This window comes from Natrix helvetica, assembly GCF_964273705.1.
Source record: "Natrix helvetica genome assembly, chromosome: 5".
NCBI classification, from domain to species: domain Eukaryota; kingdom Metazoa; phylum Chordata; class Lepidosauria; order Squamata; family Natricidae; genus Natrix; species Natrix helvetica.
In genome coordinates this window covers 61,049,825-61,174,193 of record NC_138551.1, presented here as the reverse complement: position 1 = coordinate 61,174,193, position 124,369 = coordinate 61,049,825, and the positions used below count along the sequence as shown (strand labels likewise).

The window sequence follows — 124,369 nt, the reverse complement described above, 5'->3', positions numbered from 1 at the left end:
AAACCCTAACGCCATTCACCTGCTTTTATCATAGCCTGGGTCCTGTAGTACATTAGTTTTTGCTACTGTAAGAATACAGCAATAGCACAGGGGTCCCCAAACTTGGCAACTTTAAGACTTGTGGGCTTCAACTGCCAGAATTCTAGAAATTAAAGTCCACAAGTCTTAAAGTTGCCAAGTTTGAAGACCTCTGCAACAGCACTTAGACTTATATATCGTTTCACAGTGCTTTACAGCCCTCTCTAAGCGGTTTACAGAGTCAGACTATTGCCCCCAACAATCTGGGTCCTCATTTTACCAACCTTGGAAGGATGGAAGGCTGAGTCAACCTTGAACCTGGTGAGATTCAAACTGCCAGATTGCAATTAGCCAGCAGTCAGCAGAAGGAGCCTGCAATACTGCATTCGAACCACTGTGCCACCATGGCTCTTTATAGTTGTACTGGTTAAAGCCACTATTAGGAATATATTTCAAATGTATTGTGCTGAGAGATATAGAGATTGCAAACCTAGTGAATGACTGTTTAGTATTTAGTATTTAGTGTATATATATATATATGTGTGTGTGTGTGTGTGTGTGGATGGATGGATGGATGGATGGATGGATGGATGGATGGATGGATTTTTGCACTTGAGAACAGTTGAGCTCACTTGATAATAATCTGGTCAGACAGAAGTCTGGTTGGTCTGCCAGTTTGTGGTTCATTATAATAAGCTTCTATCTACAATTTACTTCTAGTCATAGTGGAAAAGGGAATTTATCCCCCAATGTGTGTTGCATTACATAGGATTACATGCCATACGAGTGTCATGACATTCTACAGTTTTGCAGAGGCTGATAAAATGCAATACATTTTCTCGAAGTAGTTTCTGCAGTATGCGGTGACATGTTGTGATGAAATACATTGCGTGCGTTTGTGTGTTTTAATAGTTCTGAATCAGCAAAATGCAGAGCAGCCATTCCTCATTTGTTCGTTCCATGTTGCAGAAGAGAAAATCATGGGAGTCTTATCATCTGCACTGTGGAAATGTTAAAAAAATTATTTGGCTTTCTGAGAATCTGAGCTATCAGGCTGGCTGGATTATGCAACAGATGGTTGATACACAACATTGCTTTGTAGCTTCACCAGTATGATAGAAAGGCATGCAATACTCAAAAGAATGATATTCCAGGGGTCCCGGACATATGACCAACAATTGTGTCCAAAATTGTATTCATAGTCACATGTCCACTGTGTGAGCATGTGCATATTGTATGAAATTATCAGTCCTTCCATTCTTTCATTTATTTTATGAGTTATTATACAATTTGGGACTCTGCTTTTGGAACTAATGCTTGACATGAAGGGCTTTCTGGAGTAGAATGGAAAGTAGAAAACAATGGAAACAGAAAAAAAAAGAATTCCTAGTATGCTACTTATGATAATAATAATTAATTGTCCAAGTTTCTAAAGTTAAAATATCATATTAGAAAACATTACCTATCCTCGTACATGCATTTTAAAGTGTGTAACTATGTGGATTAATAAAGATAATATTAAAACATTTGTAATATTGAAAATCTTACATGTCTTTGTGCAGGATTGAAATTTACCATTCAAGCGGATTAGCTTCTAAAAGTCAGATAATCCTCACTGTTGGATAAATATATATCTTATACAATTCTTGCAATATATACTATGTAGACCTTTCTGAAAATTAAATTAGTCACCTTCATGGGATTCATTTTGATAATTTTTAAAAAAAGGTGTTAGTGATCTTATTTACAAAATCCTTTTGACAGTTATAGCCTTTATTTCTGGAACATGTTAGGAACAATAGTCAAAAATTAGACACAGAAACTTGATGAAGTTTAGACACCTAGCATTCATCACAGGATAGTAATACGATTTTGAATTAGCGTCATAGTTGCTAAAACTAAAAGATTAATTTGCCTCATCATAAGAATGCACCGTAAGTGTTGGAAAACTAAACAAATGATGGTGTGAAGAGTAACTTTGAAATGTTCTCTATTAGAGGTTCTCATACATTTTCATTAAGTCCATGCTAATACCATCATATGCAATCTACATTTGAAGTCAAGTATTAAACTCCCACCACTTTTAGTGGAACAGGATTGTACCATTTGTGATTTGAGTAGCAATATTTTTGGACATTAGCCCTTGATTATCCTTATACAAATATTAGACAATCGGCAATTTATCTATTCAGTAGTGGACAATGAGTATTTCTATGCTCCTGGAGGTAACATGAATCGTCTTGAATATGGGAACAGAGAAGGCAAAGAGACACTGTTTGTCTATTGCACCACTGATATTATGGAACAGCTTCTCTATGAAGATCAGGCTGGCTCTTTCTTTGCTGGTTTTACACAAGCTTCTAAAAACAGAATTTTTCAGAGATTCTTCCCTGAGCTGAGTTGTTGCCATCCTTTTCCCCACCCATTGTTTTAATGTTGTGTTTTGTATTTTTGTAAAGGATTCATTTTATATTGTGGATTTTTTTTTAACACATGGGTTGCTGACAGTGGATTGCAATGGCATACAATTATTGTAGATGGACAAATAATAAATTAATGTTTTTCCTTCATTTGCTTAGAATTACCATTAAACTCAGAGGGAATGGGAAATTCTGAATGGTGGAGCTGTTGAAATGATTGTCCCTTACCTGAGGCTCTGATGCCAGGTTCCCTGACTGCACTGATGACTTCACACTAATCCATATAAGGATCAGAGTAATCCTTCAGCTATTAAATTAACTATCTACTCAAGGCAATGATCTTGTAGGAAGATATCTTAGAGCTTGAGGAACAACAGGAGTAGAACTGGAATAGAACAAGGCTTTGGAAATGCCTGAGTTCTTGGAACTAGGACAAATGGGTTGATCTTGTTCTGTAGAGCAATCAGTTCTGTGATGTTCTTCCATCTTTTCCATACTGTCATTCTAGATGGATTTGAACTACTTGGCATCCTGCCTTCTATGCCCTGGGGCATTAACACATTGCTAGATTCAGTTGTAACATTCCTGGTTTCTTGGCAGAATCATCGTTGTCTATACCAAGCCAAAAAATATATATATAGCTATTTAAATCATTTTAAGCTTTTATAAATACCTCTACTGCACTATTTGTAGATAGACAATTTATTCATGGGTGATCTTTAAGTAGTATCACAATACAATGAGAACATTTCTTGGTCAAGAAGCAGCAGGAAAAAATGATTTAAAAAGAATGAAAGATCCATTTCTGGCTTTAATTTAGATCCTCTGCCACCATTTGGAGAATGTACTTTTCTTAAGTATATGAAGATAACTAGGTCACTGGTATGAAAGCTGTCAGCTTTAATCATGTGGAAATTGACTTCAAGCTATACTTGGAAGAATATAAAACCATGTGTTTGATTTTTATTTTAAAGAATAGCAGCAAGGGTTCCCATTATCACCATGCCAAGCAAATAACCCAAGGCAGAGAATTACCTCCCTTTCTCCTTTCCCATCAACTTTCTTGTTTCTAATTTTCTGTGTACTACTTCTAGATGGGCTAAATCAGCTATTTTTTTTCCTGATTTCTAATATCATCCTTTATCTATCCACAAAGTATGCTTTTTCATCCTTTCTAAGAATGACCCATTATTGCATTACAATAGTGTGGTACTGCTTTTGTCATTTTGATGAAAGCCCTGGATACTGCAGATGTCTCCAGTGAGTACTAGTGGTTAGCTCTTTATTTCCTCTGAAATCACAGCAGCATATCATACTCATTCCAGCTGTAAGGGACCTATAGTAGATGACAGGTATTGATATTATGCTCATGCTTATAAACTTCCTGAACCCATTACGTTGTGCGAATATCCACGTTGAATATATAAGAACATTGGGTTGTTTCTATTTTTTGTTTTTACTGAAATAAGTATTTATAAGTTATTTGGCTTGGGGTTAAAGCAGGCAAGAAGAGACAGAAGTGAGATGTATAAAATCATGCATAATATGGAAAAAGTGGAAAGAACTTTTTTGTGTTCTTTCTGTCACAATATATGAATAGAGATCTTTAGTGGAAACCAAGGGTGGGGAGATTTAGTACTACCAAATGGATTTTTAGAATATACAGTGTATAGGGAATTTCTCACTGTTAAATATGGTGATGACAATGTACATGTTTTTTTTAAAATAGCCTGGAAAAATTCATGCTATCAGTGGCTACTAGAATCGTTTAGAGTGTGATCAAATATCAGTCCTTCAATGCAGGTCAGACTGTGTTATGTTGCTAGAAGAGGTTGATAGGTTAGATGAGTCATTTACCTGACCAAGAAAGTTTCTTCTTATGTTCTTTGACCTGGGTGATCAAGTTGTGTTGGGTAAAAGTCCAAAATATTTGAAAAATATCAGGTTATTGCATTATACTGTGCCTATTCTTGAAGTGAGTGGAGAAAGAGAAGCCAGGGGTCCTTACTGACATAAAATAGCTTCCACGCAGTGTTTGAAATAACAAGAGAAACAAAAGAGCTTCGCTATGCCCATAGAAACTTAAATTTATTCATCCAGTTGGTGTATCCTCCTTGGTATGATCAAATTGTCTGTCAGGTTCCGTGGTGGAAAACAGTGATTATTAATATTAAAGACAGCACTAGCATAGAAACACACAAAAATAATGTTTCCAGCACAACACACATTAAGTAATGAAAACAAAGAAAAGGTATACATAGCAAATCCTTCTTTCTCTTATGTAGCTGCACCATTCTTCAAACGCTAATCACATGCTGCAACTTGCCTGCATGAATCTAATAAATTTCTCACACAATCCTATATGGATGATGATCCCTTTTACTCATAAAGAAAACATATCAAAGTAGTGAATCCCATTTGTATTCCTTAATGGTGTTATTTCCACAAGATTGAAATAGCAGACCTGTAATTTCTTAGCGCTTGATGTAGAAGATATATTTGATTTCATGATAGGGATTTTGTAGAGTCTCTGAAACTCTGACTGTTTGCCGTGTGTGCTGGAGGGTGAAAGTGATGAGGTATAGTCCAGCTCTAAACACTATCGAATAGGTTATGCTGTATAAAGGAAGACAGTTCTCTTCTTGCTGATAGCCTTCCCATTTATACTAATTATTAACTGGTAATTATACCAAATGGATGGAGGGATGGAGGGATGGATGGATGAGTAGGTAGGTAGGTAGGTAGGTAGGTAGGTAGGTAGATAGATATAGATAGATAGATGATAGATAGATAGATAGATAGATAGATAGATAGATAGATAGATAGATAGATAGATGATAGATAGATAGAGATGGAGAGCTATAGATATAGATATAGATAGATAGATGGATAGATAGATAGATAGATGATAGATAGATAGATGAGAGAGAGAGAGAGAGAGAGAGAGAGAGAGAGAGAGAGAGAGAGAGAGAGAGAGGGAGAGAGAGAGAGATGATATAGATATAGATATAGACATATCCATCTACGCATCTGCCATTTTGGTTAATCTAAAACCAAATATACAAATCTGTGCATTACAAATTACATCTGATTTAATCTAATAAAACTCCACTAAATGTAATAACTTATAATTCATTTCTTTTATTAAAAATTCTAAAAACGTATACCTCAAGAATCACTCAGATTATTTGTCTGAAATCTGGTAAAGCTTCATCATCTCACAAAGGAATATTACTTCTATAAATTTTATCTAGTTCTGACTAATGGGAAAAAATCAATCATACCATCAATTGATGGAAAAATCAACTATATCTATGTGTAGCTTAATTATTTGGAATTGAATTCTGTGTGCTGTTGATCATCCTTAAATCTACCTGTGAGAAATAATACTATTTCTAGCATTATAATAATACTAAGTCAAAGAACTGAAGTATCCCTATTTTTACAAGCTTTGGAGCCTAGTGAATAGAATAGGTTTTCATCTGGCTTTGAAATTCACAATGAATATTTTGGGGTAGCCTTATCCTAGTCAAAATGTCATCACCAAGAAGGTCTTCTTCCTATTACTTCTTCACATGCAGCAAAGTATCATGGAGCAGAAGATTTTAAGGTTTCAAATCTGGAACATGGACATCACAAATGTTTTGTTTGTGTATATGTATATATATAAAGTGAAGGAATCTAGAATAAATTAAGAATTAGAATATATGTAACAATTGAATATAAGAAATTATATTATTGTTATTTGTATTTAAATATTTTTTGCATAGAATTTGATTTTAGCAGTCTGTTTTTCTCCTCCACCCAATCAAATGTAGTAGCAAATGAGGTTTTCCAGTGCTTTGCTCTTAATGGATTCCTACTGTCTTCAAAGGATTAAATATGCATTTTGGGAATGATCCTAGATCTCAATTTCTGATTTCTCAGTTTGAAGCAACACTTAGGAGTTCTAGTAATTAGCTATAGGGATAAAATGATTTTATAACTTGATGCCAGTACCCACAACCTCTAGTCTTGATGTTATAGTACTTTCTACATAAGGCTTTAAAAAAAAACCTTCATAATCAGTACAGAACCCTCCAGTCAAGAGGAACTCAAATCGAATTATACCGGTTCTAAAGCCATTCCAAGAGCCAGTTTGGTGTAGTGGTTAAGATATCAGGCTGTAAACCAAAGACCACGAATTCTAGTTTTGCTTAAGCTGGGTGACCTTGCATCAGTCACTTGCACTCAGTCCTAGGAAGAAAGCAATGGCAAATCACTCTGAAAAGTCTTATAAAAAAGGTCCTTGTCCAGCTCATATCCAAGAACAAACAAGATTAAATGGGAGGGAGGAAAAGCCATTGTACTGGCTGCCAATTTGTGTTCAGGTGAAATATGAAATATGTTTTATTAACTCTGAAGTCTTGCATGACTTGGATCCACACTACTTGAGAGAATGGCTGTTTTTATACTACTTCCCATCATAGAAATCCTCAGGGATTTGCACTCAGCTGTTATAAATAAACGTGGAAATCCATCTTTTCTTTTGAGCAAACCATTTTGCAAGCTTCTCAGAGTCAGTACAGAGTTGGGTTGTGCCTTAAGTCAATCAATCCAATAAATAAATCATCCTAAAATAGTCCTTTTTAAGCAGGATTCTTGATCTTAATTTTAATACTTTGTTTTAGAAGTTTTTAATATTATTGATTTTAATGTTATTTTACAATAAAATGCTAGAGACCTTGCTAAGTGCAGTTAATAAGTTTAATAAATATTTTAAAGCAGTTTAATTTAAAGACGCTCATATGCATAATAGTTCTAGCTGTTTCCTAAACACTGCCTTTTTCTTTAAGAAATTGAAGGGATTGAAGTTGCATTTGTGTATGAGATTTATTAACACACAATGTTTCATAATTTTTCTCAGAAATATATGAAAGAAATCTGCAGTCGTGAAATCTTGTGTGATCCATTCATCAAAAACATGTCTCAAAATCAATTTTAAAGCAAAGCATACTATAATTAGTTACAGTTGAGTTTTCATTCCAAAAGATAAATCAATACAATTTGTATTTGTGGCTGGTTCTCTTGATATTGGCCCGTTCCTCAAGAGAGATTTTACTAAATCAATCAATCAATAAAATCCTGAAAAAACAGAGATTGTAGAGTGTTCAGCATTTGTAGGTTTTCTCTATTTTGGAAATAAATAATAATAATAATAATAATAATAAATTTAGATTTATTAGCCGCTCCCTTTCCAAGTAGGACTCGGGGCGGCGTACAATGGAGCATATAACATGAAACATATATAACAACACCAAACGTACATACATACACAACACACATACATACACGGAGGAGGAAGCAAAGTACATCAATAGACAGTTAAAAATCTGCTTTAAAATACCCCAATTGTAAAAACCCAATAAAATTAATATTTAAGAACAATTTAAAAAACAGTTTGGAGGAATGGGAAAATTACGATTGCGATTGAGCCAGGCCGGATAATTGAAAGAGGTGGGTCTTCAGCTGTACACGGAAGGAGCGGAGATCGGAAATCATCCTGAAATAAACATAAGCTATCCACTTTATTTGCTAATATACTGAAAAATCTTAAATTCAAGGAATCAATCGGATCTTGGATTAAATATACAGTCTCCTTTGTGGTGTTATATTATAAAGCCGTTCACAAACATGCTGTTGCAGATAGTTACGGAGGATAAAAGAGACTGTGTCTCTCAGCAGTCCACCCCTCCTGCGTTTCACTTTTTCCATAAAGCACTACAACTCCACCATGTTTATTGGAATTTTCCTCATTGCTGCTGCAGCAAGAAGTTGTAATGTGCTATTTAGCACACCAGAGGTGGGTTGCTCCCAGTTTGGCCCAGTTTGGAATTCAGGCCTGGTTCGCAGAAGTGGCAGCGACCCAGGCCTGCCATGCCCCAGAACTGGTTCCCTTGCTGCCGCTGTATTGCCGCCATTTTAGTTTTTAGTGATTGCACATGCGCAGTTCACTGTAAATTGTTCTCAACATGCATGAAGAACAATATACATTGAACAGCACGCGCGAATGGGTAGTAAAACTGGCAGCAACCCACCCCTATAGCACATCATATTGTATTATGGCTCTAAATGCACAATGTCCTCTCAGATTTTCCCTATTTTATCCATTCTAAATCTGAGGAACTCTGGGAGTTGCTAAGGCGGAAAAACATTGATGTAAATGTAGGCCTGTCAGACTTGCAGGCCATGGGCCGGATACATCACATGCAGGACAGGCCCACCCAGACTCCGAAAAGGCAAAAAACGTCATGATATGTCACGATCCAGCCCGTGATGTGATCGAGTTTGATACTGTGGTGTAAAGGATGGCACAGTCAGCATCGGGATTGGTTCATATTGGCAAGTTTGAACTCAAACAATTAAGTAAATGAATTTGGGAAGGAAGAATCGGTGAGGCTTCTGCAAATGTATGTCCTGATCTCCTCAAGTATGTCTTTGAGAGTGTAAACTAGCATGCAGCTAAAAAAATGATTCCCCAGACATAAAAAAGGGTGTGTGTATGCTGGTCTTGTTGTATTCGGGTCTTTTCCCATGTAAGATTGAGATTGTCTTGGCAACGTTTCGGCGAGGTCTCACTCACCATCTTCAAGCTGGTGTTTTCGGCATATGTATGTATGTATGTATGTATATATGTATGTATGTATGCATGTGTGTGTGTGTATATATATATATATATATGTATGTATGTATGTATGTATGTATGTATATATATATCTATATATCTATATATCTATATATCTATATCTATATCTATATCTATCTATCTATCTATCTATCTATCTATCTATCTATCTATCTATCTATATATATATATATATATATATGGCTGTGTGTGTGTGTGTGTGTGTGCGTGTGCGTGTGTGTGTGTCTGTTCCAGAATAACTCTGGAACGCTTTGAGCAATTTCAACCAAACTTGGTACACAGATGACTTACTCAATGGAAAAAAATATTGTGGGGGTAAGACATCCCTAACACCCCCCAGGATGCATACTTTGTTAAAATACAGCCTGTGGTGCCTTAAAATGGCTTCTACTGTACTGCTGCAAAATGGCTTCTACTGTACAACGCAATACTGCATTCTAACCACTGCACCACCAATAGTTCTGAATATATGAAGGAAGTGAGAATAAACAACAAAATAAATTAGACATTTTAAAAGGAAATTTTCCTGCTGAAGCTTCTAATTCCACCTAATCTCACTGCCTGAGATGCAGAATTGGCATTAGTGACCTGAGAGGACTTTTCTGTGAAGCACTGACAAAATGGAATGTCCTGCAAAATGAAACTTGGTCCACAACTTCTGATTTGGGCTAAACAACAAAGCTAGACTTTTTCCAACAGCTTTCTCTTGTGTTGCTTTTGCCTTGTTTGCCTTGAGTCCATGGTGCTCTGACTAAGGTCTCTGAACAATGTCTCAAGTGCATTTCAAGAAGTGATACATTTTCTGTCTCTGGTAGGTTCTGGAATCAGAGAAAAAAGGACATTCTTTCAAGTTCTATTTTTGCCATAAAATTTTCCAATTCTAAATTTCCCTTCCCGACTGCCTTAACCTCCTCCCCCAATCCAGCTGCCCCCTCCTCCAACACCCCAATTCTTTGTTTATTTTCTGTTATATGATGTTGTACACCTCTGAGTTCATCTTTGAGATCTGTCATCTCTTTTTTCAGCTCATTTTGATCCCTCATAATTTCCTGAAACATTTGGGTAACAGATAGTTCTTTTGAGCTCTCTTCAGTCCCTTGAAGTAATTACAATGAAGTAATTCTCGTCTGCTGCATGCTTGGACTGGAGGTGGCAGAAGCAGCAGCTGAGAGTGACTTGCCCGTTGGTGGTTTTTTGGGCCCCATTTATCTGAGTTCAGGGATGATACCGTGTTTCCCCGAAAATACGACAGGGGCTTATTTTCTTTTGCCCCACGAAATATGCCCTTGGGCTTATTATCAGAAAGGGCTTATTGTTTTGGGGCTGCTGGGCGGCTGCTCCCTTGTGAACTGGCTCCCGAAGAGCCGGGCACAGCCTCAGGGGCGAAGCAGCCATGAGGTAACCATGCCCACGAGCAGCCGCCCGGCAAATCCCCTCTCCAGCTGGGAAGAGTGCCATTCACTGACCTAGAGGGTAATCCCTAAGGTGCCAAGGCATGTGGCACTCTGCCCGCCCCCCAGCTCCTGCGGCTTGGCACATTCGTGATACCCCCTAGGTCAGTGCATGGAGCTCTGCCCGGCTGGAGAAGGGGGTTGCGCGAGCACCTGTTCCGCCCGCAGCCTCACCAAGCCCTTGCACAGCTCTCCCAGGCCACCGCCGCTGGCTGCTGCTGCCCGCCGCCGCCCGCCGCCACCCCGCTCCGCTCCGCGTATAACTTCCAAACTCCAAAACTCAGGGCCGAGTCTTTCAGCATCGGCCGCTCTAGGAATGCTCTCTATGGTGGGCTGGCTGCTGGAAGACTCTGCCGGAAGACTCTCTGTCCGGCAGCCGGCCCACCATAGAGAGCACTCTATGGTGAGAGCATAGAGGGGGGGTAAAGAGAAAGAAACACCCCCCTCTAATCTTCCAGTTTCAAATAGATTGAACAGAAACTTACAATAGTCTGCTGCTTATCCGTTAACGATGATTAAGGAGATTAGGACGGATCTCCCCCCACCGGCATTCCAGCCACTCTTCCTTCGATTAACTCCTTCCTCCCAGAGCCCATTCAGCGAAAGGGCAGACAGCCAGAAGCTGTTTCATGCCCCCCCTCCGCTCCCCGGCTCCTGGAGTGAGGCTGGAAACTTCCCCGCTGGCTGCCGAGGAATCTGGGGGGTACCAGCAAGCCGCCCTGCAGCAGGAGACCCCTCCAAGGCGCCCTGTGCTCCTGAAAGGAGCCCACCGGGGAGTCAAGCAGCAGACAACACGTCCATCATCTACAGAAACTGGAAGAAAATGAAGATCTTAAGGATACTATGAGTACAATTTTAGCGGAATATATTAAGAGAAACAAAGAACAGTTGTGGTGGGATATGGATCTGGTATACAGGATTAATTCAGCATATGCCAGAACACACAATGTTCCAAGGGAGGTACATGTTAAATTTCTTAGGAGGTCCACGAGGGATGAGGTGCTAGAGGCCCAAAGGGAGGGACCATTAAAATATAAAGATAAAGAAATTACCATTCTTAAGCAAATTCTGAAAAAAATAAGGGAAAAAAGGAGGAAGTATTCCTCCTTATCAAAGAAATTATATAACAAAGGAGTTTGGTTTAGATGGTTATTGCCAGAGGGAATGTTGATTTTTTGGGAGGGAAATAGAATTAGAATTAATACAGTGGAGGAGGCAGAAGCCTTCATTAAAAAACACATTTCTCTCCTAGAGGACGAAAATAGGGGAGGTGGTGAAAAAGGTAGTAATGTACAAGATATGAAGGAGGGGGGGGCTGTGGCTCCATCTGGGGACAGGGAGGAGGGAACAATATCGAAAAGGCTGAGGTCACAAAAATAAATGTATTAGAAATATTATGGTAATTGTTGATATAGTAGAAAGTGAAAAAGAAAGAGATGATTGAACACATGGCTGATATAATGTAGAACAAGACTCTGTTTATGCTTATCGTTTATACGTTGTTTTTAACATTGTAAAAATTGTGAGATTTGGAGGGAGTTCTACCACTAGCATGGGAGCTGCCAAAATTTTCTATGTACCTTTTTACCCCTCCCCATAAATGCTTAAAAACCAATAAAATTCTTTTTTTAAAAAGTGATACATCTCTCACCAGAACTCAAACTACAATAACTTTTTATAGTTTAGAATATAGGAAATATATAAATTGTTTAAACCAGAGGCATCTTTGGGTGAGGGGAAGAAGGAAAAAATAATGAAACCAGCATTATATTGTAAAAGTGCTTAACTTTTTATACGTGCATCATGACGTGTGCATGTTTTTAAAAGGCCACATTTTGACAAAATTGCCTGATTCTGCAGATGCTTCTACTTACAGTTCTTAACCTTCATTTCTTAACCTTCATAAAGTCTCCATCTAAATTACTATTATTTGGGGATTTGTCTTGCCACAGAAGGCATTGATTCCTCTTCTGTGTCTATAGGAGGGCAAAGAAAAAAATGTGTGTGATGATGCTATCAAAGAAATGCTTTGATTTATGCACTGTCGTTGAATGCTTTGCTGAAAGTACTTAAGGGTAGTATTGGCAGGGTGATGCCACCATGCCTCCATCAACATTTTAGCACCCTCATTGCGGGTGCTGATATGTCTCCTTCTATTTTATATTAATTAGGATAATTTTTTATACTAATAATGGAAAAAAACAAAGATATACAGTAGGTGGAATATAATGTTCATGGTCATTAATAGGCCATTTGTTCCACTTTCCTAGGCCACCTTTTTTTACTCTTCTATTCTCTATGTTTTCTTGGGCTTCTGTTTTATTGGTTTGTCTTCTCTGGTTGCAGAATGCCTGGATCAAAATAATGATTTTTTAAAAAAAGACATACATGTCATCTTTCAAAACTAGTCACCTTAAATAGATTTTGCAGAAAGTTAAAAGGTAAAGGTTCCCCTCGCACATATGTGCTAGTTGTTTCCAACTCTAGAGGGAGGTGCTCATCTCTGTTTCAAAGCCGAAGAACCAGGGCTGTCCGAAGATGTCTCCGTGGTCATGTGGCCGGCATGACTAAACACCAAAGGTGCATAGAGCGCTGTTACCTTCCCATCAAAGTGGTTCCTATTTTTCTACTTGCATTTTTTACATGCTTTCGAACTGCTAGGTTGGCAGAAGCTGGGACAAGTAAAGGGAGCTCACTCCATTACGCAGCGCTAGGGATTAGAACAGCCGAACTGCCAACCTTTCTGATCGACAAGCTCAGCGTCTTAGCCATTGAGCCACCGTGTGTAGAAAGTTATAGCCTAGTATATTAGCTTTAGTTTAGTCTTGCTTATTCATGCTTCACATTGGTATTTTGTCTATTAAACATATTTTTATTCTATAAAAAATTATCCTGGGTGTGGTTCTTTTTAAAAAAATAAAACATATGGAGGAATAATGACCGTGTCACAACTGCCAAAATGGTTTTTGTAAAGCAAACTCTCTCTTAGAGGAGAATCATGTTCCTGATAATTTTGAGGTTTTAAACCTAGGGGGAAAAAGCCAAGAATCAAGCTTAGATAACTAGTTTTCTCTGGCTAAATTCTTTCCATATGACTGATCAAAAGAAGTATCTCTACACCCGGATTTATTTCTTTGGTACATATAAAATTCCATCAGCTATCTCTCTGTATAAATGATTGATTCTTTTAATCAACACTTATAAAAATTAAATATTTCTCATTAATTGATCAAGCAAAATGTTCTTGCTAACTCAAGCTTTTCCCAACCGGTCACTCTCCAGAAGTAAGGGGATGTATAGATATATCTCCTAGAAACATGCATTTTTATGCCTAGCTCAGTCCTTGAGAGATCAAGGAAGGGACTGCCACAATTGGGATATGACCAAATCTGACTGTTTCTAAGAGATTATTTTTCCCTCCCTGTTGAATTCTCAAATACTATAAAAATAGCTCTGTGAGCTATTTGTAAAAGGAGGTGGGCTATGAAGATGGCAGAAGTCCAAACATCTGGACTGCAGGGACAGATGTGCTAAAACAGCTCACCTGATATTTCAAATTAGCACTGTCCAGATGGACCGTCCTAGGGGAACTTATTTTATTAGACATCAATTCAATAGTTGGTGTTTACTTTGTATAATTTCCTTTGAGGAAAAATAGTATGCAACATGATTATGTTAAATGAATGCAGAGACATATTTACACACACACACAAACACACACACACACACACACACACACACCATAAATACTTGCCTTAGGAGCTATATATATGAACTTGTACCATATGGAAACTACTTGAAATTACTTTTTGTGACAGCTGCTACCATGCAGTGGAATGTAAAACTTCATTCTAAAAATCTACTTATTTTCTCCTTGCTAGTTTCTTGTAGCATTACTGTTAATGGTGGCCAAAGCAAAGTAGTAACTCGGCATAATACGTGCAACTAACTGTCTAGCTGAAAGCAGTTATGATGAAGACAAACTATTTACACACTGTCATTCTGGCTGGGAAGTTTATAGTTTAATAACTATGTATTTATTGGACAACCTATTTTTCACTAGTTGCTCATTCTGCAATAATGCTTTGGCATCATTTATTTAAATAGCTGAGCCATCAGAGAGTGGGACACTGATAAAAAATCTACTACAGCCTTCATCCAACTTGGCATCTTTCACATGTGCATGGATAATCGTTTCCATCATTCCAGTTGGCACAATGGGAGTTATAGTACAGCTTATCAAGAGGATGCCAGCTTGAGAGAAGGCTGATCTAGTCCTTCCTATTAGAAACTAAACACATATATAATTGTGGATCATTTCAATTCTAATGGTGTTTATTTATATTTTTGCTGCTGCTAAACAAAGCAATTGCCAAAGACATCTTTCAGTCAAAGAAAATTTGGAGATTCAAAACCATTACATAGAAAAAAAATGTACTGTTTTTCATTCAGCTGCGCAATCTGAATTTCACAAATAATCTTAAAGTACTAAACCGTTTCTAGCTTTCAATAATTAGACAACAGTGGCCACCAATGATAGTATCACCACCTGTATTGTAGTTTATGAAGCATATTGCCACCTTCAGTATAACTGAAGGCAGGTCATTTTGTTGCTGCTAACTGGGACAGGTGTCTCTTCCTAAAATTATATAGGGAAATATTGTAAGGGCTTCAAAAACCACCAATAGAAAAAACCCTCAGCTTTACTTTTGTATCCTTGAAAATGAGGAGGTTTTCTGTGAATGTGGCTTTCTTTCAATAGACTTACCTAATATTGTGTATAATTAGGTATATAATATAATTTGTCTAAAAGTAAATACTGTAATTTTATATTGATTTGGTTAAACTTGTAGTCCTTTTAAGGAATTCACCAAGACTGTGTCTTGATGAAATTGAATATTAGAATACAATTTCAGAAAAATATCAGATAAATATTTAGCATATCAGTCAATTAGCAGCCTTACTGATTTTATAAACAACCAGAATATTTAAGTAATACTATTTGACTTCTTTGATAATTTGGCAAGGGCTTGCTTCTAATTTTAGTGAATATATTTTTCTGTTGGAAAGCCAAGGAAAACACACTTGGAAGACTTTGGGATTAAGGTTTGATTTATAATCTCATAAACAGCTGAACCTCTTTGATTATCGTGATTTGAAAACAGCAGATAAAGTTTTTTAAAATAAAAATAAAATAAATAGCCTGAGCGTAGAAAGGAATATTAAGCAGAAAAAGGAACACTAAAATAAACTGATAATTTACAACGTAAACTAGCTCTTTGAGCAATTGATTCCACCGATGAAGTGTAAAGAGATTTTTTTTTCAATGCCATTTGGAATCTGCCTTACTGTAACTTAAATTCCTTATTCATGTTGAACAATTTGGGATATAAGAAAAATAATAATAATGAAGTCTTCATGTAATCTGTGGCATTGACTTGCTTGGGCACGTAGACTAAAAGTAGGCTTGAAAAAAAAAGGAGAGAGTCCTGGTTGTGAATTTAGTAAGGGATAAATCAGATTCTCTTCCCTGATACTTTAGATACTTTTTCACAAAATCCCATCTCCAAGAAAAATTATTTATTCTGAATGCTTATTTTGCACCCCATTTGATAATCTTAAACCAGATTTGGGCATTTTTGTGGTCTTGGGGCCAGATCTGCCGGAATTGATAGTGGGATTGGTGAGGCATCAGGATTAGCATGAGGCATCAATGCAGAGGCAAAAGTGGGGTGGAATCAGTGGCAATGACAGAGGTGACAGTGAGTGGAGCAGCCACAGATGTGAGATGGCAGTGACTCTCTATAATTGTCCCAGTTTCTCATGCTGGAAAGTTAATTGAAAGTTAATTTCTTTTTTACGGGAGTTCTGATGCAGGTCACTGGGATTTCTTCCCCACCTAAGAACTACTGCTTCCTACTAGTCCTACTCTGCTACTTTGTCAGAACAAAGAACAAACCAAAGAAGTCCAGTTGCTTCTTGAAAAAGCACTTTTGGGACAACTTTGTTCTTTGTAGCAAGACTTTCTTATGTAGGTTCCAATCTGAGTCAATCATCGGGACCAAAGGTTTATTCTTCCAAGCTCTTGGACTCATCCTCATCCTCAAGAAACCCCCCTCTCTCCAAATGTGTGAATTTTCTTATCCCCAAAACTTATTACTTTCCATCAGACTTCTGACAGGGATTTCAGATTCTTCCCAGTTAGAAATGGTGCCTTCTATTCTTTGCTGCTTCCCCCCCACCCTTTCAAGTCTTTGCTGACACAATTTGGATGGTCTCTCATTCAACTCTCCTTTGCTAATACTTGTCCCTCCAACACCATTCTCAGCTGATTAATGGCACAGTTTGGGGACTCAGATTTAAGTGAAATACTGTAGTTTTTGAAGTAAAGGAATGTCTATCCATGTTAAATGGAATGCTTTCAATCAGAACACTGTGAAAACATTTAAATGGGCTGTAAAATATATGCACTTTTTTATAAAATAAAAGCCAAACAATACTGAAATTGCTACAGCCTTTGATGTGTACAACAATTTATGTAGCCAACACCAAAGTGCTGACCCAGCCCTTTTATATGTGTCCTATCCTTTAGGAGAAGGAAAGAAGAAGGGAAAGATTTGTGATGAGTGCAGGTGCTTTACCAGCATAGATTTCCTGACATACATCATGTCTCCAGTAGAACACACCTGTAATATGTGTACTAAACCATAAGTTTTAATCAACATCAGGAAGGGCAGGATATGCCCATGGTTATATACAACATCTGTATCTAGATTGAAAATGGATTGAAGTGGCTTCATATCTGTTCTTGATATTCAAGTGCTTCTGGTGAGACTTCATTAACTCAGTTTTTCTAGATAAGTGTTAACTTATCTTTTTAAAATCCAGCTGCATGACTACAAATATCAAGTGTCATGAACAAGCAAAGAATGTTCCACCTAGTTTGTAGTCAGATGGTTTCACTTAAAAACCAAAAGGTCAGAGGTCAAAGCATGACCTCACCAAATTAGGCTCGACTGAGAGAAATGTTTAGCACAACAAAAGGAAGTAATTTGAAGTACATTAAATGCAAATGAAAGTGCCATATGCAAACTTCAAGAAAAAAACTTGAGAAAAGCAAACACTCGAGGTAGTTGTTGGAAAAATAAAGTTTGAGATTTTAACCATATTTCTATCCTTGTAATCCATTTATATACAGCAGGATAAATATTAATCTGACTGGTATACAAAAGCTTATACTATACTTACGTTCCAAGTTTTCCATTATTCCCTGAAGGTATTAAGCTGGATCAGAGCTGAACTTTGTGGCTATTCCCTCTTCTTTATTGGTTTAGATACCAGACAGCTCTGGTCACCACAGTAATTTGCTTTGGTATATAAAATAATCATTTACTTTTAATCTAAGGTCACAGTGTTAATACAGCTGTAGGTCTAAAGTTTGGTGGTTGTTCCTAATATTTGTCTGTGTTATTTTTTTTTTAAAAAAAATCTGACTTTCATTTTTAATATAAATATGGGCTACAATATATACCAAGAAGTTCTTCTGGATGAAACTTTGAAGACAAATATTGAAATAAGCACCAACATGCCCGTATGCAGATCTCACACAAATCAAATCAAATTGCTTAATAACTGGCGACCAAGAGGCATTGATATGTACTGGAGGACTATCAGAATTCACCTAACAGAATCATATGGTGTAGCATGTATCTGTGATGAAGAGAGACCCAACACTCCTGTGGTTGAAGATAATTTGTCAGCCACCCATGGTAGATAATACTGAAGAAAGGTCCCAGCTATTTGTGGAAATAGAGTGGTAACTCTCAGATACTTAATGTAATACTCAAACACATTAGGTGCATTTTTACCATATAAACTTACAATACATTTATATTATGTACTGAGTTCATCTTTAAAGGCCGCAAGACCCTTTGTTTGTGGTGAACTGAGAAATAACACAATTCTGATTTACTTGTTATGCATATTATATTAAGGAGGATTTGCTCAAATCAAACTACAGGTAGTCTTCAACTTACGACCATAACTGAACCCAAAATTTCTGTGGTTAAGTGAGCTTTGTCCCATTTTACAACCTTTCTTGCCCCAGTGGTTAAGGGAATCACTGCAGTTGATAAGTTAATAACCTGTTTGCTAAGTGAACTTGGCTTCTCCATTGATGTCACTTGCGAAAAGGTTGCGAAAAGTGATCACATGACCTTGGGACAAGCAATGGTCATAAATGTTCATAAATAAACCACTAAAAGCTAATTATGATACTATAAAATTAAAGCACTGGGTCCTTTCAGTTAAAATGTCTTAATTTTAATTCCAAAATTGTGGATTGAAGGATGAAAAAGAGCATGCCAACACCAACACCAACCCAACATCTCTTTATACCTTTCTAACCTTTCAAATTCTCCTTGCTCCTACCACATCTTTACACAGATTCATATATTGTTGCTTGCTTATTGCACTTCACATTCTCTTTCTAAGGATCGCATCTCCTTCACCCATATAGAACTTTTCTTAGTGTATCCCTCCTTTCCAAACCCTTTCCGCTTCCTTTCCATTTCTGAAACAGTATTTCAATAAACTACTGGAAGCCTTGCACTAACTGGAACTAGCCTCCTTCACTAGACTGTTTCCAATTATATTGATTTTGCTTCGGAGAAGGTCAGAAGTAGGTTGCTTAACTTGTCACTCTGTTCTTTTCTTCCTTAATACTAAAGGGAACTTTTCACGTGGATTATGGGACTTCTTCTTCCCTATGGGCCTGGGTGTGAACTTGCCCCCTCAATTACTATTTAAGCTCATTCTTGCTAGCTATTTAGGAAACCTGTCTGGTTTTGAAAGAAGCTTTGCCTCTTCCTGAAGGAAGGATGAAAATTATTTTCTTGATGTGGTTTCTTTAATGATCTAATCATATGGGTTCTCTAACCAATCACCCTGAGTCTCAGGAAGATTAAAGCAAAGGCCAGGCTCTGTGCTAAATATAGTCCTCCAAAAAAGGCAGGAGTATTTCCTTCTCTTCTCAGATGGGAATTGACAAGAGAGATTTACATCAGCTAATTATTTATATAATAGGACCTTCTGGATCCCATAAAAAGCTTTTCTCTTGGCATGGTGTAATGACTTTAATGCTTTTGGGGAATGGAGAATATATGTATGAATTAATATGTCTTCTTCAAGCCTCTTAAATGGAGTTGATGATCCATGTGTTATTTCACTGCCCATTCTATATGAAATATCACTTCTATCTTACATCTTTGAAATAAGTCCCGGAAGGTTAAAGGAAGATTAAACTATTTATTTATTTTTTTATCTGACAAGGTCACAGAGAGACCACCCAGAAAGCAGACAGATTCAGCTTAATTGTCATCTAATTATATAATCAGTTGTTAAGAATACGTTAAAGATCTTGTTAATAATAACTGGAATGCTTTCTACTGTTTAAAGTAAAAACAAAATAATTGGGAGAATCTTGCATTTCTGCTGAAGTTGTGTGATGGATGGTTTTTATTGTAAAATGGTCTTTTTAACTAATACAATTTGTTGTACCATCTGCCGCCATGAAATAGCATCCTCTTGAAATCTGCGTAGCTCCAACCATGATAATGGGTAAGAAATCTTAAAAACCTGGTTGAGGCTTTGGATAAGTATGGATGTCCACCTCTTGTAGGATTTTGTCAGATCATTCAGTCAATTGGGCTTAATGGCCTTAGAAAGAATCTTAGGATTGACCTTTCTTAATTGATTAGATCAGAGGTGTCAAATTCAAGGCCTGGGGCCCGGATCCAGCCCACAGGTTGCTTAGATCTGGCCCACGGGCTGCCCTGGAAACAGTGAGAGACTGACCCATGGTGCAGTGGTGAAATTCAATTTTTTTACTAGCGGTTCTGTGGACGTGGCTTGGTGGATGTGGTGTGACTTGGTGGGCGTGGCTTGGTGGGCATGGCAGGGGAAGGATACTGCAAAATCTCCATTCCCACTCTACTCTGGGGCCAGCCAGTGGTGGCATTTGCCGGTTCTTCGAACTACTCAAAATTTCTGCTACCAGTTCTCCAGAACCTGCTGGATTTCACCCCTGCCGTGGTGGCTTTGCCAGCTAAAACAGGCTCCCAAGCTCCATTTTCAGTTGTGACGGCCTCCTGCAACCAGCGAAAATGGACTACGGGAACTTCACTGGCAAAGCACTCAGGCCATCACAGGCACCCCCGACACAAGTGATGCTGAGTTGACCATTCTCCCCCCCCTGCAGTCACGGGCCCCCCAGGTCAAACACAGCCCTGATACAGCCCTCAATGAAATCGAATTTGACACCCTTGAATTAGATGGTTAAAAGTGAGAAGTTTGAACTTTCAAACATGCAAGATTCTATTAATGTAGCCTTACATTAATGTAGAATTAGCTTCTCTAGTCGTGTTTCCTATCGGATTTATTTGTGAGGGCTGAAATCAATTTTATGAATCTCAGGATCCTAACTTCCTGCCGCCACTTTTCACTATCAGATGAATTAGGGTGGCGTCATCCTAAATTTATTTCTCTAACATTAATCCTTCCTCCTTCAGATGTCTGACTGGTTTCTAGGCAGTATCACTTCCCTTCATTCCGCAAAGCATCTACACATCCCATTACAGTGCCTAAAAGGGTACTTCTTTTCCTTTTCCGTATGCAGTACTATATTAAACGCTATATGAATTTATAGTTTCAGAACTATAGTAGAAGAATTAAGTAAATGATTATTTTAGTCACTAATCATATTTGGGGTATACTTTATTTTGCCTTATTCTTGGTAAGACACCTCTCTAGAGTAGGAACTTTTTCTCATCTTCAAACCAATTAACCTTGACAAACAAATATTCCTTAATTTTGAGACGGTCTCATTGCCATCTGGTATAAACAAGAACTCCTTAACCTTGATGGTTTCATTCTTGGCAGGACTTCTCAACCTTGAAGGTCTGATTCCTGGCAGCAAGGCCAAGCATTCTAAGATAAGATAGATTTATTATCCTTGCCCTTGGTAAATTCCAGTAAGATGAGACCACTGAAAATCAGATATGCTTAATTATGGTTCAGCGCCCATACAAGATACTCAGAAACTTCCATCAAATGAAACTTCAATGCAGACATAACCAGAATGGGCATGCTGCATGTTTCATGGCTTTGAAGAGGCCCAATTACTATCTATTACCCTTTTGGGGTTTACTGAAGAGTATTTCTTTGTCTTCATATATTTTTGAATATTTTTAATTAACGTTTCATATAATATTCTTTGACTTCTGTCTTAGGTTGTGTTATATTCTTCAGTATTCCTATATATTGTTCTATTGCAGATTCATACTGCACAATCTTTGTTCTTTTCTTATGCTACCTCAAAATAAAGCTTTAAATACTTATTTTGGTGCAGTCTTTGCTTCTAGAATTTGTAGAATTTAAAGAATCTATAAAGCCAGTCTGCTGAGCTGTGGAAAGAGCAATGTAATCCCCATATAGAATCAAAAATGGAATATCCTTTGAACTGATGCTCTACTAAACCAGAAGACACTATTGTCAGACCGAGAAACCAACTTTTGCATTGGACCTTCAGGCCTGCCACTATTTCTACTGTGGGAAAATTGGAGGGGGGATTATATGGCATATGGGTGAGATATAATCAATATTCTTTCTCAGAGAGTCAAGGACACCTTGCCCTGCAGCTGTGATGGGGTGACTGGGAAGCATCTCCAGTTTTGGATGGTGCCTGATTGGATCATGTGATTGACATGTGGGTGCTGGACTTGAACTTTCACTTGGGTGGGGAAAACCTGGAAACATTCAGATTCGGGTTTTTCTAGATGTGCCAATATGGCATCTCTAATAAAATGGAATTTTAAGGAAACTCAAGCCTCAGAGTTTTCTTTGGGGGCTGTTGAGGGTCTTACTTGGAACCCTGACAACTATCATGAGACAATTAAGCTTGAGACTATACCTCCCATCCAGACCCTAGCAATTTCCAGGCACCAAGACAACATTTCAACTTTGCTTATTCAAGTTTGAAATGCACTGTGTTGATGCTAATATCAATATACTGGTAATGACTTCCTCCAATATACTATCTGTATGCATTTATTAAATAAAAGTGGACAGAATATCAAGCCCCATGGAACCCTAAACTATAACTAGTTTCCACTGAGTGGAATGTCCCTTCAAGATGGAAAAGAACCACTGTAAAGTCATGGCACTTGGTTCAAACCCTTGTTGACAGGCCAGAACTATTACAATTAATAGTACCGAGGACTGTTGAGAGACCAAGCAAGTTTACACTAATAGGATTACACTCATTTTATCCTGCTCTCACCAAGGGTTACCCACAAGTGCAATGAATGTGACCTTAGTGCCATACCCATTCCCAACTCCAAAGCCAGAATGAAAAGGATCCAGATAATCCAGTTCCTACAGCGCATACTGTAGATTTTTCATCATCTTCTCAATGACCTTCCTTTCTGGTCAATCGGTGACGGGCTATTACATGCCCAAAGTTGCCAGGTTGAACTTCTTAAGAGGAAAGTGCACCCCTGCCTTTTTCAACACAGGCTTGTTTCTTGACTTTGTCTACCTCGAAGACTGATAACAGGTGGCAGAACGTACGTTATAGAGAGCCCTGCCCATTTCCTCATGACTAACAAATTCAAACATACCCCAGATAACTGTAGAAGATGTGGTATAGTCACTTTAATAGAACATGTCAAAAATATTGGCTTGAATATGGACTTTTGCTGGTTTTAATTAGACTTGTTCTTTTTTTTCTGTCTCACTCCAGATACTTCCTCTAGTGACAAACAAGAAAACATAACCCAGGCCCAATCCTAATTGTTCTAGTAGGCCACTAAAGTTTTGGTAGAACCATGTCCCAGAGACTCACAAAACTCCCCAAATTCCCTAAGGGTGTGAAATTGATCCATTAGATCAAATAAGATTATTTTTCCAGTATAGACTGCGAACACTGATCAATACCAGCTGTTCTCAATCAGTCTATGGCTTCACCATTGCAGACTGAGAAACCTTGATCAGTAGCTGCCAGTTAGTATTAACAATTCTGAGTCAGATGAATGAAATATTTGATTTGATATAAGAAATATCTTCAGAGTGATATTTATGGACTAAAACGAAGCTGGCATTTTATTTATATGAAGTTAACATATGTTTATTTTACTTTTCTAATTAAAAGTGCTCATAGCAACAGACAGCAGGGGATTGGACAATGGGATTTTGACATGTTTATTGATTGTAGCCTAAGTTTGGGTAGTAGCAGTTCATGCCAACCATTTAATAGATTTGGCTCTATGATTCCGTTAGCATTACACAATGTTAGAGGGTGAGTGGTTGGCAAAAACAAAAAAGCTCGTGGAATGTGTATTTATTGGTCCCAGTTGCTGCAATTCTCTTAAGAAGTGAAGGGTGCTGCAAGATATTTTGCTTTGCCCTGCATATGGTGTCTGTCTGTCTGTCTGCCTCTTTCTCTCTCTCTCCCCTCCCTCCCTCCCTCCCTTCATGTGCATTCCATCAGTAATGATATAACAGTTGATTTCTTACAACACAATGAAGCGATGATGCAAGTCTGTCTGACCTCATATACGTCGATCTGTTTCCCATATGCTTAAATAACGCAAATGGAATGTAGGGATGGCAGCAGCTCTAAACAAAAGCTCAAGGGAAGCGGGGGAAGATTAAAAAATGTTGCTGCATAAAATCATTAAAGTATGGCTTTATGTAAGTCTTAGAATATAGAAAAATCAGCATGTCAATCTTTCCCAGATCCGTTTTTTCCCCTTAATGCATCTTAGTAGTCCATGGACATTGACAAAGTTCAGTCTTCTCTGGGTTTGTCACTTTAGAGAAAAAGAAAAATGATTCAGAGATTCCCACCTCATTTATTTTGCATGTCTGAAAAGTTCCCCTTAATTTGCTGAAATCCAGTGTGAATAATGCAAATTTCTATTTGAATCCTTGATTCAGTTCAAGAAACATAAATTATTTGAATCAATTTTCCAAATAATTTCAGTTCAGAGGCTCAGCTCAGGAGATTAGGCTGATTCAATGTGGATTTCTAAGCAGATTATTTTTGTCCATGTACTAAACTGTATGAATCAATTTGTAGGCAATTTGCTTCAACTAAAGATACCACAATTTGATGGAAAAGTTGGAACTGAATCTCCACATTCTACATTTGACTGTGCATATAATTCTTTATTGGTCAAGTGTGATTGGACATATTTTAGGTTTTACCTTATATATTGCAACTCATGTTTGTATAATTCAATGACTTTAAACTAGGATAGAGAACTTAACCAAGTATATACCTTTGCACATCTTACATATCTAAGTAATCTGATGAGAAAGATCTCTGTGTGAGACTTTAGAGAACTGATGACTGTCATATAAAGCAGATAAATCCATGTTGGTCTATGAGGAAAGAAGAAATCACAATAGAATAGTTTCATTATTAAGACCAGTCAAAAAGCTACCGAAAGTGCAAAACCATTAGGTTCTTCAGAATTTTCACAACATGAAATGATATGGAAAGCTACTGTAAGATAGAAAAGGCCATGCTCAGACTAAAAGCTTCCAAATTAGACTAGAAATGGTTTGAGTGAAATCTTTAATCTAAAGTCAACTCTCAGGATGAAAGTGAATGCATCAGGATGAATGCTGAATGCATTAATAAACTCTTCATAGGTTTTAGTTCTAGTTTGTAATTTAACATATACTGTATGTATACCTTATACATCCTGGACTTTGTTTCAACTTCTACCCTCAAAACGACACTATAGGGCACTGCACACCAGAACAACTAGACACAAGGACAGTTTTTCCCAAATGCCATTACTCTGCTAAACAACTAATCCCCACAACACTGTCAAATTATCTATTAAGGCTGTATTACTATTATTCTTCTCTTCCTTCCTAGTACCTATCTCTTTCCACTTATGACTATAACCATGTTGCTTGTATCTTTAAAATTTATATTATTTGTTTCCTAGTATAATTTGATTGCTTATTAGTAACCTATGACTATCACTGTTGTTGTATCTTATGATTCTTGATGAATGTATTCTATTCTATTTTTCTTTATATACACTGAGAGTATATGAACCAAAGACAAACTTGGCCAATAAAGAGTTCTGTTCTATTCTATTCTATTCTATTCTATCCTGTCCTATCCTATCCTATTCTAATACTGACAAAGTCAACTCATAGGAGATAATAAAAAACCTCAACAGCAATAAATACAAATAAATATATCAAATATTGTACAATATTAAAATAATGTTTTATGATAATTTTAATGAGTAAACTAATATAAATAATCCAGAAACATGTTATCAGATTCTGACTTTCTGGAGTCAAGAAGCATTGGCTGCCAAAAATGGTAATATTTGATTAAGATAGGCAAATAAAATTAGCAATTTAATGGCTTGAACTTTAAAAATGTGTTCCAATCTTGCATAACAATTGTTATCCTTCTGAAATAACAATCGTGTTAATTAGGAATACCTTTTTTATTTTCCATCAATATTTGAATGATAGAATAACTGCCACAAAATAATTAATATTCATTATGCTTTTAGATGAGACAACGTATCTTCAGATATGTGTCACTAGGTTATGTGAGATCATTTGCTTATATATGTATGAAACAACCCTGAAATCTTCTTGAATAAAGACCAGAAATTCAGAATTTAAGAAGCCTCCGTCAATCTTGCAAAAGTAGGTTTTATGTAGTTTTATGAAGCTTTAGGCTCAGGGAAGAGTTTCATGAAAAATTCCTTTATAAAATCAATGTAGGTATATAACAAGTTATTGAGAAAAAGAGAACCTTGGGGAAAACAAGGAAAAACAGTAAACAGTGGAATTCTAAATGCAATAAATATCCATACAGCTAGTGTAACTAAAATAGATATGTATTAGGATAATAGCTTGAATAAACTCTTGGGTTTCAGCACAGATTCATCACAGAATTGTTGTCTGGAGAAGATTTATCAGGGCCACCTGTTTCGATGTTCCTAGGATGGCCTGTTTTGTTTGGACTGTTAGCATGTTCTTTTTTATTCCTGTGTTTTTCAGCACTTATGTTCAATTTTACAGAACATGGAGTCTATGAGAAAGCCAGCTTCTTTGGCAAGTCACATCACACAATTAAGGCAGGACATAAAGCGAGATTTGGACATAAGAATGAACATGAAACAGGGTCAGACTAGAGCAGTGATGGCGAACCTATGGCACGTGTGCCACAGGTGGCCTGCGGAGCCATTTGTCAGGGAAGGGCGAAAACAGCCTCCCCCACCCCCCCGGACACCCTCTGGAGGCGTCAGCGAAGCCTCCGGACAGTCCCTAAAGCCTTCGGAGCGCTCAAAACGATCCTCCTAGCAAACCGGAAGTGACTTCCGGTTTGCTCAGAGGGTCATTTTGAGCGCTCCAAAGGTGTCAGGGAAGCCTCCGGACGGTCCCTGAAGCCTTTGGAGCGCTCAAAACGACCCTCCGAGCAAACTGGAAGTCACTTCCGGTTTGCTCGGAGGGTCATTTTGAGCACTCTGAAGGCTTCAGGGACTGTCTGGAGGCTTTGCTGACGCTTCTGGAGGGCATCCGGGGGGGTGGGGGAAGCTGTTTTCGCCCTTCCCAGGCTCCTATAAAGCCTCTGGAGCCTGGGGAGGGTGGAAAAAAGCATGTAAAAATGGGAGGGGGAGCACCTGTAGTGCGTGCATGTGCACTGGGGGTCGCACATTGCATTATGGGTGCGGCACGCCCACACAGGATCCCCCTGCGCTCCCCCCACTTATGGCACGCGAGCCAAAAAAGGTTTGCCATCGCTGGACTAGAGGATTTCTATCCCTTCTAGCTCGTTATACATTTTCTAGTCTTGAAGAAGAACAGGAAACCTGAACTTAGGAAATTCAAACGTCAAACTACGACACCTGTTGTAAGTAGGCCAAGTCAGTTGGAGGTCTCGCTTGCGAGTCAGACATAGGGCTTAACCACAAAAGCCAGAATGAAACTAGTGTTTCCTGCATGCTTTTCTGCCTAGCAATAAGGAACTTAACGAATTGAAATGCTGTAATATTTCCGTGTTTTTGATGCTTTGAACACACTATAAGAATGTGTGTTTGGATTAGAACGCTGTTCAGATGTTAGAAATTGCTATCTCTAGCTGAACTATTTGGCCAAATAAAATTTTTCTTGATATTGCAATCTGAATCTCCTGATTTTCGGCAACACAATTGTCCAATGGCACATCAGTATCACATTAAATCTAGTCTGGTGCTAGTTAACACTAGAAACCAATAAATTTTGAGTTCTAATCCTGCCTTGGGCATGAAAGTCAGCTGTGTAACTTTGGGGCAGTCACATTCTCTTAGCCCAATTACCTCACAGGATTGTTGTTTTGGGACAAATAGGAGGAGGAAGGTGTATTAGGCAGGTTTGCTGCCTTGAGTTATTTATAAAATTAATAAAGGCAGGATAAAACAAAATCTAAAAAAAAAACTTTTACAATTACATTAGGATTTCTTTATCTTTTACTTGGATTTGGAAGCTAAATGAGGCAGTTTGTGTGACACTTTGGAGGCTGCTTGGCTATCCAATCTGTGTATTTTAAAAGGTGCAGAAAGAATACTTCAAAATGTATTGTGATGGGGAAAGAAATGGTGAACTGACTGTGGCAGAATGAAGAGCTAGTGAGTAGACTGGCTCTTTGTAATTCCTTCAAGGGCAAGACTTGAAATTTCTTACAAGTCTAAACAGTTGTTCCTCATAAGCAGGTCTGGTGATTTGAAAGCCATATTGCTTAAGCCACCATCAATGCCTTGAAGGACACTGGGTTTGCATTCTTCCTTTTCTAAACATTTTGGAACGTTTTTAGCTATTAGGAACCTTTAGATCAAGAAGTCTCAAAAATCTGGGTATGTTTCCTTCGATCCTAAGAGAAAGAAGTTTAACCTTCTTTAAATACAAGTTTAAAGAAATATTTTTTCCTGTTTTGAAATAAAGTGCGAAAGGGTAATTAGAAGATTGATTTTGGAAAGTTACAAATAGACTAAGAGTATCAATGGATTTGAAATAGATTTTGGAATTAATTATAACAATTTTCTGATTGAAAATAAATTGGGTTGTTTTGAATTGTTAAAAACGTGATAGGATGAGATTTTGAAAATTGGACACTAGAGGGAACCAGAAGGAACTAAAGATTGCAATTACAGAGAAGAATATTGAAATTTGATTGACTAATACAGAACGAGGCAAAATATCGTATTAACATTGGACATATTGAAAGATATTTTTGGACAATTGATCCAGAAGTTAATTTTAAGAATGTCACAAATAAAATATGTGAAGGAAAAGTGAAAAAGTCAAGAAGTAGTGGAAGATTGAGAAAGTTATGACTGAATGTAGTTGCTAAGGTCCTCAAAAAGAAAACTGGGAATTTTAAAGTCGAAAAAGGCAATGTATCAAGTGGTGGAAACAAAGACATTTTACAAGAATAGATGGAAATATAGGTTTAACTATATACTTTTCTCTTATAGTTTCACTTACTATTTCTTTTGCTTTAATATTTCTAATTCCTTGAATTGCATGTCCAGGAGAGTATTTTGTTGCCAGTTCACACAATTTTCTTTCAAAAGAAATCCACAATTGATTTATCTTTTACTCAGAGTTATATATGGAAGTCACCACAACAGATTGGAGGGAACAATGATTGAAGCACAGACATTTGGAAAAGACTGTAAAAATGATAGCCACTCTACATAATAAGGCTGTGCAGTTATCCTGATTTAAAAGGGAACAGGTGGCCCAGAGTGCATATTGAATGCATAGCTGCACAGTCCCAGAAAAAGACATATTCAATAAGAAGGTGCTGACAGATGCAATGTGCTTACCCATGTGTGTGCTGAATCTCCTTTTCCCCTTCGAAATTTGGTTCACTCCTACAAACAAGATCCTTAATTTGATTCCAAATTACGAACCTCACCGAAAGAAATTCATTCCTTTTAAGTATGACTAATATTCCCACAAAAGAAAAGAAAAAACAGGCTTGATGAAATTGTTCAACCATATAATGATTCGGTGATGTACTTCTTAAAACTACAACAGCAGCCAGACTTTTGCATGGTTTAACCTTTTCATTGATTCAAAAGGATTCATACCACTCTATGTTTAATTTATATTGTCTAAGTATGGTTTAGTTCAGAATAACACAAGCTGCCAATACAACCGTATCATTACAATTCTTCAAGCACTTGAAATCTGGATGCTTTATGTGTGAGTGAGCCCTCATCTCCTGTAGACAATTGGAGTGAAGCTCAGTTAAGTCTCAAATATTTTGAATATGCAGCTGGGAAGGATAAAAGAGAAAACTACAGATACATATTACTCTTCCTGATCGTGCAAGATTTCATGTATTTATAGAGATGGGAATACTAGAAAAATGTCTCTACTGGAGTCTGCCTTTATCAGAGCTGTCCTTCAGTAAAATTACAATAAAATGTGACGTTTTAGAGAAAGATATGCCATGTATATATTTTAAACATTAAATATAAACATTACCTTGACTGCCCATATTGTTTGGCATCTGTTTTATATGAAACCCGGGGTGCTTTACATGGAATCTATACTACAGAATTATTAAACTGAATATTTCATCTATTGGAAAAGCCCTTATCATCTTAATGCCTCGCAATAGCAATATCACTTAGACCTATATACTGCTTTACAGTGATTTACAGCCCTCTCTAAGCTGTTGACTGAACCAGCATATTGCCCCAACAATTTGGGCCCTTATTTTACCCACCTTGGAAGGATGGAAGGCTGTCAACCTGGTGAGATTTGAACTGCCAAATTGCAGTCAGCGGGCAGTCAGCAGAAATAGCCTGCAGTACTGCACTCTAACCACTGCGCCACCCACTCTGGGGGTGATGGGTAGGTGGAATATTCAAAGTATCAGCTTTGCCTTTCTTTGCACCTAAGAAAGTAAATTGGGAGGTTGAGCAACTAAGCTTAATTTAAAGCAGGGCTGGCGAATTCTGAGACTTGAAGTCCACAAAGCTTAAAGTTGATATGGCTGGACAGCCCTGATTTAAAGTCTCTATAGAGACTGTAGTTTGCAGCAGCTGCCAATGCAGATATTCACAATTGTTATTTTTTCAAGGGAGAAATGCTCTCTTGTAAGGTATAGACGAAATGTTCTGGCTCCCTTCTTTAGCTGGAGATAGGAAAGGGCAAAAGCCCAAGATTGAAGTTGAGTGACGTTTGCCATCTCATGCTATTGATGAAAATTTGGGATTCCAAGAAGCTGGGAAATTCAGGAGAATAGAAGCAGAAGAGGAGATGCTTCAGGAATAGAAACTGGGAAAACATTGGCTAGGAATTTGTGTTATGCTTTCCACTTGTCCTTCGTGTGGCGTTAAATCAGTTATCAAACTCCAAATGTTTCTTATTTCTGCCTACAAACCACTGAATTGTATATAAGTCAGCCTTTAGTCAGTATTTTTAGGTGGCCTTCCTAATTTTTGCTTTAAAATCTTTTGATGGTGAATTTTCTGCTGATCTGTTCTACAGGTAGTCCTCGACTTACAAACATTTGTTTAGTGGCCATTTGAAGTTACAATAGCACTGAAAAAAGTAATTTTTTTCACACTTAAGCTTGTAGCATCCCCATGGCCATGTGATCAAAATTCAAATGCTTGGCAACTGGTTCATATTTATGATGGTTGCAGTGTTCCGGGATCATGTGATCACCTTTTGCACTCTTCTGAGAATCAGAGTCAGTGGGGAAGCCAGAGTCGTTAACGACCATGTAACTAACTTAACAAGAAGGGTTGTAAAAGGGAGCAAAATTCACTTAACAACTGTCTTGCTTAAGAAAAATTTAGGCCCAACTGTGGTTGTATATAAAGGACTACCTGCATTTTAAGAAGAACTCTATTTGTAGCAGACCAGTGCTATCTAATGGTCTGCCTGGAGCATTGCATTATCTTGTAAATAATAGTTAAAGAAAACCATGACTTAGTGTGGTTTCTGAATCACATATTCTTTCATTTTAGCATCCATCAGGCCACTAATATGGAACTATTGGAACAAATGAAACCAAATATTTCTGATGAAATTATGACTTTCCACTTCAGATTAAATTTGAGCCAGTCGCTATGCTAGCACTGTTTCAGTAGAATGAGTTATTGTATAGAGTGAGTTACAGTCTTTGTAACCATTCATTATGCCAACTATATAATCAGGCAAGGTACAAACAAAGGGAAAGCCTGTGACATTTAAAACATGTTATCTTACAGAGATATACTGTCTAACAGAAGAAGGAGAAGAAGGAGAAGGAGAAGGAGCAGGAGAAGAAGAAGGAGGAGGAGGAGGAGGAGGAGGACTGCAGTGTTTTTCAAACCCCACTTCTCTTTATTGTCTTTTCTCAGTGATGGTTTCAGAAATTCTGGACCAGAAGAGGAGGCTGATGCATCACTTGGGCTTTTCAAATACAAACACAAAAGACAATATTAAAAAAAGCACAACTTTTCATAGGAAGCCATTGAAAAAGTCACCAAGTGTGAATCATCACATCTGCATCAAGTTATGAAAAAAGTGGTGCTTGTTAGCCTGCTGCTTGAAAACCAGAACATTTTTATCAGTTCGTATAATTGCTAACCCCTTATTCACTGTTCCATACTGAAGGGTTCTTTGCCTCCTTAAGATCCCACTAATTGCTGACAGATTTGATTTCTCTGTGACAGCAGGAGTCCTGTTGCTGGCCTTTACATCAAGTAATTGCTTTATTTTTCTCCCTTTGCTCTCAAAAACGGAATTCCCTTCTCCTCCTGCTTGAACCGGGCGTAATGACTTCTTTCTATGTTATTAAATCCTTGCCATTTAAATCACATTTAGAGATGTTTTGAATAACTGATTCCAATTACTAAGGCTTCTTACTAAGAAGCAGCTGAAAACGCAAGTCATTACTTGCCCGTAGTCAAGCAGCTACACCTTGCAGGGAAATCTCTGGTGGACCGTATTGTATTTCTGCCTTGTAAGGTGTAATTTCTATTCACAGGGGGCCGATATTCAACAAATATACAGCTGCTGGGCTTCTCTTAACCTGTCATTTGTGCAAGACAGAGATATTAGAGGATATATTTATTTTATAAATACTGCTGTCCCTTAAAGAAATTAACTAGATTTTCCCCATGACATCTCAGTAACGATGTTTAGAACAACAGCAGAGATGGGCCGTTGACTGCTGAGTGACCTAAGTATGCCATTTATTTGATTAGGCCATGTGAATGTATTTTGCAGATACCTTAAAACAGACAATCATTAGAAACCAAAAGGAAAAGCCCTGTAAAATAGCAAAGACAGGAAAAACCCCTCTCCTCAGAATTATCAGAGCAAACTAATCAACCTAGATCAGGCGTGTCAAACTCGATTTCATTGAGGGCAATATCAGGGTCGTGTTTGACCTGGGGGCCAGGTAGGCGTGGCCAGCTAGACGTCACTCATGTCAGGGGCACCTGTGGTGGTCCAAAACAGAGTTTGGGAGACTGCGACGGCTTCCTGCAATCCTCTGCCAGCAAAAATGGAGCTTCGGAGGGTCGCGCCTTGAGTTTGACACTCCTGTCCTAGATATCTATACCTAGATCAAGAAATGTATAACAAATACATGTTTCAGACAGTCTTATGGGGGCAATTGAGGAGAATACATAACTATGTGAAAAAGAAGGGGACAGCCAGAGAAAAGATCAGAAGTTGCCTTATGCTTATTTAGAGTAGGCCTTGTTTGTCAGCACAGACTGGCACTGATTTGCCAGGGTTTGGGGCAGGTTTTACTTCCTGCTTACTTGGAAACTGAATCTGAGACCTCTGGGTGCAAAACATCTGGGCTACTGTTTTGCCATGGGACATCTGAGCAAAGAGAAGGAAAAGCTTAATCCTCTGACTCCCTTCCTTTGGCTTTCACAAGCAGAAAAAATGATCTGGAAAGTTGAGCCAGAATAACCTTGGAAAGTTAGATGGCAGGTTGCTATTCGTATATTCGTCAGAGATTATGATTCCAGCAATTGGCAGCTTGTTTCTACCCAAGCTCAAAGAATGGAACACGGTGCAGAGAAAGCAAAAGACATTTGTGATTTTTCCTCAAATTATACAACCCAGTGCCTAATAATCAGAAAAAAGTAAGAAAAAAATAGATGCAAATATTTCAATAAACCTTAATCATCTTTGGCATGTTTAGTATGTTTTTAATAGGCACAAACATTCTCATAAGGGCACCCAACAATGGGATTTTCCTTCCAATTGTTTATTCATATGTAGCCAGCTTCTGCTAAGCTTCAGTGTATTGTTAGCCAGAATGGACTTGGAATTCTGCGATTTACAATCCCAACATACCTGGAGGGGGCCAGTGCCAGGTTGGGACAGCATTAACCAATGTAAGCCCACTGTTAGTCCCATGTGCTAGCAGCATGAGGATTACTGTTGTCTCCATATGGCTGACAACTGTTAGGCCTGCTGCTTCAGTATGCCTGTCGCTTCTATACTCTCTGCCTGGAAAGGCTCTAATCACCCTCTCATTTAAAACCTCTTGCATTCCTTATATCTGTTGCTTGCCTCTAATTGCTTCTTCCTTCCAGGATTGCTGTATGTCAGCTGGAAATCTCTTGCTCTTCATTTCAGTAGATTCTACCTACACCGCTTAAAATGTTCCTAGCCACCAGAATGGCTCATAACTCCAAAAAAAGATATCTCTCTAATAAATCAATATAATCGACAGCTTTGGCGCTTCCAACACATATATTGCCTGTATTCTTTCTCAATAATTCAAAAGGGTGTCCGTTGTATTGGGGCCATTTATATCATAACCCTCTATTTCTGTATGCTGAAATGGCCATTTGGATTGTCACTCTCTTGTCCAAATCCAGTCCTGGTAACCCCATCGTGATATTTTTTTATATTTTCTTTCCTGTAACAGTGACGGTTGAAATGAACTTGAGAAAGGGAAATAAGGAGGTCTGAGATTCCCAGACACTGAATGATTGAACATTCCCAGTAATCTCAATGTGTATTGCACCTGCTTGTTCTGGGCTGCCATTTATTCAATAAGCATAACCAGCTTCTGATACAGGACTCCAGATATTTATAAAATATTTACTGCAATTTAAAACCTTTCAACAAAGTAGCACAATGCATATGACGAAGTTGAATCGTCCTGTGTAGGAAAGAGGCAGGATAGTTTACCCCAGCACAAGAGTCCAGCAACATATCCGAGACTAGCTCTTTTTTGCAGTCCAAGGGTCTAGGTCAGTGGTTCTCAACCTGTGGGTCGAGACCCCTTTGGGGGTCGAACGACCCTTTCACAGGGCTCGCCTAAGTCCATCGGAAAACATATTTTTGATGGTCTTAGGAACCGAGACACCAATTTTATGGTTGGGGGTCACCACAACATGAGGAACTGTATTAAAGGGTCGCGGCATTAGGAAGTTTGAGAACCACTGGTCCAGGTAATCAAGTTAACAGACTATGGACAGAGCCCCAGCAAGAGATACAAGTGTCATTTTCTGCAAAGAGTCATTTCTTTGTTTAGCCCTGACACTCAGTTTGATTAATTGGCTGAGCCATGCTTCTTTCCCTCAAGCACACAGTTTGACTTGTTTGTCCTTGTTTTCTTAATTTGCAATATGACCATGACTTTGCCTTGCTCCGACTTTAGATCAGCTGACTCAGCTCATATCGGTGTCTTCTCAGATGTGCTCTTTTCAGCAAAGTCTGACTTAAGGTGATGCTGATACTTGGACTAGTTAAGCGTTTGAATATGAAGATTCAGATTGATCCCTAACACTGCTGTTATAGCCACTCTTCCTGACTTGCAACGTCCCCCATACTTAATATTTGTATGATTAGGGAACCAGCTAAATTCAGATCATTTTTGTCTAAGAGGGAAGTTGTTTGGAGAGCTGCTTGTCAAAAGGACAGCATGGTACAGTGGTTAAGAGGTTGGACTAGGAACAGAATTATACAACTTAGTATTATCATCATACTAAGAAACTTCAGTCAATGCCACTGGATGCTCCTACCTTTCAGTTTCATGAAGTTTTGGAAAAGGAGTGATGGCAGCATGAACAATCTGAATCAACAGTAGGACCTTCTACGTTTCTCCACAGGGAACTGCCTGCAATTATAACCACATCAAAGGTACCTGGCAGCTGGTCCCACCTCTGTAAATACAGGTGATGTCTCCAGATGACAAAACACCCCAATTTGGAGGGAGATTTACCTGACTTCAATATTATTTATTTTAAGGTTAAGGGCAGGAAATTGGTGGTCATCCAGATGAAATCCAAGCACCTTCAGGCAACAAAGCCAATGGTGAAGGAAGCTGGGAACTAAAGTTCAACAAACTGACAGACCATTAATATTTTATTTTTCTTTTAAACATTAGGAATATTTGCTCACACTTTTTCTTGCTTTTAGGTATGCTGAAATATTCTTTTATCTAAAGGTTAATTTGGCTATCTATTATTTGATTCACTATTTTTTTGAACTATAAAATCAGTTGTGATGAAAGGCAGAATAAGTATTTACAATACAAATAAGTGTGCAATGATAAATAATATGTTATTTATTTACTTAGTCAATTTGTATACCTGCCTTGCCTTCTCAAGAAGGATTCAGGAGGGCTAGATACCTAGCTTTATATTAAAACTATAAAATCAGTGCAGAATTTAGTACTATACTAAACGTGTCACTATGTTACAATTTTCATTAGCTAAATATTTACCTGTCACACAGGGGATGAACCAGTGATGTTCAAAGTCCCTTGCTATTTTTGGTTTTGAAAATGCAGAATCTGTTGCAGCAAATACAATTTCCATGGATGAAAATCTATATTATTACAAACACTAATGCTACTTTATAGGAACATGGTGGCTCAGTGGCTAAGATGCTGAGCTTGTCGATCAAAAAGGTCAGCAGTTCGGCAGTTCGAATCCCTAGCGTCACGTAACGGAGTGACTTCCCATTACTTGTACCAGCTTCTGCCAACCTAGCAGTTCGAAAGCATATAAAAATGCAAGTAGAAAAATAGGAACCACCTTTGGTAGGAAGGTAACAGCGTTCTGTGCACCTTCAGCGTTTAGTCATGCCAGCCACATGACCACAGAGACGTCTTCGGACAGCTCTGGCTCTTCGGCTTTGAAACAGAGATGAGCACTGTCCCCTAGAGTTGGGAATGACTAGCAAATATGTGCAAGGGGAACCTTTATCTTTACCTTTAATGCTATCTTTTCCACTAAAAAGAAGATATCAGGTTAGCCTGGCCTTCACTGGATATTATAGCATTGCACCCAAGAAGAATTAATTTCAGATCTGCTTAAGAAAAACTCCAGCAGCAATCAAAATCTGATTTAGATCCTCGCCCTCAGAAAGTCCTTTGATTTTCCTTACAGCAGCAGCAATTAAAAAGGAAAGGACGAGAATCATTAGTTTATTGAGCCATCCATTTTTATTATGTCTCCTTATTTCTAAACAGAGAGCCTCAATCAAGCCCCTTTGCTATGTATGCCCTATGGAGTAGAAAATTTTTTTGATGGACATAATCATGTTGCAGTAATTCATTACCCTTGGGCCTTGTTAATGTCAACTGACATGATAACATTTCTTTGGCTTCTGGTTTAAAAAAAAATAAAAACAAGGCAGCATTCATTACTTTTCATGACCTAAGCAGAATTTTCAATTCAGTGCTTGTTTAACACTTAATTTTCTCTTGTAGTAATACTTTAGAACAGATTATATCAATGGGGGAAAAAACCCACATTCAAATGGAAAATCTGCATAAAGCGTTGATAGCATTCACAAATTAACAAAAATGCTCTTTTGTTTGTTCAGTTTATAAAGATGTTTACTTGGGTACATCCTAATTATCTAATGAAAAATGTATTATAAGAAATATTAAAGCACGAGCCAGAGTTATAGCAGTCTCAACCTTCGGTGTTATGATAAAACAGGCAAAAGTGATTTTATTTTTTACATATTCATAGTGTACATTTAATTCAATAAGAATCTTTCTTATTATGTTTAAGCTCTGCATGTCCAGGTTACTTGAGGAACCTTCTCACCTCACTGGCACTTATCCATTCCATCTGGACCAGCAGAGGAGGCATGTTGCAGGTCCCATCAGTCAATAAACACAGGAGTCTAGGAGAAGGGCCTTCTCTGCTCTGGCTAATGCTCTTTGAAGCCTCTAACTCTCTGAGGTAAAATTGACTTCAACCCTTCTAACCTTCCACAAGAACCTGAAGACCCCGCTCAACAGGGAGCATCACACTGGAGGAGGTTGATGAATTAAGAGGCAACCGCATCACACCCCATGCATCCTGTTTCCTCCCTCCCCATCTTTTAACTATAATTTTATTTTGATTGTGATTTCCATTTTTATGGTTTTGTTAGATTTTAATGTTTTAATGCTGTAAACTGCCCAGAGTCCTTTCGATATGAGATATATGACAAGTAAAATTCCCTGTAACATGCTAAATCTCAATACAGAGTATAATTTATATCTATGAGTACCCTCAATGATGTTGATTATCTTGCAAGCAGCAAGTGTGTGTGTGATATCACATTATCAAACAATTACTTAAAGGATAATATTGGAAAATAGTTAAAAACTTTAGGATATACCTTGGAGTAGACTGAATGTAGTACAAAACCAGGCTAATTATATAATATTGAAAAGCAGTGATATATAACTGGATAGGTAGGTAGGTAGGTAGGTAGGTAGGTAGGTAGGTAGGTAGATAGATAGATAGATAGATAGATAGATAGATAGATAGATAGATAGATAGATAGATAGATAGATGATAGATAGATAGATAGATATGCACGCATTGTGTGTGTGTATACATACACACATTGTATGTATGTGTGAGTGTGTGTGTGTATATATGTGTGTGTGTGTGTGTGTGTGTGTGTGTGTTGTATTTATGCTGATAAATAAATAAAGGGAGACTAGTATAGATCTATTTCAAGCTATTTAGCTCTCATCAGCTAGCCGTACCCTTACTGGGATTTGAACCTGAGCCATAAGGGTATGGCTAGCTGATGAGAGCTAAATAACTTGAAATAGATCTATACTAGTCTCCCTTTATTTATTTATCAGCATAAATACAACACAAATATAAAAAGGCAACATTAAAAATAAAAATATGGTTTTCTGCCTGGATGGTTTTCTGTAATGAGCCGAAGGACAGAAAGGAGGAGTAGTGAGCTCCCTCCCATATTTGTTGTATTCAGGTCTTTTCCTGTGTAAGATTGAGATTGTCTTTGCAACGTTTCAGCGAGATCTCACTCGCCATCTTCAGGCTGTGGTCTTTGGCTTAAAGTGTGACCAGAGCTGCCGTCTTTCTGTATATCTTGGTGGGAGGAGATGGAGTTCTGGCTTTGTTTCAGTAGGTGGAATGATTGGTTGTGTGGTTGTATCATGATTGGTAGATTGGTGCTGATTGGTGGTGGCTGTGTGTTCATTGTTCTTTTGTATTGTAATGGCCTGGATGGTGGGTGGGGTTCGTTTGTTGACTAGGGCTGGTTTCCAGATGGGGTTTTTTTTGGTCAGTCATTCAACAAGAAACAAAGGATCTGCAAACAGGAATATTTTAACTAAAGTTACAGTTAAACAAGAAACAGTTAACTAAATTTAGGCATTCCAATCAAAATTGGGTAGATTTGCTAAGTAAATTATATGTTATTGAATGGGTTTATGGATGAATGAATGCTCAAGCAATGTCTTGGAAAATACGGCAAATGGCAGATTACAATGACTTGATGCCTCTGAATTCCAAGGAAAAAGGAAGGAAAGAAGGATGGATGGATGGAAGGAAGGAAGGAAGCTGAAAGCAGCTTTCATTAATAAATTAGCAGACAAAATACTCATACTAAAAATTATGTCTGTCACCAAAGTCATGTGAACTACCTTTTATTGCTATGCATTAGATTAATACTATATATTAGACTATTACCTTAAACATTCATCACAGAATGTTCATGATAGATGTAGAATCTAATAAGGATTTCAATGTTTTTATTATACTCCAGCTCTTCTATTGGATTAGTAGAAAAGTAAGCACCATGATTATGGTAATGGGAACCAGACTACTCATTTGTGTTCATGTACAGTATATAACTAAAATATTAATATTTGGCTGTCTCAAATCCAGCTGAGTACATCAGTCACAGCCATGTTCTCTCAATAACTTTGTGGATCAAATGTAATATTTTAAGGATTTGTTGTCTAAAAAATTATAAACTATTCTAAAAAGTTTAGATAAGACACTTTCCAACAAGGCATCCATAAACGTGGAGAAAACCCATCTATGGCATTAGTGACCCCCCAAAAAAGCAGCAAGATCAGTATTTGGAGAGAAAGCATGGGTAATCTAAAACTGTTGTATGGGTATGTCATATTATGCTGATTTTCTTTAAGCTTTGATCCTTCAGATCAAAACAGGGTGAGATTTTGAATTCTTCACCAGCAGCTGAATGACAGAATATGGAAACATATTCCTCATTGAGCTCTGGTTTTCATAAAAATTTATTATGCATCTATCATGACTAAAATATTATTTCTTTACTGAATGTAAAGAAAACCAGCATGCTTAGATTACAATGCTGCCAAATTTATAAACGTTGACAGTCCCGCATACTGAGATGAATAGCACATTTATTTCATCTGAAATAATATACATTTTCTCATTGCATTTGCTGAAATATGGAAATACATATATCTGTCCCAGATTTCTTAGAAGGAATTGAATGATTATCAGTTAAAATATCATCATAGTATCTCTACCATTGAATTCATACTTCTGTTATGTTTATAGTTAGAATTTACTAAGACCCAAAATGGAAAGAAATAATATATGTGAAAACTATCATTTTTGATACTGATATCTCTATTTTTATATGTCATTAATTCACTCAAATGCAAAATGAATGACTCTCAAAAATTTTGTATCAATTTTTGTACTGAAATACATTCTATGCAAAAAATGAATTTTTTGAAGTCAACAGGACTTACATCTTAGTTATGTACTTCAAAATATTGAGCTCTATAGCCCTATATTCAATCCTATAGGAAAACAGGAAAATTAAAGAAATTAATTTTTAATTAGTTTTTTTAAAAATAATTACAATTTTAATTAAATTAATTTTTATTTCATTATTTCATTAAAATTAAATGACCCAGCAACCAAAAAGTGACTAACCAGATTAAAGACTTCCACCAAAGACACAGAATTTACAATCTTAACACTAGACTGATTTTATACTCTACTGACTTTAATCCAGAAATCCAGATTATTTTAATCAGTGTGTCTATATCTAGGGCAATTCTACTTATGTAGTGAACTGAATCTAATATATTTCTATTGATTGTGTAGTTATTAACAGTTTTTAAGCTCTACATACTATATCTGCTTCTTGTTTGCTTCTTTTACAAAACAAAGTCTGTAAAAGATCAGGCTAATCTATCTATAATCTTTAAGACCAATTATGAAAATATGACAGCAATTAAATTTGTTGGGAATATCCAGCACAGCTTTAGTATCTTGGCATTTCTTCTTTGCCAACATTTGAGACTTTCCTGGCTAGCTTGAGTTATCCATTAAAAGTCCTGAAAACTGTAAGTTTAGTCTCGCTGGAACGCAATCCCTTTCATGTTGCTCTTAAAGATCTTGATCCTGTTTCAAATGAAATATTTTATTATGGTTTCTAATAATAGAAAATTACAATCAGTCCAAAATGGGAAAATGCAGCTACTATTGTCGCTGAAGTTACTGCACACAAACACCTAATGATTATGAGAACTGTTAAAGGACAAGCTTTTCTTACATTGAAGCTAAAAGGGAAATGAAACGAATCTTTTTGTAGATTTTGGAAAGGAGAATTTAAGACAAGGAAATATGCTCCCCAAAGAAAATTGTGGGGGATGATATCCTTGACACCAGTTACTTCTTACCCATAGAAAGTGGAAACTTTGCTTCCCTCCTAAAACCTAGACATTATTCATTATTTCACTGTTCCTACTATTCTTATCTGAAGATGTGAATTTGTGTATGTCTCACTTTCTGTAACCTGCCTACACTTGCTCTAAACTGCCCCTGTATCCCATTCTTGGCCATTTTCATTGTATTTAAGTACAATGACAATAAAGATTATACTTACTTATTTTAAGAATTCTGGGAGTTGAGGTTCACAATGAAATGGCTAAAGTTGAGAAACACTGCCAGACATGACTTATAATAATGGTAGTCTTACTGTTAAAATATGTTATTTGTTAAAAAAAGCACCCATATAACAACAACAACAATTATATGTGAGCATGAAATGTTTCAAGTACAACTCACAGTTGAGATAGAATAAAGAGCATAGAAACAATCTCTGAATGACAGTAAAGAAGAGGCACTGAAACTGTAAACCATGAAGGCTTATTGAGTATTGGACAGATCAAACTGTCCTACAAGGAAGAGCAAATTAAAAAAAACATAAAAGAGACATGGCAAGGCTAAGTATTAGATGGCCAGGAGATGCCCGTGCACACATACACACACACACACAGAGAAAGACAGACAAAATCACACTATTAAATGCAGGCAAAGCAGGTAACAATAGCAAGACCTTGCAATGCCTAAGAGCAGGAAAGTTGAAGAAAGGGACAAAGGATATAATTCTGGCTGCACAAGTTCAAATCTTAAAAATAAATGCATACAAAGCCAGAATTGAATAGACAGCAACAGACAACAAGTGCCATCTCTGCAAAGAAGAAACATTGGACCACTTGGTTAGTTGCTACCAGAACATCACGCAGACTCACTACAAGCAATTGCATGGCAAAGTAGCAACAATGGTGCATTGGAAATACCAATGCACCATTCCCCAAAATGTCCAAAAAATATCACTTGTCTGCACCAATGTTCCCTCTAATTTTTTTTCAGTGTGAGCAGAAAAGTATAGTGTTTGAGCAGCACATTTTCATGCCTGAGCAGCACCTGAATTTTTTTCACAGGTGTCACCTAAGACAACAACGAAATCAGTATTATTTGAAACTCAAAGTTATGTTTCTTCAAGGTACCCGCTTAATTAAAAGTGTTATATAGTATCACTTAACAACGCTCTTGCTTAGCAACCAAAATGTTGGGTCAGAAACTCTGGCATTTGAAGCACGCAAGTCTTAAAGCTGTCAAGTTACAAGATCCTTGCATCCCTAACCCTTTAGGGGAAAAACCCCCAAACCTGACAGCTTGAAGACTTGTGGACTTCAACTCCCAGAATTCCTCCTCCAGTCATGTTGGCTCAGGAACTCTGGCATTGAAGCATGCAAGTCTTAAAGCTGTCAAGTTGCAAGATCCTGGCACCACTAAACCTTTAGAAAAAAAAACCGCACTGGTCTTCAAACCTGACAGCTTGAAGACTTGTGGACTTCAACTCCCAGAATTCCATCTCCAGTCATGTTGCGGTGACGTCATCTGCGTGGATCTGCTCCATCTTCGGTTTTTTTCACAGGGGGCAGGGCTGCTGCTGAAGATGCCGACGAGCCCCTGCCGCCACCAGAATAACAGCTGCCTCCTCCTTCTCCTCCTCCTCCTCCTCCTCCTCCTCCTCCTCCTCCTCCTCCTCCTCCAACAGCACCACCACATTTGCTGCCCGGCGCTGCGGCTGAGGTGAAGCCGGCAAAGCTCCCGCTGGCGCCCCCGCCCGTGGCAGTGGCGGCGGCGCATCCCCCCTCCACTCGGAGCACCTGAGCTGGGCACCGCGTTACCCCTGCTGCCCCCTCCTCCTCCACCGTGCTTTTGAGAAGCCATGAGGCCTTTTCCCCCCTGCTCCCGCCCCCCTCCGCCGCCTTCCTACTGGTTCCCGCGGCCTCATGGCTCCTCAAAAGAACAGCAGAGGAGGAGGGGGCAGGGGTAACGCGGGGCCCAGCTCAGGTGCTCTGAATGGAGGGGGAGGCGCCGCTGCCACGGGCGGGGGCGCTGGCGGGAGCTTTGGCGGCTTTCACCTCGGCAGCAGCGTCGGGCAGCAAATGTGGTGGTGCTGTTAGAGGAGGAGGAGGCGGCAGCAGATATTCCGGTAGCGGCAGGGGCTTTGGGGGTTTACTTCAGCCGCAGCGCCGGGCGCAAGCAGCTAGGATTGGCCGCCAACAAAGGACCTCCCCGGGCTTGCTTTGCTGAACTCAGTCGCCCGCCCCGCTCATCAAAACAAGTCCGGGGAGGTCCTTTGCAGGCAGCCAGTTCTAGCCATCTGCAAAGGACCTCCGGCGCCTGTTACAGTAGAAATCACTGTGCGGCAGTTGGAAACTGCTGTGCGGTGTTTTCTTGCCACGTGCGCAGCCGCGCAGCCACGCACCTTAGAGGGAACAGTGGTCTGCACGCAAGAAGTAGTGGGACATAAAATAGAGAAAGTAATAGAAAATGAAGAAGCTAAAGTACTCTGGACTTTAAAATTCACCAGATAAGCACCTGCCACTTAACAATTGTTAGGAAAGACAAGGAAAAGTCAGGATACTGGATGTTGCAGTATTTAGCAACAGCAGAATAGAAAAGTACTGAGGACTTAATAGGTGGATAAAAAATACCAAACTCAATCTAAACATCTTACTGACTGTATGACTAACCATAATAATAACATGACAGTCCAAAGACCAAATAATGTTTTGTTTTAATGCCAGATCTGTCCGACGGAAGACACGAGGAGCAAAAAATGAGCCTTAGAAACCTTATTGCTGTCCAAGAAATTAGCAACTTAAAGGAGCTTTAGGGGACAGCATATTTCAAAGGCTGACCTCAGGATTAGGTTACAAATAATGAATGTGTGATTGTATCCATCTCATATTGAAGAAATGAAAGGCTAGATTTCTTTGATGAGATGGTAGGTACACAATGGTAGGCACCAGGCTAATTTTTTTAAAGGGCCGCAATTGGCAGCTCCGCCAAAAACTATGTAAAGCCTGGACTCCTCTTAGTCCAGTAGGAATCCCTCCTCTTAGCTTGAATTAAAAGCATTATTACCTGAAGCTAATACAGTCAGCATGTAGGGAGGGCTGTTTCCGTCCAAGCAATTTTAAGCATGCATTATTCACTGTCTAGTTTCTAAGAGCGAAGATAAGAAACAATGCCTATCTGTGCTAAGCAGAGATTACTGCGTCCCTTTGCAGAGCTGTAATAGACTACTATTTTTTTTTTTAAAGGAACAGCAGACTCTGAGATGTTATCCCATGATTCCTCCAATATGAGTCTTTTTCAGAAACATTTGATTTAGGAATAATTAGTGCAGCATCTTCCTTAAAGCGGTCCACCATTTCAAACAACAGTTTAACCAATCCCTTGCTGCAGAATAGGGAAGGAAAGATTTTTAAATGATGAATTAGAAGTGCCTTCAGGGCTTCAGATCTGCCTTCTTCAGAACTTGACGATTCTCCTCTGATGCCCAAGATATCAGAATGAGCAATAAGCAGATCTTAGGTTCTGTTAAAGAGCTGACATTGAAATATTTTCATTTTCATTTATCTATTTCTGATATCCAGTCTCAAACTTATCAAAGCAAACACCACTTTCAATATTTATCTCAGGCTGAGACTGAGAATCTATTTTGCTTTCCTGACATTAAACAAAGCTAAGCCTGTTCAATGTATGTAAATGACATATCATTTAGAGCCAAGATGCATGTCCTTTTGAGCCACAGGAAAGTGTCATAAATATAAAATATAAATATACTTACTTGTGGACTGGACATAGGTCTCCATCACAACTTCCAATATGTTATCATACTATGTGCAATTCTTAACAGATATACATCCTGACTTCATTACACAGTTACTATGTTAGGAATGAAGAGGAATGATAAAATGAACTGTACTGAACCTGTTTAGTAGCCAAGCAGCCAAGAAGAATTAGCCACACTAATGATAATTGTGTGTTGTTTGACGTAAAAGGATACTCTGTACATGTGGGCATATATTTTGTTGTTCCTTCAAAAAACCACTGCATTTAAATTGAAAGAAAAGATGCATATTTTCTGAACAAATGCCATTTTTAAATTTTGTTTTACCTGCCAAGAGTGAATGAAATATTTCATCTGCAGTTAATTTAGAAAACTTTTGAACTGCACCACTAAATGAGAGAAGAAACCAAATAATCCATAAAGCTTCATAATTGTCCAGATTCAGACAAGATGGGTGGCATATACATTTTAAAAATAAATTAATATTGATAGGTTTGGAGAGATCTTTTTGTCTCTAAGGGCCAATATTGGCTGGCTGGGAAATTCTGGGAATTGAAGTCTACACATTTTACAGTTATCAAGGTTGAGAAACACTGGTATATATTGTTCCTAACAGATGGCCTTAATAAAATGATGGGAATCTAGGTTATTCCAGATATTAGTGAAATTTGGAATTCCTCAGGTTCAGCCACATCTCTTGTCACAGAAGCTGTTTTCCAGGAATATTCAAAAATCCATGGATCCCAGTCTTTTCTATCATTTGCCAACACAGTTTGGATGTGTAGATCTATTGAAGAGGTGAAGGTAAATGACCCATTATGAAGAGTATTGAACAATCTTGTGAGAATGACCATTATTGTCATGAATACTGTTTCCTGAAATGTAAAGTAAAAAGGCTTTGCCTTTAAGGGAGCTGATGTAGACCGATTCAGCTAGACACATTCCTGTGATAAGGTCATTTTGGTACTTTTTGTAAGCTGCTAACTCATTTACTTTTGTGTAGTTTAGCATATTACAAGATTGTTCAAGAGTGTCATAAATGATGTCAAACACCATCAAAAACCACTTCAGAAAATCATTGCCTGTAGACAGAGCAAAAGGTGAACACCTGGAAACTAGCAAAGCTGGGGAAATACAATAAATCATTTTTTCCCTTTTCCTCTTGAAGGTTTGTTAGAGGGTTTTTTTTTAGGTAAAGAATTTGGAAGATTTATTTACATTTTCCAAATGACCCCTAATTTATTTAGGAGAAACACAGGCAGGCAAATCCATCTTCAATGCAACTCTACCAGAGGCAAAAAGAGCCTTGTGTGTTGTTTCCTTTCCAATTAGCTTTCATAAATATTGTGACAGTTTTTCTTGTTATCTCTTTAAGAAATAAAAAAGATGGTACAGTATTGCTTAAATTGATTATCTACTGTCAGCCTGTTTGCTGTGTGTCTCTTCTTGAGAAAGATTGTGTTCATAAATGCTGGAACATTTTATATGCAGTTTAGTTAACCCTAGCATCATAAATAACACAGACATCTGTTAGTTCCATTTCATGTTGGCAATATAATTAAGCCATCCATTCATATTTCTACTTTGGGGGATGTTATCATGTTTGAAGTAAAAGCCAGCATAGTTAAATGTTTTATTGTTTCTTACTATCCTAGATATTAGCTTATTACAATTAACTAATTGTAAAACTACAACTTCAGACTCTGAGGAAGAAAAATAAAGAGTAAAGAATACTTAGCAAAGAAAGACATTGAATAAAAGGTATGCAAATGTGAATACAAAAGTATGCATTTGGACTTAACATGCACAATTGACCTTGATGGGAGACTACAGCTAAAATGAATTGAACTAAAAAGCTAAAAGGAATCCCAGTGGTATCCTATCTTTATTCTTGCTAACACAGGAGCCATTATTATCTAACAGCATGATGCAGTTGCTAAAAAAGGCAAATGATATTTTTGGATGTATTAATAACAGTGGCATGGAGTCTTTCCTCTGGCCTTGAACATGCCTTACTTGGAATATTGTTCATCGTTGTCTAAAAAGACATTGCTAAACTGGAGTGAATTAGAAGACAGCTACTAAGATGGTAAAGCGAGGAAAGGTTAAAAAAATATCCAACTGAAAACAAAGGTAAAGGATTGTCATGTTTGCTTGTTTGTTTATTACATTTATATGCTGCCCTTCTCACTATTAAAGTGACTCTAGAGGAGGTTTAGGGTTTTTTTGTTTAAATGTCTGTTAAGTGTTTTAGGGGGATCCAGGGTGGGGGGAGGGGGCAGCCAGACCAGGAATGGGGGCAGGGCCAGGCGAACAGGTGGGACTGGGGGGGGGAAGAGAGCGGAGTGGGGGAGGGGAATGAGAACGTCGTTCCGTTAGAGGGTTCCTATATTCCAACGGTCGTGGGAAGGGGTAGATGCGAGGACAGAAGAAGATCCTGTAGTCGGTTGGGAGACCGTGGGCGCTGGATACGCCCGGTCGTTTGTACCAACCCTCGCATTCTAGGTGGTCAGGGTTTACAGAACCAGGGCATGAGGCTGATGCTGTGTAACGCAAGGTCCGTGGTTAATAAGGCCCCCCTCATTTACGATTTGGTTTCTGAGGGGGAGCCGGACTTTGCAGGGATCATGGAAACCTGGTTGGGCCATGAGGGGGGTTTACCCCTCGTGGAAATGTACCCACCAGGATACCGTGTATTCCATCAGCCTCATGCCCGGGGTAAGGGTGGCGGGGTAGCGGTAATTATACGGGAAGGCCTGGCACTGAGAGAATTTGCCGTACCTCAGATATCCGGGTGTGAGACTCTAGGTGTGAGATGGGGCCCAGGGAGTCAGTTGGGCCTGCTGATTGCATACTTGGCTCCTCGCTATGCATCAGCGGCCCTGCCAGAGCTCCTCGAGGTGATTGCGGAGGTGGCGGTTGAGACCCCCAGACTATTAGTTATGGGGGACTTCAACCTGCCATCGACGGGTGAATCATCCGAGGTAGCTCGGGAGTTCATGGCTTCCATGACAGCCCTGGACCTGACCCAAATAATTCAGGGCCCCACACACGAGGGAGGCCACACGCTGGACCTTGTTTTTATCTCTGGTCGGTGGAAGAGTGATCTGGGAATAGGGGATTTGGTTACTACTCCCCTGTCATGGTCAGATCACTCGCTTCTCCGTCTCGACTTCCCTTCCGCTACCCCCCATTGCGGGGAGGCGGAACCAGAAGATCTTAGATGGTTCCGCCCCAGGCGACTGATGGAACCTGATAGGTTCCAGACGGAGCTTGGGCCACTGCCTGTAACCCTGACCCGCGCCCAGATGGAGGACCTGGTGGTCGCATGGAATAGTGCGGCAGCCGGGGCCTTGGACCGGGTTGCGCCCTTGCGGCCTCTCCGGTGGCAGCGAACCACCCTGGCCCCTTCATTTACCGAGGAGCTGAGGGTGATGAAGCGCCACAAGAGACGCCTAGAGAGCAGATGGAGATCCTCTCGCGCCGAATCTGACCGAACACAGGTAAGAGCCCATTTACGGACCTACCTTGTGGCACTAAGGGTGGCTAAACATCGATACTATGCCACTCTTATTGCGTCCGCAGAAAACCGCCCTGCCGCCCTGTTCCGGGTGACCCGCTCCCTCCTTTCACAGAGGCCGCGGGAAGCCCCTTTGCAGGGCAGGGCAGAGGAATTTGGGGAATATCTGCAGGATAAAATCGCTCAGATCCGGAGCGAATGGGTTTCCTTGAGTGATCTCGGGGAGACACCGGTGGAGAGTCTTGAGGCACCATGCTGGGAGGAGTTTGACTCTGTTGCCGCCGAGGATATGGACAGGTTACGCGGGCGACTGCGGGCCACCACATGTTTAATGGACCCGTGTCGCTCCTGGCTTGTACTGGCAGCCTGGGAGGTTACATGAGACTGGCTCCTGGGACTTGTGAACGCCTCGCTGAGGGAGGGGTTCCTACCAACCATCTTGACAGAGGCGGTGGTGAGGCCCCTACTTAAGAGGCCTTCTCTGGACCCAGTAGAGTTAGCCAATTATCGTCCTGTCTCCAACCTTCCCTTTTTAGCGAAGGTTGTTGAGAGTGTGGTGGCGCAACAGTTCCCTCGACACCTGGAGGAAATTGTTTATCTAGACCCTCGCCAGTCCGGTTTCAGGCCCGGGCACAGCACTGAGACGGCTTTGGTCACGTTGGTGGATGATCTCTGGAGGGCGAAAGATGGGGGTTGCTCCTCCATCCTAGTCCTATTAGATCTCTCAGCGGCTTTCGATACCATCGACCATGTTATCTTATTGCGTCGGCTGGAGGGGATGGGGGTGGGGGGCACCGTGTTGCAGTGGTTCTCCTCCTTCCTCTCCGGTCGGACGCAATGTGTGTTGACGGTGGAGCAGAGGTCGACCCTGAGGCCGCTCACGTGTGGGGTGCCACAGGGGTCGGTCCTCTCACCTCTCCTGTTCAACACATACATGAAACCGCTGGGTGAGATCATTCGAGGTTTCGGGATTGAGTGCCATCTGTATGCAGATGACACTCAGTTATACATCTCTACCCCGAACCACCCCAACAAAGCCGTTGAGGTGATGTCCCGGTGTCTGGAAGCTGTCCGGGTCTGGATGGGGGACAACAGACTCAAGCTCAACCCTTCCAAGACGGAGTGGCTGTGGCTACCGGCGCCCCGCTTTAGCCAGTTTGCTCCATCTCTGGCCATCGGGGGGGAACAACTACCCCCGGTGGATAGGGCACGTAATTTGGGCGTCCTCCTAGACTCCCGGCTGTCGCTGGATGATCATGTGACGGCCGTGGCTGGGAAGGCGTTCCACCAGGTGCGCCTGGTGCGCCAATTGCGCCCCCTACTAGAGCGGGACGCCCTTCGCACAGTCACTCAGGCCCTGGTGACTTCCCGTCTTGATTACTGCAATGCTATCTACATGGGGCTCCCCTTGAGATGCACCCGAAGGCTCCAATTGGTTCAGAATGCAGCCGCGCGGACAATTATGGGGAGTACCAGGTACTCCCATGTAACACCACTTCTGCGCGAGCTGCACTGGCTGCCTGTGGCTTTTCGAGTGCGTTTCAAGGTGTTGATTGTCATCTTCAAAGCGCTTCATGGCTCGGGACCTAGTTATTTGCGAGATCGCATTCTACCCCATACATCCCTACGACCAATCCGCTCACACAGGGAGGGTCTCCTCCGGGTACCCTCCGCTAGACAATGCGGGCGGGCGGTGCCCAGGAGTAGGGCCTTCTCTATGATGGGCCCAACCCTCTGGAACGAACTCCCCCCTGATATTAGAACTCAAGACCCACCTGTTCCGACTAGCCGGACTGGCCTAATTGTAATCACAAGTACAGTCTATTACTGACCTTCCTGGATGGCTTTTTAGTATTGTAAATTTTGGGGTTTTAATTTGGTTTTAGACCGTTTTTAACTAGAATTGAGTTTGGGCATTATACAGACCGTATGTTTATGTTGGTTGTCTAATGTTTTGTTGTTCCTGCTTTGTTGTTTTATATGTACTGTCTGTACACCGCCCCGAGTCCCTGCGGGGAGAGGGGGGCGGTATATAAATTTAATAAAACTCAAACTCAAACTCTGGGCGGCATACAAAATAATATAAGCATAATACATAAAATAGAGATTAGATTAATGTTTTCTTGTTTCTCTGAAGAATAGAAAGAAAATCAGTGGGATGAAACTGCAGGGAAGTAGTGACTGAAGTTAGTGTGGTATCAGATAAGAAAGCAGGAGACCATGAGTTCCAGTCCTGCCTAAGCAGGAAGCCAGCTAGGTGACTTGAGGCAGTCACTTTCTCTCAGCCCTAGAAAGCAGGCAATGACAAAACTGCAAAACTTTTCCAAGGGACTTGTCAAAAAACTGGATACCGTTGAAGAGAAGAAAAAGGAATAGTCCAATTAGATATTAGGACTAAGTTCCTGATGCTGAAAGCTGTATCAGTGAAATAAGTGGCCTTATTAAATGGAATTTTCTGTCTCATTACAGATCTTCAAACAGATAATAACCACGGTGGGCAGTGGTTACAGTGCAGTACTGCAGGCTACTTCTGCTGACTGCCAGCTGCCTGCAATTTGGAAGTTCGAATCTCACCAGGCTCATGGAATCAGCCTTCCATCCTTCCGAGGTGGGTAAAATGAGGACCCACATTGTTGGGGGGCAATATGCTGACTCTGTAAACTGCTTAGAGAGGGCTATAAAGCACTATGAAGCAGCATATAAGCCTAAGTGCTATTGCTATTAAGGAGCCATTCAGTGCATCATGCAGTGAATGGTTTGTTGGACTGTGCGGCTTCTGAGTGTTATTTCAGAAGTCACTCCAATCATCTTATTTAATGGGAGAGACAATCTGCATTCTTGAGCAAATTACAAAAAAAAAACTTTTTGTTTTTCAGATTTCTGGGATGAGCAATTTGTTGCTGCTATGAGTAGAGTGTGTGAGAGAACTAATGAAAAAGCAAAATGGCTCCACCTATCATATGCTCCAACTCCACTCCAGTAGGGCTCAGAAGAGTGAGGATAATCCTCAGTGACGACTCACACCCTGGTTGGCACTTCTTTACTCTCCTACCATGGGGAAGGAGGAGAAGCATAGCCAGCTGCACAAATAGGCTGTAGAACAGTTTTTATCCATGGGCTGTCAGACTCCTGAATGTAAAATAACTAAGCAGTACGATGGACTTGCACGACTTGCAATGTGTAACATGTTCACACTGGTGCAATGGGACTGGTTGTTTGTTAATATGATTTATTGAGTTTGGGATATTCTTTTCTTTTTTTCTTTGTGTCGTCATTGTGAGTTGTATTGTGCTGTGCACTGAGGGAGTTCAACCAATCTTGTTGTACAAATGTTCACTGATAATAAAGAATTATTATTATTATTATTATTATTATTATTATTATTATTATTATCATCACCATCATCATCATCATCATCATCATCATCATCATCATTTTTGGCAGGAAACCAAAATATGGTATAACCAGCTTTCAGACTAGACCAATTGTCTAGAAAAGCAATGCATTCCCTACCCTGTTAATACCTATATATATTTACTTCTTATTATTTACTTAAATATTTGTAGAACATTTTATATACTCTCTCTTTGACTTAAAAAAAAAAGACAAAACAATTTTACATACCAGGGTATGCAAACATTTAAAAAGAGCATTTAAGCATAGTGAAACAGGTTAAACCATAAACTGAATAAAAACAAAGTTAAACAAGAGTGCATTAAAGAGTGCCTGGATGGTATTTGGGGGTGGGGGGTGTTATGATGATAGAGATTGAGCATGCTATTTGAAATTTCAGGGATAATCGGGAAACAGTAGTTTCAGTAACCTGGATGTCCACAAGGCATGGTAAAACTAAGTCAAGATTGTGGCCATAATAGAGCAGTCGAAGGTTCACTTTTGCATGACATGATGTATATGAAAAATGGGAATAGCTCGAGTCACACTGTGATGGCGGCCATCTCAACCCTTTTTTCTATGCCCTATGGGCATGCATGTTTATCTATGTTTTTCCAGGCATGTATGTTGGATAAATCAGAAAAAGAAGGCATGGTGCTAAAAAGGAGAAACATTGATATCATAATTTGCATGGTAAATTGGCTTTATAGATTGAGATATAATGCAGTTTAGAATACATCCATACTGGAAATATGTGAGTTTTGTGTTTCCATTTTGTGTGTTTCTGAATGAAGAAAAAATGGAAGATGTCTCAGATGAATGATAGAGTTTTGTGTAATAGAAACTATGGGGAGAGGTCGTATGGAAGTCAACAAAATGTTTTTTCTTATGGACTGTCTCTTAATAGTTAGATCCATCTCCCTTTTACATTAGTTCCTCCTGTTGATTTGGAACCATGCAGACAGGAACATTTCTTGTGCAAATACACATTTCTGGTACACTTAAAATAATTTTATTCTCTGGTGGCACAAGAGAGCAAGGTTATGCTTGTAACAGTAGGGAATGAAGATATGAAATAATTCAATCTTGGCCCTTTTTTTGTTTGGAGGAATTAGGAAATATATTTAATGTTAATAAGCACCAACTGGAGCACAACTCACCTATTTTCCTTTACTTCTTGCGAAGATCAGTGGGAAATCACACTAAACTAATTTGAGTAAACAATCTTAAAAATCTTTGACTTTTTGCCAGTGTGCTCTTCATGAAGTTGTCTATTTCAGGAATGCTTGAGAGCTGCATGCAGGCTGTAAGCCATGAGTTATTAAAAGGTTATGTGCTCTTCCCTTTCAAAATCGTGCTGAAATAATACAGGTTTTTCATAAGATTCAGCTAATCAGATTGATTAAGAAGAGGGCGTGTAAACAAGCCCAAGCAGATCAGGTGCTGCACTACAGATTATTTAGGAAACTACCACAATACCTTGTCATTAGCAATTATTGTTAATTAGATCCAGGAATTGAAGTTATCTATCCATAAGCTTTGCCTCATTGTTAAATGACAAAATCAAACATTCTTTTTTTTTCTGTGAAAGCAAATTTCTGACAAAAGGATTTCTTGAGACAGTTGGCTGCATTAGCATCTCATTGGCAAAATTTCTAGTTCATTGGTATAGTTTATTGGTAAGAATGGCCCCATTCTTACTAAGATTTCCTAAGAGACTGTGGTAACTCTGTGCTTACCCAGATCCACATCTACTTTGATCCTATAACAGTATAACTATATTCCTTCTTTTTTTGATCACATCAGTATTCTAAATTATTCTCAAATTTAAAGGTCTAATCAGTTCTCAGGGATTATTTAAGAGACTATAAATGAATAAAAAGTTGCAATGGAGATTGCAAAATGGATTTCAGAGCAGTGTTTTGATACAGATTAGAAAGTGCATCCCTTTGCATTAGGGACTGTCACTAGAGGGAGCAGTCATAATATAAACAACTTAGCCCTGATGTTGGGATTATACCCCCCCCCCCCACTTTGACACCTTGGAAATTAGAGCATGGATAGATTTGTCTTTTTAAAAGTTTTTATCATTTGCGTCAGTAAATTAAAAATATCTCGATGGAAGTAACAATAGGTGTATTAAAATATAAAAATGGGGATGAAGAGTGGCTGAATCAGCACATAAATTAAACTGGTTCAGAAGAATATATAAATAAATCTAAATCATAACTAACTGACTGTATATACTGAAATATTTAAGCAAATAGGATATTATCATACCACAAGTGTTCAAATAGCATCAAGAAAGCCTTTGTTTGTAAAACACCTTCATAATTAAAAATATATGTACGGATTACATATGGGGCATGAGAACCCTGATTCTTTGTAATCGGAAAGAGTAAAGAATATACATAGCTCTCGGTTGAACTGTGGAATCCTCGGTATTCTCTGATCTTATCTGTTCAGAAATCTCTTCTTGGCTAATTTAAATATCACGTTTGACCATTTCATTTTCCTGTCTTCAAATATGCTCATGCACATTTATCATTTAAAAGGCCAAGTTCAGGACAAGTCTCATCCCTTCATCATCTGGACTTTTATTTCATTATTTAGAGAACAAAAGTTTTAGCTGTCTTCCTCTTTAGCAGCAAAACTGAAATCCCTGATTGTATTTGACAGGTTGCCATACTGATAGGGCAGGAATTATGATTTGCACTTTTATTTCATCTTTAGTAGCCTGATGCCTTCAGAACCTTTTGTTCATTTTCCCTTGCTATTAGTCAGATTTTAAGTTCAACTGCCTAACAAGGATTTAATTTGACAATTTGTAGATGGTATTACCTTTTCAAACCTTAACAATAGAATTTCCCCCCTTTAGTGGAGTGCTAAAACATTAAAGGCTATAAATTCCACAGTCACCTGCATCCATTTATCGTTAATTTATTATAGAGCATATAATAAACCTTTCTTTGACATAAAGGCCTCTTCATAACTATAAATCTTTTTTCAACTGTTTAGATAACTTATGTGTAAGTTCAGGAAAAAGACCTCTAGCAGCAAACTTTTAGAACATCTTTTTATTACAGTAATGATACATATATAAGTTAGTCATGCTAAGTGTAATGTAAAGTTTTAATCTGCATGGTGATTATTTATCACATCAAACTCTTATTAAGGCATACAGTAGAAGGCATTTCTAGAGATAAAATAAAAAAATTAAAAACTGATACTGATACAAGTTCTCTTTCCAGAAATGCTTTTGGGATTTTACTGAATTAATTCTTTATTTTACAAATTTGAATATTTGTGATTTTGTAAGGCTTCTTTTAACCCCTGCTACATTTGAAAAGCTATTCCATGGTAAATACATTGAGGTTTTATAAGATGAATCATTTTTAAAAATGAAAAATATAATAATAATAATAATAATAATAATAATAATAATAATAATAATAATAATAATAATAATAATAATAATACAATATCAATAATAACACAAGGTTCAAAATGAAACTGAAATTAGAATCAAAATATTTAACAATTTCAATACAAATATCAATAGCCTAATATAATTTGGTAATAATCTTTTTCCCCAAAACAGTTTCGCCTGAACATGTTTTCTAGCATCATGAGCTTTCAATTTTCTATCATTTATTTTTCTACTCCTTATTCTGTCTCTTATTTTTAAAGTGAAGAGAATAAACGCATTTATTAAATTATCACCATCATCTGTAACAATGTTGCTTTTTTGAAAAAGTCTTTGCACACAGTGACTTTTTAGCAACACTGTACACTAACTTCGTAACATTATATAATTATGAATAGTAATATTATATAATGATGAACCTACAGAAACAGAGTACAATACACCAATGTATCCTTCTGTTGCCCAATGAATTCACTGATATGAAATCATAATGGCTATGCTACTGCAAAAATCCAGCTCTGCCTTGAATTTTGGACCTTCATTGTATGATGGTTAATTGTAGTTGTTTGATGCATTATTACATGTTCATTCTGAATGTGGAAATCCTGAAGCACATCTAGAGATGAGCCTGTGAGTTAGATATGGGCATTTGCTTTAGATAAAAGGTGTACATTTAGAAGAACGGCATGGACAAAACTATCAATTTTCCAGGAAACAACCTGGAGAAACTGCTTCCCACAACCACTAGCTTTCTATTGCCTTTTTAATTTTTATGCCAGTAGCTCACCTCCAAACAGAGCAATGAAATGAAATGTTCTATGAATGCCTACTGAAGGTATATAGGGCCAAGATGTACTTAGGAAAGTTAAATAGAGATGATGTTGCAGGCTGATACTTGCTTTGCAGCTGATAGCTTCAGCGTATTCATGTTTACTTTAGGGAATTTAAAAATAAAGTCAGGTGATGTATGATGTAGTGCTTTTTGTTTTTGTTTTCTTTTTGCATCATGTTGTGTATCCCTGTTCCAAGAGGGTAAGAGTGGACTCTGTGTTTCAGTGTTTGCTTTATAATTATCTTTCAATGAGCCACGGTGGTGCAGTGATTAGAGTGCAGTACTGCAGGCTATTTCTGCTGAATGCTGGCTGCCTGCAATTTGGCAGTTCAAATCTCACCAGGCTCAAGATTGAATCAGCCTTCCATCCTTCTGAGGTGGGTAAAATGAGGGCCCAAATTATTGGGGGCAATAGGCTGACTGTAAACCTCTTAGAAAGGGCTGTAAAGCAATGCAAAGCAATATATAAGTGTAAGCATTATTGCTTGCTATTACTTTAAATATTAAATGTAAACATTTTTCTCATTTATGTTTTTAATACTGTCTCTTTCTATTGTACTAGAAAGTGAATCGATTGTGATATGCAACAAATATAACATTCTCAGAACAATGAAAGAATGTTTATTTGTTCAGGAACTTTTCAGGAGTACCATTAAAACATAGTTTTTCTAATAGACTTGGGGATTAGAATGTTATGATCTAATTTCCTTTGGTAATGAAATGTGTTTTTCTTTACTGATAGGCAGATATTGGTTTCATTAGACTTGATTAATGGTTGATTAATTAATGTTCCTAAAATATATTTATTATGATGTCATTATTGCATTATATTTGTATTGTTACTTTTTACTTTTAACATGATTTAAATATGTTAGAATATAACAGTACTGTGCTGACAAAATAGTTCTTACCACATACTTTATAAAATACTCAGCGTTTATGACTGAGAGGTGTGTAAATTCAGAGGGAGGGAGGGAGGGAGGATACATGCTTATATATTATAATTGTGGCATATTCTTTCCCCAAAAAAGGCTGTGTCGAAAATTTGTACATGTGGGAGACACTTTAATTTGTGTATTTCAGTTCACACAGTTAGCTAGCCTTAATTTAGATTTTAAACATTTTGTTGGTGTTTAAAACATCACAAAGTGGGTTTGTTTTAGATACTTTTACAAATGTCAGTGAAAGGTTGTTTGAGCTATACATATTGTATAATCAGATGATACCAGAATATGATTTCCCAGCTTTCATTAATTTTACTCGAATGTATAACCTGTTTCTGTTTTAGGTTATTACTTGGAGATTCAAATAGAAAGGGAAGGATGGCTATTCCCCACCCACGCCCCAACCAGAAAATGTTGATGGTTAATGGTAGAGCAAATACATATTTTTAAAAAGTTGGATCTAAGGGGAAAAAAGAGCTGAAAAAACAATTACTTGGAATGACTTGTTGCTCCTCCCTTGACCAGGTATGGGTGACAAGTCACTTGGGAGATACAAGCCAGACACTTACAAGGGGTGGAGGAAGGGAAACAGCAAACATTACTTTAAAGTTACGTATATGTAATCCATTATCACTGTTCTTGCACATTAACACATCACTACAAAAGTGGGGTTTTTAAAAGCACTCTGCGAATACCAGTGTAGCAGTTAGCAGCTAAAAGAAACCACATGTGATTAGAGCTCTCTGCCTAATCAGAAGAGACATTTATTTTAAGATCCTATTTTTCTGCAGGCCTGGCTTTTAAGGCTAATAACTCACAGTGTTAATCTATTTGATCTACTGGACTGATCTGGTCCACAGGTCAAAGGCCGTGCCTTCTCCTGCTGGTATAGTTCCAAACATTATTTCTGCTCCACAAATTGTAAATGGAACCGATAATGATTCTCCATCAGCTCACAACTGATAGCAGATTAATCTTGTACATGGACACGACTTATACAGACTTTTGCTTGTTCTCCATGGATTACTGGTATACAGTCAACAAAGCATCAGTTCTGTCTCTGAATAAAAATCTCTTTCATGCCAAAGCAGAATTGCAAAGTGATTGGTTCTGGCTCCTGTTTTATTGCATTTTCTTGTTGTACGTAGCTTTTGCCAAAATATTCCTTTAGTAGTACACATCATAAACCAACGTTTCTCATATTCGTTTCAAATGTAACCACGATGGTCATATTTCTGGGAAGAGAAGACACTGACTTTTACCATGCTCTCTAAATAGGGGAGAGCTATTAAATGGATTTACATTCGATCCAGGTAATGTTTTCTATTATGAACACTTAGAAGTTGATATACTCGAAACTATCCCAATTTTCTCTCCTCTACAGAGCATTTGAAATTCTAGACTTTTACAGTGACTTTTTTTTCACTGCCATGTATGTTTTCAAATAACCCGATCCGCCGAGATTGTACACCTTTCAGCTCTGTGCCATTACTAGTGGTGTCCTTTGGTCTTAACCTGCAGAGGATATGGTTTGTAATTAAAAGATAAGAGATATACTGCACGTGGGTGAACATTGTTCATAGGCTTTATAACTCCCAGGTTCCAGAACCAGCATATCTTTCTGATAGACTATATTATGGCAACCATTGGTTATGGTGCTTAAGTCAAATAAGATTGAATGTATACTTCATCTACTACAGAGCTCAACATATTTTGCTTTGAGCCTAGATTTTCCTTCTTTTTTTAAAAAAAAATCTTTTCATTCTATGCATATTTACCCACTCACTGATTTACTTACTCAGTTTTACTGATTTATGTACTTCTTAGTAAATTGGCTGAAATCATCTCAATAGGAAGGAACAAAAGAATATGTATCAAAGAACAGTCATATTGAGATCCTATGTTTTAACCCTACAGCCTTTTATAATGTTCTAAGCCAACAACAACAGGAATATTAAACACTGATAAGAGGCTGTTTTCTATTTGCATTTGGGTATTCACTTGCCATGCTTATCTTCTCATTTTGCATATATATATATATATATATATATGTGTGTGTGTGTGTGTGTGTGTGTGTGTGTGTGTGTGTTTTGTATTTGTGCTGATAAAATAAAGGTAACACAAACACACACACACACACGTGTGTGTGTGTGTGTGTTACAACCCCTGGTATGCCCAATACAGCCCAGGTTCAAATCCCAGTGAGGGTATGGCTAGCTGATGAGAGCTAAATAGCTTGAAATAGATCTATACTAGTCTCCCTTTATTTATTTATCAGCACAAATACAACACACACACACACACATATATACCCACAGCCCGAAATAGACCTATTAATTATCACAATTTCATTGTGTTTTAAGCCAGATCTCTTTAACATTAAGCTACTGATGCAGAAGTATGCTAGAATGGAATAAAGTGGGCCTAAAATGTAAAATCATTTGTAAAAAAGTATCTTAGAATCAAGCAACACACATATTTGCTAACTTGAAACTGACATACATTTCTTGAATGGCTGTATTGGATACTGTTCAAATAAGTATCTTGGCAAGAAAGCTTAAGTCTCTGATTGTCTCTTCTCTTTGATCTGTGCAGAATAACCAGGATGTATTAAAGATTTTGATCTTTATTATATGGACGTGGAGAAACTCAAATATAAAAATGTCAAATATGAGCAGAACTATATGGATATATTTGCTTCATGGGTGAAGAAATCTGCCATACAATACGAAATTAAATGTCTCACATGTGTTTCCTCCTTACACATGCCACAAATACTATCCCATTAACTGCCAGAACTGCCATATGTTTCGTACCTTCATAGTTAATATCAAGTACTATAATTAAGTAAAAGAGTATTGCAGTGAGTAAGCCACATTGTTATTGTATGGGTACATGCACAAACTACATATCCATTTGAGTATCCATGTATTTGAATATACATATCCATTTGAGTAGCATCAATCTTGGTATGCTTGGCAATGGTTTTCCTTGATCAATACTTACAATTCATTTCCATTTTCACATAATTGGTACTCCTACCTGCTTCAGTATGGTGAAGTCACATGGAACAGAGACATAATAAAGAAGAACAAATAGTTCAAAAAATTGAATGCCTAGGCTGGAGTGGGTGGAAATTAATCTGTAATTAAACTGCATTTTCCTGAATTGTTAGGGCTCCTGCTTATCAAACTGTATGCTACTCAAGAGTTTGGGAAATGGCACAAGGATGAGAAGAACTACCCCTATTGATTTTGTGGAAGGGGGATTAAAAGAAATTATATTGAAAGTTCTACCATTACTGCAGACCATCCTTTGGAGATAGAATGGGAACAGAAAATCATGAACAGCAAGAACATAATGTTGTCTTGGACTTCTAGATAATCATCTTACTGCTATGAAATAAAACCTACATTCAAATCCCTCTAATAAATGTAATGAATACTAAAGATATAAATGACAAGTTTTCTGCCATTTTCTAAATTTGATCAGTTTATTATCTACATGTATACACACACACACACACCCAGACAAAATCCTGCATCTGCACAGATCTCCAGCAGAGCCATAAGAAAACGGGATATTGCATTTCCTCTCTCAATGCTAAAGAAATTATCAATTTAGAAATTTATTTTACAGAAAAAGAAAGATGTCACATTCACTAAGAGTACTGCTGTTTTCTTTTCTGGCTCTCAGTGTAATCAGATCTGATTTTCAAATCTGTTCAAATATTAGCAACTTTGCATCATGTTTTCTTTTCTTCCCACCTGCAGGGACAAATGATTGTAGTAAAGAAAGAAAGGTCATACTGTCCTGCCATCAACTGAACTTGATTAAACTCTTTATGTTTATGAACAATTTTAGAAGGTAAATCTGGGAAACTCATTAGCTTCTTATCAACATAATCCAAAGAAATTGCTTATTGAGAAAGCTGAGGAATGTTATCTTGTGTTGTTCTCCTGAGGAATTCTATCACTGTTGGGTTAGGTCACAGGATGTATTGAAATCTTGAAGTATCCGCAGAGGCTAATTCAATTTCTAATGCATAATCATTGTTTAAAGAAAAAAAAAAGATCACACAGGCATTTCTCTATAAAGACTACTAGAAGCTGTTCATCTTGTTTGGTTATATAAGGTACATTTAATATACTGAATCTCATTCCAGATAAATGGCTTGAATCATTGTCTTGGTACATGCTTTGTCTGTTTTCTCCAAAAGCTGTTTTCCAAGATTCTTGCATTGTCTTCAGCCCTTGCATCTCGTACCTGCCACCTTATGGGCTGGCTTAGGGTTCAAGAGCTCCATGGTAACCATGAACATGTTCCAAGTACATGATCCAGAAAATATTAGGGGTCATATATTAGATCTGGTTTTTGTCGTAGGGCAGTTGCAGGGTGCAGTTGCATTGGAGGACATTAATATTAGTTGGTTTCCATGGAAAAATCACTCTGAGGTTGCCATCTGTCTCATTGGGGCTATATACCTCCACAGAAAGGCAGGGTCTGTTGGGTTAACTAGCCCACCCCAGGTGATTAATGAATGCTGCATAATCCTAGAAAGACCTTGGTGCTTTCCCTGATGATCTGTCAGGCAAATTGGCAGGGACCTTGATTACAGGCTGGAATGTATGGGCAGATAAAGCCTGGTCTAGATTGTTCCTGTGGGGCCTCTTCTGGGCCTTGATCCCAAGGAGTTGCACTAGATAAGCTTCCAAAAGCATCACCTGGAGAACAACTGGAAGGAATCCAATCCAATGTAAGTTAGAGCCCATATTCGGCCCCACATCATGGAACTAAGGATGGCAAAATATAGTTATTTTTCCATATTATTACATTTGCCCAGTAGCTGCCCAGCAGTTACCCAGCAGCCCTGTTAGAGTAACCTGTTCCCTGTTGGTGGAAGAGGATAATCCACAAGCTGTGGTGAAAGCTATTCATGTTGTCTGATTGATTCACGTGGGAGTGGGAATTGGGTTCTTGGATTCACGTGGGAGTTGGGTTCTCACTAGGATCTTTTTTTTTTTTGGCCAGTGAAGAAAATTCTGATGTATTATTAGTCAAAGTGTGTAGATCAATTTACTTCATAATTCAGAGAGATGGATGGTTCAAATAGCATTTGGCTGTGAATCCTGTGCTTTATGTTTGGAATGTACATCTGCCATTCCTTCATAAGCATCTTAGACTCAATCTACATTCCCTACATCTCACACCTAACATCATGTGTGTTTGTGGGTGAGTGAATTAACCTATTGTTTCTTTAAATATTTAACATTTATTTAAATAAGTCATAAAGCATAATAATATGTTGATATGGTGAACTTTTTTACCTTTAACTCCTACCGTGCTTACCCAAAAATAAGGTAGAGTCTTATTTTCTTTTGACCCCTGAAATAAGTGCTTGGCCTTATTTTCGGGGAGGTCTTATTATTTTTGAGATGCAGGAGGCGGCGAGCATGGTCACCTCATGTCTGCTGTGTTGCAATATTTTCAGGGAGGGCTTATTTTCGGGGAGGGCTTATTTTAACGCATGCGCTCAAAAGCCCGATTGGGCTTATTATCCGGGGAGGTCTTATTTGGGGGGATACAGGGTAGAAATGGATAGAATTTGTTATGATGCGAATTCAAGAGTATTATAATAAAGGAATTTGGTTTAGATGGTTATTGCCAGAAGGAATGTTGATCTTCTGGGAGGGAAACAGAATTAGAATCAATTCAGTTGTGGAGGCAGAGGCCTTCATGAAAAAACACAGTTCCCTCCTAGAGGACGAAACTATAAGAGGTAGTGAAAAAGGTGATAATACACAAGATATGAGGGAGGGAGGGGTCGCAGCTCCACCAGGGGACAGGGGGAGGGAGCAATACCGAAAAGACTCAGGTCACAAAAATAAATGTATTTGAAATATTATTGTAATTGTTGATATATTAGAAAGTGGTAAAAGAGATGATTGAACATATGGTTGATACAATGTATAACAAGATGCTGTTTTTGCTTATCTTTTATCTTTTGTCTGCCTTTCTGTAAAAGTTATGAGATTTGGAGAGATTTCTACTTTCAGCACGATGTAGCTGCCAAAATGTTTTTTTGTATATCCATCTGATGGATAGATGATCTCTGGAGGGCCAGAGATAGGGGTTGTTCCTCTATCCTGGTCCTATTAGATCTCTCGGCGGCTTTCGATACCATCGACCATGGTATCCTGTTGCACCGGCTAGAGGGGTTGGGGGTTAGGGGCACCGTTTTATGGTGGTTCGGCTCCTATCTCTCCGGCCGGATGCAACGTGTGTTGGCAGGGGAGCAGAGATCGACCCTGAGCCTCTCACTTGTGGGGTGCCGCAGGGGTCGGTCTTCTAGCCACTCCTGTTCAACACATACATGAAACCGCTGGGCGAGATCATTCGTGGCTTTGGGGTGGGATATCATCTGTACGCTGATGATACTCAGCTGTACATTTCCACCCCGAACCACCCCAACGAGGCCGTCGAAATGATGTCCCGGTGCTTGGAAGCCGTACGGGTCTGGATGGGTGACAACCGACTCAAACTCAACCCCTCCAAGACGGAGTGGCTGTGGCTTCCGGCCCCCCGGTTCAACCAGTTGCTTCCATCTCTGGCCATCGGGGGCGAGCAACTGGCCCCCATGGAACGGGCGCGCAATTTGGGCGTCCTCCTGGATGACCGGCTGTCAATGGATGACCATGTAACAGCCGTGGCAAGGGGGGCGTTCCACCAGGTCCGCCTGGTGCGCCAATTGCGCCCCTTATTGGACCGGGATGCCTTACGGACAGTCACCCATGCGCTGGTGACGTCTCGCCTAGACTACTGCAATGCTCTCTACCTGGGGCTTCCCTTGAGATGCACTCGGAGACTACAGTTGGTCCAGAATGCGGCCGCGCGGGTGATTATGGGGAGTACTAGGTACTCCCATGTAACACCTCTCCTGCGCGAGCTGCACTGGCTTCCTGTGGTCTATCAGGTGCGTTTCAAGGTTTTGATTACGATCTTCAAAGCGCTCCATGGCACAGGACCTAGTTACCTGCGGGATCGCATCCTGCCCCATACATCCCTACGACCAATCCGCTCGCACAGAGAGGGACTTCTCCGGGTGCCGTCCACTAAACAGTGTCGGGGGGCGACACCCAGGAGCAGGGCCTTCTCTGTGATGGGCCCAGCCCTTTGGAATGACCTCCCCCTTGACATCAGGATTACCTCCGATCTCCGCTCCTTCCGTGTAAAGTTCAAGACCCACCTTTTTCAATTATCTGGCCTGGCTCAACCGTAGTTTCATCCTATTCTTCCTGACAGTCTTTTTTAAATTCGTAATTTTTAATTTGGGGTATTTTAATTGCTAATTTTAATTTTAATTTTATTACTATTATTGTATGTATTTAATGACTGTTACCTCCTCCGTGTATGTGTATGCGTGTATGTGTATGTTTATATGTATATATGTATGTGCTTTTATTGTACGCCGCCCCGAGTCCCTGTGGAGAGGGAGCGGCTAACAAATTAATTTATTATTATTATTATTATTATTATTATTATTATTATTATTATTATTATTATTATTATTATTATTATCATCATCATCATCATTATCTATCCTTCCCTATAAATGTTTAAAAACCAATAAAACTTTTTTTTAAAAGAGTATTTTCAAGGTTTAAAATGGATAGGTGCCAACGGCTAAGTAAAGAATTTCTTTGAATACAGGTAGTCCTCAACTTACAACTGTTCTTTTAGTGACCGTTCAAAGTTACAACAGCACTGAAAAGAGAGACTTGTGATCATTTTTCACACTTCCATCCCGATGATCATGTGATCAAAATTCAGATGCTTGTCAATTGACTCATATTTAAATCATGCCCTGGGATCAGGTAATCATTTTGTACAACCTTCTGAAAAGCAAAGTCAATTTTGCAGTCATTTAACAACCATATTAACTACTACAGTGATTCGCTTAAGAAATGTGGCAAGAAAGGTCATATAATGGGGCAAAATTCACTTAACAAATGTTTCACTCAGCAGCAGAAATGTTGAGTCAGCAATTAACAGTTTAACTCTAACACAAACCAAATTGTCCCAAATAATTTACTGTTTGTCTTATGTTATTTTGAGTGGATTAAACTGCGATAGTAGCACCGGCTGGTTTTAATTTTCATCAGGGAGCTTTACTAAACTGAAAACTCAGTCTACAGGAAAAAAAGAGAGGTCATTTTGTGAACAGAAAAGTTTTAAATGGTAGGTGCACTTGGATAAACATGGCAATATATCAAAATAAATTACTTTTCTATATCTTCTTTTATTTGAACAAACATCGATTCCAAGTATACCATATTCTAAATGCCTTTAAAATTCTACTGGTTTCTCCATTGAGTTTCTTAGTGGGAAGCAGGCAGGGAGCATCAGAAATCTTTCCTCCCGTTGTCCCTTCTATCCTTCCTTCCCTCTCTCCTCCCTTCCTTCTTTCCTTTCCTCCTTTCCTTCCTCCTTTTCTTTTCCTTTCCCTTTCCAGCAGGCAGGTAAGTGGGGGAGGGTGAGAGGGATTTCAAGACTGGCTGAGAAACTGTCATGGAATGTTGAAAATGAAGATCACATGATTGCAACAGTAGCATAGCAACAGTCTGTAGCACTGAAATAGCCACAAGTTTATGAAATTTCATTCCTTTCTGACTATGGGTCACAACACATTAGACTCATTAGATTGGATGCATTCTGTAAGTTAGCCTACTTGAGGTATAGTCATACCATAATACTCAATGCTTTGAAACTGCTCAAATTTGGTTCTCGACATATTTTGACATGAAAATTTTGTCCCGGAACTCATTGTTTTGTTTTGTACTCAATGTGTAAGCTAGAACTTGCCTCATGACTTGCCATCCTTTCCAGCCAAAACAAAGGATCACACATTAGTAACATAGTAGCTCATGTGCCGTGCGCATCTCCTTGAGGTCTTAGCTTAGCTTCTGTAGTCATTTTGTGTATTTTTGTGTATCTTCATCATCTTTGGTTTGGAAACGCATTAAATTTACTTATTCCTTATGAGAAAAATTTGTTTAGTACTCATTATTTTTGGTACACAAAAGATTTTCTCAAAAGAAAAAAATATTAATTTACCAGAAAGCACTAATTGCTTTTTTATAAAAAGGAATAGTTGGAGAATGTTTTATTAATTTAGAGTTTATATTCCTTATAAAAATACTTAAAATAATATGTAAAAATCAGAATTAAGTGAATTCAAATAAATAGCTGTCATTATTTTTTTTACTAATATTTTAAATAAAGAATATTACATTTCTCAAATAATTCAGATATTTTAAAGTTTTGTTTTCATTTCATTTCACATTTTTAGTCATTAGTTTGTAACTGAAGTATGACATTTAACTTTTATGGGTCTCCAAATCCGTACAGCTACAGCTTTTTTTCCACACAATTTATGCCCTGGGTTTTTTTTTTAACTATAACTTATTCAATAAAAGTTCGCTAACCTTGATCACTGAGGGCATAAAGGCATTAAAACATAAACAAGTAGGCTATCATTTGATTTAACATGTACCAATGAATTTGTTAATATAATTAGCTGAATAGTATCTTTCCAAAGATTCTCCCGAAATACTCTTTGGATATATTTCATTATCAAAATTCTAATATTGCTCAGTTAAGGGAAAATGTGATTGCATCCAGTAGATACATATTTCTATATACTGGGAATCAATTTTAAGCAACCAAAATATTTTCATAAAATGTCATTAGGTGCCATCAAGTCATTGGTGACTTTTAGCGACCATACAGCTGGGTATGATCCCATGAAGATCTATCCTTAAACTTGTCTTTTAGGTCTTCCAACAGTGCACTCATTGCCACCGTAACTGAGTCATGAAGTGTAGACTTGTTCAATTTTGCAATTATTTTCCTAAATGTAAATCCCTTACAGAAATATACACTCACATACACATACAGGTGAAACTTGAAAAATTAGAATATCGTGCAAAAGTTCATTTATTTCAGTAATGCAACTTAAAAGGTGAAACTAATATACGAGATAAGACTCATTACATGCAAAGCAAGATAGTTCAAGCCATGATTTGTCATAATTGTGATGATTATGGCATACAGCTCATGAAAACCCCAAATCCACCATCTTAGAAAATTAGAATATTACATGCAATCAATAAAACAAGGATTGTGCATAGAACAATATTGGACCTCTGAAAAGTATAAGCATGCATATATACTCAGTACTTGGTTTGGGACCCTTTTGCAGCAATTACTGCCTCAATGTGACGTGGCATGGAAGCTATCAGCCTGTGGCACTGCTGAGGTGTTATGGAAGACCAAGATGCTTCAATAGCAGCCTTCAGCTCTTCTGCATTGTTCGGTCTCATGTCTCTCATCTTTCTCTTGGCAATGCCCCATAGATTCTCTATGGGGTTCAGGTCAGGCAAGTTTGCTGGCCAATCAAGCACAGTAATCCAACAGTCATTGAACCAGGTTTTGGTGCTTTTGGCAGTGTAGGCAGCTGGAAAATGAAGTTAGCATCCCCATAAAGCTCGTCTACGGAAGGAAGCATGAAGTGCTCCAAAATCACCTGGTAGATGGCTGCGTTGACCCTGGTCTTAATGAAGCACAGTGGTGCAAAGTCCGGTTGTTCAGTGGTCCAAAGTCCTCTTTTCTGATGAGAGCAACTTTTGCATCTCATTTGGAAACCAAGGACCCAGAGTATGGAGGAAGAATGGAGAGGCCAATCAAGCACAGTAATCCCACGGTCATTGAACCAGTTTTTGGTGCTTTTGGCAAAAGTTGATTGCATATTGATTGCATGTAATATTCTAATTTTCTGAGATGGCGGATTTGGGGTTTTCATGAGCTGTAAGCCATAATCTTCACAATTATGACAAATCACAGCTTGAACTATCTTGCTTTGCATGTAATGAGTCTTATCTCATATATTAGTTTCACCTTTTAAGTTGCATTACTGAAATAAATGAACTTTTGCACTATATTCTAATTTTTCGAGTTTCACCTGTACTGAAAATATGCTAATATTTTCCTCCTACCATTGAAACAATATAAGCTTTTCATTGGTTTTCATTTTGCCTTACCTTTCAAATATTTCAGAACCCATTTACCTGAGTTGATAGGCAGAAATACATGCTTACCGAGAGCTGATGGTGTGAGCACATTTTTCAAAGTTCTGCAGGCTAACGTTGTGGTTTTGTGGTCTGTTGAGTTAAATCCCATTACATCATCTAATTGTGCACTGGATAATTATTAGATTCATTTGTGGTTATCACACATACATTTTGCCTTTTTAATTCCAGAAGAGTGAACCAGCAATCCTCAGACCATAAACTCAAGCTTTGTTTTACAGCAAACAGTGATTTTTTTTCCAATAAAAAGGTTTAAAGATTGCAGAAACACTAGTCTTGTTAATGGAGGGAAAGATAATGAAACTCAAAAGGTCTAACACAGTTCATAGTTAGGCAGGTATGCAAATTATCTCTCTACTCATTCAAACATGCAGTGAATATGTTATGATGCTAATCTTTCCCCTTGGTTGCATAGCATTGTTTTCGTCTCTTCCTCAGACCATAAGTGAAACAATTTGAAGTCATCTCATGGCTGGCTGGGGTATGCTGGGAATTGAGCTCCAGATATCTTAAAGTTGCCAAGGTTGAACATTTCTTGTTTATTCCATTCATTAGAAATGATTTCACTTTTATTCTTACATTGATTCTGTTGAAGGCATGTATAGCCTTCTTACCAATTTAACAAAAAAAAATGCCCTCCCCAGTTTTGTTAATATCTTTTTATATACACTCTGGATTCCAATACCTTCTATGCATGTTAATATCTTAATATCATTCTTTTATGTGCATTTTCTTATCCAGTCTTTTTTTTTACTTCATTATGCCATCAAATATCCTTTTTTCATACAATATTTATGTGTTAATTCCACACACGTCTGTGGTACTCTGCAGTACACCTCTCTGTACTACATTTCATGCAGCTTCCACATCCTTTCCTTGCATCTACTTTTATTTATTTAATTTCCATTCATTCTGTTGGGAATTTAATTTAGCTTCCACTACAATACTTTCTCTTCCTGTATTAGTTGTCATTTTACTCTACTTTCTTTCACTAGTATTTTTTTAATATTCTTTTTTAAAAGATCTACTCTAGATACTATCAAGAATGTTCTGTCCCACATTCAGAACTTCTCATTGTTCACTAATGGTATCAGTCTTGCATCATAAAATTAAAATTAGTCAAGCTTTTTGATTTATTCCTTTTCCATTTCCCAAGTGAATTAATTTGTTTAAAACATATTTTTCGAAGCAAGTCTTCATCAAGCCATTATAATTCGTTCATTCATAGATGAGTTTCCACACAGTTCAGATCGTTTTTATTTCATTCACTGCATTCCACAAAATCAGGAAACTTTCCTCAGAGCCATTAAATCTTTCACTTTCTCCTGGTTTTACACACAATGGTTTTTTTCTCATTTCTGGATTTTTGATCCTGCAGCAACCTTGAGCTCCAGGCTGTATGGGTAATCATATTGACCCTACATGACACTTTTATATTCCATGATCCTACTCATGAGATAACCTATGTGAATGCCTATATTTGGCCACAAACTGTGATCTTACTGGTACACCAGATATTTTGTTGCCCTGCTCCATTCATCTTTTCTAGATAAACATCTAGATTGAAGTTTGTCTCCTTACCTTTTGGTGTTCAGTGACTTCAACCTCTATGCCCAATTGTTCAGGAAATGCCAGAGTTCATGGCCTCCAAAGTAGGCCAATTGTCATGGATTGATACATGCCAGTAAATGTATGTTGGATCTCATCTTCATATCAGAGAAATTATGCAGTGATTTGGATATGGATGGCATTACATGCACCATTTGCCAATTAGGACTGCCACCTGCAGAGTTGGGGGGCCCTACAGGATGGTCTTCCCAGGTATTTAATCAATCTGCAGAGTTTTTGGAGGGCATTTGGGTACTTTGCCAAAGACCTACAAGGGCTACTCATTGTCCTATTGATAGTGTTCACAAAGCCTCCAACATTTGAAGGAATAGGTTGTGGAATATATAGTGGGAATTCATCTACAAAGTGCCCTAGAATAAGTAGATTACCTGCACTTTTTTCAGTCTGTGTTCAGACTGGATGCTAGGAGATGTCATTCATTGATTCAGAGGGCTATATGATGAATGCATGTATTTGTTGCTACTCTGGCTGGTGTTCAATCTCATCTGAGTTTCTGTAGGCAACGGTGATCTTAATGGGATCAATAGAGTATAATTAAGCCCAAGCCAAAATAAAACTACTGTTGGAGTGCACAGATGCAAGTTGTGACTAGGAAAGATACATCCCTACTTGGAAAAGAGGACCTGAGTAATTCTTGACATTATCACCAATTTGCTGTATTCTCTATACGAGGCTGTCTTGATGACCATTCAGTTACAGTCGGTTCAAAACTTAGTGTTTTTTTTAATTCATTGTCATAGACATATTATACTCATACAGCAATCCCTATAATGGTTGTCAATTGTTTCCACAGGAAATTCAAGGAGATGGTTTTAACTTACAAAACCTATATGGCTGGTGCCCAAGTTCAACAAAAATCAACTTTTCAATGCAATTCTCCCAGAGGCAACAACTGATAGTACCCATTATCTAGAAGAAGATCCAAGGACAGTAAAAATAGTATCTCCTACATACCATCTATACTTAAGAACAGCCTCCCCATTGATGGTCTTCTGAAAGTTGGTCAAAGAGATACTCATCTGTTGTGTCAGACATTGATCAGTATTATGTATTTTACTGCAGGTTACTCTATTATTTCCTACAGTATACAAGCAAAATAAAAGTGCAATTTTACCCCAACCACAGTTACACAACAGTATTCTATTGATGTCAGAATCCCTAATTTACAGATTACTTTGCAGGTCAACATACTGTTGCCTGTGTTACATCATCTAGAAGTTATTTGCAGAGTGCATACACTTTTATTGGTTTCATGTTTTGAAATATGTTTTGCTAGAGTAGTTAAACATATTTATGAACGTGGATTTATTTTTAAATCTGTAGTTTTCTTGCAAGGCCTTCATCATGGTCCCTATATTCAAGTGTGAATCCCCCAATTTGTCACTACTGTTATTTCAATCATGGCTTTTCAAAAATATTTTTGCTTGGGGATTCTCCACTTTTTTGAGTTGTCATCTTCATCATCATTCTATGGGTCACAAATTGACACATTTGGATCTCTCTCCATTTAATTTCCATACCCATTCTGTTGGACAGATTGGACTAAAACTGGCCCCAAGTCACCTAGTGATTTTTAAGGAGAGATGGCACCTGAATCTGGTTCTCACTGAATACCTTAACTATTAAACTATACCAACCCCACAAAATGCATCATTTTGAAAGCGTTTCCGAGTTTCATTATCACATCCACCATTCCATTACAGTCAGCATATATCATTAACTCGGTTCCCCCCCCCTTCTTTTTAATTTTCTGTTATTCCCGATCAGTTTAATTTCCATCCTCACTGTAATTTGACTGCCCTTCTTGTGCAAATTCACAACTTCGCCCATATTGTGTAGCACCTTTGACACTTCAGCCTGACCGAGTTAAAAAAAGAAAAAAAGAAAGAAAGAAGTTTTTACGAACCAATCAGGAATATCTTTAAAACCGAACCCATCACAAGCCCTTGAACGTTTTCCTGCATTGCAACTCCACCAAGGCAGGGCGAAAAGAAGAAAGAAAGAAAGAAAGAAAGAAAGAAAGAAAGAAAGAAAGAAAGAAAGAAAGAAAGAAAGAAAGAAAGAAAGAAAGAGGGAGGGAGGGAGAGTGAGAGAGAGAAAGAAAGAAAGAAAGAAAGAAAGAAAGAAAGAAAGAAAGAAAGAAAGAAAGAAGTTTTTTACGAACCAATCAGGAATATCTTTAAAACCGAGCCCATCACAAGCCCTTGAACGTTTTCCTGCATTGAAACCCCGCCAAGGCAGGGCGAAAAGAAGAAAGGAAGGAAGGAAGGCAGGCAGGCAGAAGTCAAATCTCCACCAAATACACTCCAGCTTGGAAGCGGTCCTTATGCCGAGGGTCCTGCCTTCCGCCTAGGGGCTCAGTCCGATGGCCTGAGGTGCGGCTCGCGAGCCCGCCGGGGTGCGCGAGTTGTGAGGGACCACGCCACCTTTCGGGATTTCTCCCCGGCAGTCGCCCCCCCCCCGCCCTCCCCCTCGGGGGGGCCCTCTGGAAGCCGGTGAGGCAGGGCAGGGGAAGCGTCTGGCCCGCCTGAACCCTACCCTTCGCCCTCTGACCGCCCGAGGAAAGAGGCGGCGCCGTTCCCTCGCTCCCACTCAGCGGCGCCCGTTTAGGCAACATGGGGAAGGCGGAAGTGGGGCCTCGGCTCGGCGGCTAGAGCGTTTCGGCCGAAGGAAGGGAGGCGGCTGGGCCACCGCGCTGCTGAGCCTCCGCACGACTCGCCCGTTTTCCGAGGCGTTCTTTCTCTCGCCGCTCCCTCCTCCGTCCCGTCCCCCCCCAATACCGGGGATACCGAGGGATACCCCCACCCCCCAGAAAAGCTGTTACCGGGGAAGGGCGGCCTGGCAGAGCCCCCGGGTGGAGCCGGTCCAGTTTACCTCGGCAGGAGCTGGTCCCGTGCCTTCGGCAGGCCCAAACTCTTGCCCTCCCCACCACCCTACTCGCGTTGTAAAGAGGCGCAGGGTGCTTTGCGAACAGGATTTGCCGGAGAGGATGCAGAGGAGTCTTGACAGGTGCTAGCCAGAGCAAGTGCCAAATTGTACTGGGGAGGGAGGGTGTAGGGTTTTTTTAATTTTTTAAAAAAATTTAAATCCCTTTAGTCTCCGGTCGGCCTTGGGTGTGAGTGAAAATAGGGTGGGTAGAAGACAAAATCAAATATATACTGCCCTGTGCAGAGAAGTATCGAAAAGCAGAACTATCTCTAGGATTGCAGAGGTATGCTGGAAATTAACATTTGGAGAAAAGAATCGGAAGAAACTTTGGTCAGCTAGGTTAGGGAACCTGGCCCATTTCCTTTAATGCTGTTGGATGAATAAGAATCTCAAAAAATGAGAATTGCTTAGTTCTCTGAAAGGGTCTGTCAGGCTTCCCTGTTGTGAAATATACCTTCTGGCCCAGTATTTTATTTCTGTGGCTATTGTTACTCAAAATCCCCCCCCCCTTTTGTTACTATGTTGGCCGAGCAAGCTCAAAAGTGGTTCCCAACTCATGTGCAGGCCACAGTCCTTCAGGCCAAAGGTCTCAAGCCAAAGGGCAAAAGTGGCACTAATGATACATACACTATCATACAGTTGGGAAAAGAGAAATACTCTACTTCGGTGGCAGAGAAGACCCTTGATCCAATATGGAAAGAAGAAGCTTCCTTTGAGCTGCCTGGATTGCTGATGGAAGGGAACTCTGAAAAATACATTCTCTACCTGATAGTCATGCACAGATCTCTTGTTGGGCTTGATAAGTTTCTGGGACAAGTGGCAATTAACTTAAATGATATTTTTGAGGACAAACTGAGAAGGAAAACAGAGTAAGTGTTATATTTATATGTCTTGTGTTGGAAATGTAGTATTTTGCAGTGTTGCAAATCTGTGATTTTAGAAGATATAGCCGAACCCTGGCATCCATAATCTTCCAGTTCTCTTGGTTGACTGGGGCTAATGGGTATTATTGAGTGCCAACTTTAGAGGTCACATGTTATCCAACTCTTTTTTTAAAGAGTTACCTTAAAATATCCACAAATTGTTCACATAAACTCTCTCATAACTACAATTAGTGTGAAGTCAAAGCCAATCAGAATGTATAGGGTTGCTCATATAAGAGCCATGGTTCATTGCTCATATGTAGTTGAGAATGTTTTTTTAAACAAATTTGATAGGATCAATCATGAATTGTGGATTATGCACTAGTGACTTTACAAGAGAGTGAAATCAATATGGGATTTTTTGGATTATTTTATTTTGAAAATATGGCTTGTAAACCATGGCTTGTACTGTAACTTGATCTACGTTGAATATATGGGTACAATAAGTAATAGTAGAATAATCTGGGAACAAGAACTTTTATTTGGATGGGTGATTTGAGAGATGTGGTACTTTCTTGTCTGATTTATTGATTGCAAGCTGTATGCCTTGAAATCAGAGGCTATTAACTTCTACTGATGTTTTCCACAGTGCAACATTCCTAATTCTGAGAATATGCTGTATTTGGAGATACGTTGCTTCTTTTTGTTTTTCTACTCATGTTACATGATATCCTGTTATTCCATACACAGTACAATGTGTGTATGTGTGTGTATATGCACAAAAATGTTCTTGGATGTGATATTTTGGGAAATACAGGTACAGTATTCTTGGATGTTATATTTATTTCATTATCATTTATATCTTTACTTACTTTATATTTCCACATTTTTTCTAACAAGTCAGTTTTATGCCCCTAACAAAAATCATATTTGGGAGGTTTGGCTTCGAGTAACTGCTTAAAATTGCACAGTGAGCTCCTTGGTTGAATGGAAATCTCACAGAATAAAACAACCATTTCAACTCCTATGTTATGGGTGTCAAACGTCATCACGGCGGTGTCAAGTGATGTATCAGGACTTTTTCCCCTTTCGCTAAACTGGGCATGGGCATGGCCAACGCATGATGCATCCAGCCCACCGGTCAGGAGTTTGACAGCCCTGTTCTATGCTATCTAGCTTTTGATGCAGTGTTTTAATAAACACTATTAAACACGTTTAGTACAGAGATATGATAATGGATCCATCCATACAGCTTTTATTTTATTGAATTGGGATATATTTAATTTTCTAATTTTTTAGAATATGTAAAACAACACTTGGGAAGCATTCCTTCTGAAATGTTTACATTTTCTTAGTAGGTATATTTGTCCCAAGTATCAATTATTCTCCTAAAAGGCCACTTAGTTGGGAAGTAGTGAGGTATAGCTATGTTTTCAGCTGCAGTAGTGAAGTAGAGTATTGGATATTTTTAAAAAAGTGAATTGATTGAAACCTTTGGAATGAAGTTTCACAGATTTTATCATAAATCATTTTTATTTATGTAATTATTTAAATTCTGAAACAACTAGCCCCCCCACCCCTTTCTTCCATTGACTCTTGCCCAGGTCTTTGAGACTGCCTGGAAAATGCCCTGCAGTTTTTCTTGACTAGATTTTTTAAAAGTGGTTTGCCACTGCCTCCTTTCAGGACCTGAGAGAAAGAGACTGATCCAAGGTTCCCCAGCTGGCTTTGTGTCTAAGGTAGAACTAAAAATGCATGGTCTCCCAGTTTCTACCCTATTACCTAATTATCTCAAGTGTAGCATACTGCAGTTAATTTTTAAGTTATGTTATAGAGAGATTTTAAGTTTATTATCTCGGAAGAATCTATTTACACATTCAGGTAGGACAGAATATTTTACAAATATTTTCTAAATATCTTCATTTGACAATTAAAACATTTTTGGGAAGGCTTATTGTATTGCATTGTCTCCCTTATTCCCCACCATTTTCAAGTGAAGATTAAGGTCAAACTGGTATTAGAATATTAAATAGTAAACAGCACAATATTTGTATACCCCAATTTTGGAATTTATATACTCACTTCAGATCTTACATAACATGCTTTCTTGTCAACTTTATGGCAAATTAATTTAAATAGAATTATGTCTTTAAAAGAAGTATTGAATTTCACCTTAACATTCCGGAGGGATAGTGATGTTATTTGGGCAATCACTATCCATTCTAATGATACAAAATACCAGTTATTTTGTTTGTAGATATAGTACATTTATCTCTTCTGCAGTTTGTTCATATCTTGGCCTTTTAAGAAGAGACTATGACCTAACTGCTATGTTCTGACCTAAAAGTTATTTTCTTTGTGCACAGCATTTATGCTAAGTTTATAATATTTTTGTGTTATTTAATCCTGTATATCAATGATGAAAAAAGTATGCCGGATTAGTCCAGAATTGAGCAATACTTTTATTAGGCTCAACATGCCTGATTAGTATCTTCATAAAGGCCTACCAAAATCACAAAAAGTTTTCAAGCTGTTCCAAACTCTTGGGCAGGTAGTGTTTTACAATAAACCAGGAAATGGGGAAGACCAAATGTTTGAAATCATAGTGTTGGGATTTAACATATTTGGAAACTTGCTAAGTTTCTGAAGGCAATAATGAGGAATGTACTCCCACATAATTTACTGCATTGTGCAGCTTTTAGTTAATGGCTACGCTAAGACATAGAAACAATATAGTATTTCTAATCTTCTGTCTCACTGTGCCATGTATAGCATCTGCCATCATTAACAGGCAGAATTTATTTAGTATGTCAAGGTAACAAACCTAAGGGTTCAGTTGTGCTTCCCCCCCATAAATCTACTAGCATTGGGATCTGCAAAATTTATGTAGTTTGAAATAATTCAGAGGAGTTAAATATATCATACGAATGATTTTATGACAAGTTTAACTCTTTGCACATATTGCTTTTCTTTGGTACTAGCAAAGAAAGGCACTGCCTTCTGATAATTTTAAGTTAGTCAGAAGTAGGCAGGTAGAAGTAGGTAGATTCATTTAAGTAAGATTTACATCTCAAATATAAATATAGGACTGCAGTCTAAACATTTAGTCTGATTGTAATAGTCATAAGGTTTTTGGGGTAAATGTTTATTATATAATGAATATATTTAATCCAAACATTTTTAATTTAGGAAGCATATCAGGAAGCATATTTTTCTAGACAGAAAAAGTGCCAATCTACAGAATGTTTATGGCATTGAATGTAAGAAGCATTTCTTTTATACGCGTTATTGTGTTTGGCCAGTGACAAACTGTTCACTTCATTTTTACTTTAACACATGGTCAGTTTTTATATTTTTTAATAGTTTCAAATTATATTATGCTATGCATTCCATAATAACACTTTTTCCACTCATTTGGTGAAGCTAGAAAGGCCATTTATCACCTTCTCATGCAATTCCCTGTGGTTTGTGATATTCTCCACTCTTAAAAATAAAACTATATTCTTTAAGGTTGTACTTCATAGCACAAAGTGAAACAGATGAAAAGATCGAGAAAGAAAAATTTAAAAAATAGCATACAGTCTGTTCCTTTTTTTGAAAGAGTTCCTCTTCCATCTGTTGTATTGGGCTAAGATATTAAGTTAACCCAGTGTAGACATTTGGAACATACAAACTGTAAGGGTTGGAGTTCTACATCAGATCCAAATTTCTTGAAGTGAGAAAACTTACTTGGTTTTGGAGTGTGGACTCTGTTTTTCTGGCCAATGTGTACAATATTAGATTCTGCTTGCTGGCCTGCATGCAAGCCATCTTGCTCTCTCTGACTTGGTTGTGGGAAGTTCTCACAACATTGCCTTGTGTGACAACCATGGGGTTAGTTTAACGACCGCATTGCTTACTGACGTAAATTCCAGTCCCAATTGCTGTTAGAAATCAAGGGCTAGCTGTATATATTACAACAGTGGAAGCTGCCTTTCTGCATTTCCAACACAAGTATTGGGCTAGTCCACCTTAGCATAAGTGGATGGTTTGGGGGTGGGACTATTACCATCATTAAATCATTATTAGAAGGAGAGTGCAAAAGTTGGCTTGAAACTCAACATTAAGAAAACTAAGATTATGGTATTCAGCCCTCTCAATTCCTGGCAAATAGATGGGGAAGAAATGGAGATAGTTTCCTGAGCGCAAAGATTACTGCAGATGGGGATTGCAGCCAAGAAATTAAAAGACACTTGCTCCTGGGGAGGAAAGCTATGGCAAGTCTAGACAGCATATTAAGAAGCAGAAACATCACCCTGCCAACAAAAGTGCATACAGTCAAGGCTATAGTTTTCCCAGTTGCAATGTATGGCTGTGAAAGTTGGTCCATAAGAAACGTTGAGCGCCAAAGAATTGAGGCCTTTGAACTATGCTGGAGAAGATTCCTGCGAGTCCCTTGGACTGCAAGGCAATTAAACCGGTCATTAAACCTAGAGGAGATCAACCCTGACTGCTCCTTAGAAGGCCAGATCCTGAAGATGAAACTCAACTTTGGCCACCTAATGAGAAGGAAGGACTCACTAGAGAAGAATCTAATGCTGAGAAAGATTGAGGGCAAAAGAAGAAGGGCACAACAGAGAATGAGGTGGCTGGATGGAGTCACGGAAGCAGTAGGCATGATCTTAAATGGACTCCAGGGGATGTAGAGGACAGGAAGGCCTGGAAGAATATTGTCCAAGGGGTTGCAATTGATCAGACATGACTTCGCAACTAACTAACAACATTATCATTATGGTTATCATTGTTTTCTAAAAACGCCATATCTATAATTTGCATTTTATTTGGCATAGGCACCATTGTTCTGTTATATATTCAGTGTTTGAATTGCTAGAAGTAATAAATCTTCAGTGAATTATAACTATAATTGTGATATAGGAATACATGACCATTTTGTGTGGTTATATATTATCATCCAAAATCCATTGTGGAGGGAACTAAATTATCACAGAAATTTCATCATTATGCCGTTTAGGGCTTTGAGAATGTAGAAGGAAGATAATGTTTTTTCCAAGCTTTTCAAAGATAAAATTATATATTGTATCTGAATAAATACAGTAGTTTAACAAATAAACTGTCCTCTTGTCCAATACTTTAAATGTAAAATATAGGTACCAATCAGTTCTGAAAAATGAGCTATGGTATCTAATAATATAATCCTGAGTTTTTTAAAGATGGATAATAAATATAAATTGTATAAAATATAAATACAGTTACTTTACCTTTAGATACTTTGAGCAAATTTGGAGTATTTTATTTAAAATAATTCTTCAATGATGATGTAATTTTAACATTACTTAGTTTTGGAAATATTTGAAGATTTCTATTAGTAATTCTTTTAGTTTTAATATAATTAAAAATTTTTCCAACATACTCTATGTATGGTTTTCTAAAGGACAGTTTTCAGAATCACTAGAGTATTAGAAAAGAGATATTTTAATATTCTGCACAATATTTAAACTTGTAAGCAGTCTGTTGCACATGTTTCTTTTTGGAAAAGTAAAGATAACAGGTGATCTAGAATTCTAGAAAGACTGCAGAACTAACAATTTGTTCTATTTTCTTTTTATCAGAGAAAGTTGTGTTTGCCAGGCATTGTGACTTTAAAGATATATCAGCCTCCAGATCAAAGGCATAAATATTACCGGTAACTTTATTTAAGTTGCTGTTAGTAATGGTTTAAGCATATTTCTTTAAAAATAATATGAGTGTTGAAGTTGAACCTTGTCTATGACAAAATATAATATATTCACTCTGGCAAAAGACCGATTATTTGGGAGGCGGGTTGATGGTTTCTTTTATGAGTATGAATAAACTTCAGCTGTAGGGAAAAGAATTGCTGTATCAGACTTGGAACAAGTGTAATTTACAGTTCTTGAATTGTTAAGCCATGAACACCTGAAATAGTTGTGTTGCTTTCTTTTTGACTATCCAAAATTGCAATTTGAGTGGCCTTTTCATTAGTTAGCTGATACTTGGAGGCCAATTCTGATCTGCTTTAAGCCTTTGGTGCACTTATTTTTCCCCCAATACAGAATAAATTAAAGAATGAATAATTATTTTTGTTTAGATGCTCAAAAAATAAAACATTAAAGCTGTAATTCTATATCCATAGAACTCCCATTAATAGGATTTATTCCTAAGTAGAGAGGGATGTGGCTATACTATTAAGCTGATCTTAGAATAGTGTGAATGTTTACACATGTATATAAATTTGTAAATGTAAAGTCATATTTCTTTCTGGCCAAAGGTGGGCACTTTTAATTATATTTATTGAAAACTAGCCATTTCCATTCAAACTATTGAAACTTTCATTAATTCAATTTGTAACAGTACCATAGAAAGAATAAACAAAAGTACAATTTTGGTTGGTTCTTGATATATTTTTTAATCCATAATTTTGGAATTATATCAAATCATAATTAGTATTTAAACTAATATCGACTTTTTATACCTTTATACAGAGGAATGCTTCAAATGGAAGCATTGTTTTTTTCTATCCTTCACAGTAAAAATATAATTATAGATTTTCTCATACATTATGGTTCTTCATTCACTACATAATCCAATTGCCCAAACATTTTTAACAAAGTACACATAACATGAAATGCTAATGTCACAAACTAATGTTTACGGTTCTGAAATTGCAATAGTAATTGACCCCAGAATTATAGTTGTAAATTGTTGCAATCATAAATTAAGATATTATATAACCAAGCCCATTTTTTCAACATTTCACCATTTCCAAATCCATTTTACTCAATGGGCATTTTTTGCCTGCAACTGGAAGTAAACTCTGAAAACCTCCATAAATTGTCAAAAATTATGGTCATGTGGCTGCGGGATACTCCAAATTGCCAAGTTTTGTTCCTGAAAAGAACTGATGCCATTTGACTGGTGTTTATGTGGGACATGAATTAATCTGTATGCTTATAAAGTAAGCACTCTGGATTTTTAATGTCCAAAGAGGACTAAGCATTCATAACTTATCATCCTTTTATAGCAAGACATCTCCTATGAGGTTTCCTTTAAAGAAAACATGCTGGCTGCAGTAAATGTGGAATATACCAACTGCAGAAAGGAATGGTGTGTCGAATATGTGCAGCTCAAGTTTTAAAATAACTTTTTTGTTTTATTTACTGCTCTGGCTTTAATTCAAGATACAATAAAAATGATTACAATCTTAAACAGTTTGATTTCAAACCAGGGATAAGAGTTTATAGTACTGTGCTAAACGTAATCATGTTTGATTTTGGCTTAATGTATTGTCAACAATGAGTTAAGATTTAGCATCTTGTATGAAACCAGTCAAATATTAATCAGTAGAATAGCTTTCTTCCTGGGATTGTGGGTGCTCCATCATTCAAGGTTTTCAAGAATAGACTGGGCAACCATTTGACTGGTGCTGGTATAATGTTCCTGCCTTGAGCAGTGGGTTGGACTAGACGACCTCTGAGGTCCCTTCCACCTCTTTGATTCTATATGGTTTGTTCCTTAATAGCATATTGGTAAACAAATGTTTACCAGGTTATTTTAATTTGATATTATAGACATCGGGACTGTTCATATTGAGGGATCTTTTTTCCTTAATAGGAAAAAAAATATTGAGAAGGGTCATGGAAATAGGAATAAACACTAGGCAAACTATGGATTTCATTCCCTTCTAAAATTCAGTGGTAAAATAACCAGGTTTTGGTGGCATGATTTTTCTCCCTAATTCTAAGGATGGGGATGGCACAGGCTCTAGGAAGCAAATCTGTAGTGCTGCCAATTGTGGATGGCATTTGTGGATGGCAATTGTGGATGGCATTTGATCCCCTTACTTAATAAATCAAAAGGAAATTCAGTCCCATACTGTCCAATGACATACTTTTTCCATAACTGTACCTACAACCTCCAAATTGTTTGGGTGAGTTTTCATCCCTGCTCAAATAGAAAAGAGAACAACCACAACTTAATAAGAGTGTAAAATAGCTCAGCATATCCAAACATTGCATCCTTTTGATATGACATATATTGAAAGGATGAAAATTTGTCATAATAATAGAATGCTGAAATTAAATAGGATACTGAAAATTAGAAGAAAAAACTGTCAAGCAGTTTTGAAAGAATCTTTCTGTGCTTAAAATCATACAAGACTATATGTTAAATTTACTTTTTGAACTTAGTTATTATTTGTAATACTGTAGTGTACTTTATAAAAGATGTGGCCAATATAAGGCCACATCTTTTTTGCACTTTCACAAAAGCTATTGTTATAGTGATTAATTCTATAAACTTCTTTCAAGTATTTTATTAACAAAAAACATCATTTTGGGTTGTTACTCTTTCAGTGTAGATGCTATTCCCCAAATAAAATACAGGAATAATATTTTAAGTTTATTACTATGAATTATACAAATTGTGGAAATTACTATTTTTAATTGACTATTGAATATTAAGAACTTATATATGAAATCTATGGGATATGATCTTGAATTAGGTACAGGAACACCTGAATCAAAAATTGTGTGATGGCGGGAACAAGATGATTAAAACATATGAGGCTCATATTGCATGAACTGTGTTGGCTGCTGGTATTTTTCTGAGCCCTGTTCAAAGCACTTTTACTAAGTGATCAAAAATGGTGGGCCTTCTCTGTTGCCCTACTTTCATAGTCATTAAATTGTCTACCAAGAGACAGCCTTTTTTGCAATTTTATTTCCACCTGAGGAATGCCTTACCAACAGGATTCCCTTTAGATCATCATCAGTTTTGAGAAACTTGTATGTAAATGTTTATTTTAAGTCTTCCAAATGACATTTGGTTTCTCTACTTGTGTTTCAGCTTTGAAACTCATTTTAGTACACTTTTAACTGCTGCAATTTCTTGAAGTTTAATTAATATTGCTTTATTATATAGGATTCTGATTAAATTAGGCACTTTTATTCTTCTAACACACTTGTTTTAAAATTTGACCAAGGAAAACTTTTTGAAATAAATATATTTAAAATTGTAAAGCAACCTCCCTGATATGTGTCTGTATTTATTTTTTGCAATCTTACATAAGTACTGTATAGATGAAATGGCATCATATGATTCTGAGGCATTGCTTACGCAACTAACAGCATATTATCTTTTCTTTAAGATGGTTTCCCCTCGAGTCTAAACAAGGAAAACGAACTAAAGACAGAGGAGAGATAAAAGTCAATATTCAGTTTATGAGAAACAACATGACAGCAAGCATGTTTGACTTGTCAATTAAGGACAAAACCAAATCTCCTTTTGCTAAATTAAAGGACAAAATGAAGGGTCGTAAGACAGATGGGACATTTTTGGATACATCATCTGCAATCATTCCAAGTACTCATACACCAGAAACTAACAATATAACATCGCTCAATGAATTGCAGTTAAAATCAAAGCCAAAAAAGCCTTTTCTTTTGGGACCTCAGCGACTCTCTTTGGCTCACTCAATGTCTGATCTAACTGGACCTCAGATAACTTCAGAAAAAAATAAATCGGGAACAATTGGCAACTCTTACCTCTTCAGACATCAGCTTGAGTCTGTTGGTTCTGAGGATGAAAGTGGTAAGTACAGATTTCTTAAGAGGCAAATTCTATTTGAAATGGCCTTCTAGTAGAATTATTCCAAACCCCATATCTTTATGCTCTTATTCATAGGAAAAATATAGTTGCTAAGAATTTGAGATACAATGGAAATCGAATGAAGAATAGAATGTTTCATCAATAATTTATTTTAATAAGTATAATACTTCCCCACTTTATTACTTATTACTATATTCATTTTCGTTTCACTGTAATTTGTTTTAAAAATAGATTTGGTGTATACAAAAGTCCCAAGTTTCAAATGTTTTTATCTTGAAACAGACATTCTGCGTCTTCCATGACTGAAATGAGAGTTTTGTTTCAAGCTTGAAATAAACCTTGAGAGTTTCGAGTGTTTTGTGCTGTTCTGTATGCTGTGACGGGACATGTTTTCTTGTAGTTGACTTTTCCCAGATATTGCAGCCTAGCCACTGCAGCAGATGGGGCTGATTTATTGAGCTTTGGGGGAGAGTGGTGCAGAATGTGCATAGTTTTGAATCCAAGTGACATTAAGATACATACAAAGATAACAAATCAAAATGGGACAAGTATTTTCATTTAAAGCTGGAAATACTTGTCCTATTTTGATTTGTTATCTTTGTGTGCACTCTATGATGTTATGATCTGTACTTTAGAACACATTTCAATACAACTTTTAAACAATACAACTTCTAGAATTTAGTTATATTATTAGATGTATTTATGCTCTTTGGTTTTACTTTTAGTCATGCAAGAATTAGGAGAAGCACTTTTTCCCTACAACATGTAATTGCTTTTTCCTGGATTTGTGCAAAACCTGTATGTGATTTTGTTAATAATAGAAACAAAATATGGACTTGTGCTTGAACCTGATTTTTGTTGGTTGTTATTTACATTTTTCTTCAGCAACCAAAAGAATTTCTATATGAATTTTTTAATGTTTAAATTAAATTAAATTGTGGCCAATTTTATAGCAGGTTGGATGGCAAATAACTACTCTTATGGCCCTTATAGGAAAACAAAGAGCAAGACAGTTCCGCTGAATTGCCGTTGCTTTCTTTGATTAAATCTTCTAAATACTTTAAGTTTTATCCTAATGGAACATAGTCATCTCAGTTGGAATGTTTCTATTTCCAAGCTTGAAACAAAATCTGTTTTTAATACTACACACACACACACACACACACACACACACACACACACACACACACACACACACACACATTATACACCATCCTTAAACTAAAAATGTTCAGATTGGATCACAGGTTATTAAAATACAAAAACAAATAACAGTGAAAAATGGCAAAATTTTAAACATTTGAATCAGCTGGAAAGACCTGGGTAAACAAAATACTATATGCTAGGCCTATTAGCTAGTTAATATTGACTCTCCCCAGTGAAGTACCGTATTTTTCGGAGTATAACACAAACCAGAATATAAGACGCACCAAGGTTTTGAAGAGGCAATTTTTTTTTAAAAAAAGTAGGTAGGTAGATAGAGGGATAGAGAGGGAGAGAAAGAGAGAAATACAGTAGGGAGGGAGGGAGGGAGGGAGGGAGGGAGAGAGAGAGAGAGAGAGAGAGAGAGAGAGAGAGAGAGAGAGATGGTAAGTAGGTAGGTAGGTAGATGTTTCCAGATGTATTTATCCATGTTCAGGAGAAGGAAATCGCTGACAATCTGCAGCACCTAAGACTTTGTTTCTGCTGGCAAAGCACTTGATTAATGTAATTCTCATCAATCAGTTAAAGAGCTTTCCAAAAGGAAAAAAAAAAGTTTTTCCACTCTGCAAATCTCCCCCAAACGTTCCATTTTTTGCAAAAATGGGCCCGTTTTTTTCTTTTAAAAAAGGCATGAATAGCCTTGGGAGGGCTTGCAGAGTGCTCCTGGGGGAGGTGGGGCCCCCTAAAACAAGCAAATAACGGCCAGTTCTTTGTGAAAACGGGCCCGTTTTTTGTGAAAAAAATTGCATGCATAGCCTTATGGAGGCTTATAGAATGCTGCTGACAGCTGGGGGAGGGGGGCAAAAAGCAGCCCATTTTTTGCTCATTTCTCCCCTCCCAGACCTCAGAAGCTCTCTGAAAACCTCCATAAGGGTATGCACAGCCATTTTGGTGAAGGGGCGGGGCTTCTGGAGGCAAACAATGCAGGTGTATAATATGCACCCAGATTTTCAGTCTCTTTTTTGAGGAAAAAAGGTGCATCTTATAATCCGAAAAGTACGGTAATGATTACAATTTGTTTAGATCATTCTATAGATATGAATTTACAACATTATTATAATAACATGTTTTATAGTATTCTAACATTTGTCCTCATGCAGGAATTATTAAAGTATTCAAAATTAGAGGATAAAAAGTTTGTTTTAATTGTAAATTAACTGCCTTGAAGTAGTTTTGGGGTATAAAGGTGGGTTACAAACTGCCAAAATAAATGGCAATAGTTTTCTCCACCCTATAATCCAGCGATGGCAAACCTTTTTTGGCTCGCATGCCATAAGTGGGGGCAGCACAGGGGGGTAGTGTGCAGGCGTGCCGCACCCATAATGCAATGCACAACCTCCCCAGTGCGCATGTGCGCACTACAGGCGCTCCTCCCCCATTTTTTGCATGCTTTTTTTGCCATCCCCAGGCTCCAGAGGCTTTATAGGCCTCCAGAGCAGTCAAAACAAACCTCCGAGCTCGGAGGGTCGTTTTGAGCGCTCCAAAGGCTTGAGGGACCTTCAGGATGCTTCCCTGAAGCCTCCGGATCAGTCAAAACGACCCTCCGAGCAAACCGGAAGTCAATTCCTGAACTTCTGGTTTGCCCGTAGGGCCATTTTTTTGCGCTCTGGAGGCTTCAGGGAAGCTCATGAAGCCTCTGGAGGGCCTCCGGGGAGGGCGGGGGAGGCTCTTTTCACCCTCCCCAGGCTCCTATAAAGGCTCTGGAGCCTGGAGAGGGCAAAAAATGGCTTTAAAAAAGGGTGAACTCAGCTGGCCATGTGCGCTGGCCAGCTTACAGGGCAGCGTCTCACGTGCCCTGACAAATGGCTCTGCGTGCCACCTGTGGCACGCATGCCATAGGTTCGCCATCACTGCTATAATCATTACTGTCACACTCTCTATATATAACTTTTTTAAAAATATGGTACTGCATTTTTGTTATTCTTAAAAGTTCTTCAGGTGATTACAGTGAACATAACACAAGCATAATATTGTAGTGGGATAATTTATTATATGGTCAAAGGCTTGTGAAACTGTTGGTTTTCATTCAGCCAAAGCTAATCATTTTTATAATCTATATTTGTAGAATAATAGTTGTTGGAATAAACTTTTTATTTTAACTTATTGCAAATAGTTGTATAATATTTTGTGTATGTATGTATGTATGTATGTATGTATGTATGCATGCATGTATGTAAATATAGATATAGTTATATATTTCTGTTTATACCCTTGACTCCAGTTGCATACTAATAACATTGTTTTCAGGAAATCTAAAATCTCCACACAGACGGACATTAAGTGCAGATACCACTAAAGTGAGTCAACTGGACAACACAGGTGATGATAGTGACTCAGCTTTTGCAGCTCAAAACGATCCTTTTACGAATGTGAGTGCTTCATTGCCTCAAAAGTTTGCTACACTGCCAAGACAGAAGAATCCATTTGAAGAAAACCCTTTATCATGGGAACAAAATGTGGGCTTATTTTCAAAACCACCTGAAATAAAAAAAGAGAATAAGAAAGAGAAAAAGGAGAAGGTTAGTCTCTTTGAAAGAGTGACTGGAAAGAAAGAAGGCAAACGATCAGATAGACTTAGTAACGGTGGATCAGAAGGCTCCTCTGACTTGAAGTCACCCAGTCCTTTTGCTGAAAGTCAGCAGGGCAGCTTTGATTTTGATTCCACTAATCCCTTTACTACAAACTTCAAGCCCAGAAATATGCTGCTATTTAGGTAAGTTCCTTGGTTAGATGTTTTGAAGTTGATGATTTTTTTTATTATAGTGTATTTGTTATCTTTGTTCAAGGAGGACATTATTCAATTTAAAAAAATAAATATTACAGTCTTGGATTGATACTTCAGTGCTGTGAAGGAACTAGCCTAGGTGGGTATTGTGGAACAATTCTGTCTGTAATAAACAGTTTTGCCATTCTATTATACAAACGTCAGTGTACTCTTAAAATGCAGGATTACCTAACGAAGAATTAAGGATCCCTTGTACTTTAAATGATGAAGCAAAGCTTCAATGTATCCATTATTAAAAGGCTGAATATGTCTATGCAGCTGAACACAAGTTATGTGTGTTTGGGAAACCCACCTACATACATGTTCAAGTTTTTTTCCCCAATGATTGACATGCATTTACTTCCTTAGAAGACTTCTCACTTTTGAAAGTGATTTTAAAGCATTGCACAACCTTTATAGACAATGTGTCCTTTAGGTACCTGGTGCCAAATACTGGACCTTACTTTTTTAAATTAAAGGCACTTTAAATAGATCTTAGAAATGCACTAAAAGCCATAAAATTAGCATATAATCGGTGCTACATTCTGTTATCTCCAAGGTAAAATTGGTATTTTTAGCTGCAGTTAGTATACAGGTAGTCCTTGACTTGCAACCTCAATTGAGCCCAAAATTTCTGTCATTAAGCGAGACAGTGAGGTTTGTCCATTTTACAAGCTTTTTTGGCACAATCTTTAAGTGAATCGCTGTAATTGTTAAGTTAGTAACACAATTGTTATGTGAACCTGGCTCCTGTTTGATTTTGTTTGTCAGAAGCTTGCAAAGTGTGATCACATGACTCCAAGATACTGCAAGTGTTATAAATACATGCCAGTTGCCAAGCATCCAAATGTTGATCACATAGCCATAGAAATGCTGCAGTCCTTGTAAGTGTGAAAAACAATTATAAATTGTTGTGGTTTTGTGCTGTTACAACTTCAAATGGTCTCTAAACAAATGGTTGTAAGTCAAAGACTACCTATTATGAAATTTCCAGATTGACTTAAAATAAACTTGCATATGAGTTTGAAAAATAATAGTTATTCATACTGAAGTCAATTTACTGCTATTGAGGTTTCTTTTCCACACCTCCATTAAAGAAAGTCTTTGTAAGAAGTAATAGCTTAATTGACTTTTTGTACACATTGATATAGAATCTATAGCTCGAATGACTAATTCTTTGAAAAACCTACATGAGGTCATATTGTCCGTTAACAACAATAGAGTTAATGTTTTGTAATCCCAACACACTTTTCAAAGTTTTCTCTTTTAAAGTTCCTTGATCACCTTCATTACAGTAGGCTAATGGCACTATCCATCACAGTAGCTGTCCAGGTGTTAATGCGTAGCTCTCATAGCAGTCCTGTGCATTTAATATACAGTATTTAAGAACAAATGTCAACTAAAATATTGGTTTTCCAGGATATAGATAACTCTGTGTGCAACATTTTTATAATAAATGTTTGTTTTTATGCTACACTACAGTAGACTAATATACTAACGTGAAAATTTCTCAATTTATAGCACTTGACAGGTGTTAAAACAAAAGCATCTTTAATTTTAATGTGTTGTTAGGCCCTCTTTAAAGGGACTGTATAAGTTATTAACAAGGTCCTCTGAGACAGGAGACAGGTAATTAACAAGACCTAGAGAAAGAGAAATTTGGATAATTAACAAGCTCTTAGGCACTGGACACAGGGTAACAAATAGTTCAGTAGTTAAAGGCGACAGGTTGTTACTAGCATGATTGAATGCCAGGTTTGAGAATGTGAATAGATAGGTGTCTCAATGAAGTGTCTAATTAGATTATTATGTTGGTAACATAGTCAACCAAATGTTTAGACTGGATTTCACAATTTTATCTAACGTCCTTTCCAGAAGTGGTGGGTTTTCATTTTTTTTACTATCTGTTTGCTCATGCGTGCATGCATGTGTGACACTTTTGCACATACACAGAAGCATCTGGGTGGGTCTGCGGAACCTCCCACCACCGCCACTATTGGTTCGCCTGATCAGGGCCGAACTGGCTGAAACTCGCCTCTGCTTTCCAGAGATCTGGGTTAGACAGATGTTGTGATTTGATGATGTTAAATGTATTGTTAAATGTATTTTGTCAATACTAATGGTATATAGATGGGATTGCACCCAAGGCACCTATTACTATTGGTACTATCTTTGCTTTCTTTTGCTACAATTGTTCCTCTTCTATTTGCAGGTCTTTGTATATTGTAATTTTCTCCAGTTCTTTCTCTTCTATTTTCATTGTTGTTTAGAGAAGTTCCATCGGTTCTACTTTGATTCCTTTCCAATGTTGCTTATAATTTCTAGCTATGCATTAAAAATAGTTGGAAAATTTTCAGGTCATCTAGTCTATCTTTTTGCTTGGTAAAAGTTCTACTAAAGCATATCAGGCAAATGTTTGTCCATTTTCCAGTAGAGTGGAGGGAGGGGTCACTGAAGGGTTATTACAGCCTGATTGGTCCATTTGACTGAGAGAAAACTTCTTAGCCTTCGGCTTCTCCCGTTGGCTTCCAGTTTCCTCTCAGTCAAGAAGGTCCTTCAGACTATAGTTTTGGTTCCCAGTGATTGTGAGTACTATATTGGACAGTCATTTGGACAATTGGATATTTCAAATTTAAAAAAAGCATAGAGTAGAAGGAGCTGTGCCCAGTGGGACATTTTCCTCTGTCCCAGATCAGCAGGGAGAGCCGAGTAAAACTTTCTCCTCGCATACCTAATTTCCATTCTGGGCTTTTTCTTCCCCCGGCTGATTCCTGGAGTCTCGGGCGTGCCGGGGGGTTTACAGCTCCCAACTCCTCCCCCGACGACCCATTGCTTCAAGCCGCAGCGCCGGCGGCCCCTTTTTGCCGCGCGTGAAGACCGGCAAGCCCCTAACTCGGCCGCGTCGCCTCTCCCGAGTCGGCGGTGCTCTTGGCGGCGGCGCGAGCACAGACCGGAGCGCCAGCGGCCTTTGCCGGGCGTGAAGACCGGCGGCACGAAATTTAGAGCTGCGCTACGATTGTGGGGTCGTTTGGCCGTCTGAACGGCCGGGGAGGCAAACGGCGGCGCGCGCGCCATTTTAGCGGCCGCCTGAAGACAAACGGCCGCAATTCAAGCCGGCGGCCATTTTGGACACGTGGCAGGCCCTGACACAAATAGGCCTTAACGAAGGGGCATCACAGGCCCAAGCTGAGCTGCTCCAACCCAGCGCCGGGCTCACAGACTACAAGGACTTTGTCTTCTTAAACAGTCTTCATCCGTGCACGTGAGTGGGGCGATGGCAGCGCGTTCTGAAGCCGCTCAAACCGCAACTGCCCAGGCCCCAGAAGGGGAGTTAGGCCCCACAGCCCCAGCTAGGCCTCGATCTTCTAGGCCTACAGCCGAGGATAGACCATCCAGGGCTAGGCAAAGGGACGAGCTTAGGCGTTCCAGAGCCATTGAAAAGCCCATTGAGAGAGCAGAGAAGAGGAGGGCCAGGGATCCCAGACCTAGATCTAGATCCCCCAGGTCGGAGGCCCCTTGTCATCCCCCCTCTGTCAACAGGGGATTCAGCCCTTCTTCTCCATCTTCCTCTTCAGCCAGATCAGTTAGGAGTGAAGGACGGGGGGCTTCACCCCCTCCCCCAACTTCCCCTGGGACAGGGGGCTTGGATGGAGATGACCCATTGGAAGGCCCCTCTGCAGGTCCCTCACGGGGTAGGAGGCCTCACAGGGATCATAGTTCCCAGGACTATGATTCTGACTGGGACGAGGAGGATCTAGAACACCTCCCTGAGAATCTTAAAAGATTAATCTCTGCAGCCATTTCCAAGGGAATAGCTCAAAGGGACAGGCCTTCCCGGCATTGTAAGATTACTCCTTTCAGTAGGACCAGGTCCAGAACCTCTTCCCCTTCCCTCATGAGCGAGGTCTCCTCCAGAGAAGAGGCCCGTCGTCAGGACGACTGGGGTTTCTCTGAGGAAGAGGATGCAGCCACTGATCGGCCCACCTCCTCCAACTTATTCATCCAGGCCATGTTTAAGCCCCTACTGAAGAAGGCCAGGAGGACCACTAAGGTGGGCACAGGGGACCCCACAGTGCCCCCGCCCAGGGATCCGGATATGGTGATGTTCTCTAACACGGCCACCAATAAAGAAGAGATCCCTGCTCCTCCGCTGTTCCTGGAGGTAGCCACCAGTCAGTGGGCTAGGCCTTCAAATTTTTCCCCCCCTGGCAGCAATGACAGGCGGGCTTATAACATGGAGAAGGCTTTCCTTCAGGCCATCCAACTTCCGGCCATAGATCAACCGATAGCTGCCCTGGTCTCGTCCTCCCCAGTGGTCTCGGGGGATGCCGCAGATAAGCTTAAGCCGGAGGATAAAAGGGCGGAGCTCACCCTGCGGAAAAATTATAAGGCTTCCGCATGGGCAATGCGGGCGGCGGCTGCCGCCTCGTATTTTAATCGCACGACCGTTATGTGGCTCCGCCAGCTCCAGGATCGTATCCCGATCCAGGATGATCGCATCCACCAGGATTTAACTAAAATTATGGCGGCCTGCCAGTATTCGGCCGACGCAACCCTGGATGCGATGCGGTTCGGCTCCAGCGCCTTAGCTACTTCCGTGGCCGCTCGCCGACTCCTTTGGCTTAGAAATTGGCAGATCGATAATAAAGCCAAATGGGATTTAATAGCTGCCCCATTCGCGGGTCCCAATCTGTTTGGGTCTGCCCTAGACCCAATCTTGGTGGAGAATAAAGACAAGAAAAAGGTGATGCCCACCTCCACCAAGAAGGCCGAAACACGCAGTCACCCGTATCGCAGGCCTTCCTTCAGATCTTATGACAGGGAGCAGGAGCCCCGTTTTCAGCAGTACAGACAGGATAGGCCATACAACAGGCAAAGTTTTCAGGATCGCTCCAGATACCAGTCCCAGTCCAAGCGGCCCTTTCGCGGGGGGGGGGCGGCCGTCCCTTCCGCAGAGGGAAATGACTCAAATCCGAGTCATCCCATAGGCGGCCGCCTGGCGCAGTACGCGGACAAGTGGGACCAGATCACATCAGACGGGTGGGTCCGAGCGACCATTCGCCACGGCCTAAGACTGGAGTTCCTCTCCTACCCTCCGAGACGCTTCAGAACATTCTCCCCGTCCCGGGATCCGGAACGTCGTCATCTTATGGACCTCGCCGTCTCACACCTTCTGGAAATCAGAGCGGTGGAGGTCGTTCCGGAGCCGGAGAGGGGACGGGGCTACTATTCAAATCTCTTTGTAGTCCCGAAGACCTCGGGGGGTTGGAGGGCGATTTTAGACCTGAAGCGCCTGAATCAGTATCTAGTTTACAGGCGCTTCAAGATGGCCTCCCTAAAGTCAATCTTGCAGGGCATTCGAAAGGGGGATTTCATGGCCTCGGTAGATCTGACGGAGGCCTATCTTCACATCCCCATCCTCCAGTCTCACCGTCAATTCCTGAGGTTTTCCCACAAACGCAGACACTATCAGTACCGGGCCCTACCATTCGGCCTGGCCTCGGCCCCTCGGACGTTCACCAAGGTCCTGGCGGCCCTGGCCGCATACCTGAGATCCATCCCAGTCAGACTCCAGTGTTACCTGGACGACGTCCTGGTGCAGGCAGGGTCCCTCCCCAGAGCCAGGGCAGACCTCCAGCTGACCATCCAATGGCTCCAGACACTAGGTTTCTCCGTGAATTTCCCCAAGAGTCACCTATCCCCATCCAGACAGATCCTGCATCTAGGGACAGTGATAGATTCCGAGTCAGGGTGGGTTCGCCTGTCCCCAGACCGCTTGGCCAGTCTGACTCAGTTGATCACGTCGATCAGGACAAAAAGGTCCGTTTCCACCCTGACCTTATCACGCCTCCTGGGGAAGATGGTATCCTGCATAGGGATAGTCCCCTGGGCCCGTCTGCATCTGCGTCCCCTTCAGTGGGCCTTAATACCAGCCCAAAGGAGAATGTTGAGCAACTCTCTACGACCGCTTCGGTTAACTCCGGAAGTGAGACGCTCGCTCAAGTGGTGGTTGTCCCCAGCATTGCGACAGGGGGCCTCTATTTGGGAGCCGGAGAGAGTACAAGTCACGACGGACGCGAGCCTTTACGGCTGGGGGGCCGTGATGGGGTCCGACATGGCCCAGGGACGTTGGACTGCCTCGGACCTCAGACACAATATAAATTGGCTCGAACTCAAGGCCGCGAGACTGGCCCTCCGGACTTTCCACCGCCAACTGCAGGGGCGACACGTCCTCCTGCTTACGGACAATGTAGCGACGAAGGCTCATGTCAACCGTCAAGGGGGGACTCACTCACGAGCCCTGTGGCGGGAGGCGCAGACATTATGCCTATGGGCGGAGAGACACTTGGCCTCTATTATGGCGGAACATATTTCGGGGGAGTCCAACCACCAGGCAGACTGGTTGAGCCGGGCGACTCTGGACAACGGCGAGTGGCAGCTGGACCCAGAGTTGTTCCGGAAGATTTGCCTCAGATTCGGCAACCCCCTTGTAGACCTGTTTGCCTCCCCCGGCAACGCACAACTGCCGAGATTTTTCACCAGATTCAAGACTCCAGCAGCAGAAGGGGCGGATGCTCTCAGAACCCGGTGGCCTCCGGGTCTCCTTTACGCCTTCCCTCCCCTTCCCCTCGTTCCCAGAACCATTCGGAAGGTAGTCACAGAGAGGGCTTCCGTCATCCTGTTAGCTCCATATTGGCCGAGGAGACCATGGTTTGCGGACCTGGTCCAGCTCTCGGTCGTAGAACCCTGGAGGATCTCACCAGAAGAGGTAGTCTTACGTCAAGGGGTCTTAGTTCACCCAGAGCCGCAGTGGCTACATCTGACCGCGTGGCTCTTGAAAGGGGATTGTTGAAAGGGAGGAAGTTGTCGTCAGGGGTCATAGCCACCTTAGAGGCAGCTAGGAGGCCGTCCACAGTTAGAATCTATAACGCCACCTGGTCGGCCTTCGCGAAGTGGTGTAGCCCCAGGGGGGTCGATCCAGCTAGGGCCACGGTTCCTGACGTTCTGGAGTTTCTCCAAAAAGGCCTAGAGGACGAGTTGTCCCACAATACACTCAGGCGGCAGGTAGCGGCCCTATCCACTATTTTGGGAGGAGAGGGCTCCTCTACCCTCTCTCGCTCTCCATTGGTGAAGAGGTTCCTTAAAGGGGCGGCCAACATCCGCCCGCCTCCTGTCCATAGGTTCCCTACATGGGACCTTACCATCGTCCTGAAGGCGCTGACAGGATCTCCCTTTGAGCCTCTCAGGTCGGTCCACATGCGTCTCCTCTCACTGAAAGTAGTATTTTTGGTGGCCATTACATCGGCCAGGCGTACTTCTGAGTTGGGGGCCCTTTCTGTTCGAAACGACCTTTGCATGATTCACCAGGACAGGGTGGTCTTGCGCTTGGATCCTTCGTTCATCCCGAAGGTTAACACTCCTTTTCATAGGGCACAGGAAATTGTACTACCTAATTTTTGCCCCAATCCTACAAGGGAGAGAGAACAGGCGTGGCATCGGTTGGATGTACGCAGGGCCCTCCGTATTTATCTGAAACGGACGGAGGGCATTCGTAGGACCGAGGCGCTGTTTGTCTCGTTTCATCCGAGTTCCCTAGGTAAAAAGGTCTCGTCTTCAACCATTGGGAGGTGGATTAGGTTGGCCATCGTGGAGGCCTACGGAGCCTCTGGAAAATCCCCCCCCTCGGGGATTACGGCTCACTCCACTCGTAGTGCGGCCTCCTCAGCGGCCTGGGCCACTAGGGCGCCCTTTGAGGACATCTGTCGCGCGGCCACCTGGGCCTCCCCTACTCCTTTCATAAGACACTACCGCCTGGACACTTATGCCTCGGCCGAGGCATCCTTTGGGCGGAGGGTTCTCCAGCGGGTGGTGGCCGATCCTCCCCCTGGGACCCAGTCTCCCCTCCCTGGGACGTAGCGTGGGTATGTCCCTTCAGTGACCCCTCCCTCCACTCTACTGGAAAAAGAACGTTGGTCTTACCTGAACGTTTTTTTCGGGAGAGTGGAGGGAGGGGTCACTCTCCCTCCCTAGTTAGATAAGACAGGGTCTGGGAGGGGTAGGATCGGGTGGCCCGGGGCGGCTTTCCCTTGTCTTCTTACATCATGCAGACGCTGACCTTGACATCGCGGAAACTGGGAGCCAACGGGAGAAGCCGAAGGCTAAGAAGTTTTCTCTCAGTCAAATGGACCAATCAGGCTGTAATAACCCTTCAGTGACCCCTCCCTCCACTCTCCCGAAAAAAACGTTCAGGTAAGACCAACGTTCTGTCTCAGCATGAAGGAGAACTTATCACTTAATGAGATAGTCTCTTTCATTGGTTGAAGTGAAAGGGACGCTACCTTCTGAAGGTTAATGGATCAAATTTTCCCTGATCAACTAAAATGATGGGAGAGTTACTTAAATGATATCATTGTCTATAGTGAAAGCTGGGGAAACCATTTAATGCATTGGAAAAAGTAGCAACAAGTCTCCATAAAGCTAGTTTTACAGTAGATCCAACAAAATATCATCTAGGTCAGTGATGGTGAAGCTATGTCACGCTCGCCGCCTCCTGCACCTCAGAAACAATAAGACCTCCCCAAAAATAAGCCAAGTGCTTATTTCAGGGGTCAAAAGAAAATAAGACCCTGTCTTATTTTCAGGGAAACATGGTATATTCTAAAAATGAGTAGTAATTGAAAGACTAAGGAACTAAATGAAGGAATAGCTAGTATAATTTTGAAAATACATGTTTTTCTCTCTAGTGCAAAATCAAATCAGTCATTTTTAGCATATTAAATATTGTTCAATGTTCTGTATTATGGCAATGCAAAAAAAGATGGCTTGACTTGTATTTTGTACTCTGCATTGATAGCTTATGTTTTGAAATGTTATTTTGCCACTTCAAACATTAAAAAAACATTTAGGAAAAATCAAATGTCTTAATTTCCATGTGCTTCCTTTATCTTTCTGCTTCCTTTTTGTCTGACAGTCTCAGCAACATTGTTTTCTTCATCTGTGAATGTTCATGTTTCTGAATACCTATGGAATGGAATGTTAGGTATACTACTTTATATCAGGCATTAATTTATATCAGGCATTAATTTAATCAGCTCATAATAAAACAAAGTTTCAAACAGTGCTAATGTTGCCTCTTTTGGGGATCTATTTTTCCATGTTTGCAGGGTATATTCCTTGCCATGTTTTGAAAATGTTATTCAGTTTTTGTTGTTTGTTATGGTAATTATTGTTTACAAGAGAACTTCACTGAAATGAACCACATAATTGCAGATGGAAAGTTAAATTTAACAAAAGTTAATAAAGTATCTTAATTTTATTAGAATAGATTTCGAAAAGACCATAATTTCAGTAATATTTATAAAATTTATTTAATATGTGTAATAATTATATATTTTTCTTTTTCCCAAATTGTCCATTTATTCCAGAATTATAGCACACACAATGTTCCTGTTCACCCTATTTTCTTGAATATTTATTTATTATGGAATTTTTATATACTACTGTAAAATGAGTCATTCTTGTGAATTTCCCTATAATTGTTTTGAGAGAATTAAAAATGATACAACCCTTTTTCTAGTTTTTAACAAATTATATTTTGTTATTTAGAATTAATAATGATTTGAATTCATGGAAATTAGAAACATCAACTCTCTAGCTGCCAGGGATAAATGTCTTTTTTCCTTCATTCTTCATTTGGAGACAGAGCCAAATTGCAATATTGTTTCTTCAAAGGAGAAAACGACAAACCAGCTGTTTTAATCCATTGTTGAATGATCCTATGGGATCATTGCACTGATAACCTTAGGCTTATAAAGAGATTTTATTCTACTTTCTTTGGACTTTCTCTTCCTCTCATAATACTCTGATAGTAGTCACTTTCGTTGCTAGCAGTTTAGACATTAATGGCTGTGTATTGCGTTATTTTGAGGGGACAGCACATTTTCACTGTTATACAAGCTGTATACTACTTTACATTGTAGTCAAGTATCATTTCTTCAGAGTTGTCACATGAAAAGACATATTTACAAAATGTGAGGGGTGTACTCACTTCTGTGATATACTGTACATTTTAAAATGCTACAGCCAAATAGTTTTCTATAATGTATAGCATTTGCATATAATATATATATAATTTACTGCTTCTTACTATGACTTTATAGTAAAGAAGAGTGTGTTTGTGTTTGTTTTGTAATCAGAGTACTAGAACATTATTACCATGCATGATCATTTTCTTGAGCTCACATATGGTGTGATAATGTCTTGTAAGGGTTTGAACTCAATTATTCATATAGTTCTCGAAGACATCCAAATGTTCTGAACTTTCTGTTTGCTACACATGTTAAATATGTTAATTTTTAAAAAGATAGTGCTCTAATGTTCAAAAATAAGGGGAACGGATGATATATGGGGGGAAAAAGCAACCATTATTTTGAGATCACATGCTTCTAAATATTTATCGTATAATATATATTTTTATTACTTTCATAGTCTTAATGTGAATTCCGAAAATTCTGAAGAATTTCAAAAAACAATGGTAAGTAACTACTTGATTGATGTTCCATTTGATATTTGACAAAGGATATCCGGTGTTTAAAGTTTTGTTGTTTAAAACTTTGTTCTTTTTAGCTGACTGATTGAACCCTAATTTAATAGTACAAATGGCAGATTTTCTTTCCTGAATTAATCCAGAACTCTGTCTAGTCCAATACATTTATTTCCTTCTTGAAATGGATAATTGTTGATTATTGTGACGTGAGATATATTACCCACAATAGATGTTAATAATTTAAAAGTATAAATAGCCGGTTCTTCATGAACCTGTGGCCAGTGGTTTCATGAATCAAACCACATATTAAAAGTTTGGATGAAAAGCAGAATAATGCAGTGTAATCCCATACCTGATTCTGCATGCTTATGTTTTTTCTTAATGTTTTTAAGTACGCAGGGAATAACAATTGACTTAAATTTCCTAACATAAAAAGGAAGCATTTGTACTGGTATAAATATAGACTGTTTCTTACACTGCTTGAATAGGTAAGTGGCTGATATGACTGACCAGCACGGAGAGAGTGCTTTTCTCTTATACTTAAGATGGGCAACCTTTTTGTGGTTGGAAGCATCACTTTTTTCTAGAAGCAAAAGCTATAGTGGATAAAACAATAGTGATGGACAATAGAAACAACCAAATTCCACATTTGGCTGGGGGTAGGGTTTATCACTTTCCCTTTTTGTTTTGGGGATAGTTTAACCTTTTAAAGATTGTTTTTACGCTTTTTAAAACAATCTCCTGCCTTAAAATGGGAATAAATTGTTTTATCAGTTTTAAGTATTCGTAGTATGTGATGTTATGGCAGCTACAAAAATATGCTCAAGGGTCATAGCTGTCTATCCTTACTCTATGTTAAAGAAAAATTATCTAACTTTATGTATGTTGCTGTATATTTCTCCCCAGTTTCTTGCTTTCTAATCTGAAGAGATTAACCCTTCTCGGCCTCTATTTATATTGAATCATACATTCTCAACTATATTACCTGTTGTTTTTCACCTTGGTTATATATTTTTAATTGGGTGACTAGATACATAATACTTCTTCACATAACCTTGTGAGTTTGATGGAAATATTAACTTTTATTCATTAAATTCATTGGGATACATATTTTAAGAAGGAAATATATTGAAAGGTAGCAGAAATACTGGAAGATGACAATGCATGAGCACTTTTGAACCTAAGTTCCCTAATCCCTTTTCATCCTTTTGCTTTTTGTTTATTCGAAGATAATATACTCAATTATTATTCGCTAAATCCAAGTCCTATGGGTCTTTTTAAGTGGTTTAGGAAAGTTAATCCAAATGTGAATTCTAGATTGATTAATAAATATTACAAGATGATAATCAAGAAACATTTATTTATTTATTAAAAATAAACTCAATCATTAAAGACTCCCAGTAGGATACAAAGAGCAACAGCGACAAGCCAGAATGAAAAAAGAAAATGTAATTTAGACTTACTGTTAAAGAAATTCAGATAGTACTCACTATGCAACCCAATTGAAAGTGGAATTTCCCTCTCTTAAGTGGTGTGGTAATAGGGCAAAAATTAGTGACAACAGTTTTGGTAGTCCCTATTGCTGTTACTAAGCCATGACTCTGCTATTGTTAGGCAAGGCTTTCACACTTCTCCTACCCTGCTAGCACACTTCTGCTTTAACTCATCAACTCATCCCTTCTCTGTCTCCAACATTTCTGCTCTTTTGACCTTCTTGCACTCTGCCAGCCTCACTGCCCTTGTCATCCTGTGCATTTGCATCTTATCAGCAATGGGAGGAAGAAGACAGCAGACTGACTGAAGTCCGAGATTGGGAGGCTGGATAGATGGCAAAGGAAGTTGAAACATGCCTTGTATTTGTAAATGTGAGCAGGTTGCCAAGTGCCTGTATAACAAATGTTATTATTTACCCAATATTTCAAAGCTTTTTATGTTTGTGCTTCTATATTATTATTCAGAACAATATAACAAATTTTAAAAAAAAACTATTTTACTTTTGAAGTCCAAATTATGGGAGTACAATATCTAGAAGGCACTTTTCAGGAAATTTAAAACATAACTATTGTAAGAATTCAAATATTGCAACTTAACTATTAAATATTAAACTTAACAAATAAGTTTGAAGTAATTTAAATAGTGTTCTTTCGATGACTTACATTGTAGTTTCCTCTGGGAAATGGTCTTTTATATTTGTTTTGTTCCGTTAGTGCTATCATCTGTGACTAAATGAGAGGTAGCCCATTGAAAAGGAAGCCCAATTAAAAACCCCAAAAGAGGATGGAAAAGTAAAACAAGAGTTGTGAAAGTGGTTTCAATTATATTCCCAAAACAAAGCTCCTCATTAGAATAAACAAATGATCAAAGAATGCCAAGTTCAAATATTATCTTTGCTTTTTCCAGCAGCAGCTATCAGTTTGTACCCAAATAAGACTTGATTATCAGACTTTCTCTACATGCTTGCTAGCTTGAAACTGTGGGGTTTTCTCCTATTCTTTATTGAATTTGATATCAGTATTGTTGGGAAATGGCATAGAATATTTATTTTTAGTTAATTTGTTCTCATTTACTGAACATGTGTTTCCATTTAAGATAGTAAAATCATGCAGATCTCAATCACTACATTAGTTGCATTGACATAGTTGTTTTACTTGCAACTATGCATATGTTTTGATCTAAATGATCAGAAATGAACAAAATGTAATATATTCAACCATCTGCGGTATATAATTAAAATGATATCTCTTCTGCCAACTGTTACAAAGTTGGAAACAAAAAAAATTATTATCTGAAATATGAACATTTTTTTTAAAGTGCGAATGAATATATACATAAATAATTATTGCATATAATTCAGAGAGACAAAAATTATGGATCACTATTTCTTTTAGATTTTGGAACCTATGTCTATGATATTGTAAACTTCTCCCAGTCATAAGTATTTATAAAGTCGCAGGATATTATAGACACTATTTTGAGATGATTTCTAAAAGCAGATGAGATATAAACATAAGTAAAGCACTCTTATTATTTTCCATTAACGATCGATCAGGAGCTCGAAAAAAATTAATACTTCACTGATTTGCAGCATTTATATTGTCTCCCTCACTCACCCATTCTAGTTAGTTTTATCTCAAATTTCCACCTGCATATTTTAATGAGATTGAAACTGAAGTATTGTACATTTGATGTAGTTTAGCTCCCTAAATCACAAGTGAGTTTTGGTATTATTTTTTATTATCGTACTCAGATATAAACAAAAAGCTTCCCAATTGTTACCAGCATTGAAAATATAATTTAAAGGCTATATGATAAGTAGTTAAATATCTCACATTCATAGCAGAAATTCTGGTTTTTACCTAGTAGACAAGTTGAGGAATTTGCTTTTATGCTGACAGCATAAAATTTTTTTATTTGCAGATAACAAAAATTACCATTTCATTTGAAAAGCAGTGTATAATAATCTGTTTTCAGTGCAATGTTTTAGTCAGTTTAATTTTTTTTCTTTATTCAAATTTAATTATATTGATACAATGGAGCTTAATTTTGAATGGATACACAGGAACATATGCAAACACATATGCACAGTAAATGAAATAATCTATGCATAATCAATAGTTTTTCATTTATTTATTATTTAATCAAATTTAGATAGCCTTTCAAACAATTTCTCTGGGCAGCATATAATAATTGAATATAAACAACGCACATATAAAATAATCATTATAACAATATACAAATTAGTATTAAAATTAAATATTTAAAAACTTACACAAGCATCTTTTATTCTTCCATTAAAAATATGTATATGACTAGCAGCCATATAAGACAAATTTCAGATATTCTATTTTTTACTAAGTGTTGCATTGCAATATTGACAATTTAACTCTATCCTTAAATTTAGATATTATAGTCACTTTGGTCAATCTGGAAGAGAAACATATATACTCATAGTCATTAGTCCACTGAAATGTAAATCTTGCAAATATTCTGATTTTTCTATTAAAACTCTGGTAGGACTAGAAAATGTACAGAGCTTAGACAAACAATGCTTTAGAAGTACCATACATCTTTGTACCTTTAAGATTTAGTTGCAAAAGAAAAGCAGTTTAAACTTCAATGTTTAGATATGTCTTGAATAAACAGTTCCATTCCCTATATTACCAGGATAAGCACAGGTTGGTGTATAAAATTGTACAGATAAGGTATGCAAAATGGAACAAGGGAGAATTTGCACATTCTTTCGTTAGATTACAGAATTAGAACATGTTATAAGATTGTAATGATGTATAGAACAGGCATTAAGGTGGTTTGGTCAGAGATGTTTCCTTTTTTTCAAACTGCATGGACATTTTCCAGTCATATTCATTCATCAGGTAGCAGTCTAAATACTTCAGATGCATATCTGGAATCTTGCAAATGTTCTTGTTTTTTATCTTAGAAAGTAATTATGCACCTCTAAACATTTCACTTACTTTTCAATGCCATTTTAAATCTATACCTATATGTATGTATCTGTCTATTAGTGTAAATAATTTCAAAAAGGCAGAAGAATTCATTGATAGTTATATTTGATTAGCTCAACACTAGATGATGATTTGGATGTATTAATTGTCATCTAGATAAATAAGCAAGAGAGAGCATTTTTATATAGATTTTATCTCATATATGCAGTAATGCTTTCAATTTCATTCATTCAGTTGCAGATTGTTTGATGGTAGTGTGGTTTCTGTGGATGTGAATTAGCCCTAACTTGCTGTTTAAATATAGAAAGTGATAGATATGAGCAAATCTTAAAATAGAGCCTGAATTCATTAAAAAGAATCATGTAGCATTATCTCACTGTTGGGAAGCAACCAAGAAATGTTTTTGAGTCATGTCTATTATCCATTTTAATCATATTGGGTTCTTTTCAAATATAGACTAGTTGCCTTGCATCATCATCTGCCAGGAAAGTGGGAAATAGTCCAGAGAAATGTTCACTTAATAACACTGTACTGTGGATCCCAGATGGAGGCCTCTTTCACTTAGATCTCAATTACAATCTGCTCCTGCTTTTGGTGCAGACCAACAGTGAGAGATGGAAAAAAGGATGTTCTGTAAATTCCTTAGTATTTATATTTTCCTGCAACTTTCTTATTGAAGTTCTGCCAGAATTAATCAGCTGAACCATTCTGATAGTTGCAGGATTTACCCAGAATTCCCTGGGTTGTGATATTTATTTATTTGTTGCTTTTGTGTGAGTATTTGTGTCCCAATTTTCAATTAACTAGCTATTCACATATAACAAAAGAGAGAGAGAGAGAGGCCCCGTCATCAGGTTTACAAACTAAAAAAAAAGCAAGATATACAAGCAAAGGGAGTGGATGAGATCAGTTCTTCGATGCCAGAACAAAGTAATAAACTATACCCAGGATTTGTGACCAGCTGGGCAAGCCTAATCTTCATTCCTCTAATTCTTTCTTGAATGGCAATTAATTGTTCCTGTTTCTTTCACTTTTCCCCTTTTCAGGCTCAAGTCTGCAGGTTGTTGCAGCTAAGGGTTTCTATCTACATAGAAGGATATAGCTGTTCTTTTCCTGGCTTATGAATATAATTAGCCTGATCATTCCAGTACTTCATAGTCATAATGGTTGCCCTAGATCCTTAATTGATAGCAGAAACTACAGTCCGTTCTTTTTGCTTGTTTTCTTATATTAGGGCTAGGTTTTTCCATTTGTTGTTAGTTGTGAAGACCCATCACGACCCCATGGACAATGTTCTTCCAGGCCTTCCCGTCCTCTATCATCCCCTGGAGTCCATTTAAGCTCATGCCTACTGTTTCAGTGACGCCATCCAGCCACCTCATTCTCTGTCGTCCCATTCTTCTTGTGCCCTCAATCTTTCCCAGCATTAGGCTCTTCTCCAGTTAGTCTTTCCTTCTCAATAGGTGGCCAAAGTATTTGAGTTTCATCTTCAGGATCTGGCCTTCTAAAGAGCAGTCAGGGTTGATGTCCCCTAGGATTGACCGGTTTGATTGCCTTGTACTCCAAGGGACTTGCAAGAGTCTTCTCCAGCACCATAGTTCAAAGGCCTCAATTCTTTGGTGCTCAGCCTTTCTTATGATTCAACTTTCATAGCCTTACCTTGCAACTAGGAAAACCATAGACTTGACTATGCACACTTTTGTTGGCAGGGTGATGTCTCAGCTTTTAAGTATGCTGTCTAGATTTGCTAGTTTTTTTCCATACCATTGACCAATTGTACAATGGGATATATAAATACAAATCAGAACTTGATTTAAACAGAATTTCTTTGGAATAGCAAGTTTGATAGAAACAATAGAAATATACCAAATCTTATAATTCTTGATGTCCAGTGGCTGATTTGATAAAATGTATGAAACTGTTGTTGCCTCCTGTTACCTATAAACACCATTACAACTTCTAGTGAGGAATAAATGCAATAGCATTCCTGATTTGTTTGTGCTTGCGTCAGTTATAAAATTGCATATGTTGCTTGCATGGAAATTTGTACACAGAAAGACACATATAGTGAATAATTCTGAAATTGTATGGTTAAAATTGGCTGTGATGTTGTTGTGGCCCGCCAGCTGAGCTGGCAGCAGAGTCGAACAGTGAGGAGGTTGGGGAGGAACATGGGCCAGTCCTAGAGACTGGGAAGGCTCGGACGAAGGCTCTGTGTCAGAGGCAAGATGGGGCCAAGGCCATCTGGTAGTTGTCAGTTGTCTTCAGAGCTAAACAGCAGTGAGACAGAGGAACAGCTGGAGCTGTCCCCAGTGTGCACATGCGCAGAGCTGCCAGAAGAAAAGAACAGCTAAGAAATCAGGGTTGACTTGGGTGTAAAGTCACAGGTAGATGATGAATGGACCCTCCCATAGGAAATAAGAGAGGAATGAAAGGGGGTGTGGGCTTTTGCAGGAAACAATTTGTTGGTTCATTAGTTCATTTCAGGAGTGTCTGTGAATCTCAGAGATTCTGTGCCAAGTCCTTCCTTGCACAGCACTGCATTTGGAAAATATTTACATGGCAGATTTCCAAGCTAGATAAGGTCTGTGGTCATAACTTCACCTTTGAAAGACTGTTTACCAGGCCTTTGCTGAATGTGAATGAGAGGAATTCACTTAAGTTTAATAAAAGGGATTTTGTCGGGACCGGTATCTGCTTTGTACTTTTTGGGGCATCCCAGGTCAGAACAGATGCAGAAATATTACCTGCAGCTTCCACATGGTAGTAATATAAGTATCCTTGGTTTTTACCATCCATACGACACATAGGGCACATTTACTAAATGCTCTCTGCATTTCTTTAGAAATGGGGTTCTAATTATTCATTAATTCATGGAATTTGTGACCATTGTACATCACCATGTACAGTGCTATGTAGGATGTTCTATGATAGAGTAAGATCAATGCTGAAATTACATGAAGTGACATGGAGAAACTGGGTTAAATACAAGTAATCCTTAATTTATGACCATTTATTTAACAACTCATGAATGAAGACTGACCCAGATTACATCCTGTTTAACAACTTATGACAGCACTGGAAAATGGCTGGCTTTCGCACTTAAGAACGTTGCAGTATCCCCACAGTCATGTGAACAAACTTTACCACTGGTCAATTGCACATGTTTATGATGTTTGCAGACTTCACATGATCACCATTTGTTACCTTCTCAGTGGCTTCCAACAGGCAAAATAATGTGGGAAGCCACATTTGATTATTAACTCTGTAAAAATTGTGATAAAATAGAGTATGAATGTATTTGCAGTATCTATGCAGAGGTGTTTGTCAGAAGTGCATTTCTTTGCTCTTTATTTAAACGTGCTTCTATAATGCATATGGCATTATGAATTACATAGAGAAACTTTTGTGAAACCCCTGACTCACATTTTTCTATTAAGACAATGCTTCTAGTTCTGTCATCTTAAAGAAATATCTTTATTCTAGGATGGAAATCCTTTTGATGCTGCAACAGGATATCGTAATCTTACTTATGAAGAGGTCTTACAAGAGTTGATGAAACACAAAGAACAATTGAAGAAAAAAGATACCCACATTCGTGAACTTGAGGATTATATTGACAATCTTTTAGTACGAGTAATGGAAGAAACTCCAAGTATTCTACGAGTGCCATATGAACCTTCTCGGCGAGCTGGCAAATTTTCAAAAACCTAAGCAAATGCCAACACTCCTTGGTATTAATTAAGATAATGGATCACTTAGTCCAGTGTTTTGATATTGTAAATTTCATATTCATGCTTTGTCCTGAAAGCATTTGACTCCAAATTTAAGTTAGTATTAGTTCTTGAATCTGTATATAAACTCCAGGTTTTATAAGGTGAAATGTAAACTCCTTTTGCTGCAAAACATTCCTTTACCTTGAACATGTGCATCCAGGTATGCTTTATTTTCAAAATATTATGCTTAGTTTGGATTATCCTGTACAATAGTCATTTAATATACATACTTGAATATTTATTTTGCACTTCAATCAAACACTTTGGAGTTTTGCAGCATGCTGCCAGAATGAATGTGCACAGTCAGAATGTGTCTTGCAGATCTGAAGGAAAACGTGATGTACTTTAGGAATCACTACTACCGTAAATGAGGTGATAATACATTTTTGCCTGAGGAGATGGACAGTATTGATCCTTAGTGTAGAGCTTGAAACAATTACATTTGTGCTCTTGAAGAAATGTGAGCTTTTCAAATGGCAAATTCCATAATCTGCATGGATGGACCAGAGCTTAATATACAAAATACAGCATGCCATTGATTTAAGCATTCACATGCATATTTAAAAAGCGAGAAATAAAGCAAAAGAAACTAGTGGATAATACCTCATTTGTTTAGACTATTAGAAGTATGGGGACAAAAGCTGACAGGAACATAGGAGTCTAACTATTCATATGTCAGCTATTCATGTGTGTTTAGAGGGTTTGTCTGTATACACATATGCATATGCATAAACATATGCATCATTTGGGTTCTGCAATATTTGAGACAATAAATTGAGATTAACTTGCTTGTTTTCTTCAATATAGGAAATTATTTTTTAAAATAGATTGCAATTATTTCAGTACTGTATTCTGTGTCACAGTCAAATATTGTCCTCTATTAAAGAACGATGGGCATATTTGACTCAGCATGTCTCCGACTAAATAAATTTATGTGCATTGTTATGCAACTATTTCAAAGTGGTAAATGCAATTCTAATGGAAAATATTGCCATACAGAAAATATTGTTTACTATATTGTCATCAAAAAGTTATTCCTTTATTTTATAAAAATTCAGGCAGAATGATTGCTTGTAAGTGCGAATAGGCTTAGACATAAGGAGGATGCAGTGTTGGGAAGAATGAAATGATGTTTTTGTTCAATTTTCTTCTTGATTGTGTAATGAACATTTTTTTCATACACAAACATATTAAGGATTTCTATGAAGAAGAATGGAAACTATTTTTCCTTTTCCAAAGTAATAATAATTTCAATTCAGAAAGTTTTGTTTTTTTATTATGTATTACTAATTAAAACCCTTTTGTAACTAAAATAGGTTAGCGTATTATCAGAAGGAGCAAGTATTCCTTGTATTTTTAAATTTCCCTACCCACATTAAGCAGCATATGTGCCATGAACAGAGATCCCATTTGGATTATTAGACTTTGGTTTATTTTTCGATACAGTTTGGAATAAACAAGTAAAACCTATTAAGTGGAGATAGTTTGCATACATTTTTCCTCTATAATTCCAATAAGGTACAAATCCTATGCTATGCTTTATTTGTTAATGTTAACTTGTGCATTTAAAATAGGTCTTTATTTTCATAGTTTGTATAGAATATATTTTAAAAATCAGTTGGTGAATGAAAGCTTACAGATGTTGCATAGTAACACATTTAATGCCTTCCACTTATATTATTTAAAATCTTGAGCCAATGACATTTAATCTGAGATTCCATTATATTAAATTCATTAGGTCCTTCCTACATGTGTTCTTCAAATATACCAGATGAATGTAAACCACTTTATATGTTGGAATTCTTAATATTTAACTTTTTAAAACTTTTTAAGTTTTCAAATTAACTTGGTTAATCTTAATGGGAAATATCAACAGACTGGAGTGTATAGTGTTTAATTCTTAGAATTAAAGTTAAGCTTTATGAAGGTTTTTGTTTTTTGTTTTGCTTAAATTCTCTACTTCTTTTAATTTCTGCTTGACACAAAAGTGAATTAAAAGATACTTTAAATTTACAATAGTTAATTATAAAAATCACAAAACGCAGGTATATTAAAAGACATCATAAAATATATTAAATGCGATGTATATAAATAGCAACTCTATAATTTATATATTAAATGGCTTATATATTTATTAATATAATTTAAATACTCCTTTGTGATCAACTTCTTAAATATCAATTTCTTTAGGTACATAATAACTGAAACTTCAAATGAGGTACAGGGCTTCCTTTTATAAATGTTTTACAGAAGCAAGCACAAAGCATCAGCTATAATATAAATTAGCAGGGACTGCCTTTGAAAGCATAATTGTTGCGTCTATATTTTTTTAACAGTATAGAAGGCAATTTTGCTTTAAATACGATGTTGGTGAAATCACAGCCAGTATTAATGTGTTTTCAGAGCTTATTATTCTCTGCAAAGCATAAAATTCATCAATTTGTTTAAAATAGAATGCTGTCTCCAAAATGTTCCATACAAAATAAATTCTGAAGCATTGTTTAAAATCAAATTACATCTATTGAGATTACCTGATGGGTAATATTGGAAAAGCATATATTTCACACACTCTTGTGATACCTTGCATGAACATTAATTTGAGCTTAATTACCATTTTTCACTGAATATGGAATTATCCATAAATTATAGTTGGCTAATCTATTGTTGTTCGCCTTAAATCAAGGGCTATTTGTAATGGTCCAGCTATGAAAACATTGCCTGTATTTTGAAGGCTTTTTCAATTGGAGTAATACTCTTTGTTAAGCATTTTAATGACTTTAATGACTTTTGCTCAGATTCTTAAAAGAAATCAAATGTATATCTTAACGTTATTGCTGCACTGAATATTATTAATAATGTAAAATGGCTATCTATCCAAAGGCCTGTGCACAAGTTGTACATTTGTAGAGTGTTAGGAATGCAAATATATGTATTTGAAAACATGTTTTAAATATGTTAATTTCCTCCTGATTTAAAAGCAACTGAAGAAAGGCCACAGCATTGATAGGAAGAAAAAGGCAGTATTAATTCCATTAAACTATTTCTAAACATGAGATATCTTCCCGATTTCCCTTTTATGATTTCCAATATAGTTCTAGATTTCATTACTGTTATTAAAAGTTTTTAGTATGCAACTGCTATAGCACTTTATCTTTTTTTAAATTTTAAAAATAATTTTACAACTGTAACACTATCACACCCTAAAAGATTGTCAGCCCAACTAAATCTTCTAAACCAAGTATCAAAAGAATCTCAAGTACATATATTTCAGTTTATCATGAATGATGTATCCAATTCATTCAGCATGGATGATTCCAGTTTTTATGTATTAGTGTGATAAAATGCATAAACCTGTATAGCCATATATTAAATCCCCAAAAAGGTCTTGCACAAAGAAAAGTTCAGCTGTTTTGTTGAACGACGATTTTTCTCCACAAAATGGAAAGTCATGATGTAAGTTGTGCCTATGTGTGTAGAATGTGAAAATGCATGAACCATCAGTTTTGTTGCATTTGTAGTCTTCAACACTTTTTAAAAATCAAAATTGTAATCCTAAATTTTAGATTTTGTCCCAGTGGTTGCTGCATGTTAAGCACTAATAAAATGCCACTGTGTACTCCGGTCACTTGTGTCCTCATCATTTTAATGTATTCGGTATATGCTACATTTTACTATGCCATACCAAATTAGTAGATGAAATGTAATAAGATTTAAAAATTCCAATTAGTCAGTGCCTGGTAAACCCCTGCTACAGGGGAAAAGCTGGGTACTGAACTCAACAGTTCCCGAGCAGCCTCTTTCTGAAGGTGGATCCTAGTTGGCACCACGATTGACAGAAACATCCCTCCCTCCCCCAGCAAATCTGCCAGAAATGATGCCTGGAGAAGACTCAGGAGAAAAAGACAAAAACCATAACTGAGTAAACATGGTTATATGCTCACATTAGCTGATAAGAGTGGTAAAGTAGGCTCACTGTTATTGCATCAGTTACTTGTCCTGCAGTCTTGTTTAGGTTTAAGACTCCCTTTTGGAGAGGAGTCATTTTAGTCAGCTGCTAAAATCAGTTTGCATAATACTATGCTGACAGAGAAGTGCCATAATGTTGACTCATTAGAATTTGGGGAGTGACTAGGGCACTGCCCTCCCATATTATGATTCTCTTTGTATGGGTGAACTCCAAGGAAGTTGAAGGGGTAAGGTCTTCTGCCATATATAAATACTTCAGATCCCTGTTTTTTGTGAGGAGTGAATGAGGAAGTGGCCACTTCGAACCATGAGATTGATAAGCAATCTCTGTGTGGGGGGAGTTGCCTACAGTCAAGCAGTAGATTGTGGTACATTCTCTAAAAATGCCATCTCTGGATCCTTTGTTCCTAAATTACTATTGGACACTCTCCAAACTTCTCCTTTGGGAATCTGGATGGAATTGATACACCTCTCCTGCTCCTTTTAGATGTTTTGTGGAATTTGATACCATTGACCATAGTTATTTAGTAACTTATCTTTGAGGATTGGGAAGATGAAACACTGCTTTACAGTGGCTCTTCTTCCTAAGAAGATGATCTGCAGTTATGGGAAGAGAATGGTCAACCCAGTGGCCTCTGATATATGGGATATCTGTGGAGAGTAAAAGGGTGATCTTGATGGGGAAGATTGGATAGAGGCAACAAGCAAATAAACATTGCAGAAGCCCAGGTTGAGGTTTGACAGGGGCAGAGTGAAGTGGCAAAAGTATTCCAAATTCACATGCAGATAGAAGGACAAGCACATTCTGACTTGCAAAATTCTGTTACAATAGCAAATCTTAATAAAACTTAAAAATACTTTTAGAAACACCTGGTATCTGTTTCTTGGTGTAGTGTATCTTTAGGGTTACTTCAGGGGCTGCTTATCCCATGCATTTAACATCTATATCAAACCACTGGGGAAGGTCCAATAGTTTGAGCTATGTTGTTATCAGTATACTAATGATACCCAGATATGTGTCAGTTCCCTGGGCACAAGATACATTCTGTTGACGTTCTTTCTCAGTGTATGGAGGCTATGACAGTCTGGAGTGGATAGAACAGGCTGAAGTCAAATCCAAGCAAGGTGGACTTGCTGTTCTCGCAACAATCACAGCCTGGTGAACAAATCTTTCTCAACCTAAGACATCTAGGTGGGACTTGGTTCTTTGAAGACTAATTTGAATATACTTCTAATTATCCCTAAGAGAGTTCACCCTGAGCAGATGGGCTGGCTGATCTTTCACTGACATCACCTTTATAGAAGAGATATTTACTATCATTGCTTATGAATGTACAATATATTTCTTTGTAAGGCCTGATTGCCCCTATTGGCTTCAGAAAATGCAAGCTTTGTATTATCCAGTCAGAACTAAGCATCTTACAAATTGTGCTTTTAGTTATAGAGTACTAAATACAGCAAAGTCAGTTCAAACCCATGTGTATCAATCTATGCTGCTTTTAACATAATCTTACATCAAAAACTTAAGGTATTCCATCACTTATGTGAAATTGATTTAAATAACTCCTATCTGACTGAACAAACAGTTTTCTGAAGAGTAAAGTTATAAAGAGTATTTATCTATATTTTAGTTTGATCAATAAGAAATGATTCTGGGGCAATCCAAAGGTGCTTTTTCAAGAGATAAACCTCAAGTGGCCTCAACGACCCTCTAAAAGAATGCAAATTGCCAGCTGTCTGCAAGGAATATAAATCCTTCCATTGCCTACCATCCAGTCAGAGCTGAAGAAACATCTTGGATGAAAAGTGAAAAGTCTTCAAAGAAAAGATAGTCCAGTTGCCTTTTGAAAAAGCATATTTGGGACATCTATGACCTGGATGACTGAGAATCTCTATAGACGTTTCTGAGGCAAGTTATAAACACAAAAGATTCAAATTCAGATAACTAAATACAGCAAAAGTAATCTGTTGATTATCTTACACACAGAGATTCTTAAAAGTGCTATAAGATCTAAAATATCTGATAAATGACAGAGTGAAATATGATTTGGATTTACATGTGTGCATACAAATTGCAAACATAAATGTTATTTAGTATAAGTTTTTTCTTCATTTTTTTTAGTTTCTCCGTCTCTGAAAAAGAGTGAAAATGGCACTTTGTAATTTTTCTTCTGTTTCTCTATCACGGTGTATGATATAGATTCACTATACATTAAATGCCAAACCCTCAATAATACCTATGATCAAATCTTTATGATATGTTTTTATACTGGTTCTAAGATAGAAAATAAATTAACTGATGGATCTTCCAGATACCTACAGATTTGTATGTAGACAATGATGTTTACTCCAAGTAGAAAACAGAAGAATAATTTGGTCTATGGGTTAAGGTACAAGGCTAGAAACTGGGAGATCTATGCTGCTTTTTAAAATACTCTTACATCAAAAAGGTATTCCATCATTCATGTGAAATTGATTTAAATAACTCCTATCTGACTGAAAAAGAATCTGCAGTTAAATTCCTGAAGCAAAGGCATGGAAGTAATATGCCAATAGAGAAAGGCTTCTTTTATATAATAAAAAACTGTTTTATTGATGAAAGGAATTGTTTGCATATGAGAATAAAATTGGTTTTCAACTGGAAGATGAAATTACTCACATGCTCACTATTGATAGGTTAAATATACTAATAGTAATATATACTATTAACATATATAGTATATAAAATATATACTATTAAAATATACTAAACATATACTAATATACATCATCAATTGGACACTAGAGAAGTTTCTTATACTACATTTCATAATCTTCAGCCAAGCAGTCAGACAAAACTATTGGAACAGTTATAGAACAGAACTCTCTTATATTCCTATTATTTCAATTTCAGTGGCTTTGTAACTGCTGGTTACAGATGTTGACCTTCCTTAGATTGCTGCCTGAAGCTCACAGGTGCATTACTTTGCAAGGTTAGTATACAATAACTTTATTTCAGTATTTTATATTGACTGTATGTATGTTGGCAATAGAATATAGTCATAACAAATCAGCAAAATTATGTTAAAGATGGCATCACAAACTTCATATAATGATATATGTGGTTTTGTATAATTTTACATATATACATAATTCAATGATTATGTTTCTGAATAATAAAACAAATTATCTGACTTATAGTTAGTCAGATTTTTAGTTTAATTGCTTTAAAAATAAAGAATACAATCACTTTAGAGGACATTTAGTCAATTTCCAATTGTACAAAGACAGGAGCACTTTCTTTTAGCAGAGATTAATTTGAATTCATTTTCTCAGTTTAAGATACCTACCTGTGCATATTTGACTATGGTTCTGTTTAATTAAAAACCATTATATTCTGATTTTCAATGCAAGATGGTAGGAAGTTTAGCAGATGGGTTTGTAACTAAGGCACAGCCCATAAGACATATGCCTGGGGCAAATGCATTGCTTCAGCCTGCTGTCACCTCAGTTTTTGAGATTGCTAGGACACTTTTCTAAACCTTCAGGGATTAGACTCACCAGTATCAGCAGGCAGTGTCTTATGAAATCTGGTGACATAGGCTGAATGTGGCAGGCCAGATTGCCTCTATTGTTGCCCCATGTAGGTGCCTGCCGCATAGTGCCAATAGCTTTAACAAGGAAAAACATTGCAATGTGTCATGTCACCTCCTCCTAAATGATTGCTGCTGGCCTTGTTAAGGTGTTGTGGGCCTCATTTTCAGATCTCTGTGGTTTCCATTAGAAATTCCTTGAAAATTAACTCCCCAGGACACCTTTAGAAGTAACTTCAAAGAGTCTCATTTAATGAGTATCATGCCATTCTATAAACGTTCCCAACAATGGCATTAGAAAAACCAATATTCCCTTGTTCTCTATGGCTGCATCAATGAGTTAACTCCACAGCAACACTAAATATAAAATAAGAACCTGCTTCAACAAGATGTGGACTTGACCAACTATCAATAGTTTGTAGTCATTGTAGTTAAAACAGCCGCAGTTTTAATTAATGTTATAACTAAGGCAGCACAATTAACAATCTAATAATCAATACAATTCACATGAGACATTCTGGTTTTCAAAGGCAGTATATTTGTGAGGCAATCAAAACAGTTTCCGGTGGTTTGAGGCAAAGATTTTGCATAGTTTCTTCCTGAAATACTACTCTATTTCTTTTTTTAAAATCTGCAAATACGAATGTTTAAAAAGTCATACAAAATAATGTAACAATACATTCTTTAAATAGTTAGATAATAATGTCAAAATAGACATCGAAATATTTATATGACGTAGCAAAAAGCTATATAGAACTCTTAATATAGAAACATACATGTTGTTTGGGTGCCAGCTTGCTCATGCTGTTAGAGGAAACAACAAAAGAAGCCTTGTTAGATCATAGGAATGATCCAGTTAAGATCAGTATTTTGTTTTTTGCTACCAGATGAATGTTCTTAGAATCTCAGAAGCAGAGCATTAAACTTTAGCATTGCTCTTTAAATTCTAGGCAGATGAGAAATTACAATCTTAAAAAAAGATTGTTCTTGTTTCCTGCACAGAATTTGCACAGTATTATATTTATCCTTTCATTCCTATCCACACACCTTACACTTTTCAGTGAATATCAGCTTCAGGTTATAGCAATGCTTTAAAGAGAAAAAGGCTTACAAAAAATAAAAAAGGCATCTTGCTATATTAAACCACTGCCCAAATTGAGGTCCATGATTTCCGCAACAATAATGTCACATGTGCCTTTGCTTTTAGGGAAAATATTACAAGTTAGTTTCCAACATACAGTATAAAGTCACCCTAGGGTCTACTTACTTTTAGAACCTTAAGGTACTGCAATTTATGTACTATTATAGAACTATTAAGAAATGTTCAGTTTATGAATGGCTGATGAAAAATAGATGAAAAAACTAGTCCAAACTTGAAAAATAACACACAAACAGCTTTCTGAAGAGTAAAGTTATAAAGATTGTTCTGGATATTCCTCCTGGGTGTTTAATCAAAATATTGCTTCTACAACATTTACTTGTAATTACTTAAGAGTATTTATTTATATTTTAGTTTGATCAATAAGAAATGATTCTGGGGCAATCCAAAGAGATAAACCTCCAGTGGCCTCAACGATCCTCTAAAAGAATGCAAATTGCCAGCTGTCTGCAAGGAATATAAATCCTTCCATTGCCTACCATCCAGTCAGAGCTGAAGAAACTTCTTGGATGAAAAGTAAAAAGTCTTCAAAAAAAAATAGTCCAGTTGCCTTTTGAAAAAGCATATTTGGGACATCCATGACCTGGATGACTGAGAATCTCTATAGACGTTTCTGGGGCAAGTTATAAACACAAAAGATTCAAATTCAGATAACTAAATACAGCAAAAGTAATCTGTTGATTATCTTACACACAGAGATTCTTAAAAGTGCTATAAGATCTAAAATATCTGATAAATGACAGAGTGAAATATGATTTGGATTTACATGTGTGCATACAAATTGCAAACATAAATGTTATTTAGTATAAGTTTTTTCTTCATTTTTTTTTTAGTTTCTCAGTCTCCGGAAAAGAGTGAAAATGGCACTTTGTAATTTTTCTTCTGTTTCTCTATCACGGTGTATGATATAGATTCACTATACATTAAATGCCAAACCCTCAATAATACCTATGATCAAATCTTTATGATATGTTTTTATACTGGTTCTAAGATAGAGAATAAATTAACTGATGGATCTTCCAGATACCTACAGATTTGTATGTAGACAATGATGTTTATTCCAAATAGAAAACAGAAGAATAATTTGGTCTATGGGTTAAGGTAAAAGGCTAGAAACTGGGAGATATGAGTTCTAGTCCCATCTGACGCAGAAAGCCAGCTGTGACTATAGGACGGTCACTTTCTATCAACCTTAGGAAGGAGACAATGGCAAAACGTGACAAATCTTGCCAAGAAAACTAATCAAAATCAAACATGATTGAGCAGAAGAAAAAACAAAATGCACTAGCAGGAAATATTGTGACACAATAAACATGGCAGATCACATCTTGTAAGAAGTGGTGTGTGATAGAAAACACATAAACATGTTAACTATGAAGGTAAGCAGTGGCAAGTGGTACTTCCCAGGTATGTGAATGGCATTCAATTCCTGTTCATGGAAATCAGTGTGCAATATGGAGGGAGTCTTATCGCTAGAACTTAGAATCCTATTTGTGGAACGTTTCAATTAACAGAAGACATCAATGCAGTAGATATTGCAATATCACTATAGCCTACCTATGGTGTATTCATGGTTCCACAAAAAACTTTTGTGAATGACTGGAGTAGAGAACATGTTCCCCATCATAAAACATGAAATGCCTAAACAGGTTTAGAAGCTTTGTCTTCTAATAATGATTAGCATGTATGTGAGGAAAAATACACATTACCATGTCCCTTTTTCTATACACAAACATTATGTAGAAAAAGTTAACATATTCTCATGCATTTAGTAACATTCCTATATGTTAAAAGAAAAAGAAAAAAAATAACAGGTTAGCATGGACTAGACCAATCATGTATGAATGGGGATGCATGAAGAAATCTATATCTTTCATGCAGGAGATATGTTTGTTCTAGGATTCCCTACATATAAGGAGATATACATATATCTGCATAAAGGGTCAAATGAGATAGAATGATGAAAACTGTTTCTCCACAAGGTCCACCCATCCTTATGTACATTGTGGTGTTGCACACATGCCCCAAAATGGGGAAGCTTGTGGCAAAATGACACAATGCTGCTTTCATCAAATTGATAGAAATAGGAAGTTTCTGCAGACACTCATGAACAGCAAGCACACAGGCTCTCTATCCCCTCAACAATGGTACATACAGTGGAACCTCTGGTCACAACCATAATCCATTCCAGGACTTCAGTCGCAACCCGATTTGGTCGTGACCAGAAGCAAGTCTGATTGCGCATGCACGTACAAAAAAAATGGCGCAGAAGGGGAAATCGCCATGGCAGGGAAAATCATCATGGCTGGGTTTAATTGCCACCCAAGGATGTGTTCATGATCAGAGTGAAACATTTAGTGGATTTTTTGGTTAGCACCCGATTTGGTCAGGGTCAGAAGCATTCATGACCCAAGGTTCTATTGTATTGAGTTAATATTTTTCCAGCAATATTCCTTGCAATATTTACTTCTACCCAAGATTTTTGTTAAATTTCAGAGGCATGTAACTAACCTAGAAGAATTCAGTAGCTTGTTATGTTCTACTGATTGTGCTACACAGAATGTAGAGTTAATTAAATACCATGTGTTTTGATGTTTACATATACAGTAAATATCCATATAAAATATAGTGCTAACATTGCTTTCATGTTTAGGAAGTTTGAATTTGAGACTACAGTTTGGCAGTTTCTAATGTTTTTGGATGATGTTTTTAATACAGTAAACAGAAGGAAGCTTTTCAGAAAGAGAGAAGTAGACCAAATATCATGTGTTGTGACATGTCTTTGCTCATTGATTAATATAAACTACCAAGCTTAATTTCAATCAGTTAAAAAGGGAACCACTTAGAAAATGCAGGGAATGAGTTTCAGCTGGTTTAAAGAGCAAAATTGTTTCCTATAAAATGAAAACAGTGATCACAGCAAAAAGGATATTGACTTTCACAAAAAGTTAATAGAACAATTACTGTATTGCAAGAATCACACAATTCCTCCTGGCTTTTTTCTGTATTTAGCTATATGCCAGCCAATCAACTCAAGGAAGTTGTAGAAACGTAGTGATCGGATCAACCAATCATATATCTACAAAACAAACATTCCAGAAAAATAAACTCCTTAAAATAGTCTGAAAAATCACCTCCATTATAACTAATGTCAGAACTCCATTTTTCCAAAAGCACTAACTACAAGAACTGTCTCCATAGATTAGGATTCAAATTTTGTTCAGATAACATCATTCTTTGCTCCTATCATTGTTTGCTCACTATGGTTGTCATAGGCAAACTGTTCATTTTATTTTTATTCAGTGTCTTCTTTTACCAACAATAAATACACTTCCCTTGCATATCTGCATTAATGAAACTGGCATTCATTATGAAAATCTATTTCTGTGTCCTGTGGTAAAATGTTTTGGGGGAGATTTTCTAAAAATGAAATTGAAGAGTTACTGTGATATTGCTGCAATATGATAATGTCATTAAGCCAGACATATTGATATAAAAGCCTTTATAGCAATCTTTTTATGCCAATATCACCTGACATACTCTACAAAATATCAACTTCTTTTCTAATTGATTTGTGTTTTGAGGAGCGCGCTAAGAAAGCCTGATGAGACCCGAAGCAATGTCCTGTACATACACATACCAATTTAATTTGGCTCAATTGCACAATGAACTTTGCGTTTGGAATATTTGTGGATATAATTGTTAGATATTCAGACTAGCTACAGAGGTTTCCACTCCAGTCCTCCATTTAGGCGGGAAACCTGGTTAAATCTGATTGGTTGAGAGGCCTGACAGCTCCCTATAAAAGGGGAGCTGTCAGACCTCACAGTTGCTGGATTGTACATACTTGACTGCTAATAAAGAGCTGTTGTTGCCTTCAATCTGGAGTCTGTCCTCTCATTACCCTGATCTAACAATAATCAAAAGGCAGGATAACTTTGTTTAGAAAACAAAACCTATGACGAACCCCTCAAACTATTTAAAGGCAATTCTCTGTCTTCATGGATATTGCACCGCACACACACACACACACACCACAGATAATATTTTGAATTTGATATAATTATTATCGATATAAAGAAATGTGAGTTTCAAAAGTTTTCGTTCCTCAGAGATCAAAATTGTTACCAATTTTGTCTTCAGCTAGGGTTTTTTTTTTTCTGATCCAAACAAAACCCTACGCTACTATACAAACTTCATTCCTTTGAAATATACATAAAAACAAAAGTGGAATGTAGAGGTAGATAGAACAGAAATACTGCTGCAATTTAGACTGAGTTTCCTTAATTTCCAAATGTTGGGCCCTTAATTGGCTCAATTGCTTTTTTCTTTTTTAAAATATTAATTATTTGAAGAAACCTGGAAACATTCAAAGTGAAAATGATGTAAAAATACTTATCAATTAATGTCAACAGTGTTTTAATTCAGAATGTTTTCTCACTTCTGTACTCTTTTTAATGAGTTGATAAAGTATAGTATAATACATGATTTAATTTTTATCCCATCTTTATGTTTCTGTAATTTAAGGCAACATTCTAGTTAATGTTAACCACTTCTTGTTTTCCCCCACATCAACTCTATGAAGTGGTTGAGCTAAGAAGAAATGACTGACTGACCCAAAGTCATCCTGCTGGTTATTATGCCTAAGGAAATGCATGGTTTGCCAATTGCTAATCCAGCACTCTAATCACTACACTAAATTGGCATAGAATTAGATTTAGAGAATAAATGGGGCAATCCAAATATTAAAGGAAATTCTATCACATAGAAAATGTATTCGAATATTTTCAAACCCGGAGTCCTTAACTTACAACCACAACTGAACCCAAAATTTCTGTTGTTAAATGAGACATTTGCTAAGTGAGTCTTGTCTGATTTTATGACCGTTCTTGCCACATTTGTTAAGTGAATCACTGTAGTTTTTAAGTTAGTAACCTGGTTGTTAGGTGAACGTGGCTTCCCATCGACTTTGCTTGTCAGAAGGTCACAAAAGGGGATCACATGATCCTGGAATATCGCAACCAACATAAATATGAATCAGTTATACCAAGCATCCGAATTTTGATCTCATGATCATAGGATGCTGCAAAAGTTGTAACTGTGAAAAATGGCCGTATTTTTTCAGTGGCATTGTAACTTTGAACAGTCACTAAACGAACTGTTGTAAATCGAGGACGACCTGTAATTGTTGGTTTTTATCTTCGTGGTCTAATCTCTATAAAACTAGCATTGCTTTCAAATGGACCTGGAAGGTAGAGGAAAAGATGTCTTATGTCAGGCTTACGCTAGAGTGCTTTTCTGAGGAGGAGGCATTATTTTTAAAAAAGGCATGCTGAGGCAGAAGATAATTCCTGTTGACATAGAGACAGATTTTTAGAGTCTCTACAAATATAATACTTGGAAATAAGATGTTGAAACCCTAGGGAGCAAGACCTGGAGCATCTTTTTATAGCAAAATATCACAGAGAGCTTACCTTGGCACACTAACATCCTTCTTCTGTAGTTCTAGAATTTGGGGATTTTTTTAAAAAAAGAATCCTATTACAAATGTTTTTCCCCTTGTAGAGAGAAGTGTAATTGAAATGCTTATTCATGTCCTCTTACGCTTTTTTCTTTTGTAAGAATCCTTGTATACCTCACTACTCCTATAATCCACGGTTGCTCAGATTATTTCTAGGTTAGCTATTTATTTGCAGAACAAGGGGCTAGAATTTCACAATGAGTAGAAAAAATTCTGCTTTGTTAACTTGTCAGTCCAGGTGTTTAAGAAAAACAAATTGCTTAATATTGTAACGGTGCGTTTGTTATATTAAATGATATGAATAATAAAATATTTTTAGACCATCTAGGAAACTTCTGTATATTTTGAAAAATCTTATTTAGATACCCAGGTGTTCAATTTATTAGCTAGTATCCTAGTCTCCCACCCCAAAAAATTCTATAGCAATATCTTTTCTCTAATGCAGGGGTGTCAAACTCATGACAACCTATTGTTGTCAGGTGAAATATCACAATTTTTCCCCCATTTGCTAAACATGGGATGGGGGTGGCCAGCATGTGATGCATACGGCCTGGAACCTGCGAGTTTGAAACCCCTGCTCTAGCGTATTTAAGCATATAAAGTAGATGATGTATCATATCTATCATCTTTTCACTAAGTAAGCGTAGTAAAGTTACCCTGCCAGATTATTTATGACTACAAATCCTCAATACATATATTTGTAGTAGAGAAAAATACTTTGTACCCTGAAGGAATGGTTACATCTATTGGACTACCTCTTTCTTCCTTAGAGAAATACCTTCTCTATCATATGCATGTTTTTAAGACAATCTGGAGAGTGTTTAGAAGCATTATGGCTTTACAAACCATTTTGCCTTTTCAGATCATCTGCCTACCTAGCTAAAGAATGAAGTTGTTCCTGGAAAAAAAGACATTGCATGAACCACACATTTATAACTTCTGCCCATGAGACTAGTTAATCATACAAATGTTACTTTATAAGATCCATTGGATTGTCCTAGATCTCACTATCTTTCTGCCTTCACAACCTTTTTCTTTGTTTAATTCATCAACATTCACTAGGAAAATTGTTAATTATAATGTTTAAAAAAGGACAATAACTCATCGTCGTGTTGGGCTTATACAGGTATTTAACTTGCCTGTTTATCTTGAGATTTTGTGGGTGTGACTATTTGGCTTCGCTTTGGGGTTCATGTTCTGTTCAAGTTTGTATCTATAGGGAATAAGATTAAAAATGCAAACTTAAATATTTGTACCATGTTAGTTAAGTAAGGCTAAAGGGAAAGCATATTAGCTATTTGACCAAGCTGATATGGCTTTCCAATAGATTTCATCTTTGTATCCCTCCATTACTCAGCTATATAGTTGCAAATTGATATTCATAGTAGGCACAATATTATTCATATATGTGATATGCCAACTTGCCAGTACAAATATTTTGTTATGGAAGAGCAATGCCTCAAGGTTCATTCTGACATATTTAGCAATATGCCAAGATTATCTTGAAGCTTAGTACAGAAGGTAACTGTGAATATTAAAACAATATTAATTTCATGTCTTTCATTTTTTATATTTATGAATGTAGTTTTTCCCACTTGTTCATACCTTCTGTCTCTCATCTGATAAGTAACTTTAAGGAAAATGCCTTATTCCAATTTTGGTTGTGTGATCTCTAGTCATTGATGTGGTTGCTTATGGCTCCTTGGTTGTCTCTAGGTGTTGGGCAGGAATTAAGACCTTACATGTCAGGGTTGAAAACCCCACATCAAGGTGTCAGCATGTTTGGCAGTAAGATAATGAACTCATGATGTATAATTTGGGAAGCTCTATCCTTGGAGCAGAATTGCATGATCCAGCATGCAGAATATCTATTTTTGAGGTGCATCATTACCAAGAATGCATTCACAAAATTAATTGCACTTTAATACTTGTATATGGTATTTAAAACCTGCTTGGTACAGAATATAGCATATTATTCTCAAGACTATTCAATATACTCCATATATGGACTAGCATCTTGAATGGGAAGTTTTGCAACATTCATCTCATTCAAAGTGAGGGGAGAAAGGCTGAGCCTAGCTTTTGTTTTTCACCAATAACTTAGTTCTCAAGATATGATTGTGATTAAGGATACTTTCACAATAGGTTTTTGCCCAGTTCTAAAAATAGGTTAGCACTTGGGTGACCTGATTGTGCTGAGCAATAGAGCCAATGATATTTTGTTCAGCTGCACTGTCTCTAGAATAGCAGAAAACCCACCCTTTTTATTTACCATATTGAAGCTCTTCAGAATTTGTCATTGGTCCATTTTCCAAGTGGCAGAGCCTTGTCTTCCTCAAGCCTCTTGAGGAAGGCTTGAGGAAGAAAATGCTGGGTCAGTATTTTTCCCCCATGCCAGAATTACAGGTCTTTTAAGCGTAACAGAGTACAAAAGCCTTGACTGGATTGGATCTCTCTTTCCATAGCAACCTGTTCTGACCCGTGCTTCCAATGAATATGCAGATACAGGCTTGGCTGTCTGCCATGACTAATTACAAAGATAAAGCCACTCCTTGGCTAGGAGCCTAGAAAGTTGTCTTCAAGAACCCAAGATAAAACTTACAGAAGGCTTCTCAACGTCTCGTTTAATGGACTGTTGTTTCCTGCAAAGATTCCCCTCCTGTCGCTCCACCTATAAACTCTTTGGGAGGGGCAACACCCTTAACCAGCTGTCCTTACTTTCTTCTATGACGTCTTCTCCACAGCTGTTCCTTTCTCTTCTCAGCTCTACATAAACGCCCATCAGGGACAACCTCCCTCTGTTCCTCCTCAGTGTTCCCTGATTCAGATGCCCCCTGGTGTCCAACAGGCTTCTCTAGTTCCTGCTCTGACTCCAAACACCCTCCAGAGTCTTTCTCATCCTCCAGAGCAGTCCCACAATGGTCTCAGCTGTCAGAGTCCACCAACAGTTCAGCCGGCCGCTGCTGGGCCACAACAGCAACCATTCTTATTTACCGTATTTAGAAAAATCACCAGCCAAATGGATAAACCATGAGCAAGATATAAGAAAGGAATACTGATGTTCTCCTGTTAGACAACTGGGAACCGATTAGCTTAAAACTGTTTTAAACAGATTGGAGAATAGAAACAGTGAAAAAAAATACAAAAGGAGGACTGCATCAAAATTATTCAGATGGGTCGCCAGTCTCTTTCTATTTTACATATCTGTAATGCTGATTTCAATGGAGAGGCTCAACTCTTCTCCAATAAAATGTCATTTGGGCCAAAAATGAGAATAAGCTTTTTTGATAAGTATGAAAGTATATGCTTCATCTTTTCCACTAATATGTTGCAGGTTTAATTTCAGGCTCACTTTTCAAGCAGGTACAGTATAATGCAAGCCTTCTATGCAGGAGATCTATTATACAGCAAATGATTAAAATTCTACAATCCCATCATTTCATTAGCAGCTCAGCGTGTGATATGATGAAAGCTCTGCCATCTGACAAGCCAGCTTCATGATCCCTTTTAGAAGAAGTTTGAAAAACATGATGCATTTAGTACTTAATCACTTCTATTTTACCAAACCTTCCTTGTGGTTTCCGGACACAAAACTAAAAAGCACCACATGTTAGTAGACTAAAGATATTTATGGTCATGTCTTGGCTCAAAACCCTTTCAATAATTGACTCTACAGTAACTATCATATTGTTTTTGAATGCATTGTATATTGTCAGATTTGTAAACCACAATAATA

The 124,369-nt window shown here is 38.0% G+C and overlaps 1 protein-coding gene across 2 annotated transcripts; it reads left to right on the top strand.

The window, feature by feature from the left end:
* The first annotated feature begins 72,449 nt into the window (after positions 1-72,449).
* On the top strand, positions 72,450-110,037 carry RAB11FIP2 (RAB11 family interacting protein 2). 2 transcript variants are annotated; one of them, XM_081955443.1, is made up of 5 exons: positions 72,451-74,045; positions 83,203-83,645; positions 87,114-87,579; positions 98,119-98,164; positions 106,126-110,037. In XM_081955443.1, the coding sequence occupies exons 1-5, from the start codon at positions 73,696-73,698 to the stop codon at positions 106,351-106,353; spliced, it is 1,533 nt and encodes a 510-aa protein (XP_081811569.1). In that variant the 5' UTR covers positions 72,451-73,695; the 3' UTR covers positions 106,354-110,037. The 2 variants fall into 2 exon arrangements, with proteins under 2 accessions (XP_081811570.1, XP_081811569.1); XM_081955444.1 differs by lacking the exon at positions 98,119-98,164 and having other exon boundaries at positions 72,450-74,045; positions 106,126-106,341.
* The last annotated feature ends 14,332 nt before the right edge of the window (positions 110,038-124,369 follow it).

Excerpts from the sequence above, each read along its gene's own strand:
- RAB11FIP2 (XM_081955443.1), top strand. The coding sequence starts at position 73,696 with ATGTTGGCCGAGCAAGCTCAAAAGTGGTTCCCAACTCATGTGCAGGCC. Across the intron at positions 83,646-87,113 it reads TGGTTCTGAGGATGAAAGTG|GAAATCTAAAATCTCCACAC; the intron begins GTAAGTACAGAT and ends CATTGTTTTCAG. Across the intron at positions 98,165-106,125 it reads AAGAATTTCAAAAAACAATG|GATGGAAATCCTTTTGATGC; the intron begins GTAAGTAACTAC and ends TCTTTATTCTAG.